Source organism: Solea senegalensis, linkage group LG12 (assembly GCF_019176455.1).
Source record: "Solea senegalensis isolate Sse05_10M linkage group LG12, IFAPA_SoseM_1, whole genome shotgun sequence".
NCBI classification, from domain to species: Eukaryota; Metazoa; Chordata; class Actinopteri; order Pleuronectiformes; family Soleidae; genus Solea; species Solea senegalensis.
The window spans coordinates 14,884,337-15,028,515 of record NC_058032.1 but is presented as its reverse complement, the minus strand read 5'-3'; the positions used below and the strand labels follow the sequence as shown (position 1 = coordinate 15,028,515).

The 144,179-nt window shown below is 39.0% G+C and overlaps 5 protein-coding genes across 8 annotated transcripts; 2 read left to right on the top strand and 3 right to left on the bottom strand.

The window, feature by feature from the left end:
- The first annotated feature begins 10,072 nt into the window (after positions 1–10,072).
- LOC122778793 lies at positions 10,073–15,075 on the top strand. Its single transcript, XM_044040890.1, has 3 exons — positions 10,073–12,574; positions 12,890–14,782; positions 14,952–15,075. Exons 1-3 carry the CDS (start codon positions 11,043–11,045, stop codon positions 15,073–15,075), a joined length of 3,549 nt encoding a protein of 1,182 aa, XP_043896825.1. The 5' UTR covers positions 10,073–11,042.
- A 13,662-nt stretch (positions 15,076–28,737) lies between these two features.
- LOC122778658 (transmembrane protein 271-like) lies at positions 28,738–30,088 on the top strand. The gene has a single exon (XM_044040723.1). It carries the CDS (start codon positions 28,925–28,927, stop codon positions 29,708–29,710), a length of 786 nt encoding a protein of 261 aa, XP_043896658.1. The 5' UTR covers positions 28,738–28,924; the 3' UTR covers positions 29,711–30,088.
- An 8,590-nt stretch (positions 30,089–38,678) lies between these two features.
- Positions 38,679–97,288, bottom strand: pigg (phosphatidylinositol glycan anchor biosynthesis class G). 2 transcript variants are annotated; one of them, XM_044040514.1, is made up of 14 exons: positions 96,868–97,288; positions 93,805–94,010; positions 87,247–87,456; positions 86,498–86,686; positions 82,417–82,555; positions 77,003–77,215; positions 72,983–73,200; positions 72,413–72,697; positions 67,585–67,991; positions 65,762–65,953; positions 55,542–55,851; positions 51,055–51,218; positions 45,975–46,186; positions 38,679–39,884 (listed from the first exon to the last, which is right to left on the bottom strand). In XM_044040514.1, exons 1-14 carry the CDS (start codon positions 97,019–97,021, stop codon positions 39,865–39,867), a joined length of 2,919 nt encoding a protein of 972 aa, XP_043896449.1. In that variant the 5' UTR covers positions 97,022–97,288; the 3' UTR covers positions 38,679–39,864. The 2 variants fall into 2 exon arrangements, with proteins under 2 accessions (XP_043896449.1, XP_043896451.1); XM_044040516.1 differs by lacking the exon at positions 38,679–39,884 and having other exon boundaries at positions 45,218–46,186.
- A 1,146-nt stretch (positions 97,289–98,434) lies between these two features.
- On the bottom strand, positions 98,435–106,032 carry guf1 (GTP binding elongation factor GUF1). The gene is made up of 17 exons (XM_044041114.1): positions 105,637–106,032; positions 104,438–104,549; positions 104,033–104,181; positions 103,602–103,682; positions 103,444–103,521; positions 103,257–103,340; positions 103,106–103,170; positions 102,812–103,015; positions 102,330–102,469; positions 101,949–102,072; positions 101,491–101,623; positions 100,951–101,094; positions 100,355–100,488; positions 100,033–100,134; positions 98,925–99,044; positions 98,767–98,803; positions 98,435–98,667 (listed from the first exon to the last, which is right to left on the bottom strand). The coding sequence occupies exons 1-17, from the start codon at positions 105,808–105,810 to the stop codon at positions 98,533–98,535; spliced, it is 2,016 nt and encodes a 671-aa protein (XP_043897049.1). The 5' UTR covers positions 105,811–106,032; the 3' UTR covers positions 98,435–98,532.
- A 1,841-nt stretch (positions 106,033–107,873) lies between these two features.
- LOC122778410 (gamma-aminobutyric acid receptor subunit alpha-2) lies at positions 107,874–138,969 on the bottom strand. Of its 3 annotated transcripts, none has more exons than XM_044040287.1 (10): positions 138,562–138,969; positions 137,955–138,096; positions 135,456–135,571; positions 127,678–127,745; positions 125,650–125,870; positions 123,753–123,835; positions 122,713–122,856; positions 113,413–113,565; positions 111,631–111,833; positions 107,874–110,576 (listed from the first exon to the last, which is right to left on the bottom strand). In XM_044040287.1, exons 2-10 carry the CDS (start codon positions 138,041–138,043, stop codon positions 110,268–110,270), a joined length of 1,386 nt encoding a protein of 461 aa, XP_043896222.1. In that variant the 5' UTR covers positions 138,044–138,096; positions 138,562–138,969; the 3' UTR covers positions 107,874–110,267. The 3 variants fall into 3 exon arrangements, with proteins under 3 accessions (XP_043896222.1, XP_043896221.1, XP_043896223.1); XM_044040286.1 differs by having other exon boundaries at positions 137,955–138,057; XM_044040288.1 differs by lacking the exon at positions 138,562–138,969 and having other exon boundaries at positions 137,955–138,155.
- Positions 138,970–144,179: the final 5,210 nt, after the last annotated feature.

Sequence of the window (144,179 nt, the reverse complement as noted above, 5' to 3'; positions counted from 1 at the left end):
GGACTGCAGCAAATGCTTATGACGCAGAACAAACCGAGATGGTCTGACCACAACAAACAAATTCTATTGTGTTTTGGCACTTGGCAGGTGAACAGTTCCTTGAGTTCACATTGAACTTAAAAAAAATACAAATAATTAAAGCAAGGACAATCTTCTGATTACACAGACATTCCATCTCCTATATGTAATATTTATGAAATTATGTTGGCTGATTTGTTGTTGTTGTGGTGAGTCCATCTTTGTTTGTTCTGCATTATGACTGAACTTCAGGGCGTCGGTTGCTCAGTGGTAGAGCGAAACATCCTTCAACTCGAAGGCTGAGGGTTTCAATCCCGACTCCGCTAGTCCAGCCGATGTGTCCTTGGACAAGACACTTAAGAAATTATTCAAAGAAATAAAAAAAAAAAACAAAGGATTATTTTACACTACACTACTATTTACACAATGTCCTCCTCAGGTTAACCAGCAATGGCACAAAAGCCAAAACAGCAAACTCCAGACTATACAAGACATTAATCTACTTCTATAATCTATAAGGACTGAGGACAAACAGGAGGTTAAGTCGACCCATGAAGATAACTGTAAAACGGAGGAAGGAGTCTGTGTGGAGAAATTAGTTCATGATACAAGGGGAGCCACTGGCACAAAGGTTCGGCCAGCAGTGCAAATGCACACGCGAGTATGAGTGCACCTTTGACATTTGACATTAAATCTTAAGATGGTTTTACTCACTGCAGTTCAGCAGGTCGACTTTACAGGACCTCCACTACACCATCCTCACCTCAAAGTCACACTCGTTTTGGCTCATCATGCCCTCCGACCATCTCTCCCCTCCACTCTATCCTTCTCCCCAGCTTTCTGCCTCTGAACTGCACCCTAATGTATGATCAAGTGTCCATGTCTCTGATAGGTTTGGCAGTTATTTCATGTGTGTGTTGTGGTTTATATTGATGAATCAGTGTGAGACACCAGGACTGACTGACAGCAAGGACATACAGACATACATTGAGTCAATGACAGAAAGAAACCCACAAAGTAACCAACTTTGCAGCTTCCTTCAGCTCTGACATGATTTTAGCTTCTTACACTATTGGAATTTTGTAACCTCCAAATTAACTGTTGTCTCACTCTACTCGTTTACAGCCCATCAGGCAACACTGTTTAGTGAGAAAACTGTGCAGTACCAGCCTGCGTTACTAAGCTGCTAACAGACGAGTTTGGAACTTGCTAGGGAAGCGGGCGTGAAAGGTCATTTTTGGACCAAAAGTGTTTAATAGTTAAAGAGATCATACCCATGTGCCTTTGCAGAGCTAAGGCCATGAGGGAGAATGCATGTTGGATTATTTGCTTGCGCGTTCACCATATCGAGGGTTCACTGAAACTGTTGATCTGGATTTTGATTTTCGTTTTATAAAGTCAAAGGTGCACATAAAAATAGCTTTATTCTTTTCTCTCCCAAATCAGCCTGGCCACTCCCTCCTCGCTCAGCTGTCACCTCTTTTCTGTTCTCTTTTTAGTCCCAAACTCAACCCAAACTGTGCATTCATCTTTGCTGCTCAGACTCACAGAGGCTCCCTTTGTGAGAGTAATGATGCAAGCAAATGCAAATAAACCCATGGACATCTCGGAATATTGGTCCGGAACCCAGAGGGGATGAACAGTACAGGGGCAAACACTCTTTTCCTACTTCTAGAGAGAATCATTTTTAACCTCTATCCCCTGGTTGGAAAAACACATATATAAAATGTGTTCAGCAGCAGAAACCAATTACCCCTCTCTCTGCCATTGCTCTGCACAACAAACTCTTTCATTGATCTGGTGATAATTACCTCAGTCACATCATAAAGCACCTGGAACAGATTGGTGGCTCAAATTATTGATTACCCCTGGGCTACCCTTCCACGTTCATTGTATTGCCGCTATACATTACTTGATGAGATCTGCTTTGCTATGCTTTTCCCCCGCATTTCTCATTGGCACTGTGCAGGGATACATTGACAGAGGGTTTCGGTGGTCCAGTGTATGCTTTCAAAGTCATTTCTCATGTTTGAATCTTTTGTTTGTGTGCCATAGAAAAACTAAGTTTAACCTACAGTACAGTGCCTACGGTCAGCTGGTGCCAGCACCCAGCACCACAGAAAAACACATTCATCTGAAACACTTTTGGTCCAAAAATGACCTTTCCTTCATGGTTGTAACTTGGGGCCTGCCCTGGCAAGCACCAGCTGTGTGAAATGCTTCATTACGCATTTTCCTCAAGGCATGTCAGTACGTGACCCTAAAACTTCTGCCCAGTAGCCACATGTACGTCCGCTAGTTATGTCCCCGACCACAGTCGCAACAATGGTCTGACCTCCACTGAGGCCAGTACATTTTGTCTGTAATAAATAACAAGGTTGGACTCTTGGCTCCAGCTATGTTTTCTCTCAGTATTTCACAAAGCGCCTGTATTATTTTACAAACCTTATTTTTTTATTTTTTTATTTTTTTAGAGCTCGCCGTGCAGGCAGCCTGTCATAAGTCTCCTCAACTGGTTTCCATTGAAAAGAGAACAACACGACACACAGGAGTTGTTCTGCTTTGTGCTTGTGTGGTTATCAGAAGAACAATGGATCCTGGTATTTCCCCGGATTCCTCCTTCTTCAAACACAACAAAAATACTCAAGTATCTGAACCGACACGACTTACAAAGTTTACTCTGGCTATAAATAGTTGTTTAACACATACTCTTTATATTGTTAACGAGGAAAACTTTTTGGTGGCAAACTTACTAATTGAATTATTGACACTCATTAAATAATCAGTTTCTTTTGTACTAATAGATTCATTAAGTAAACATAGATTTATCAGCAGGGCAGGAACTTTTAATTAGTAATTCTACAACATCTTGACAAAAGGTCAAAAATAAAAACTACTCGCGGGATATGTAATTATTGCGTTGTATTTTTGCTAATATGCAGTAAAAAACAAATTCACAATTTAAAAGAATGCTCACAGCAAAAAGCCTATTGGATGAATAGTTTATAATGAATAGCTGCCTTGTTTGTGTATTAATGCCATTCTGACAAATGCCTTAATTAGAGGACTTGAAGAGAGCAAATGATTTTTCACTGTGGAAGCATTTTTCCTAATACATATTCAACTACAAGTCAGATTGAGAACTGGAACATAATCTAACACCCAATACAAAGTGCATGATCAGCTACAGTTTTGAAAACAGTACAAACAGCTGATATAAATGAATGTAGGATCCCTAATATGCTGCTGTAAGACCAAAACGAAAGGTATAATCACATTTTACAACAAATAAGAAATATCTGGCAACAAGACCAATTTCTTTTTATCCTCTGAAAATATACACAGGATTGTGTTGTTGATATCCACCATTCATCAACACTAATTCTATTTTCTTCCCCGATGCTGCAGCTTCCCATATTCAATATTGGAGGAAGTTAATGTCTCAGAGCAAGAATTAACCTAAACTTGCTCTGACTGGAGAAGTGTAGCTCATTCCATGCTCAAGGCTCTGCCTGCAGCAAAGGTTGTTGAGGACAGAAAACTCACCTTAGCCATCTGCAGTGAACCACACTGGCTCTGGGCAGGTGTTCAATGTGGCCAGGTGGAAAGCAGCTGACGCAGGGTTACAGACACTCCTCCATGCTATTTGTCACAGTAAATAACAATTGTTCCTTCAATATTAGAGTTGGACAGAAGTGAGCATCCAGACAGTCTTCCTCATTCTCCTATCATGTATTGTAGACAAGTATAAAGAAAGTTTGTGTTGACACAGATGGCTAACCTTAAACTGTGTGATGAGTCTGGGGGCTGAGAAAGACAACTGGCATTTTACGTGGACCAGTCAAACCCTGGGTTTACGTTTATTTTACGAGAAGCACCAAAGTTGAAGAGACTACGACGGTTTGACAGCAGCATTATTACATTACATTACATGTCATTTAGCAGACGCTTTTATCCAAAGCCACTTACAAAAGTGCATTTAAACATTTGGGTACAAAAGCATGTGTTCATAGTTATTTTTCATGTTGAACGTGTTGCGCCCTCACAGGTCTTACTAACACTCTCTATAGAACACATTTTTATCCCTGTTTCATTATACTGTATTTGATAGCTTCACATCCTCCTCCAACTTAGACACTCAATACGATAAAAATGCTTCCCGATGCTCACAGATGACATGTTATCAGATGGATCATCAAACTGTTTAATCATGTACAGCAGTATAGGAGCTACTACTCTCTATCACAATGAAAGAACTATAAAACCAACTGAGAATGCATCTGGGAGAAGAAAGGATGCCTTTTCTTTGCTCAGGGACAGGACAATTAAAGTTAAAACAGCCTGCTGAACCTCCCCCGAGTAATGCAGGAAGCTTGTGTAGGCAGTAAGGTGGGGAGGAACAGAAAACAGAATGTTGTCACACTTTCATTCCCTGCGGAGTCGAGCCAAAAGGAGGAGAGACATGGATCTTGAAACAGTACACTGCCTCCAGCGTCTGCTATTTCCTATGGTAATGTTTGTAAAATTCCTGCTGATGAGGTGATTATACTTGAACATGTGCTGCATTCAGTCTATAAGACTAGATACTGGTCGTGGTTAAAGTCTAACTGCTCGTGACTTCATCCTCTCGGTAATGCGACACTTCAGACTTAGCAACCGTCTGCACATTTGCACATTTCTACATTTCTACACAAGTGTGTTGGCTCTTTTTGCATCTGTAAAAAAAAGAAAAAGAAGATTGTACTGTAAACATCATTTAAGTTTTTCAGATTCAGTTTTAATTTAGTGTTCCACAGCTAAGACTTACAGACATATAGTAGCTGACCCTGCAAGGTGTTTAGCACTGGGATTTGAAACTGTGTTTTCATTCCATCCATCTGACCCCAGTGAACATACAGACACACATGGCACACAGTATTTGCTCTGGGTATTTTGTAGATCCACTGGTTGTGAAAGTTCAGAGGGGAAAGTGCACAGTGTGTGTGCTGTGACCAACAGACGTTCATCATTGAACCTAATAACACTATTGGATGGAAGCGAGAGGGAAGTTTTCCCCATTCCTCCAAACCTGAAAAACTGTGTCCGTATGCACAATGTTTAAAACCAGTTTTCCTGAAGGCTCATCAATTTGTTCTGATGTGCATTTTTTTTCCCTACTTTATGGAGCATTTGACAATGCTTACTGGCAGCGCCAATCATGTTTTAATGTTGCCACTTGGGCACTTAGGCATAGGATCACAGCATCTGCTGCTGCTGCTGCTACCGAAAGTCTATGTATTCATTAGGATGCGAATGTTGACATGAATCTTGGTCATAAAGCCACAGTTAGACATGGGTGTGACAGCACATGCAGAACTGACTGTGGCATCACACTGTACAAAATGATCCCGTCAAAAAGTGGAAGTCAAACTCAAACACGACACAGAGACACGGGCCCAGAGAGAGTGATACACTGGTAACTGCATTACCAAAGTCAGCAGATGGTGAATAGATGACTAAATGAGCAGCCAAGGGTTTTTTTTGAACAGTGCAGACAGTAACAAATTAGAAACATTTATCTCCACCACAGGGTGCTTAACTTGCGGAAGATAAACACACATCTGCTTTCTTCTGTTACAGGAAATGAGACACTAACCAAAAAAAATGCAGTGAGGACTATTTCAGAGTTCACTCAGGAAGGTGGTTATAAATAATAATAATAATACTACTAATAATATCTATAATATAATAATTATAACATCTGAGTAGAGAAACAAAAACATTAGAAATCCTACTTTTAAAGCAGTTTTGATGGTTCATGGATGTGTTTGAGGGAGTGTCAGAGGGAGGGGGAATCTATGGCAATAGCTCTGTCATCCCACAAGATGTAATTTCACAGTGATATGGTAATAAAAAAGGGCATTTTTTTCAGTTTCAGGTAATTTATGAGTCCAGATGTTTGTCAAATGACTTCATACTGTAAACAGCGCATGAACAATGTGTGTGTAGTAAGCATTGTGTGCAATCTTGTGTATGATGTACTAGAAAATGTACATTAAAACCATCTGTCATCGACAGAGGTCACAAAGGCCATCCAATCATTTGATTCACCCTAGTTGAAATTATTGGATGGCTTAACTTTTCTGACAGTCAGCCTCTCTGCCTACCTGCGTGGACTCGCTCATAGCACGACCAGTCCTGCCGTGTGATGCTAACATGTGACGAGCAGCCATTGTGATGTGAATGAATTATGAATAAACCATGAGTTTACAATTAGCGACGCTGTGCTCCTCTTCCCGGCACTCTAACATCTTCTAACATAAGGTGAGGCTTTGACAGGAAAGTCTGAAGAGTGGATTTTCCAAAATCTGTCCGCCTTTGCAGAATAAACCTTTAACACAGTTGACACAGCTATGACACTATTTGAAATGTGTCTGGTGTTCTGTTATGAGTTAAATTTCTAAGTGTTGGCTTTAATTTACTGATAAACTGTTTTGTGAGGGAGACTGCTCGTTTTAGATGCAAAGCACTTTCAAACCAGTTTTGTTCTGTTCTTTGAGTCAGAGTCTTAACAAGTCATGTAGTGAAAGGCCCGTGCCTTAAAAAGTAAAAAGGAATTTTAAAAACACGTTGATCAATAATGAAAGGGAAGTGTTTAATTCAGAAGTTGAAGCCAATTTTTTTTTCCCCCTTTTATCTTCTCTGGAGTGTCTGGTGTGAGAAGAAATAAAACAGCCTGGGATTGCAGTCACAGAGGCAATGATGCTGTGTCTCTGTCACCATGAAGTGTTCACTTCTGCTGATGTTAATTAATATGGGAGAGTTTGATATGGAAATTAAGTAACACCCTAATGATGGCTATGAGTACAAACAAGGCAAACTATAAAGCTGCAGTGAAAGATATGTTGCGATCAAAAACAGTGTGAAAGTCACAACACGTCACTGCATCACACACCATTTTAATTAGTCCAAATGAATGGTGATTAGGTGTCCTCTGAACTTATGGCACCTTGTTTTTGTCTCCTCGTGTTAAACAGTGAAAAAGATGGTCAACTGAGAAAGGCAAGACCTGAATAAAGGAGTTTTAATTTCCCCGAGGGAACCTCCCAAAGGGATTAATATAGTTGTCTGTATGTCTGTCTGTCTGTCTTTGGCTGAAAATGAATATTAGATTTAAATTGGCTAGGCAACGTGACCCTAATGGGATGATAATGTTGCCCCTGTGTCTGCTGGATTTAAATGTTGCAGCATAATAGTTCTGCAATACTGTAATGATCCTATTAAATCTCAGGGCTGTTTTGGAATATACTGCCTCCCTTTAAATGCAACTTTAATATCACCGAGTGTGAGAAATACTGAATTTTGATGGTGACACTGATAATAACATTTCACGAGTTAAAGACAACACGATTGCATGTTGCAGGTGTTTCATTTATTGCATCAACAGACAACATTGTAAGATATTTTGTGAATTGAGTATGTGAAAGTGTGTTGTGTGATTAAAACATGAACTGAGCAACACACACAGAGGAGAAAGAAAAACGGTGGCCAAATAATGTAATGTGTCTAAATTACAATGACACTGGATAGACTATGTGTGCCATATGCTGCCAATTTGACAGTTAAGCCCTAAGGCTGTGTTCAGGTTACCAGGCTTAAGTGAATCATATCCATATTTTTTTTTGGTTGATGTGACACAGATCTGATTTTCTTCTCGGCCGTGTGGACACAGATATCGCATCATCAATTCCAGTTTTCAAATTAGATTTGGATCAGCGGAGTATGCCGTATAATAGATCAGATATATATCCGATATGTGGTCATGCGACATGATTTAGAGCGTTCATATCAGAATCCATGAGTATTTTTACCCAAGTGTTGTAACCTGCACAGCAGAAGTGCTGTTGAGGAGAGCACCATCTTGTCCTAGATTGGTTCTCACAGTAAGAACAAACTCAAGTAAGACCTACTTTATAAATCTACTGACTGCTTTTATTACGTGTGCATGTGTTTAATCATAGATCTGTGTGTCACCACCTAGACTCTGAGCTCCACACCTGGTTGCGAAACCAAGATATAACTGTTTCCTGTGTTTCCATTTTGAGAATGACCCCACTGAATCCTAATTAAAAGAAGAATGAAACTCCGAGTTGATGGGCACTGGAAAAATGACATCCTTTTATAATATATGCGAATTACTCTTACAGTAAGAGAAAGTAATTTGGGAGAGTAGTTTATTAGCCCTCTGCCCTTTCAGCTAGAAATGACCTTGCATGCCTCTGTAACAGAGGACCAGTTGCAATCTATGATTCATTTAACACGTTGTGGGCCTGGAGAAGCACTTCAGGCACATGTACTGTTGATTATGTTGAAAATTCATATTTAAAGCATATACGCCATATAAAAATAATAGCCAGTCAACCAACACAGTGCAGGAGAGCCATGATGGGCAATTTATGAGAGATTTACTCAATTTACAATCCATGCAGTAATCATCACATTGTTTCTTCCATATACAGCATAATGTAATGCACATTTGTGAGTGGGTAGAATTATTATTATGGGGAATCTGGGAAGGCCACTCACAAAAAGATACAAGTCATTACAGTGCATTCAAGCAGGGAATCTAGTACAGGGAACTAGAGATTAGCCACAGGGTGGAAAAGCTCCACATATGCCCATAAGAGGCTAACAGACTCAGCGGGTGAATGAATGGGTGATTGAGCAAACTCTACTGAACTTTTTGTATGGCTCTGGATATTATATAAAATTTAGCAAAGGGTCTGCACATCTTTGAAGTAGGCCACAGTGAATTTCATAGCAATCTTCCATGCCATACTTAATGTATTATGATTTGTATGACAAAAAAAGGCAGAACACAAACTCTGAGACCGAGAAAGGGTTCAAGTGGTTATTTATAGCAATAATGAAAATGATATTGGATGAAGAAGAACTGGAGCTATTGTCATTCAATATGACAATAGCGCAGGGCAGGAGCAGTTTCGGGAGCATGTGCAGAATCAAGTCAGGATCAAAGCAGGTAACAATCAAGGACTGAGATGCAGTTTTATGGCAGATGTGGATCTCTGCAAACCAAAGCGTTCTCCAAGGAAATCAGTCAGGAGAAGAATAGAAATATGAATTTACGACAGACAGACAGACAGAGACAACAAACTGACATGGACATGGAAAGAAAAACAAGAGGAAAATGAGGTCCCAAAACCATTTGTCTGTCTCGGTCTAGCTTATACCAGTTAGTCTTGTTTTCATTTACCCTTTAATGTAAATGTGGCCTCTCCGTCAACTCCTGCTGCTCTGCTATGTTCTGGAAAAAATACCTTCCATTACATCTGCAGCTTGTATACTTACAGGAACACTGCACATCTTCAACTTGACACATTACCAGCAGCGTGTTGATGGAAGAAATCCATCATGTAGAGTTCAAGGGTTAAACTCCAAGTCTGTGCTTCACAGTCACGCTTCCAGATCCAACACCTTGCCCCACATCAGTCCTAGACCTTCAAGACCTCCAAGTGTCACTTTGCATCAGGGCCAGTTGACTGCTATGTTTATTAAACTGCATAAGGCTATCTCCTTCCCAGTTTCCAAGGACATCGCTGCCAAACATCTGGATTTTTGCGAAGTTTCACTCGTTTTGTGACCGCCCACCATTCAATGACACGCACACACACACTCCATGAAATTCAGTTTGCCATAAGATTTTGAATAAACACACATATAACATTTTTATGTTACTAAATGACCTCACTGAAAATATTGCACAATCAAACTCTATGCTGATATTTAAATTTGTGGTTCAGACTGACATATGTTAAATGTATTGGCTGCATTTATTAGTGACATTTAGTGACACCCTTAAATTTGATCAAAGACCAACATCGGGTATATGATATCAGGATGCTATAATAATTAGCTGAGATTATTACCAAATCTTAGCCTGCAAACATGAACGTGACAAAACGACAACGTTAGATGTTGTAACTGACAAAAAGTATGTAGCGTTGTCATCGTGAGCATGTCAGCATGTTGTCATTAACATTAACGTTTATGTTACGTGTGCATGTTTTTTGCTGCTCTTTTGTGTCCTGCGCCAGGTGCCACCCTCCCCACCTGACTGGTCAGGCACACCTGCGGCACCTTGGCAATCAGGTGGATCGCCTCAAAGCTGCAGGGATGGAGGCAGACGGGGCCAGTGGGCCAAACCGCCAAACCGCGAGAAGCTGTTGGTCGTGAACGAGAGCTGTGTGCTGCGCTATCTTTGACTTGTTCTAATTCCCTCGTAGTGTTAACCCTTGTTTTTTTTTCTTTCTTGGCTTCGCTTCCATCAGGAAGTAGTTTTGTGTTGACGTCGATTTACCTACGCGGAAATAAATAGTCTAAGTTTACAAATATCTCTGTTTCTTTTCTTCTTCGAAACGCCCGGTTTTATATTAAATTGTTGCCCGCCCCATTTCCCCTGGATGCCACAAGTGGGGACGTAACAATTTTGGGGGCTCGTCCGGGATCTAATTTCGTTTTGGAGAAATTAGTAAAGATGTTTGTAGTTTTTTTTTAGACTATTTTGTTTTGAAAGCGGTAAGTCACTTCCGGTGGTTCGCAGTCAGTATTAACGACGGTGTATGCACAGTCTAGCCTTCCCTACAACAACTCCCTCAGTTAGGTAGAAGTGTCTAGCTGGGTTGCACGGCACCCTTCCATCGGACACTTGTTTATTGTTTTGCCTTTTTTTTTATTTTCGGAGCAAATCCTGGGCGGGGATCAAGTTCCCCGAAGGGGGTAGGCGTTTCGGGGCTCCGGCCGCCGATGTTTCTGCCTTTCAAGTCGCCTCGAGCCCGGCACGCTCCAGAAGACAGACAGGTTAGTTCTTGGTAGGTAGGATCTGGGGGATGTTTGTTTGTCTGCGTTTGTTGGTTTGTGTGTGTGTAGCAGCCGGCGTGAGTGGTTCTGACTGTTGCCACGGAGTGAGTAGTACACGCTAATTTGCTAGTAGCTTACCATAGCGGCTAGCCGCTACTACCGGTGTAATGGCGAGTGGGTCGGCGTTTAGTGTGGAGGAGTTTGTGGCGAAGCCTACGCTGAGTCAACTAGACATCTGTAGGAAGGCTGATTTATTTGCGATTGCTGACCGCTATGACATTAAGGTTACAACTTCTCTCCTTAAGAAGGAGTTGAAAGCTGCCGTGATTGACGGATTAGTGGAAGGGGGTGTGTGTGGTTTACCGGCGACTGTGCCCGAGTCCGCAGGGGAGGTGTGCTCCGAGGCTCGGGGGGCGGAAGCGACTCAGCGGCAGCGAGACATTTTAAACATTACCCCCGGTGTAAAACATGGTAACATGGACGAGAAGCAGTTTACGTTGCCGCGTTTTGAACCGTTGTCCGTGGAAACGACCCCTGGATCGAGAATAGATGCGCGGATAAAGCTGCGTTTAGCTCGTCTCCAGCTGGAGAATGAGGAACGGGAACGGGAACGGGAGCGTGAGTTTCAGCTCAAGTTGAAGCGGATGGAATTGGACGCAGAGACCGCGGTCAAAATGCGAGAGCTGGAATTACAGTCTAGCTCAGTTTCGTCTGGTGCGCGGTCGTCTTCGTCATCTACAACATTTGACGTGAGTAAAAACGTTTCTTTGGTCCCCGTCTTCCGGGAGTCCGAAGTTGAATGTTATCTCGGTGCTTTTGAGCGCATTGCTGCTGCCCTGCACTGGCCGAAGGATGTGTGGCCGATACTTTTACAATGCAAACTCACGGGTAAAGCTCAGGAAGCTTGCGCTTCTCTTTCTGTGGAGGATGGCCTCTCTTATGAAAAAGTAAAGAGCGCGATACTGCAGGTATATGAGCTGGTGCCTGAGGCATATAGACAGCGTTTCCGCGGTCTGAGAAAAACAGCAAGCCAGACGTACGCTGACTTTGCCAGAGAGAAGGGGATGCTGTTTGACAGGTGGTGCTCATCTTGTAAGGCAGATAACTTCAATTCAATACGTGAGTTAATGTTGTTGGAGGAATTTAAAAACCAAGTGCCGGAGCGAACTGTTGTGTATTTAAATGAGCAGAAGGTAACTACTTTGCAGCAAGCTGCTATTCTTGCTGATGAGTTTGCTCTTACCCACAGAAGCCCCTTTATCAGGCGTGATTCCCCTACTCAACCTGAAACTGCTTTTAGGTCCAGTGACACGCGTGTTCCACGTTTCAGTACATCACTCTCTGCACCCAAGGCAGATAAGCAATGTTTTTTCTGTCATAAAGCTGACCATCTAATTGCGGACTGCAATGCGTGGAAACGTAAGCAGCAGGCGGCAATTTCAAAGCCCAAGGGTGTGGGGCTGGTAAAAACAGTAACCGGTTGTTCACCGTCGCCCAGTCAAACAGTACCTGATGAGTGTTTTAAACCTTTCATTTTCCCTGCATTTGTCTCGCTCACAGGAAAGGTGGATGATCAGCGTCCCGTCACAGTTTTGCGAGACACTGGTGGCTCCCAGTCATTCATTCTTTCCTCTGTACTGCCCTTGAGTACGGAGTCTGCCTGTGACACGAGCGCAATTGTACGAGGTATCGGGATGAGGTTTGTACCTGCTCCTCTTCACCGCATCCATGTCCAGTCCAACCTTAAAACTGGTTTCTTCCGGGTAGCTGTCCGTTCTTCATTCCCCATCGATGGTGTTGGCTTTATTATGGGTAACGACATAGCTGGGGGTAAGGTATATCCATCACCCGAAGTCGTTGACAACCCTGTGGCAGAATCTAGACATGATGATCTGGTCCAGTGTCACCCTGACATATTTTCAGTTAGCGTGCTAACTAGGGGGCAGGCCAGAAAACAAGCTCAGGATATCGATCTGTCTGACTCTGTTTTTGCTTCTGCTGTATCTGAGGACAGGCTGCCACCTACAAGAGAAACGGGGAACTGGGCTGGAGACCTAGAAAAGTGTGAAGGTGGGACAGAGCCCGTCGCTGTTCATGCGCTGCCACTGACCCGTGAGGCGCTCATCAACTCCCAGTCAGGTGACCCATCTATGAGAAAATGTTTTGCAGCAGTTGAGGACCACGATAAATGTACTGAAGGTCAGTCATTTTTCCTAGATAACGGGGTGTTGATGCGGAGATGGATTTCACCATTAGGTAAAACCAATGCAGTTAGTGACTGTGGTTCAGTGTGTCAAATAGTGGTTCCAGTTGCATATCGGCAGCATGTGCTGGAGTTAGCTCATGATCATCCCTGGTCTGGTCACCTTGGTGTCACTAAAACCCATGACCGTATTCTGAAGCATTTCTTCTGGCCAGGAATGAAGAAGGAAGTGACACGCTTCTGCAAAACATGTAGTACCTGCCAAGTGGTGGGGAAACCAAACCAGGTTGTTCCTCCAGCCCCGTTACATCCTATTCCTGCTGTTGGTGAACCCTTTGAACGTGTACTGGTCGATTGTGTTGGTCCGTTGCCGAGGACAAAGTCTGGTAACCAGTTTTTGTTAACGGTTATGTGCGCTACCACCCGCTTTCCTGAGGCCATTCCTCTGCGAAGAATCACTGCACCTGCCATTACACGAGCATTAATTAAATTCTTTACCATGTTTGGTTTACCGAAAGTTGTGCAGACTGATCAAGGAACCAACTTTCTGTCGAGATCATTTAAACAAACCTTGTATGCTCTAGGCATCACTCATTCAGTCTCTAGTGCTTATCATCCACAGTCACAGGGGGCGCTTGAGCGTTGGCATCAAACACTGAAGTCCATGCTGCGTAAATACTGTCATGATACAGGGAGAGACTGGGATGAAGGTGTCCCCTTTACACTGTTCGCCATCCGCGAAGCCAAACAGGAGTCCCTGGGGTTCAGCCCGGCTGAACTTGTGTTCGGGCACAATGTGCGTGGCCCACTTAAAGTGTTAAAGGAAAAGTTCTTGTGTAATATTTCTCCACAGACTACAGTTCAGGATTTTGTATCCCAATGTAAGGAGCGTTTACGTAATGCTTCTGCGCTGGCTAAAGTGGCACTCTCCTCCTCGCAGGAGAGTATGAAAGAACGGTTTGATCGGAAGGCAGTTAAGCGTGAGTTTGAACCTGGTGAGAGAGTTCTGGTGCTGTTACCGACACCTGGCTCTGCCCTTACTGCCCGTTTTTCAGGCCCGTATGTCATAAAAAGCAAAGTGTCCGATACAAACTATGTCATTCATACACCTGAGCGCAGACGTAAGGTGCGGTTGTGCCACATTAACATGCTAAAATCCTATCATTCCAGAGAGGCCAACCAGGGGGAGCAGGAAAAAACTCCGGAGACTGCTGCCTCTGGTGAAACAACTACCTCCTTGGTTTGTGTGGAATCACTGCCTGACGATGGGTTAACTGTACTAGGAAGTGATCAGCAGAGTGGTAGGCTGTCTAACACAGAGTTCTTGGCGAAAATAGACACCCATTTGAACTATCTCCCTGTAGATCAGCAACGAGATATAGTCTCTTTGATGCGCTCCCATCCGTCCCTGTTTAATGATGTACCATCTAGTACCAACGTACTAAAACATGACATTGATGTTGGTAGTGCGTCTCCCATTAAACAGCATGCGTACCGATGTCCTTTAGCCAAAAGAGAGCTTATGAAAAAGGAAGCTAATTACCTATTGGAAAACGGTTTAGCTGTACCTAGCTGTAGTCCTTGGAGTTCCCCTTGTTTGCTGGCTCCAAAATCTGATGGCACCCCACGCTTTTGTACCGACTATCGGAAGATTAAGCACAAGAAGGGGACCGACAATGTGGTGGCTGATGCTCTGTCCCGTGGGTGAGGAACACAAAAAAAAAAAAAGTTAAAGAAGATAATAATTCAGTGTAGCATGTTAGTAATAACAGGTGTGTGTGTATAGTGTTTAATGTAGCAAACTATAAGTTTGCACTTACGGAGGGGGTGTTACGTGTGCATGTTTTTGCTGCTCTTTTGTGTCCCGCGCCAGGTGCCACCCTCCCCACCTGACTGGTCAGGCACACCTGCGCACTGGCAATCAGGTGGATCAAAGCTGCAGGGATGGAGGCAGACGGGGCCAGTGGGCCAAACCGCCGAGAAGCTGTTGGTCGTGAACGAGTGTGTGCTGCGCTATCTTTGACTTGTGCTAATTCCCTCGTAGTGTTAACCCTTGTTTTTTTTTCTTTCTTGGCTTCGCTTCCATCAGGAAGTAGTTTTGTGTTGACGTCGATTTACCTACGCGGAAATAAATAGTCTAAGTTTACAAATATCTCTGTTTCTTTTCTTCTTCGATACGCCCGGTTTTATATTAAATTGTTGCCCGCCCCATTTCCCCTGGATGCCACAAGTGGGGACGTAACAGTTTACCTCAGAGCAATATATGTCGAACACAGCTGTATGTATTTTTTAAAGTCAGGGTTTTACATGTAAAAGAGATTTCCATGTACATGGGCTGACATTTACCACACGTCTGGTACTCCATTGATTTTCGTTTTGTCTGTATCAAAAGCTTTGTTGCTCATTATTCATAAGATTGTATTGGGTTTCTGCTTCCACATTTTATCTGTTCTTTAATGAATGTAACATTTATTTATTTAGGACTTCTGAGTTTTCCAGTTCAGCAAAAATAGATCTGAGACATATTTATCCCACTTTTAGATGCGGTGTCTTCACAGATACATAGTGTATGAAATGAGCTTGTGACAGTTACAAATGTAAAATTGGAGTATTTTGCCACAATTATATTATGAATTCCATATCTGAATAAAAGATAATAATCACTCTTTAATGTTCTAAGCCCGGTTGTGGCAGGGATCATTCACACATAATTTGGCTTGAACTAAATCCTTGCTGTCAGTTTTAAGTACTAACCTGTGCTGGTGATACACAATACATTAGTGTTTTTAAACCTGTGATTTCCAGCAATTTAGGCAGGCAGTTCAGCAAAAGGGGCAGGTGACGGAGAGACAACAAACAAACACCTTTAAATGTCTCTGTTTTTAATCACTCTCACCTGCTGCACATGCTTTCCAGCTCTGTCTCTCTCTGTCAAGCCAATCGATAGTTCTTCTCTCTCCTTCCTTAGTGTCCAGCCTCTCATACAACTCATTCTACACCTAGACTCCCAGTTCTCCTTCCTAATTTCTTCATCTCCCTGGCTGTCCCACGTTTTCTTTACCATCTTCTTGCTTCTGATACTTTTCTGTACTTCCTCATTCCACCACCAAGTTTCTTCTTTCCTCATACACCAAACATCTTCTTGGCTGTGAACCTCACCACTTTAGCTGTATTTCCACAGTCATCTGGTAACACTTTACTACGCTCAGACTCTGTCCTAACTCCTCTTTGAAAATCATCCTACAGACCATCCAATGCTGCTTTGCCACATTCTACCCTGCAGGGCCGGCTCTTGGCATAGGCGATATAGGCGGTCGCCTAGAGCGCCATCTGCTGGAGGGGCGCCATGAGGCCATTTTATTTTCTAGGTGTCATTTGATGATACCATAGATGCTTTTGCTGCAAGGAAGTCCAGACGTGTACAATTTTAGTTGAAGTGAAAGACACGCTGGAAAGAGTTACCTGAAAGTTTGTTGTTGTTGTTCAAATTAAACTGCTGTGATTGTTCTTGTGGTTGCTGTAAGTCAATACTTGAAAGTTGTGATTTTTTGCTGTTTGCTGTTGTTGTTCAAATTACACATGTGTGATTGTTCATTTGGCTGGTGTAATTTGTGTGTGTGTGTGGGGGGGGCACCGAGAACAATCTCGCCTAGGGCACAACATTAGGTAGAGCCGGCCCTGCTACCCTGGCATCATTTTGCAGTCTCCTAGCTCCTTCAGATGACATCTTCTGCATAGTATATAATCTACCTCCACGTGTGTAGGTCACCCTATGCTCCACCCTCTTCCTGAAATATGTATTTCCCACAGCCAGTTCCCTCCTTTTTTCAAAATCCACAACATTCCTCTCCTTAAACCCATACCTACCCAACACCTCACAGTCTGATCCAATCACCACGGGAACTCTCTCCAGAACTCCTTTATCTCTTCTGACAACCAAATTGTGTGGCATAAGCACTGACAACATTCAACATCACACCCTCTATTTCTAGTTGCAAACTCATGATTCTGTCTGTCTGTCTGTCTGTCTGTCTGTCTCACTACCTCCAGAACAATCTTCAAAAACTCTTCCTTTAAGATTACCCCTACCCCATTTCACTTTCTAACTAAATGGAACAGTTTGAATCCTCCAATGCTCCTGGCCTTGCTACCCTTACGTGGTCTCTACCTTTCTTCTCTCCATTATATCAGCCAGTTCTCTCCCTTTACCAGTTAATGTGCCTACATTTAAAGTCCTGAGTCTCACCTCCACATTCCTTCCCTTCCTCCTGTCTCGCTGCCTCCTAACACACCTTCTCCCATCCTCTTCCTTTGTCCTTGCCCAACAGTAGCACAATAATTCCAAGGCACCCTGTTGGTCAATAGCACCAATGGTGGTTGTTGTTGGAGTAGTATGTAAGAGTATGTCAGTACTGTTTACAGTAATCCCCACTAGGAGTACACTGGATGTGGTCATACAGTGGTTGGGTGAAGCTGTGGTCACATTGTGTTGTGCAGGTGTGCTGGTCATCAGTTTGTCAGAAAAAAAACCTAAACGCACTAGCACTACTGTTCTAGAGCAGTCATTCCCAGACACCGGGTCTGGACTGACAGATGGGTCATAATATATTATTTTTTTGGGTCACCAAATACATTTGCAGGAATTTTCAAGCTTTTGAATACAAGTTGTAACATTACGGGTACTAAGGCTAGATAATTATTATTATTTTTTTCTCATTGAGTGAGGCTGGCAGCACTAGAGTTATTTAGACGAGTGTTTCGCTTGAACAAGTTTATGCTCAAAAGATGATTCATTAACCAAAGTGCAACAGAAAAAAAATCCAAGGTTCCGGGCAAAAAAGAAAACTATAAACAAATTCAAAATGCTACTTAACACAGCCTCTCAGCAAGCTGCCACAGTCTCTTTCCCCACCTCATGGTCAGGTGGCTTCTTATACTCCTCCTAGCTCCACCCTCTTTGGACTTGACCATTGTGAAGGTAAAAGTAGGTAAACTACAACAGACAAAAAAAAAAATCAATCATCATAATAAAAAATATATTTCAGCAAATGTTAAATTACACGAGGAAAATAAACATGAACTGTGAAGGAAAAACATGATTTGCATGTCTCTGTGTAGTAAATCACACACGCCTCTTATCGGCCTCACGCTGAGGTCAGCTCACCACCCACAGGTGCCTTCACTGTGCCTAATTTCTCTAAGGAGCGTGGGCAGGTGAAAAGGTAGGAAGGAACCTTTTTACGCAAGCAATAATTAATATTGGGATTCATTTATCAAACATATGTCTGGTTCACCTATTCAAAACCAAACAATTTGTGACCAAACGGTTACAGTATGCACAGATTTGCTCTTGTCATGATCGATAATGTGAGCTTCTTTCATGTTGGTTTCTTTAAAAACTGGGTGGCCATATAAAAAGTGTGGGAAACGCTGCTCTATAGAAGTCCACTCTGCGCTTATGCTTTCTAACTACAGTTTTTACAACCACTGTTTCAGACACAGCAGTCCATGGTGTTTCCTAAAATAATATCACTTCCTCAAACAACATCCCACTAGCGGGATGTGAGGGCATTAAAAGTTATACAGATCTGATATTAGCAAATACACAAACACCTTTATGTTAATATCTTAAATAATGATATCATGCCATTTTCTACTTACTAAATATAAGGCTGGCAGTGAGGACAGACAATATGTGTGTGTAATACAAATCTAGGGTAGCATTTAGGTTTTAGCAGTGGCATGACTGCATACAAGGACATACAGTAGGACAAGGACAACACATATGCCCTGAGCAACATGAACAGAATTAAAGACATGTCCACATGAGCTGAAAAGGTTTAGTGTGAAAGTTTGTGCTCATCCCAGAAGCTATATAAGAGTCCATTTCAAGGTAAGACAAGGCAAGAAACTGAGGTCTGTGGAGGAAAGTAACACAGGACCAGCTCAGCTGTCACAGTCAGACACAGGAACACTCCAAAAAACCCAGAATTATGAACCATTCAGGTCAGTCTATTAAACATATTAAGTATCATTATCGGCCGGATGATGGCCTATGTAATATCGGTTTGTATCGGTATTGGTATTTCAGCCGATAACGAAAACCTGATAAAGTAATGGCTGGATTATGCGAAAATGTACAATTAAATGTTTGGTTTACATTACAAAGATCTTAAACTGAAGTGGGCATTAGTAGGTATTCAATAGAACAGGGAGTGTTCCTTTATTTTGATAGTCCTAGAGTTACGCAATACAGTCAGTGAAAAGCCAGATGGTGATTAACTGCATGAACACTCATGGTGCAAAACAGAAAAACACAAAAGTAGCAGCAATCTAGTCAAACATGTATGTATTTAGTGAACCTAGAACACATTTAAAGGGGACATATTATACCCTATTTCTCCAAGTTAAAATAGTTCCCTGGTGTCCTAATGAACATGTCCGTGACATGCTTTGGTCAAAATACCATAAGGATGAAGCATCATAGCAGCTCCTGTTCCCTCCGCTCCATTCCTCTCCCCCTCCCTCCACTAGTTCTCTGACAATATCAACATGGCAGCGTGCGGGGAAAACAGCGAGAGTGCCGTCACAGGAAGAGACGTCCGACACAAGGATCAAGCCAAACACTGCCGAACTGTAAATCAGTCAAAAACACTTAGGGACAGCCCCGTGATCAATAGATTTGTTTTTGACACGTTACATTTAAAATGTCAAAATAATAATACATATATATGCAATTAGTAAAAGCATTTTACATGTTCATTTATCAACACTCTCTAGGTGGCGGTAATGAGGCTTAAGCACTTGGTGCCAACAGGAGATACATGACGTGACCTAAAATTAGTTTTGTGGGAAATAAGCCTGTATATACAGTATAATCGAAAATTAAGTGTTGGACAATATCGGTAAAAAAGCCAATATCGGACATCCGTAGCAATTAGTGTATTTCATCACATGCAAACGTGTTGTTTTAATCTGCTCTCTCATATTATTATTGCGTGTGCACACACAACCCCTCAGAGAGATACACAGAAACAACAAAAGTATTCAGTCAAACACAATGAATAACTTAACTAAAGCAATTAAGAGGAGAGAAGTTGCAGACCAGGCTGAAAACCCTCTCACCATGGTAGTTCCAGCTACTTAACTATTGACAGTATTGACTGAAACCGACGCGAGTGAGAAGCTGCTGTGTGTGTGTGTGTGTGTTGCAGTGAGACATAAGTTGCTCTGTTTAATCACACTTTAATCACTGGAGTGGTGATTGGAGGTTGCACATTGTCATCTGATGGTATTGGGTGTATTTGCAGCATAGCTTTGTGGTATTAGATACATATATACTGTATAATTAATTTCAAATGTACTTCAAAAAGTATGAGTGATATTGATAGCTCTGCAGAGTTCTGTTGAGCTCTATGAGTGTTGTGGTGTGACATTATTTTTGGTTTGATTTAATTGGAAGGATTTTATTTACAGTTAATGCCGTTAAATGTAAGTGTGTTTGATTATTGGAAACAAAAAGCGTCTTTACTGCTCGAATAGATTAATAATTCAAATGTGTTATAAGGTTATAATTTCGGGATGAAATAAAATCACTGCTCAGAAATGCAAGATTAAACAACACACAATATTAAATAAATGATGTTTCACTTATTAGATAACATACTTCACATTAAGAAGACACAATTCCACAAATAAGTTAAGGTTATTGAACTCCATATTTGTCAGTTTAATTGTATATTTATTAGGGATGTTAATTATTTACTGGTAATTGCTGGTAATAATCCAACAGATTCTGCATGGGAAATGATTACATTTGTGCAAGTAATACCACTCAGGCTGTAAGACATTCTGTTTTCTAGTGTGACAAATAAAACAATTAACTTGGGCCTATCACTGCAAACACTATACTGGTGTGGAAGAAAGCTGAATGTTGGATGGGCAACCATTTTAAATTCTGTCCAAACACACTGCTATAGCATAACCTGAGTCTATTATGACAACAACATAACAAACCATTTATCCAAACTTCTTCTCTAGGAATAAATATTATGTGACATAAATAACACTCAAGGTCTTTGTTCCATACTTCACCTTATGGAGTTCTCTGGAGCTAAACTCAATGAGCACAGTGCCCAGGATTTACCAGTTGAATATAATCCTATATGGTCCAATGTGTATATGACCTCTTAGAACATAGCACACTAATTCACTTTAAAACCATTCACAGAGTGTACACGGGCAGCCCATGGCCAAGAGGAAAGGAATTGGGCCAAGGGTTGGGGTGCCCATGAGAAAAGCACCCAATCCCCCATTGCCCTCCGGGCACAGATAAGTGCTAAGTGCTGGGTTAAATGCACAGGTCAAATTCACTATCACTGATTTGTGTGTGTCCAAAAATAACTCATTCTAATTCTAATTCACGACACCCGAGAGATTGCAGATGAGGCTACATGCTATACCAATATATGCAAACGCTCCACCACCGTGTTTTGGGCTGTCCAGTTATTATGGTCTCATGAGAAGACAGTTTTATCACACATACTTGATATTTGTTATTATCCTCGCCTTGATTTTTAATTCCTTCATAACAATTCCGATTACACTCTAAAGCAAAATCAGTATAAAATGGTACGTGCTGGTTTTAACTGCGAGGGAAACCATTTTAAAACTCTGGTTTACTCCTGATATACTGTAAGTATGAAGTCATTCTGGATACATAATCTTATCAACATTGTCCAGTGACTGTGGAAGCTTGGAATGCTTTCTCATCTAGGATAATCTCTTGGACTAGAGCCAATAACTAGACCCTCATTGTTGTGCATTCTGTACCTGCCGAACATTGCTCCACTAATATGATGATTTGTCTCCCATCCTCTTTGAAAATCAATAAAATTCCGAGCACAAAAAAGAATACAACCAATAAAGAACGTATTAATGAGGTGAACGGCAATGTTTCCTTTGATTTGTATGTGGTTTCTCTAAAAGGCTGTAGTTACGACTTATAGCAGCAGATGCCACACATCAATCAAAGCACTAATAAAATCAGAAGGAGAAGAAGTCACATGCCAAAAAGTTAGGCTAATTCACTATAAGCCCAGAGCATCACTTACAACCTGCACTAAACAAGCACAGACTCAGCTAAATTCTATAATTATTCGCTAAATACTCTCGGTAACTTCTGCAGACACCGACTGTTTATGGTATCTTTGGCTGACAGCTATAAGCTGGGGACACACTACACGACTTTCACAGTTGTTTTGGAAAGACTCGGAGTACATACTGGTTTCAGCAGATTTCTTTTATGATGACTGAAAGACTGGAGATCACACATTGAACAACTGTGCCTGATCAGGGATCACAGACTACATGATTTGTCAGACCAACTCAAGCCAACTGCACACGTCAAACTCTTTCCAGAGTGAGCATGTCTACAAGAGCGTCATCGTTGTGTTGAGATTCACGCTACTTCCCAGCAACTAACGCACCAACATGGACAACTCTTCCAAAGTTCAATAAAACAATACAGAACCCAATAAGCTTATAAGCAGTGATAGACTGATGATTTAGATTCTAAGTCAGGGGTGTCAAACATACGGCCCTTGGGCCAGAATCGGCCCACCAGAGGGTCCAATCCGTCCCACAGGATGAATTTGTAAAATTTAGAATCCAATCAAAATGTGAAATACTATAATTTCCAGCCTCAGATTTAGAATCAAATGCACTGTGATCATGTGTAAATGGTAAATTAAGCATCATGTTCTATAGAATTAGGAGTTCCCTTTGTTTATAGTTTATTATGCTATTATTTTACTGTTCTGGCCCACTTGAGAACAAATTGTGCAGTCTGTGGCCCCTGAACTAAAGTGAGTTTGACACCCCTGTAAGTCCTTCAGAATGAGAGAAACCAGATTTTGCAGTTTGAGGGTTCTGTTCCTTAGATTGTGCCAGTCTGAAGGAGCACAATAGTGAAATGCCCTTTTACCACCTTCTGTTCGCACAATAGGGACGGACAGTGTGTAAAAGTCCTGGGAGTGCACATAGTGAAGCAGACCGATAAGACCATAGTAACGTGTTTGATGAGGTCGGGTCTGTTACCCTAACACACTTTCCGATTCGAGTCTTTACCCCACAGATTTCTGTGCCAACTAGCCATGCCGTCTGTCCCCAAGTGCTGACTCTGCCCAGTTGTGAATCGTGGGCAAAATCTTGTAACGTGTCCCAAGCTTTAGCAGAAATATTCAGGCTGGCTTATTGAATATCATGAAGTGACTGTGCATAAAGTCAATTGAAGCAGCCTCTCAGCCCCGCCTTCTGTGACATGACTCATATCACTCTTACTCGTGTCATAAAGTGCAGTGATATCATTACTTCAAAAGCATCAAACAGTGCTAAGACAGAAGTCAACCAAAATGTCTTTCATGAACATGACTGGCAAAAAGCAAAGCAAGGTTATTCAGGATAATCTATGCGTCACATGAACAGTGTTTCTAATAACAGGGCGACACAAGCCCTTTTTTAACCAGTAGCCCTGACTGTCAAATCTTATTTCTATATTCTGCTTCAAGTGCAATTTGCAGGGTTTTTTTTTCCAAAACTGCTGGTTACTACCTACTGACTTACAATAAATAAACTAAATGATTTACTTTATTGCAAGTTTATAATTATTGTCAGTTGGTAGATGGTAACAATTACTTTCCATCCGTCCATTTGAAATGGAAAATTCAAGTTTTGACAAACATTATAAGAAGTATGAATATTTTTACAGATTGCAAAAAGAAACCAAACATATAAAGTTATTATATTGTTCAACTGTCACACTGTATACATGCATCTTCTTCTTGCCTGAAGCCGGGTTGTTTAGCTTCAGGGAATATGGGGTGTAAACACTTACTGTGGGTGTCGCTCACATGGGCCTAGCTATTGTAGTTATTTATTTGTTTTCAGATTAATTTCCTATGTCCATGTCTCCATGTCCTCTGTGCTGGTGGTGGCTTTATGTTACTGCTGCCTCAGGCTGATTGTCGCCTCGACAGTCCATCATATTGAGTGACAGGTGCTGGCCTAACCTGCAGCCCCTGAGGGGACAAATAAAGGACTCACTATGTTCTATGTTGCCTCAAAGTAAAAGAAGGCATATTGTCACAGTAAGGAAATGAATAGAAATAGAAATGAATTTTTGTTTGTTTGTTTTTATGATTCTTACTCACAATAAAGAGACTACTTCAGTGCAAAAGATCATACATACATATCATACATACTTATCATACATATCGTCACCGTTATTATTATGCTATAATTAAAAGCCAATATTAGTATAATTTTTTATCAACAATCTCTGCTGCTGCTTATATAAATTAGATTGTAGATCATGTCATCACTGACTCACACTGTCCTGTATAAACGTGTAACTTGATACAGTTGTTGTATATCTGCTCCTTGTCCTTTCTGTCCCCCATCTCTCCTCTCTCCTCTGTCCCCCATCTTTCCTTTCACCCCAATCGGTTGAGGCAGATAGCTGCACATCTCTGAGTCAGATGTCTTCCTGTTAAAGGGAGTTTTTTCTCTCCACTGATGCCAAGTGTTTGCTCATTGTGTGAACTGTTGGGTTTCTCTGCTCTCCATGATGTTGTCTATGTACAGTGCCTTGAGTTAATGTTTGTTATATTTGGCGCTATACAAATAAAACTGAATTGAATTGAAAAGAGACACATTAGATTTTTTCAGAGAAATCTAAAAAGAGTAACTTCAGAAGCTGTTTTAAAATTGTATATTCTCCATATAATTTAATTGTTGTTTGTTCTGCCGCGAGAGCAAATAGAGTTGATATAGAGTTGATAAAGAGTCAAGTAAATATTTTGTTTCCAACCATTTGTAAGCTTAAATTATATATTTTTTTATAATCAACAGTGGATGTGATTAGCGCTTATTTTGTACTTATCACAATCACTTCCTCTATTTGAAGTAAAAGCCGTGACTGTGTGATTAAATGCATGGCAGCTAAGTTCAAACTCATCTTCTCGTGGACAATGTGTCTGCACCGCGGCACAAGAAGTGTTTCCCAGTAAGGAGATTTAGTCGTCATTAAATGAGGGTGAATCACTACTATTACATTATGTAGACATTTTTTTCATTAAAGCCTCTAATCTCTGCGAATAATTAAAGTGATAATAATGGCACTGTGTAATCTGCAAAATGAAAAATAAGGCCTTATCTTCTATAACAGGAAACATTTTAATGAAATTATAAAGTTGAGGGTGCAATATTTTTTTTTTTTTTTTTAAATCCTACTTCAGAATCTACACATGTCATTTTTAATGTGATTGAAAGTATATCTCTGTTTCAGATGCCCGCAGTGCTCTGAAGTTGCTGGTAAATGCAATTTATCATCAGCTTATAACTATTGTAAGACTGATTAATGATGTGTTGCTAATAGCAACAGCTGTTATACCTTAAACACTGCACCCCCAGTGCCTGTTCTTAGATGATAGGTAGATATATTGTAGTCAATTAAATCACAATAGTTGCTTTGAATGCCAAAGGAAAAACATTCGAAAACAGTTAATCGATTGATAGTCCACTGATTCTCTGTAAAATATGCAGTACTGCTTTAATATTGAGATCATAGCATTTATTTGATGCATGCATACAGTTGTATTCTTTATGCTCACATTATAATCCGCGATTAAACCAGGAATCTTTTCAGTGTAAATCAGATATCTACAGTACATGCCTGTGGCTTTAGGGTCAGCTCCTGAAAATTGAAAAAGGAGGAGAACGTTTTTGGGCTGCTTCATGGCTCTGCAGGGCCACACGAGAGTGCATGGAGTAATAGTAGCACTAGTGAGCAGCAGGAACCCTTTTCATTTCTTCATGCACATAGCATACACATAATGTATGCTATGTGCATGTAGTGTTATTTAATAAGTATTACCTTACATTTGCCTAGCTATAGTATCATGTCTTCTTTATCTCTGGCATATAAGCATATAAGAGACAACTGCACACACCCACACACACACACGAGCACATACTACTGGGAGACTGGCATTCGAAAGAAAGTGAGAGAGCTGAGAGAGCAGACGGAATCTTTTTCTAGTTGTTTTTCTTTTTTTTTGTGTTTGTGAATAAAACTTTTGGCCCTTATTCCAAGTTAACTGACAGTTAACGAGTGGGAAAGAGAGGAAGAGTAAAGCCAGAGAGACCGAGAGAGAGAGAGAGAGAGAGAGAGAGAGAGAGAGGGAGAGAGAGAATGCAAGCCATACATCTGTTTCTATCTAGGTGGCCTAAATAATAGTCATATTTAATACCACCCTCACGCGTGATGGAGACTGAACCAGATTACTTATGACATCACCACAGGAAAGTCAATGGCAAAGATTGATATGTAAAATGGATAAAATGTCATAGTTTAGTATGTCGTCCAAAATTAGACCAAAATGTCATAGTTTAGTATGTCGTCCAAAATTAGACAAAAAAGTCATCGTTTAGTATGTCGTCCAAAATTAGACAAAAATGTCGTAGTTTAGTATGTCACACACACTCATCGAAAAACCGGAAAACTTCAAACAAAAAGTACAATACGTAAACTTCGATTGTTTAAAAATGGTAATATGTATCAAAACTTTGAGTTAGGTGAGAAAAGTCCCAAGTCTTGTGACCTGTTTAAAGTTCCAACCACATTTCTATGTTAAAGTTCGACGACACTGTGATGCTCCAAATTGGGCTAGGTTTTTCTCATTCATGTGTACTAGGAAATTATTCACAGTTTTTTTGCAATTTTTGTTGCCATGGAAACGCTTATAAAATTCATAGCACACAATTACCAATCAAACCACATGATTATAAACTGTGGGAAGAGTTATGAGGCAAACTTTTGGGAGCAAGAGGAATAACTAACGGAATAAATGCGCTGTACAATAACAAGAGATGCTTGTGCTGCAATGCATACTAGTGAGAACTCTAGTTTCTCACTAGTATGCCTTGCAGCAGCAGGCACTAACTACCAATGCTGCTAATAAAAGAAAACATACATAAAAACCCAGATTGTCTAAAAGAAAGTTGGACAACAAATGAGATGGAGAGATTGCCTTGACCTCAGGTCATCTGTCATGTACATAGACTGTGTATGAAAATGACAGTGAAGTGAAGTTTTGAAAATTGGACTGAAGTAGCAGATCCCGTATGCTTGCAAAAACAAAGATTGGATGGATGTCTGTGGGGAAAATGAGCCAGCTTTTTCACTTGATTTATAACACAATTAAACATTATCCTCAAAATGAATGCTCTCAATCACTATTTCCACATCTTCTTCAGTAGATCACAGTGTCAGTTCAGCAAATGATGTTACATTTAGAGCAAAGGTCTCAAACCCGTGACTGATTTCATGCAGCCACTGATTAATATCATGTTACAATGAAAACATGAGGGGATAGAATATAGACAGATTATAATACTAAATATGTTCATTAGCAATATTTTATACTAATAATACATTTTTGTTTTAATCTATTTTATTTCTGTTTGTTATTCATACATTCAGTATTTAGCACATTTATTTCAGCATTAAATATGTTTTTTTTTATTTTCAAATGTCAAAATAAAGACTTTACTTTAAAATTATGTAAAATATCATCATCATTTTAGTCATGATGGAATATCATGTCATCATTTTATGGTCAAGTTGGAAATAAACAAAATACCTGACACATACGGGTGGAAAGTGATTGACAGCTAGTATAATCCAAGAGGTGCCTGGTCATCTGTGAAGTTCTGGTTTCAAAAACTGACATCTGCCACCTGGTCCTGTTACAGTAGGATTTCACCAATCATAGGACAGTCCAGAGAGAGAAAGTGTGCTCCTATTGGCTGTTTCAATACAGCTCCTCTGCATTCAGGTCAATTTGGTCGAACTATAGTCCAGCACCTGCAACATTTGCTGCAAAGGAAGCTAAAAAAAAAGAGTATAAAAGAGAGTTGTACAATTAATGTTATAAAAATGTGCCAATGTTGACAGAGAGTTTGAGATTGAGCGTTTGCCTTGACCTCGAAGGTGTGTTCAAATCTAATGTAAGAAGCTCAGCACAGAGAGTGGTGAACCCAGAATGTGAGTCTTTTCAAAACCTGTGGCTGAATCCCAACAATTGACTATTTTCCCAATGATTTTGCCAACTGCAGCTTTAAGATTAGTTTGCAGGGAGACAGTCCATCAGTCACTGTTCCAAACTGATGGAGGTAAAATGTAAAGAAATGAATGAACCTCAAAGACAGTGATTTTCTGGGGAAACAGTCGTTTCCATTTAACACCACATCCCCATAAACTCTCAATGGGGCCCATGTGAAGTATCTGAATGATGCGTGGATTTGGGGGCCTGTGGTTCAGTGGTCATTGGTCCACAGGACACTTAAGCATCTCGGGCAGAGGCAGCCGCCTCCTCCTCCTCCTCTGCTGCCACAGTATTCAGCTCGGCGGACTGCAGATGGATGAGGCTCTCTGTCATCAGGAGGAGGAGGAGAGCAGAACAACTTTTGGTCAGGAGAGTGCTTCCAGACTGATGGGCGGTTAGGTGATGTGGGGCTGAAGTGATCATTGTTTGTGTGGCCAGAATGGATTATCGATAAGAGCCAAAAAGGAGCGCGTTCTTGCCATTAATTATTTATATATTCCTGTAAAGCGGCGGGGATGCGAGAGAGACGCCACAGCGGCGAGGATCGGCCGCTCTGAGCCGGAGGAGTCAGCGGCAGATGATGCCCCAGTGTGAGAGCGCTTCCCGGGGAGACGAAGGAGAGGACGAGGGAGGATGAAGAAGCGGGGAGAGAGCTCGAGAGCGGCAGAGGTGGAATATAATGAAGTTGAGTGGGAAAGGACTGTGCACCGTCCTCTCCAGCACCCTCCTCTTCGTGTGCGCCCTGAGCGAAGTTGTGGTTGGATTAAGATGCGTCTCGCTGGGATCTACGGTGAAGGCGCATTTCCACCTTGGCACCGCGGCCGGGGCTTTTTACTCTGGGCTACTTGTGGGAGTCGGGCAGGTGCTGCTGGGCTCTGCACTGATCTGTTGCGTGGACAGACCCGGCTGCAGGAATTTCTTTCTCCTTGGTGTTGTGGTCTTCTTGCTGGGAGTCCTCACCGCCTTCTCCGGCGCGGTGGTGGACGGGGACACGGCGTCTCTGGTGGAAAGGAAATATTCCCATTACTGCTTCCACTCTGTGTTTGTGAACCCTGCGTGCGAGCAGCTGAGGGAGTACCAGCGCAGTCTGGTCATCTCCACGGTCCTCAGCACGCTGGAGTGTCTGCTCGGGCTCATCAACCTGCTGACCATCAAAAGGTACAAGGCAGCGCAGTTTTCTAGGAGCAGACAGTGTCAGAGGCAGAGGCAGATCCTCTTCAGTGAGGAGCGGGACTGCTCCTCGGCGGATTTTCAGCCAGTGTCTTACATCAACCTGGGTGTTTTTAGTGTGTTTGATGAGACAGGTGCAGAAGTGCACTGCGCGGGACACCCGTCTATCGAGCTGCCCGGGTACGCACCCGCGGACCCGGAGCTCAACCACTGCTTCCCGTTCTCTTTCCCACTCCCCAGTGAACTGCCGCCCGCTTATGAAGACATTTTCCCCGCTGAGGCATGCAACACATAGCCGCCCTGGAGCTGGAGCAGCAGCAGCAGTGACAATCAGTGACTTTATGCTTTAACAGTCCCCTCTTCTCCTATTCTTCCAACACCCTAACATATACAATCAACTGTAGGTTACATTCAGCAGCATCAGTGGATTTTACTTTACATCCAATTCTGATATTTACTTATAGGCTTCATCATCTACTTAACAATGTACATCATCAGCCAGACTGATGTGGAGGAACATATGAAAGTGATGCAGGTCCTCACAGAGCAGAGAAACATCAAGGTCCATAAACGAAACAGATCGATAATATAACAAGAGAACAAAGCAGAGATTGTGTTTTGAATGTTTGCTGTGAACATTTTAACTTGTGAATAAAAAGTGCATTTATCCTCATCTGACGTCATGAAGCTGCTGCCAGTGGATAAGTCACAAATTATGTGTCATTATCATGACATAATGCTGAGGAGGCTCAAAGTGCTCTGTGGGGTGTCCTCTTTAAAGGGACACGTCACTTATTTACTAACTCACAGTCAGGGAGAAGAAGAAGAAAAAGCATCATATGATGCTTTCATTAGTCTCCTTACCTGGAACTCCACACCCTTTATTTAATCAAATCGAATCAATAGCTCCAAATAATGACATACGCTGAGACTTGACAATGTTATAGCGAGGAAGAGGAACTCTCACCATGAGCAAACACTTCAGAGGAAAGACGAACACCTTCTCTTTGCAGGAAGAAAATCTGACAGAAGCAGACTGAAAGGAGAAAAAGAGGTGGAAAGTTACTTTTGTAGTGGTGTTAAATGGAAGTTGGCATGAATAATGTTGCACTGCTTCATTCGTCTGGATTCACTCATCCATTAGTTGAGAAATCTTCTTGAGAACACAGATGAATCACTATCATCGGGGTAACGGGTTTGTGTTTTTTCCGTGTTTATTTCAGAGTAACAGAAAAACGAAGCATTATGCAGCTGTTCTCTCAGACTGAGACCGTGTGACAAGAAAATTTAACTTACATGTGCTGAAGCTTCCTGTGAAGCATCAGGCCAGGTATCTTCTATAAACTTATACCTATATGCAAGGTTGATCTGCACAAATTGTCACTCATTTGCTTTTTTTTTTTTTAATAATTTTTGAGGTTTTGCTAATCGTTTATTAACTCCAACACAAACAAATATCCTACAACAGCCATTAGATCATCAGAACTATCTCTAAATCTCTAAATCGACAGAAATAAATGACAGCGCGGGCTTCCACTACTGAGACACTGTCCTTTTCCCTTCAAATTAAAGTCCTCAAATGAGTGTCTACAGCCAAAAGTCTCTCCTGAGGCCAAAAACCTTTACTTACCTGGCTCAGTGTAATAATCCTCCACTTATCCTTTTCAAACTATGTGATGATGCCTTCCACCTCTTAGGGGAAAAGAAAAAAAAAAAACATCCTCTTCCTCCTGAAATTTGCCTGTCTGTGAAAAAACAACAAAACATTAGCTTCAACCGAGGTCCATAAAAAAAAAAAGAAGAGAACCTTCAGAGAGCTGAGACCCTGAAAGCTTAATGGCAGCGTGTTTAAAGAAAACTGCCATTGATAGGGGATCTGAGCATGTCATCTGTTGTGGCAGTTTCCACAACAGGAGGGATAAAAATGTCCTTTCAAAGAAAAAAAAGATGGCTTCTAGAGCATAAATACAGCAGCAGCAGCAGCAGCCAGTCTTCAACGGGGAGCAGAGTCATCAAATTAAGCAGTAAAACTCTGGGTTTAATGAGTGAGCTGGCAAGCATTTGTTTATAGGTACAAAAATTAAGTTTATCTTTAGAAACATTAGCCTCTATTTCTAAAAATGGTTGTGCGTCTATAACCTTTACAAATAAACAAAGTCTGTCACATCCAAACCGTCGTCAGTTGAGTTCACACAATGCTGATTAAGCCTGTCAGCTCCACATGACCCTCCCTCTCTCTCTCTCTCTTCTAGGTGTAACACTGTTTAGTTCTCATAACAGGAAATGACTGAAAACGCAAAGAAGCACCCACTAAAACTTTCAGAACTGAATAATTGTTACTATTTATTCTGCAGTTTAACAGGATAAACACTTGTTGCCCTGCCCATCCCTGCGCTGCTGCTGCTGCTGTATACACACAAAAGACCAAACAAAGGCAGAATAATAACCTCAACAACAACAACAATGTCACCAAAAGTCCTCAAAAAAATTGGATCTCGTGTTTTGTGAAGAACATCATTGAGGGAGCTGGTGCACTGAAGCAGTGCTGATTCTATTAGATATTGTTATTATGCATGAAGCTTGTTACTTCAGAGCTCTTGTAGTCAGTAAGGGGGTAAATAATAAATACTTATTATCTGGTTTCACTTGGCTGCTTTTAAATGGGATCTTTAGGAGACTGAATGTGATATAAGTGAAACAAAAAGCTAAATAATGAAGTGAACTTCGGCTGGATTGGTGTCCTGTGCCTGTTCTGTTAAATCACTGGTTTGTTTGCACTGAGAGATATGAGACTGAAGAAATCTACCCTTTTCCATTTTGCGGTTCATTGCTCAGTTAGACATTTCATATATTTTCATATTTTCTCTTCACACACAGAGAACATTTTAAAATAGACATCGGTAGATTTTTCCAACTGCAAACCAAATGTCATTACAAACTGTGGATAAATCTTATATTAGTGGTACAATTTAAGTATACACTGAAACAGGAAGAAGGACAGATTTTATTGGAATACACATTGATTTGTTGAAGACTGAGCATGATGTGATACATGTTGGGAATACTAGTAAAATATTTTTTTACAAGCACATACGTCAGATTCATATAAATAAATAATGAGTGATTTGATGTGAAAGTGAATGCGGTCAATGCTGGCTTCTCACTTATTAGATGTTTTACTTGTTGTTGTCAGCTTCACGAATATTCAACTCTGCACAGTCCTTGGTGGCGACATTTCTATAGGCACGTGTGCTACAGCCATTGTTCTCAAACTGTGGTACGTGCACCACAAGTGGTACGCAAGCTTCCTGGAGGAAAGTCATTAATAGTGTTCTACTGTATGTACATGGGTCTATGATCAGAGTGCAAAACAATAACAAAATCATAATAATACATAAAATAATAATAATTAGAATCACCTCATCTCTTGCTCCATCTCAATCTTATTTCACTATACCAGTGTGTGGAGTATACAGTTTGTGAGGAAGAGGATGATGATGATGATGATGATAAATCTGCCTCCTGTGAAAAGCCTGTAGCTGATTTTGCTTGACCTATTTACACCACTGTATTTTAATGTTGGTGATAATGGTGTTACTTCGAGAGCAGGTGGTACAGTTTAGTTTTTGAATCTACTTTTTAACAACACATTATTGCTTTATTATATGTAATCTTCATCAGTTTTGTGACCTACTTAGTCTTATTATTTATCTGGGGAGAGGCTACAAGTGAAGTTTGGCTCTGGCGGTTTTTCCTCTGCTTCCCTGAGAAAATGATAATACCAGCAATCACGCTGGAGACCAAACTGATTACCAGGAATTACCTGCTCCATTTATTGCATTGCCTGAAACTGCGTTACACTGTAGCAGCACTCTTGTCATGTTGTGGTGAGAGAGAACGAGCAAAGATGAGTGAATGTGAGACGCTAATGTGGATACTAATGTGATTCTTTTTCAAGCCAAAACATAAACATGAGACAATATCCAACTTGAGGAGAAAGTCTCCTCAGTGTTTGTCTGACAGGTTTTAGTCAGCGCCTTCCACAGTGTTACTGTGTTTAAATGTCAGCACCATCAGATGTGAAGTGACAAAGTGCATTCACCTTGACAAATAAAATCTTTCTAAAAGTCTGAGGGAAACCCTCATATCATCATGACAAATAGGTCTCTGCCCTGTGACCATTAACAAAATGTCACCTGTCTGTTCACTGTACAGAAAATGTGTTAACACAGTCACAGTGGGAGTCCAGCGTGGAAGGGTAGTGGGTTAAGTGCTTTTCTTAGTGGCTCCTTTTCCTACTCACCTCTCCAGTCACACACTGCCTTTAGATTCACAATCAGTATCAACCATTTAAAATATCAAGTATTTGTGCACGTGCAAGGAATTTGACATGGTTTTTCATTACTCTCTGTCAACAAGACACACACCAAGAACGGAACTAATACATTCAAACTGTAGTGAGTAACTTTTAAATAGAAATCACCTGAGAAATCACGGACTAGACGATCCAGTCAAGACGCAGGACCATACACTTGGTCTTTAATCAAACCATTTCAGGGAGGAGATTCCAGAAATTTGGGATCTCACAGAAACTTAGGTGATTTAACGTGACTTCAGAATGTAAACAGACATGGAGGCAAACTGTCTGCATCGTCAGTTAATGGCTGTTGTGTGAGTGTTAGGTTTTGTGCTGAGAAACACAAAAAACTGTGGACGAAGTCATGGCTGAGAAACAGAACGTTTCCCGGTCTACTCGCTCTCATTGGTTATGGCAAGTTCTGCTCACACCCCAAACACTGTTCAGCCATAAATATCAAACATATTTAATACAGCCTAAACTCAGAAGGCACACACGATTGTCGGAAGAGTCAGATCGGGGCCGAAATCTGGCCAATTATCCTCTACAGTATATGCGGGGCAGGTTTTAGGTGAGACAGGTGCAAACAGGTTGGAGGACGACTGAAAACCAAGTGAAATCAACTGCTTAAAAAAGAGCTCCTGCCCCCACCCACCCCTGTGCTGCTGGTGTATGCACACAAACACTCCCTCAGTCAGGGCTGATAGTGTTGTTTGACAGAGTCTGTTTTCAGACGAACAACACAAATACTAACACGCTACAGTGTTGCAGCGGCCTGAAAGTTAAAGAATGATGCAAAAATATGAATGTACTGTTGAGCTGCGTATGTAATGCCAAAATCTAACTTAAAATATTCAAATCCGACACAGAAACGTTGTGACTGACGATGTCATGCGTGTTTTGTTTCAAACATGATTTTTAAAAAAAGCCATCAACAGTGTGTGTCTGTAAGTGATGACCTCCATTAATGAATTAACTGTGTGCTCGTCGCATACAAAACATCCTGCTGCTTCTCCGTAACGACGAGTGACTGCACATACATGCTTTTGAAAGCCAAGACATGTGAAGGTTGTAATGCAGGACAGCTCATTATCTTAAGACCTGTGTTGCGTGCGTTCTGGTGGTAGACACTTTGCTGGATAGCAGCGCTGCATTAGTGTAATGACAGCCTCCTGCTCCGGTCACACAAACCATAAAAACTGCTGACTTGCATCTCAAAGATCCCTCACTGTGTCAAAGGAAAATAAGAGGAGGGTTTCAGTGCAAGCGATTACACTGCAGATATGTGGATGAGTGACGGTTGTAGACGAGGTGTGAACTGACCGAGGTGAGGAAGTGAGACAAAAACATGAGACGTGGTTGACAATGAGATGATTACAGAGGTGAGCAAGAGGGCTGAAATATTCTACTCAAGTAAAAGTACCACTATGATCACTTAAGTGCAAGTCAAGTTGAAGTAAAAAAGTAACTTGTTTAAAATGACCTCAGGTTAAAAGTAACTGAGTTTCTTCCTTGTGTCGTGCAAAAAGGACAAGGGGACACAAATGTCAAATATGACAAAATAAAATATGTACACATAATGTCCTTATCATTCATTGCCAAAGTGTGCGGTACGTGATGAATTTATTTATTTTTAAATTGTTATTTTATTCTAAATTCAGGCCAGCATTTGTTTTAATCCGTAACGGATGCGACTTAAAACGTAGCAAAGTACAGTACTTCCAAAAAAACATGCTTAAGTAAAAGGAAAATTACAAATTTTACACAAAAAAAGTACACAAAAAACCTACTCAATTACAGTAACGTGAGTAAATGTAATGATTATCATGTGTAATATTGTTTTGAATGTTGTTGCTGCTCACACGGAAGAGACTGCTGGAGGGAAAACATGTGCATAAAGATTTCACACACACACACATACATTTTTTTCTTCCATCTGCATATTGGCCAAAAAAAAAAAAAAAATCAATACCCCCTAAAAGCCTTTCATTAGACATATATCCATTTGTCTGTGTGCAGCTGCCAGATAAAAGTTGTGCCTGGAAATTCTCCAATGGCATTTAAAAGCCAACACAGTTGGCCTAAAAATATGGTTCATTACCTACGGCAATGTATGTGTGAGCTTCCAAACCATTAACTCGGGCCAGTTTCTCTAACACTTATACGCTTCTTTGATAAGGAAAAAAAAGAAAATGTCTTTGAAGAATTTGAAAGTTTCTGATTTTCCTCTTTTCTCACAGGGAGCAACAGCGTTTAAAGGCTTCATCTCAACTCAACGTGCAACGAACAACACGACAAGAAAACCTTAGAGCCATTCACCATCACTTTGAAGTGGGTGAGCTGCAGACCTGCCTGTGTGTGTGTCTGTATGTGTGTGTGTGTGTGTGTGTTGGCAATGAGGAACTTATGCTTTGGACTCAGCTCGTTTCAATTCTCTCTCCCTCATTGTCTCGCGCTTCATCCTCCACACGAGGGTCACAGGGGGCTGAGTTAATCCCAGGCAAAAGGCGGGGTGTCATTTTCATTATTTATTATTATAAATCCTTGAAACCACTTTGTTTGCATGCACTAACACTTGGTTGAATTTGCATTATTAGAAACACTTAAAAAAAGGTGTGTCTGGCATTTTAGTCAGTGTAATGCATAAGATTTGATATACAGACAAACAATAGTGCTCATCAGCAAATTAAAGTTCCAGTGAGTAAAATTTAGGTGGCATTATTTTCATTTGCCAGACACTGAAAATAAAATAAGTTATTTTAAAAGTGTATAATCACCTGATTGTATGAATTCTTTTTTTTTATTTGTTATTAACCTAAAGAGGGATTTTTATATTTATATCAGGAGCTGGGTCAGCTCTACAGAGGCCGCCATTTTGGACCAGCATGTTTTTACAACATTACAACGTTTAGAGAATGGTGAGCAGTGAGTCATCAACATTTTACACACTGTACCTTTAAGGGGAATTATGTCCACCTTATGTGATGATATCTCACACGGTGCCGTTGCAATATTATTCTGAAAAGAAAGTGATTATAAAAGCCCTGACGTTTAAAGTGCAAAAAGCCCTGTCACGTCAATGTTTTACACCATATCTGATGTAATACAATGTATTATGAAGCCGATGGTCAAACAACATGTCTCGTGCAGAGGTCAACAAGCGTCTGTGCTGCTGTGAAAAGTCAAGTCAGCAGTCATTTTGTTCCCCTCCAGGCTTCGTAACAAGGTAGGACGTTAGTGAGCTGGACTCCTCGCAGCGTTGGAGCAGAAAGTGTGTGTCTGTGATGCGGTGAGAGGGGAATCCTGGCAGCGTCTGCAGCACAGAGTGAGGTGTGCGTCAATCAATAGCTCCTGCAGTGGCTGGTGTTTTCAATGTGAGCCAGCTCTATTTGCAATAACCTCTTTGGCCGACTGCCATCTGCCACTTAGCAGACAACTGGTGGTGCATCAGCAGAGAGGAGCGGTGTAACCGGGTCAAGGCTGCTTTCTTAGGGAAAGCTCCAACTCAGAGGCACAACTTCAATTTAGCTTTACAGCTGCTATGTTTCTGTAATTAGTGCAGTTCTGGGTTGTTTTTTTTAGTTAAAATGATAAGTTCTTTCTTCACATGAAAGCGATGAGAAGCATAAACAAAATCACTGGGCTTGATTTATGACAACATGCTTGATTCACACGGTCATAAACACAGTTTGATGCCGTTTGATTTACGGAGACATTACAGGACTCTGTAAAAATAAAATATAATGTTGTTATATTTTATTTTATTTTATCCTCATCACTTTTTTTTCTTTTTCTAAAGTAACCACTAATAACCTTATTTATTTTAGGGCTGTCAATAGATGAAATGAGTTAATCTAGATGAATCGAGATTAATAGTTTTGGGTTCTACACCAACTCCTGCAGGGGACGTCAAGCTCTACATGTTACATGTTTCACCGGCTATCGTTCACTCACTCTGTGTGTGTGTGTGTGTGTTGCTTAGTGCTGAACAAGTAGCGCACAGTGATTTCTGCTGTTACTGGACATGATGCTGATGAAAGCACTGACCTGTGAGACTGAACCAGAACAAAGTTGTGGAGCCTTGAAACCAGCGAAAGGAGAGCTGCAGAGTCAGGTAGTAATTCTTTGCATGACAGTCATTTAATCAATTCCAATATAAGCTCTTGATTACAGCGTTATCTATAGAGCGTAAACCAGTGAACTTTTAAATTTATTAGTTCAATAAATTAGTTTACATGATTTGTGACTCGTGCCTTTGCAGCAGGAAGACCCCAGGGTCATGACCCGGACGGAACAAAGGCCTTTCTGCATAGAGTTTGCATGTTCTCCCTGTGTGTGTGTGTGTTTTCTCTGGGTTCTCCAGTTTCCTCCCACAGTCCAAAAACATGCGGATTAGGCAAATTGCACACTCTAAATCAGGAGTGTCAAACTCAAATGTCCTGGGGGCCAATGAGTGTCTCGTCTGGTCAAGAGGGGGCCGGTATCAGGTGGGCAATATGATCTTACTAATATACCACAATATTCCATTTTGATATCGCAATTGAGACATTCATAATGATTTTTTTTCACAGAATTGCAAAGTAAAAGTGTTTGTTTTACAGCTGTCATTAAAACACTAAACATTTTTAATAATAAAATAATACAAAATTAGCTAACAAACATGTCGTATTATATTCACCTCGCTGGCAGCTGTGCCTCAGCCACACATGCTGTGCTTAAAGTACGAGGAGGTCACTGGCCATATTTTCATTATAACTATTTATATTAAGTGGTGGGCTGCATGTAATCAATTAGGGGGGCGCATGTGGCCCGTGGGCCACCAGTTTAACACCTCTGCTCTAAATTGACTATAGATGTGAGTGTGAGCAGGGACCTTCATGTGGAGGATAACAGTGGTAGATGATGGATGGATATTTGTGGTTTCCAACAGTGGAGTTCTATTAAATATTTATAATTCAATAGCTTACACTTGATCTGAGTGATAACACTGATCAGACATATACAGCAGGATTGGTCTTGTCGTTCACATTGGAAACAAAATGGGAAAAAAAAGTAATGATTATCCATACAACTGAATATGTTAAGACAATGCTCACATGGAGTCACATGAGCAAATTAACCTTATGTTAATTTATTTCTTATTAATTAATGTATGCATCCTTGTAGTTTTTAAATGAAAAGTGCATTATAAATGTATTACTATTGTAGTTGCTATTATTATTAATATTATTAACCCAGAGGAATGGAACAGAAGGAACAACCTGCCTGATGTGAACTTGTGCAGATGCTGTTCCTCCAGTTTCAGCATGAGATCTCATTGACTAGAACACCTCAGGCAAAAGCCTCCATAGTTGAGTGACTTGGTGCTGTGGCCATGAGGTCATCTCCACCAGCTGTGATAGCAGCACAAAAATCTCCTGGTGGCTGAAACTGTCCAATAAATCTCTTAATAAAGTTCCCCCAAACTCGTCGTATGGCCACACATTTTCAAGACGATAAACCATCGCGACCCAATTCTTGATATAAATCATGACAAGATCAAATTTGTGTGCAATATGTTTGTGAAAAACTTAGTACTTAAAAAAATTGTGTTGTGTTAGAAGAAAGATGAAAACTAAGTGGCTTTTTAGCTTTGCTTACTCAGTGTTCACTGAGCTGTGATAAAATAAAAATAAAATGCCGGGCCAAAATAAATGGAGTCACTCCAAACAGGACACAGCACGAATATGAATCTTCAAATTATCAGCCTTCAAAACTCTGGATTGTAAAAACATCACTATAGCAATTATTTTTGAGGTTAACTGGCAACTGCTACTTTTAGCTGTTTCTGTTTTTAAGCTGGTTAAAAAAAATATCTTCATTCTTACCTGAAACAAACCACTACAAACCTCAGGAAGCAGAGTTGTACGTCCTGACAAGTGGCTACAACAGGCAGCTGAGGAGACTTTTGATGGGGACACACCCTGGAATACGACAAACTAGTGAGCTCCTGCTTTTGGAATCTACTGGGGAGAATCATCTTCCCTTCCTTTCAGCGTTGTGAACGCCTCAGGATCCACCAGAAGTGCTGGAGGGCATGGCTTAGAAGAAGGTCAACCATCATGACCTGGAACTGGATAAGTTGTGGAGAATGAGAGGATGAAAGGATGAATGTAGTTCACGCAGTATATCACACTGCAAATTTACAATTGACTTCTGGGGATTGTTGTTGTTGTTGATGTTATTATTCTGCTTCTGTTTGGTCTTTGTGAACAGAAATAATGTCACATCATTTGTTTCATCTGAATACCATCACTATCAAACCTGACTGAAGGAAGGACAAGAAGAATTTATCTCATAATACTACTAAAAGACTGTTTTTTGGGCACTAAAGTTACCAAGTTTTCATGTTTTTTTCGTCCAATCCAACCTCTTTGCAATTGTCTTACTGATATGGAATAAGGCACTTCCTGTGCGCAGTACAGAAATGTTTCCGGGCAATATAAACACTGAGAAACAGTCGTGTAGAGCTGACAGGTTTATGTTAATGAAACAATATTAACCATTTATGTACAATTTTTAAGTTTTAAAAATTAAGTTTTCAGTTTTTTTCTTTAAGTTGCAAAGTGAGTAGAAAGAGTTTAAAATAACACGAGTGAAAAGCACACAAGTGCAGAACTGTGAGAACAGGGTTTGCAATTATGTCAAAAAAATAAAGAAAAACCTGTGCTGAAAAATAAACAAAAACAATATAATGAATGTTCTCTTCTGTTATTTTGGGTTATTGTGTTGAAAACCCCCCATAAAAATCACCTTCAACTCAACTTTCTGCCGGCAACATTTCTGACTCTTCTCTAGTGCATCATTACAGTGCAGATTTTTAAGAAACTCCCACTCACAAGTGAGCACAGCATTAAACGTGTCGTTCCTTTAATGATGGCATTGAAGTCCGGCTCCTGAAGGCATAAAATAATTATTTGGTGGGTGGATAGCAGATACAAGGCTGATTACTAAATTATCATCCTCCCACCTCTGTGTGTGTGTGTGTGTGTGTGTGTGTGTGGAGACACGCTGGGCGGACGTTCACAGATGGTTTCAATTACTAAAGTCAGATGGAAACTTTGACAGGAGAATCTCGAGTGAGAAGTTTATCATATGTCATTAATTCCTCCAGAGACACGAGGTCTCAACCCAAACTCAGTCACAGTTTTAAAGACTCTATGTGCGACATTATAACATTAATATGTCTTTGTAAAAACATAGTGCTCTTCTTCTTTGTAGCTGATGTTTAGAACATGAGATGTCAAACTAGAAACACGTGTATCTTTTTTAACAGTTTCTGAGCTGTGTAAACAAAGTTTGTAAAGCAGCTGCAATCTGGACATACAGGCCATGATTTGAAGCCTCAAGTTTAGTGATTGGACTGGCACTGATTCAACGATACCAGCTGCAAATCACACGGGTATCTGCTCGTATGTGCCATGTTTATTTTCTATTTTCCTCAAAATCATATTCTACTGAAGAAAGCCTGAAACTAAAGATTTAGACCAAAAACTCCTCAGGAAAAATGTTTATTGACGTTATAAATCTAGTCAGACTTCTTACGCCTGGTTGTCTTCCCCACACAAACCAGCAAACTATTGTACTATGGTTACGTGATAACATCAACAATGGCTCTGTCTTGTTGTAAGTCAGGAGTGTGTGAAAGGGAATTCTGTATTTTTTCTAAATGTCTGCCATGCTATGCGGACTGTATAAACAATCCCTTAATATCATATACTTGATATAACTTTAAATTACTGCAAGAGAAGTCAAACAATGTGGAAGTAGATTGTGTTCTGTGATATACAGATTAGTCAGTAGTATTTTCTTATCATAATCTTTACAGTTGATAAAATACACCAACATTTAACTGTTGAACAGAGTCAATAATTTATTTCATTTACAGAAACATCAATAATTCATGATCGTCAAAAAAAAAAAGAAATCAGTGATTTCCCCTGTTTTACTGAAAAAACCCAAAACCCAAAACTCCCAAACTCAATTTGAAAACACAGAAAACAGGAAAAGTGCAACACATACAATATGAGACAAACATGCAAAATCAATGCACACACATTACAGGGGTTACTATAAACTACATAAAAACAACAATAGGAAAAACAAACACATTCAAGAAACTTAAATAATTGGTTTGCATCAATCAGGAATTTTTCAAAATAAAGGAAACAACAATTGTTTTGAACAACAGAAAACAGTAGTGATGTTGTGATTACTGTTAATGTCTATTTACTGTACATGAAGTAGCAAAAAAAACCCAAAACAAACAAAATCCACTTCCCTTTATTGCTGTGGGACTCTGAGTCATGTGGAGACAGAAACTATTCTGATCTGTTTCACAGACTGTTGGATGTTTGGATACAGAGGAAGGATTTCACACAGAAAGGGCGGTCCCATCAGATTTGGGGGAAACAGCTTTGAAACAGCTTTTGCACAATACAGACACCTCTCACTTAGGAAACACGATGTTTGGAAAACATTAACTCAACTTGTAAAAAAGGACATTTCACTGACTGTGCTCCAGCCACCACTTCCTAATTACATACTCCCATCTTTTAAATGGACGACCTACAACGTTTTTGGCTATAGAAATAGATTTCCTGCAGCTTTATTCTGACTGACTCAGCCGTTTTAAGACATTCTTGAATCACACAGTGTCTTGTGGGTCTCTTTAGAAAACCAGAAATGGTTGATTTGAATCAATAGAGCAGAATTTGTGATGTGACGCTTTGTGAGACAAGTGATACCAAACACAATGAACACAGACTGAATAATTCTCGACGTAGAGTTTTATCTTCCTCATGATCCGAGTGTCAGACTCCATATTCAACTTTCAGAGAGAAAAGGCTGAGCACAGCATGCCTCCCCTTCTCTGAAGGACTCGTGTGTCTTTGTGCTTGGACACCTCAAAGCTTAATTTCTGCTGCTTCTGATGCAAACCAGCACACACACTGGGATCCACATGCCGTGTACGTCTATCAGTGACCCCGTCTATTCAAATGTAAATCCTCTTGTTTTCCTGACTTTTTCAATGTTGCTCAGCAAATTCAAATTCCATTTTCCGTGGGTGTAGTCGGCGTTGCCGTCTATGTCAAGGTGACTCACACGGCAACAGCAGCAGGAGCAGCAAAATACAGAGTGAAGCTCGTCTTGAATAAGACAAAAACTATTCAACACCACAGTGAGCATTAGCCCTGCTGTTTGTTTTCTCCTTTCTCTGCTTGCCGTCTGTGTCTCTGCCGCCTGTGGCGACATGGGGAGGGGTCAGCGATCTTAGCCTTAGGCGAGTAACCATTTCAAGACAGACAGCTCATCAAGGTGAGTGACAAGTGTCGGAGGCGGGAGCTCATGATTCACTTTAGTGCCTGCCGGTGAAAAGTTGTACACCGTAGCTACATCACTGCACCTCCAATGGTCCAATGGTAAATGATGCGAGAACAGTCACGTTCTAATCAGCGAGGGAACCCTGGAGTGGCTGTTAACTGACATCACGGCTGCAATAGAACAGCCAAAACAGGAAGCTGTAGTGCTGAGCACATATTATGAACTGACGCCACAGAAGCACCCAGTTAATGACATTAAAAGGTTCCGATGTCCAAGCCGTCAGTGACACACTGTATTAATACAGTGAGCTGCGTAAGTACTTGGACGGCAACACACTGTTTGCTGTGCTGGCTCCATACTCCTTATTACTTTGGATAGTAGCCAGCTTTCCAACTTTACTTTGGTAGTTTTCTCATATATTGAAGGAGCAGATTGAGTAGAAGTTGGGGGAACTTCATAAGTCTGCAGTGCAGTGCAGTGCCAAACCCGGGAAGTTATATGACTTGCACATTTGAAATTGTAATGTATATATTGGAGGATTCGGCTGGATAAGGAAAAGGAATAAAATAAAAGAACAGTGTGCCTTTAGAAGAACCTTCAGGTCATCCAAGTAGAAAAAGTTTAGGTTTTCTTTTGTTTTCAAACTCTGTGTCACACTGAACAATGACGGGAAATAACAAAACAAAACAGAAACTGTCCTTAAAACTATGACGCTGATCAGTATTTCAGAATTTCTACTTAGTTGTCATAGTAGAATTAGGCATAAGAAGGAGACATACTGTATATATATGGAGCATATTTAGTCTTAGTAACAGATTCTTTCCTCAAGTGTGTCCCACATACTGCCTGTCTGATAAAGCCACAGCTAAATCCTCATTGATATAAAAAAACAACAGGTTACAGGGGAACAAAGCGTCTTAATGGGTCTCTAGGTGACACTGTGAGACGTAGGAATATTTGCTAAGACACTAAAACTGCTACTGAATTAATAGAATTTAAATTGGAGCTGCACAACATGGGCCACAATTTATCGCATGAGCTCGCTTCCATGCTTAGAGAAACACAAATGTTAAACATATTGGTATGAGATTGTTAACTTCAAATGTTATTATGAATAAATAAGGTAAAAATAGGGATTAATAGAGATACATCTGCTTAATTTGACACCTTGAACACTATAAAACTGCTCACCTGATATGAGAATACCTAAAACATGAGCCATCAGGTAATTGCTGGTCTGAGTGGGCAGGTACAGGCTGTGCAGACTGGTTTTTGAAAACATAAATCTCTATGATTAGTCAACAGGTCTTTTACCCCTGCACACAATGACCTGTTACAAAAGGAGAATTAACAGCTATGTTCTATTCTAGTGTCTCAGTCGAGCAAAGAGCCAACAGGCACGATACCAGGGAACAGAAAAAGGAAAGCAGCTACTCAAGACGAGCATTTCAATCAAAAATGCTGTTCAAATATTTGACAGAATTATCCCCTGAATATTGAACTCAAATTTCATTATCTCCGTCGTTCATGTGACACTTTCAAAAGAGTATGAAAATACTGTGAAATAACTTTCAAGTTGGCTATTCCACACTCTCACTACATTTTCAAGTCGAGCTGCGGTTGTGGCTCCACTATGCCGTTCGATTTGGACTATTGTTCTTGTCCCTGTAAAGAAGTACAAGTGAGAAATTGATTTATTGACTGAAGTGTGTCCACCTCCGCTCCGCTAGAGAACGGAAAAACCCCATTTCAACTTCTTAGTGTGTGGTTGTTAGAACGTCAGGCGGCATTCTGAGTCTTCCTACCATCCATTAACTTTAAAATATCAAACTCTTCAAGCTGACAGAGCGTAGTTTGTCATCTCGTCAGTCCCAAAAATGTACTGTCCTAAATATTGCCATGTTTTTGTCACTGTTGTTGGATTCTTTAGTGTATCGGCCTCTAGTAACTCTAGTCTAAGTCAAGCTGCACATGCAGTAGAAGCACGGACTAACATTTGTACATGTGTTATGTCAGGTTGTGCTCGACTCTTTCAAATCTAGCAGCGTGTTCTTTCTGTAAACAAACTTTACCGTGTTTTTATTTATGAGCAAGTTTAGAAGAGCAGCTAACGAGATGCTTTCAAAGACCCTAGTAAATTTCATCATTTCTGCAGGTTGAGCTTAGAGGAGCAGGTTTATGATGAATTCAGGAAACCTCTTAAATGTCATTACTTCTGCAATAACATACGGTCCACAAATAAATGCTTACTGCTGCTGCCAACATGAGTCATTGCAGTGGAAATCTTTTTTTTTAAATCAATTTTCATCAGTTGTTTTGACATAATTACCAATAATCACATAAACTGATCGACTTTTTCTACAATCAAACATAATATTTATGCCCATTCTTAGCAACAACCATTTTCTTATCAATAATTTACCCTTAAAAGAACCGATGCATTTACTGTACACTCCAGTCAACATGATATTTGTTTCCACTGACACACATTAGTCGTCAAATTAGGCGTGAAGCCATAACATTAGACTCTGTGTAGCAGTCCCTGAGGTAGAGCAATATACTGTATGTACATGTAAAAAAGTTAGTGTCTTTCAAAAGAACAAACTGGTTCCCCCTTGTGATTAAATATGAAATAAACTGTAAGTCCATTCTCAATGTATTTAGTATTTGTCTTTCAGGTGTGTGGTCTCATACTGTGAACAGATCAGAGCACAGAGTGAGGGTAAACATGCAGCGGTGAGTGTCAGGATTTATGAGGATTTCATACACACAAAATGATGAGACTGTGTTTGACCTTTTTGTCATTAACACGGGGCGTTTTTGGCTGCCTAAGACGTACCGGAGCTGTGGCTTTGCTCCATCGTGTTGAAAAAGAGACAGACCCCTGCGGTCAGCAGCAGGTGCACGGACTCGTACAGTAATTTGGGTGAGAAGACGCTCCATATGAAGAGATGGTAGCGTAGAACAGTTACCAGCACAATGTAGGCTGCTGCTGGCACAGACCTCAGCAGGGCCAAACAGTAGCAACCATGGCCGACTGCAACCGGGCTCCTGCAGAGAAGAAAAAGACTCATCAGAGAGGAGGAAGCCACAGCAGGGGACAACACAAGCAACTGGGTTGTAAATAAAAGGAAAATGTCCAACACAGTAACAGAAAAATTTATAAGGGAGCCAAGGTCAGTCCAGGCTGATTTATGTTTATAAACGATATGGGATGATTCAGTAGAACTGCTGATCCTGTCTGATTATTCCTTTATAAGGATACAATTTCTCTCATCCTGCATCTTGTACTTCCCACATGCACCCAGAAGAAGAGACTGATCCTATTACCTGATCACAATAATACAGATTGCTGGCAAATTCTGATAAACTGGTAAATGACTTTCAAAAAACCCTGTATGATGGGTTGAGGGATGCAGAGAGGAGATTAGGAGATGACGATGTAAAAAAAAAAAAAAACAAACAAACACGTGCAGCTACATTAACAGTGTGTGTGCACTTTGCAAGACCCAGAGGGAGGTTGTTCACTCAAACAGGCAGAATCCCAGCTGAGGGGGAGGAACTTTAAACCTTCTCCCAAGACAAGAGAAGAAAACACACTGATGTAGGAGACGTGGGATGTTGTTCAGCTAAGAGGTGGAATTTCAACCAATGGCCCATTACCACGCACACACACACACACAGTTCCATGCAGCTAGTCTTCCTGGGACACTGCATTGGCGTCCATTAATTCAACCATAATATCTAACTCTAACCTTAAACTAACCACATAAACATAACCAGTTCTTCAGAAATTAGGTTCCGAGTCATTAGGATCAGGTTTTGGTCTCCATGAGGACTACTGGTCCTGACAAACCATTCATTCTGTGTCTACCGCTTTATCCTTCACATGAGGGTTGCAAGGAGCTGTGTTGAGTCCCGTGTTGTATGTAAATAATTGTATTGTCCAATAGGAGACTGGCTGCAGAAATCTATGTCCACTTTTAATTTCTGTTCCATAATCCCATCAAAGGTTGTAAAGTCAGATGAAGTTAAGATCTTAAAAGGATGCTACTGCCACAAAGCTGTGGTGTTTAACACAGCTGAAGATTAATTCTGTGTTCTACCTCACAGAGACATTGAAACATTCATGTGCAGCCTCTCTGCTGGGCTACACCGTCAGTCTCTTACATCCTGCTAGTGACTTCTACAGTGTCTCTGCAAAGGAGCATGTGCCACATCTTCTCAAATTCACACTGATAAATTATAGATGAATGAGACGACAGAGAAGATTAGCTTGATTATAGCTTGATGTCACTTATCCAGTGTGTGGTAAGAGCCAGCTGTAAGAAAAGAGTTCAAAGAAGAAAAAAAGAAGTTTTGGTCTTTATGAACTGTTAAATGTGAGGGAGAAAAAAAAGTCGCAGTGACGCAGTGTCCTACAGCACATTATATTTCAAACACACTGTCACACTGTCAAGCTCACAAAGACGCACAAAAGATCAACAGTCTGTCATCATCTCCACCTTTTCTCTGCTCTCAACAAAAGTGATTTCAAAGCACCAACGCAGCTGCATGTAAATCATGTCCATGTATAAATAGCGTAACCTGCACATCACTGTTTTCGCTTGTATTAAAGTCTGAATCTGTTAGAGGCATAATGATTAGCCTGCCTTGAAGATCTTCAGTCATCATGTGGACAAATTCAATGAACACACTCTCTTCAAATCATGGTGCTACTTTAAGTGGAGTTTGACAGTGTTGAGGGAAGCCCGTTGAATAGCTATTGATCAAAGCCCATTTCCAGCTTTTGTCTTTTAGGTGAGCTGCTGATGGTGCAGAGTGAATTTAAAATGAGCTACTGTACTTCTGTGAGAGACTATTTTAGACTTTTATTTGTCACAGAGTCGGCACGTCCATATTACAGGTGGGGCTTCTGCAGAAAGCACCATGCTGTGAAGTATGCCAGCAGTGAAAGATGTGTCCAGTGCTACACTGTCTTCACAAGATGGATTAAACGGGCTGTTAATCTGAATCACAGGAAAAACAATATCAAACGGTTGGAGAGAACAGTGATGAAGTTATAGAATAGAGAGTAGAAGCCACAGTGAATGTAGCAAAGTCAGCCAAGCACCAACATCACCTTCCATTAGTAGCTGTTTGTGGGCAGATCAATCGTCCTGTTGCTCTAAATGCGATTTACCGCCTGCCTGCATTGTTGTTGTTGTTGCACTTCAGGTTCACGTGTGAAATTGATCAGCACTTGTGCTGCATCTGAATTATTATTGGGTTTTTTTCAAAAGTAACACTTCTGGCAGCAACTTCCAACTAATGCCCATGAAATACACAACATATCACTGGCTCCTGTAAAGCCATTCTCCTTTGCTCCACTAGCTCTTTTGCTGCTTCTCGAGGAGAAACTGAGGTCGCTGTACAGCAATGATGTCAGAATTCTTTTCATTTGTTACCCAAACAAAATGCCTTAATCCAATGGGTACGGCACTACATGATTGTAGTTATAAGCATTGACTGCATTTAAAAGTGGATATAGCCTCCAGAGGCCATAAAATGAAGCCAATGTGGAAGTGTCTGAAACCTGTATTCTTCTGAATAACAATAAGGTGGCGACTCCACTGCTTTGTAAGCAAGTCTAAGAGAAAATGACCCTACTCTACTCTGAAATGATAAAGTCTGTCAATATTTTCTTAAGGGGATACTGGTCTCAGTCAGTAGTTGTAGTTCTTCATCACTACATCATGCTATCCATGTTGTTAAATATGGTACCATTTATAGTCAAACAGACGATTGTGGCATGGACACATTATGATTGACAGCTAGTACTGTACACCTAGCATTGTTGCAGGTGTAAATGGACATGCAGCAGATGAGTTCTCAGTCAGGCCCAATCTCTGCTCTTCTAATATGGTTACCTGTGGTTTAAAATATTAATATTAAACTCTAGTCTTCGGTACACAAAGGAGAGGGTGCGGCCTCAACCTAATGCCGTGAAACCTTTTAATTTTAGGATTACAAAGTGAAAGTGGAACATTTGTGGTGTGATGAGGGTAATAATTTCACGGTCAATGTGCTTGGTCTCACACAAATGTTTCTTTTATTTTTTTCTTTTCATTTTTTATTATTAGCCAGGAGCCGTTCTGGACCAAAATGTCAGATAGATGAACTTAAACATTCCCAGTTTCAACAGTTTCACTATTAGATCACAGACACATCATACTCAAAAGTGGGATTCTGAATCAAGTATGATACTTATACCCTCTACAGTCAATTTCTATGAGGAACTAACACATTTTTATTTACAAAATGTTTTTTTTGGCAGCAGAGTAGTGACTGTCCTGTATATCACTCTGCTGCAGTCTTAGATAAATCCTTGAATGTGTGTTATTTTCATTGATATAACAGGCAGGTAAAACAAACCCCTTTCATACAAACATTACCCTTTGTCTCCATTAAAAGAACATTTTAGTTAAGGTTCTGTCAGCAGGACAGCTGCTGCCCAGCCACTGACCTCATCACTCAGTGCTGTGAAGGTGTCATGCTGAGGGGAAGCTGTAATGAATGGCTTCGTTCACCCAGCCCCGCTACAGGCCTTTATCCAGTCAAAGTCTTACGCAGGTTAAGCTGTTTACATGCATCTTTGATACCTTGCAAGCGCATCTCCCTAATGACAAATTAAGTGAATTTTTGTGCACCTGAAAATCAAATCAAATCAAATCTTATTTGTTTAGAGCCAAATTACAACAAGGGCCTTTTTGCATGGAGTTTGCATGTTCTCCCCGTGTGTGTGGGTTTTCTCCGGGTGCTCCAGTATCTTCCCACAGTCCAAAAACATGCAAAGGTTAATTGAACCCTATGAATTGCCCGTAGGTGTGAAAGTGAGTGAATGGTTGTTCGTCTCTTTGTGTTGTTTATTATTATCTCAAGACATTTTACATAGTGAGGCAGACACCTTACAATATTATGGAGAAAGAAGAGAAAACCCAACAGCTAAAGACAATGAGCATGCTCTATGTGTCAGTGGAGAGAAAAAAAACCCTCCCCTTTAACAGGAAGAAATCTCTGACAGAACCAGACTCAAAAAAGTGCAGCATGTGCTTTGGCTGGTTGGGGTGAAAGGGAAAAATGGGGGACAGAATTGAGTTGAGGTGGGGGTCAAACTGAGGGAGAGAAAAGAAAAGAGGGAGGTGAGTCAGTCAGTAAAATTCTGAATGAGTCATGATAGTATTACAATGTCATTTATATAAGCAGGAGCACAGATTTTTGCAAAAATATTATACTAATATCAGTTTTAATCACAGCATCATAATAACACTGTGGTGTTTCACCAGAGAGTATAGTCAAAACAGATGAAACCAACACTCTGAAGTCTGTCCGTGATGATGCGGAGTGGATCTGCTGCCACAGATGGTTTACAACTGAATAAGAATAGAGTAGAACCTTTAAATCAATTTCCCCAGCTATCTTGCAAATGTGCTTTTTGTAAATCACATAAATTGGATTGGTACTTAGAGGTATTTATTATACCCATACCCATTCACCCACCCATCCATCCATCCACGTATTGTTGCAATGTCTTCATAAAACTGAAGTGTCCGTGTAGTCCGACCCCTACTTAGAATGTTCAAAGCCGTTTGAACAATTACTATTGTAATTTCTCTGCTCATCTGTCAATTAAATACCATAACTTTTATAGTAGAAATGACAATGATACACACATAAACAATAGCATTTTCTTTTCTAGTGAGAGAAGTGAAAGGAGAGGGTTAGGAGAATAGAGTCAAATGGTTGAAAGCCTGCTGTTAACTCGTGGTTGGAGGATTATAAACAAAAACATCATCAGGGCATCAACAAATTGATACAGTATCACACCATTAAATATTACAATATTGTAAATATACAGGGTGACTTTTAAACAGACTTACCTGTCTCTCTCTGAGCTAAGGTAGCAGACCAGGTGACACGCCCAGAGCAGGGGCCCTGCGTAAGTGTTGAGGGCCGTTAAGAAGACGGCAGGTGCTTCTATATAACTTTCCAGACCAATGAAGCCCACTGAAATATCAATGGTGGCAATGTTGTTGGAGTTGCCCTGCAGAAGCACAAAGAAATCTTATTTTAGCATGGCCAAGGGCGCAGGGGTAACTTACCCTGTATGCCGACAAAAGAATACACAAAGATCCGTGGGCAAAGCTTTGTAGGCATTTCAAAGCTCTAAAGGCTGCTACTTTGCTTTATCATCATTACTTTGAGCTTCTGGCAACTCAATCCCAGCGACACAGTTGTTTGTGTTTTCCAGTCCCTGACCAGAGAAGCACACACAGCTTTCTGTCTGGAGTTGAACTCAGCATGACACCAAGGTTTTGGGTTGTGGGCATTTTTTTTAATGTGCCATATGGTTTTTGTTTCACATTTCTAGTTTATTTAACAACACATTTCCAGTGATTCTGGACAAATATGCCTGAAGATTTTACACTTTCTTGTTCAGAAATCTCAGAAACTTTAGAGTTTCATCACCGCAGTGCTACCATGATTTAGATCCACAATATAGAATGTTATGTGTAGGTGGAGATGTTCATATAAGAAAAACTTATCATAATGCAACACACATTAAATTCACTTTGACAAAATGTGCTAATATCACAAATATTTTTCTACACAGTTGCACACTGCATGTGTCATTATTGCTTCTTTAAAGGGAACAATATTTAAAGCTAAACTTATATGAATATATATTCCTACAATAATGAGCTCACACAATGTGGATTAAACCTACCAGCTCCACATGCCTCTCTGCAATTCACAGAGTAGCAGAGTTTTGATTTCATGTTGCCAAGCAACATTCATGCACTGCCTTATTGATGAAATAACGTTAAGGTCATTAGACAGAAGATTGTGTGTGTGTCATCTTGGGAACTGTTCTTCAATATTGGAGGCAGCATCAGGCCGTATGCATGCCTGTCTTGATGTTGCCTTCACGAATTATACTCAAATAAATTCCTTAAACTTAACACATCACAGACTCCAGGGCCTTCTCCACTGTTCTCGTTAGCAAAAACTCCCCAACACTGTATACCCACAAATGCTTCATCAGTCAGGTCTGATAGTATTGCTTGACAGAGACTGGTAATCAGATATGAAGGCAGCATACAAATAATGTTACATCATTTCTGTTTGCAAAGACCAATCAAAGGCAGAATGATCACAACAACAAAAAGTGATGCACTGCAGCTTTACATATATGAGGCAGTCTAATTACTCATTACATTACTTGTCTAATTCAGACAGAGTAATATGTGCTGCTCTGGAGTTTAAACTGATTCTTGGTGGCATATTATGATCTTTTCCTGCTAATCTCCAATGAGTTCATTAGTATTTCATTTTACAAGTGGTTTACTTGACACATTCAATTTCTTTGTGAATAATTCATAATAATAATCACATTTTTAATTCATTCTAATTGCTTGGCTGTTGCATTTAAACCCTGTGCATGCATGCACAAAGGAGGAAAAGAATGAACCTTGGGGAATCAGCAAAGCTCAAGGGTGGCTTTCGTGTAAAATTGGAATGCAAAAATTATCCAGAACAAGTAACGGTTTATGTCTCTTCTATGCACACCCAACTCTGATCACAGAGGACGCTCGTGTTAACACAGTGAAGATCAGCTGCCTTCTGAAGTCACCGCTGAGAAATACATGATAGCACTCATGAAAAACCAGGAGAGCAAGATAGATTTTATGCACAAATTTTGGACAAAATTGATCGTCATTATAACAACTGTCAGAGAGGGGGGTTGGTCAATTACAGCTCTTTGCTAAAGTGCATGTTCTCCTCAGAGAAAGTATGGAGAACTGATAGCTCCAGACACACATCTGTTTTGGTGTAAGTCTGAGTGCTAATGTCTGTAATTTGTGTGAGGAGAATACTGGGAAGGTTTGTGATAAAAAAAAAAAAAAAAAAACATGTGCTAGAACATGGATGATGACTTAATTTGTCAGATTTATCAAATGACAGCCCACCTTTTAGTTCTGTGCTTGAACACCTCTATCCTTGAGAGGATTCATATTTTCTGCACACGGTGGAGTTGGAATTACATTTCTTTCAGGTGGAACAGTTGCACAACCTGTCTAATTTTTGAAAGAAATAAACAGCTTCTTGCTGCTTTAAAGACCATCTGGTTTTTGGGCAGAAATAAATCCGGAGAAAAGCCATTGGAGCACAGTCTGATCTGTCCATCACCCTATGCCAAATGCAGGAAGCCAAAATCCTCTGTATCTAAGAAATGTAATATATTAAGTCATAAAATCACCACCATATGTCACCTGAGATTGAAGAAATGTGTCAAATTGAAATACTGGCTTCAGTGAAAACTACTTCACTTCACTGTTACTAAACTGTTAAATACTAAAAGGTGTTTTTGTACATATTTTACACACTGTATATCACCTTTAACTCTTTGTAACATCAGCACAAAGAGTGATTTTTGAGTGTTTGTTCCCAAATCTGGTCCAATTGTTCTCGCTGATTAGAACTTCATTCTTAATTCTGTTGACTGTTCTATGCAACATCAGTTTTTGTTTTACAGCAGCACATTTAAAGAGATGATGTCACAGCTTTGCAGATCCATTATGGTTACAGCTTTGTTGAGAACTTTATTACTCTAAGGACTGTAATTACATGGCCAGGCGGTTAGACTCAAAATTGTCTGGTGGCAGTCTATTCCCATTTCCAGAGCCCATCACAGTATTAACGACACAAAGGTGATGAGGGTTATTAAACTGTTAGTGATGTGAAAGCTCAGTGTTGACAACTGTACACAGTTGATCAGCAAATATCTACCTTGGGTGAAGGTAAAACCTGCCTGTGAGGAACGTTCACAGCTCTTCATGACCTTCATGCCACTGTCATTTAAACAAACACTTTCTATGTCCGTGATTACAGTATTATCAGTGACGATGGCTTTCCTAAATGTGGCCACACTCTGTGTTCTAGCGTTAAATTAGATGTCTCTTACAATCAGCCTGGAAAACGTTCTCCTAGGTCGTTCTGTAGATGTGAGCAGTGGAGAGTTTGGCTCTGCCTCTGTGCCTCTGGCTGGGGACTGTAGTTTTTGAAACAATTGTAATTTGAAAATTGGCAAATGCTGATAATCAATTTTTAATACGAAGATTTATATGATGGCTTTACAGCTAGGACAGTTTTACTCATCCAGATTACTGTCAAGCTTAATTTTAAAAACGACATTTAAAAGCCCAGTGTGTAAAGTTTAGGAGGGTTTACTGGCGGATATGAAATACATTATGTATAAGTATGTTTGTATAAGTGTAGAATTGATTTAAAATAAAATAAAAAGTTTGGTTTTCATATTCTCATGTAGCTTTAGAATATGCACTTTAGGCTGCCATTTTTCTACAGCAGCTCAAATGGATGCCACACTTTTATCAGCTGAAAGTTTGGTGGTTTTGGAAGAGCACATACACCAGATTGAATCAACCAAGAAAAAGAGACATAAATAAGACCATATAGGAATCACGCTGTGACTCTTTTACTATTTTTCTGAAGTCTAAATCATGGGGTGAAATGCCATTTTAAAGCAAACCTCAGTGCTGGACACACCAGACAGCAATCTGCGCCATGCTGAATATTTAGCTGCTTAAAGTTTGGTGTCAGAGTGACGACTAGCTGGTGAATTTTGTAAGCTTTCCAGTCACATGACCCCAGTTGATTTGCTGTCATTATTATTAATCTATAATGGATATGATACAATATGAAACTTTGATTGTAATCACAATTCAGATACAGATTCTATATTAAACCAATTAACTGATTTTCAGCTGTTTTTGTGTGGAGAAACGTGAACAAATGAGAACAAGTTGCACTAAAATAATATAAATATCTCAACGTTTTCTATGCACATAGGCATGGCAATATTTTTTCAATTACTTTTGACCGACACATCAAGCAGCAAAGCTGCTTAAGGAAATGTGGTGCTGATAACAGTCTTTGTTTTGATTTTTTTCTTAGTTAACATGAAGGTGTTCATTAATTCAGTGAGCCTGCATGAACTTCACAGTCATCTCAACGCCTCCCAGGTTTGGTTGCTTTGTAACAGCAGATGTGACAGGATCATAACCATGAGCCTTGGTTAAAAACAACTCTGGCTTCTTCCAGGCATATTTTACAGTGAACAACTCCATAGTGTACAAAGACTGCACTTCCAATCACAGTGCGTCTGTGCTGTGTGTGATCAGGAGGTGAAACTGATTTTAAACTTTTAACCAAAGGATAAAGAAAAGCTCTGCTTTTCAGACTTTTGTTAAATTACTCTAAAACCCCCTCCCCTGCAAAACATTTTACAGAACAGACAGTGATAATTTACCTGTACACAACTACTGACATCATCACTGTGCTTTACCTGAAGGTAAAAGAAGGCCTGACCAAACCAGTAGTGCATGATGGTGGTCTGAGCTGCATCATAGTGGAGCTTCTTCCAGATAAACTGAGCCATGAGCGTCTGGATCAGCAGGCAGCCGCACAGCACGGGCAGGTTGTGGGCACGAAACAACAGGGAAACCAGCAAGACCAAGCCGCTGTAAATCTCCCACAATCCTCTACTCTTCAGTTTGGCATCTGCCGTGATAATCTGGGATCGCAGCAGGTCTTTGGTGCCCGTGAAGAGGATGCCCAAAACGAAGACATAGACAAAGCGTGCCTCCACTGTTCCCCTAAAAGAGAAAGGTTTCACACTGTTATTTCTATATTTGGAGTAAACCAGTATTGATTTTGTTCCCTCCCATAAAACCCCTGGTTCACTATTCAAGTAATTGTGGTATGTGTGTCTGGGATCAGATTCTGGCATCTTTCTACACTTGTTACTTTAAGAAATGAAATATCCACAGCTAGATTGTGGGACACTTGTAAAATGATTGAATGTAGGCTGAATAGGAATGATAGAACAGCAAAATGATACATCTTATCAAATAAAATTGGCAACAAAAGCTATTAATCAAATGACAAGAGCAAAAATTAAATCAAAGACCAAAACAAGCTTTCATATAATCTTTGTGGCAGCAGCAGAAACAGTAGGAGTTCGATGAGGGAAGATAAAGGAGTATAAAGTTTCTAACCATCTAAACAAATGTCTGCTACATTCACAACATTGTCAAATATGTTCTAAAAATGTTGATGAAACCTATCAGAGGACATTCCCACGCAGCACACAATTGGGCAGGCGAAGCAGAAGAAGCACACAGTGTGAGTAAAGCGAGACCACTCGAGACCATGTCCATGAAAAGTTTTAAAAGTGGATTCTACTGCTAAAAATGAACTGGACTTTCAGTCGGACTTATTTATAAACTATACTTTCATCGCAATCACAGTTTTGGCTTCTCGCAAACATCTGATCGTCTGATAATGAAAATGCATTATTCGCCAACAGAACACAAAGCAAATCGAGTTTCCTGGATGGAGTCTGGACAAGTAATGCTACGTAAACAAACAGTCACACAACATAAAGGTTACTGAAAGTGCAGTAGAAAGAAAAAGCTAATGTCTATCAGAACGTAAGCCCTGTGTGTGGGGGGAGAAGCTACACTGTTTTGGTAATAGTCATTATAGAATAATTTGCAACAAAAGCCTTTTACTTACCAACAAGCCTCACATACTGTACCTTCACGCCTTCTGTTGAACAGAATTCTATATATTTCTGTGAGTGATAACCTTTCTTACATTCAGTATTCAGTGTGTCAATGTAATATAAATAATTAAGGGTGTGAGACTAGAAGACAGAATAACACGCCTAAGGGAAACTCTATTTCTTACACTCTGCACATTGTGGTGATTCTAAAGCAGTCATTTCGAGAAACACTGCATTAACATATTTTAGTACCCCGCGAGGTTGTATGACATTTCATCTAAATCCTCTTTCCTGAATCGAGTGCCAAAGGCTCTAAATTCTTAAGTACAATAATAATAAGGATAAAAACAGTGGTAATGAAAAACTACAGACTACAGGTGACATTTTAAAAGTCAGAGACCTTTAAAAACTTTCCCTGGTGTCATTTTTGTCTTTTGCTGTAAAAGACTGTAAACCCACTTTTACAATATAGTCATAGTCTCAAGGCTCCTATTCCTGATGTAATAGACTCCCATCGATTTCAGAAAAACATTTATAGAAATGAACAGTTGCATCTACTGTGGGAAAAAATGCATTCTGGGTATGACCTGGGATCCCATTTTTACAAGTGGGTGCTGTAAATGTGTATATTGCCACTCAGTAGTGTTTTGGGCAGAAATATTAAAGGACATTTAAATTATAAGCATGAAGCTTGCCAGGATGGTGAAGACACCAAAAAACACCATAGGCTAAGGTGCGAGATCTGTAAATATTAAGCGTACACACACACTCATATAAAAGTTTAGAACAAGCATCTGTAACGTATTGACGCCAAATATCACTTGTTTTAAAACGGCATACATGTTTCCTGTATTTTCTGGATGTATGTCAATGAATTAATTGGGAAAATTATTTTTATTATTATTGTTATTTTATTAATTATAAATGGTCATTGTAGCAATGCCAAAACAAGACGCAACTAACTGGATACATGATGGAATATCATCTCACTCACTGAATCTTTTGATGTATTTGTTTCATGATTAATTTGAATAGTTTTATGACTATGGTGACCAAAGTGGAAAGCTTCAAAATGACTGTTTAACATTGAATTTTAAAGACATAATTAATTAAAGGATTAGGGCTCAGTAAGTTCACAGATCTTTCCTATTACTGACAAAAACAGAACAATGGGATTATTCATTTTTTTTTTATGTTTTAGTTTAGATTTGTAATTTTGTTTTGATGCTGCAAATATTTAATATGTAATATGATGCTTGCCTTTAACAGTGCTTATTCTTTTAATTTGTCCAAATAATAATCTGTTCATGTACCCATTCATAATACAATCCAACAGCATGACACACTTGTCCTCTATACTATGCCCCTGTGCTGTATAATATGGAATCTGGGTCTAAAGCCTGAAGCGACTACAAGTTTTTTTTTTTTTTTTTTTTTTAAAGTTTCCATGAGGCTCCTCTCCCTCTAAAAGGCTTAGTCCACAAAACTCTTGTTTAACTATCAATAATTTATATGCTCAAAAAGTCCCAATTTGAAGCTTTAAAGGTAAAAGCTTTTGACTATAAAGGCAATTACATTTAGTCTAATTTCCATTTCAGGTATTCAGCATAATGCTCTTGTTCATATTTACATAACCTCAAATCTGTTCTTTAATTAATGTACATTTCTTAATATCCCGCATTAAAAGAATTTCTGCTAAATCAAACATGCCGATTACTGACAAAGCAGCTAATCCGCTGTGGTGTCCCCCAGAGAGACAAAGAAAAAAAAATGAAAAACAGGAGAGAGATTAAATTATCCATTATAAAACAAGACCAGAAAACAAAGTGGTAAGAGCTGAGGCAATGATAAACTGATTTATTCTACTTCATAACAGATGGAAGTGAAAATAAAGAGCTAATGAAGTTTAGAATCACACTGAATTTACATGGACATAAGGCCCCCTTTTTTTTTTTAAACTAGTTATGTGCTGTTAATATTTTTCAAGAAAGACACATAATTTGTTGTTCTTTAAGCTTCGCTCCACTCAAGGGGTCGCCAAAGCGGATCACCTGCTTTGTTTATTGATCCTCTAATTTGATTTGGCAGAGATTTCTTATGCCAGATGCCCTTTCTGGCACAACCCACCCATTTATCCGGTCTTGGGACCGGCACAAGGAGTACATTCAAATCAAATTCATTATTTGCAGTTACCAATATATAACATTTCACATTAAAACAGAAATAAAACTACTGTACAACATCTTTGTGTTCAAGATAATTAATACAAGGTCTTCCACCACAATTTTAAACAGCTCTTGTTTTCCCTTAATACTACATTAATTGTCCAATATTTTTAACAGTTAGCAATACATTTTTCACTTTAAAAGTATCAACCATTGTTTGAAGAACTCAATAAATAAAAGCTCTGTAGTCAATTGTACTGATTAATCAAATATCTTCTTTCATGTTTTCTATGACCTCCTTGAGCTCTTGTATATATTATATTCCCCAAATTAAAAAAAGAAAGAAAATGTTCTCTTGGATTGTCCGCAGAAATTGTGTTCTCTGTATTCATGTCAAGTCGCCTCTGATTTTATTTTAAAACTGTGCCTGTTACGCTATTTGCGATGCATTTATAAAAACTGTGAGACAGTGAGACATTTTCTTCTGTCAAGTGCACATCATCACATAAAAAGGCTGTTTTCTTTTGCAGCAGGATGCAGTCAAAGCTGCACGAGTACGACAGGATAATAGCTGACCCTGAAGGAGTTGAGCAAGTATTGGACATGTATTATTAATCAGTGTGTTTTATGGAAACCTGTTCCAACAGAGGAAAGGCACAGAGTAATATGCTCCATACAGCACTATTCTTTATAATTCACAACTCCCCCTTTAACATGGCAGAGATTGTATTCATCATTATTTTATGCAAAGGAGAACTGTAGAATGGATTTGATTCTATGAGCAGACAGTGATGGGTTCAAGCTGCATAGCTTACTTAATTAGGTTGTAGGGTGGCACAAATTGAGAGAATTCAAACTATTGTAAACTCGCTTGCACTTACCAACCAGCACAGTGTCATGTATTTTGTTAGGCTCTTATCGTACAGCTATGCTTTAAACAGACGAAGCAAGGGTGGGAAAGATTTGCAAGTTGAAACTTGTGTATTTAAAAACAATGACTAATCCACACCTTCCTGAAACAATAATCATTTTACACCGCAGTGAAGAATGCACAGTATTAAAATCTGAAAGGCATCTTGTTTGCACTGACATTTACAAAGCAGAAAGCAAGTTCTCCTCCTTGTCTAAGCCAGGATTGCCCACAGTGGGGCCCACGGGCCAAACCTGGGTCTTAAAAGGGTTTAATTTGGCCTGCCGCATGTGGGGGGTACATATACAGGAATATTAATGAATGAATATAAATTAATGCTGTACTCTTTTTATAAAATAGAACTTAAAATAGTAACAATAAAAACAACCGTGTGGCCACTCATTTGACTATGTTAAAGCTAAAGGAATATGTGGAACCTGGGATCCCAGTTCTTACTTGCATCATAATACAATAAAATAGGTATTTATTTTCAGCCCATGGCCAACTATCAATTTTCAATTTTGGCCCTCCAAGGAAAAAGGTTTAGGCACCCCTAGTCTGAGCAAACAAGGCTATTTGATGTCGTGTTCCCATTCAACACCCCTCAGAAGTGGCTGCAGCTATTTCTGTCCTCTCCTGATTTTAGTATATCACACTTTCTCTACAGTTGAAAGTGTTAATGAGACAGCTTTGCACCTGTCAGATTCCTCAAAATTTCCAGCACTAGACGAGTCATGGAGCTGAGATAGTATTGTGTAATCTATGATGACATCTATGATGACTCTCCAGCAGCAGACAGCAGCAAACTGCAACAACACTACAAACATATAGTACTGAACAAGCTTACAGACAAATGGATAAAGCTGTATTAATAATGCTGCTTTTGTTTGTAGATAGAAACTTTATAATCACCATAAAGAAACAATTTTAGTCAAATATTGGTTAGTGTGACAATAGAAGTAATTTCCACAGCTACATACAGCTAAGATTATCGTAAAAAAAATATAGACTAAAAGGACAGCCCCAAACATCATTCCCATTACAGGCTTATGGCATCAGTCTACTTTAATTATACAAAACAAAAAAAACAAAACATTTTAATTAAAATATTGTCCCTTTAGGCCACAAAGAGACACACAGAGCAATCAGAATTACCATTTAGGTGTTTATCACTAGTGGTATGCATGACAGTTTAGTTCTATTTCTTGAAAATGTGTTGTTATGTGTTGGTAATATACACCGCGTCTGGGAAGTCTACAGGGAATTTTTGTTCCTCTTTGGCATCAGCAGGTGGAATTGTTAAATCATTAGCATTAAAAGTCAATCGAATAAACTCTTGTGTCATATTATTAAGTTTCAAGTGTGTAAGAGTCCTACATTTGTCCTTTGGGGGAGTTGTTGTTCAGACCAACAGCAAAAGACCAAGGTCACAGCAGGCACAGACTTTTTCCCAGGACAATAAAAAAGAAGGGGCCAAAGTTGTTGTGATAATGACATTCAGCTGCGTCTTCCAGCAAAGCACATTTATCATATGATGCTGGGAGTTTTTTAGGCATCAGTTAAATTTGAGAACCAAACTCTAGGAAAAGGGTCAGGTTTTCAGTTCTGTCTCAATGTGCCATGATCAGATTAACAAGACAGGTCATTTAAAATTCATTAAAGCAGATACAGTAATACTGTAGCCGAAATGGACTCATTAATCAACATTTCTTGAGTCAGGTGAGTCTACAGAGAGGAAGGACTTGCACTAAAACACATTTTTTGAACTTGGATTCTGATAAGAAAAACTATATTATAATGTCATCAAAGGCTGACTGATATTTAAAAACAACAAAAAAAAACATGGAAACAAGATGTGGAGTCCTACATGGACATATTATTTGTAATGATTTTACAAAAGACATTTCTATTATCTGTCATTTGGCTTGAGGTGGAAGGGGAAAACAAGGTGATATCACAAGGGACATCACTGTTGATGTCACTAAAGTCACACCCACAAGTGACCCATTCAGCATTCCCATCAGGACAAAGTGTCAACACCTCTGTCTCATTTTAAACACTTATCATGTGGCCATGATGGTATTTCTTGCATCTTTAAAATGTGACATATTCGATTGTGAGGTTGTGAGGAGAAAACAGTGCACATGTCATGAACACAGCTCTGTAATTTAATGCAATCAAAAGTCAATATGTTTTACTCGTCTGATTAAACCACACACACAGTGTGGCAGTAGAAGTTTTAAAGTATGAAACTCTTCGTATAAAACTAAACAGGATAATTTTCAAACCTACACTTATTATTGTTGCTTATTAAGATACTCAAAATATAAAATATTTGTGTGTTAAAACCTTAATGAATCCTTCACACTGCATGACAAATGGGACATTACCAAATCATTGTGTAATGTTTATAGTAACACTGAACAGAAAATGGTGGCTCGTGTTAGGCTGTGTTACAGAGATGCAGCCTGGATATAATGTTACCTTGGAAACAAGCGCCGGTGTTGCAGAAAGTGGATAAGAAAAGGTAAGACTCAGTCCATTCCTATCAACACGTTTGGTATGTGTCCGCTCCATCAGTCACCTGCATCAGGCGAGTAAACCGACCACAACAAGTAATTCACACTGATGGAGAAAAACTTTGATGCAGATGCCTGAGTTTGCTCTGCTCTGTTGTCCCTGGTTCCTCATCCATGTCACAAACACTGAAGCGCCACTGGCAGATTTTAAAGGAACGGTTAAAGACTAGAGAACACTAAACTAGAGCAATATCCACATTCAGAGGTCTATTGATAAGGGCTGTTCTATGTAAAGGCTGATCTTTAGAAATCAGTGAATCTGTTTGCAAATATTGTGCAGATTTTTGGGGCCAATATTTTGTAAAAATATTTTTTCACTTTGTGTCTTAAAAATTATTATCAGCACGATATAGAGACAAAAGACAAAACGACATGTGCAGTTGGGCACAGGGATTTTTTTTTTATAAATAAATAAACATATGTATGTATGTGTATATATATGTGTATATATGTACATATATACATACATATACACATATATACACACACTTACGTACATATATATATATGAGTGTGTACATGAAAAATATATTAAAAAACTAAACTTTGTCACATAAACTTATGTATGAAGTTTCAGTGACAGCAGCATTTATCAAGCTTCTGAGAATAAAAATGTGTAAAATTACACATGAATGAATGGCGGATTTATGTTTTAATTGAAAAGAAAAACAGGTTTCTACCTAAACAGCAGCATGATTTATGAAAATAAAGCACAGATATACATTTTATGAGCAATGCCCCAAAGTCATTGGGTTAATAATTTGTTAATTGTGCACTGATATATAGTGGTAACAAAAAATAGCATTATGGAGTATTTGGTTACTTCTTAGATAATAAAAGTGAAACAGAGTGTGTGTGTGTGTGCGCACATGTGTATGTGCGCGTGTGTGTGTGTGTAAGAGAGACGCAGGGGTTCACAGGTGTTTTGGGACGAGTCTGAATACATTTCCATTTTTAAACAGGATCTGTATGCATGAATATTTTTACATTGCAGCAGCCTCTTTACAGATAAAGTGCTACCTGATAAAATGGATAAAAATGGGTCATGTTTTGCGCATGTGTGAAGCACAAATGCACATAAATGAAACCATAAACATAAATACTTCTTTGTAGACGTATGCGTGGCAGAAAATGTGCCATAAATACAAGACAGTGATGGGGAGACGGAAACAAACTGTGGCTGTGATGTACACAGGCTCAGACACAGGGTCTGGTCTTCAGCTGGCAGCTTTGATGTTGAGCTATGTTTTATTAAAAAAAAAAAAAAATTACTGCTTCATCCTTTATCTTACTTTGATTGCGTCTTGCTTTGTTCAGTGCGTTCAATGTTCAGGTACTAACGGGTTCTCAAAGTACATGTGTGCCATGTCACTTGACAGCGAGTCTATTTTTAGGTTAATTCCTGATGCCATGGGTATGTGTGTGTGTGTGTGGGAGCAACAGAAAAACACAGAGAGAGATTCAAACCGCATCTAGAGTGACATCTGCCCAAGTAACTCATGCAACCATTGAAACTGTGAAGTTCTGGATGCCCTGAAGCCCATTATGCATTTTTAAAAGATGCAACAGCACAATTAGACAGTTAGCACAAAGGGAAGGCGATTATGGGCCAGAGAGGAGTGATAAAAACAGAGAAAGTGTAATACAACAAGAGCAGGGTCATTATACAAAGTCCTTCCTTTTTATATTCATATTATAGTGTGAAGGCAAAAAAAACGTGGAGAAGCAGTAAAGTGAAAAAGTGCACAAATAACTTCAGAGAAAGAGAAACTGCTTTGATTTTACGTCTCACCTAATCACAAATTCAACTGTAATGTTTGTTCAAAAATACCAAACCATAAAAAAGACCCATGGGAAATATACCACATTATTTGATTCCAACAACTCAGCAGATGCAAGCTACACGAAACTTAAATCAAAGCACTTTTTTTTAACATGCAGTACACACACACACACACACAGATTCTCCTTATCCAGCAATCAAATCCACTGTGGACTTTATGTTATTGTCACATGGCCCAAGAGTGTTGAAACAACTCAATCTCAAATACATCCTTGAGGGGGAGAACCTTAATGATGAACTTGAGGACTGGAGAAGAAGCTGATGGACTGGGTCTGCCATCAACCTTGTCAATCAAAGAGTTCATCACAAGGAGCCCGGGTCCTTGCATGACCTTAGTTCAGGTGTCTTTGTATGAGTAAAGGTGAGAGGTTGAGATTTTAATTAGGCGAGGGAGTAAGAGAGGCTGCCAAGGAGAACAGGAAAGGTTAGGGAAGGCCAGGTACTGGTGGTAGATGAAGGGGAGCCAGGAAAACTAGACAGAACTTTGTGCAGACCTGCACACTCATTATTTTCTGATGGAGGTTAGTAGCAGATAACTCTTTGCCAAAATACAGTCTGCAGAGTGAAAAATCACCACACTTAGTGGTAAGAGACTCTTTGGACTATGCTAAGCACAGCTATTACATATATAAATTGTCCAGGAGGATAAGATACATTCAGTGGTAAGAGACATCAATCTTCAAGAGAGGACTAATCTGTGTTTAAAGCATACATTAAAGAGGATTTTTCATTATTCTGGTCAACTTCAAGGACACAAAAAAATCATCCCAAACGCATTGGACACGGAAGAATTATGTTCAAAACTTTATGCTTTATCACTGGTAAAATATATGAGATGATGAACTTAAGAAGCTTGATTAAAGTAAAAGAGTGAAGGAGCAGTCACATTGAGGGATTCAATGTATTTGCAGGGTTAAGAAAAGCTGAAAACTGAGGACTATTATCAGGAACAGAGTTTTAAAAAAGAAACATGTTTCTTTTTATAGCATATTATATTGCCACTTATTATTGTATGTAAAAGTTTTCTCATAAACCAAAGAGACAAATATGATTTTGACCTGCTGATGGCTTTACTTCATCAAACAGATATTTCACTCACTTTCCAGCATATATTACATTTTGTACACAAACAGCTAAGTTCTACATGCTTTCAAAAACTTCCTCCAAGCGGACTTTTCACTGTGAATATATATATATTTATATACAACATACAATGTTGTGCATGGTGAATCACTCTGTGCTTCCTTTAAGCTGTTTTTTTTACTGATGTAAAAATGTGACATGGATGTAAAGTAAGAAAACAAAAAGAAACCATCAGTTCATCATCACAAACACAGTGATGTGAGCGTTTCTCCCAGATGACACAAGCAGCACCACGGCATGTGCGCTCATTCGTATCACAGCACAACCAGGCACTTCAAATTAGCTCACTGACAGGGGACAGCAATTTGCCAACTGTTACTGTGAATGGAAACGTAGTCCCAGTGTTCACGGAAACTTACTTGGACATGGTTCGACCAGAATGTTGCCAGGGAAACGAGACATTGCCGACAGCTGCGCGGTAGCTGTAGACACCCAAAAGTCCAAGGGCGAGGGCGACCTTGGAGACCCATGAACACCGTCTTTGGACCAGGAGGTAAATAAGAATGAGACAGAAGGCAGCCAGAAGGGAAAGGACCACCCCGTGCTCAGAGCTAGAAAATAAAAACAGACAAATACTCGTTGGTGAAGAAAAGACCATGCATAATATAATAAACAAAATGGCATTTTGAATATTAATTCATATTTACTGGTCTGTGTGAACAGCTTCCAAAATATTCCAGAACAGGATGCGTTCAAATTTAATTAAATTCAATATTTCAATTCAATAAATCAAAAAGAATGTTACTAGAAATAAAGCTTAAACCTGAAGTAGAGAATTTCTGAGTAACAGAGAATGCTTTGATGAGATAAACACTGTCAGTCATGTCCTCCAGCAGCAGATTAAACTTTAAAGATTCATGGATCTTCAATTGTTGAACAGATTTGAGGCTATACAGTGTAAAATTTCACCGCACTGAGTGCAGACAGGAAATTAGATCTCAAAGGACATATCAAAGTTGAATAGAGGCTGTGTTTTTAACCGTCAGCTGTCACAGATGGGTACTTTGAGACAAGATGAGGTGCAGCACTGCCTAGATTTCATTATCCAAGCAACAGGCAGTTCAGGAAGGAGGGAAGGGCATGATTAGACATGGAAAAGGTCAGAATTCACATCTCTATTCCACAATGTGATGCATGTTAAAGAAGCAAACATCATTTCCCTGACCTAAACTGGTGACAAATTATTAATGGCTGGTGTAACAGTAAAAGGTGTGTTTTTTAATGCTAAGTGGAGGGTATATTTTCTACTATGAACTGCACTCGATGAGATCCTGTATTCCCCAAAAGGTTTTTCATTTTTTCCAAAAGCAGGAACAGACCAGTTAAATTGATTCCTTACACTTAAATGGAAATAATCTTGTCACTTCATTGCATTCAATTCTACTGGGGCTACTCTTATTGGACAAAATTGTGTCCTTTTAATTATGAACCTGTTCCTGCACAAATGATGAAACCACTAAAAATGGTGAAATAAAGTAAAATGTTTACATGTTTTTTTTTCTACTCGGTTTTGAAAATGAGTGTATGTCCTGTCTCACTTTCATTTTCAAGTATAACAAGATAATTTCCCTCAGCTCTGCATCTTGTATTACAATACTGTAATACTGTCAGAGTAAACATACCACAGATGTCACTGTAGAGCCTAAACAAACAAACCAAAGTTGTTTTGTCTTAGAATAGACAGAAGAGACAAATGCATGGAATCAGTGTTGTGAAAGGGATTTAAGTATACATGTCAAATATTTTCTACCAAAACGAGTTGTTGTTTTTTTTTTTTAGAAAACCAAAGACTTCAGAGAACCAACGAGACAGACACAACTCTGTTTTGTTATTGAAAGTCTGGTGCATCTTTCCCTGGAGAACAAATTAAAAATCACAACACTGCCAAGGTAATTCTGATACAATCATTTTAGTAGCCGTAGCCATTAACCCTCTTTTTGGCGCCCAGTAAAACAATTCAAGCCAATGTAGCTTGCTAGTGAGGACTGCTGACCTTGTTGGTTTAAAGAGACTGTACTCAATCACACTGTTCACACAGTTCCTCTCAATGCTATGGAGCATTACAGTGTCTTTTAATAATTTCGCTGTTCCTTCACTCTCACCTCTTACTATACATGTGTCTAATATTGAATTCTTGTTGCACTTAATAATATTTATACTTCAGAAGTTTGGTAAACCTAACCTGTTAAGCCAATGTCCAAAATCAGGAAGATGAGCCCACTGTATCCCCGTCTGATTGAATGAGCGCAGCAGCCGGCAGCAGGCCAGAGTGAAGGGCGGTGTGGCTAATGCTAGCCACTTCTCTGAATTAATATCTGCCTTATTGGGAGCATAGGGATGATGGTCCTTGCAGGGAAGGATATGCTCTTCTTCATCATCCCCTGAGCCACTCTGCTCTCTGAAGTACTTGCGGCAGACGTCCTGGAAGACGACGAGGCAGAGGGTGCTGAGAAGAAAGTACCAGGTTTGGTGCTCTTCCTCCACAAAGCTGCTGGCCCCCAAGCTGAGTGTGTGTCCGACGGTGCCGGCCAGCAGCAACATATCCAGCTCTGACAGTGACCACTCACTGCCACTGCTCCTCAGTGGAGACTGTGAAGAAGGGTAAAAGTGCATTAGAAAAAAAGCGTTGAAAAAATATGGAATTCAGGCTTTACTGATAACAATGGTACAGCAAGTTTATTCATGATTTATAATTTTGATTTACAACCCTCAAACTCTATTTATGTTTTGAACTTGTGTTTAGGCCTGTTTTACCACCCAATGACACAGCAGGCGGCACTTTGACACTTGGTTTACCAGAGTTAGTCAGAAACATTACTTTTCTTTGAGACAGGTAAGCTTGTTAGCTCATACTACCCCCACTGTCATACATGTTGATGGTTGATATATTAAGAATATAATGTTTTTGCAGTCCACTTTTGTCACCACATCATGTGACACTGCTGCCGCTTAGAGCACACCTTCACTTTCAATCTCCGCCGGTTGCTGACAAGTGAAAATGAACCACATAGGTGAAATGTTGTCTAAAAATAAAACAGACAGTCACGTGTGTGAGTATGTGCATGAACACAGTCTAACACTGGGTACAAGTGAATCTCCTTGTTTCTAAAACTATCTGACAACTCACAGCATCAAGTCACGGGGGAAGAGGTACAACGCAGTCCATCATTTTGAAATTGGATTGCAGTATCCATTTAAAACACGCAGGTGCAGTTTTCCATATTTTCCATATGGCCCATTTAATATGACACTGTATATAAGTAATGTAAGAAATGTAACTCCCACAAACACGTGAGCCGGTGTTGTTTATGTGCTGACACACTGTGATCCAATTAGTTGGATTGAACACTTGTATGGATGATTTATACCAATCTTCGTCCAGCCCTGAAATAAACTCATCATGAGATGAGCATTAAATGTCCAATGAACAAGGGCCTTTCTGCATGGAGCTTGCATGTTCTCCCCATGTGCATGTGGGAATCCTCAGGTTCTCTAGTTTCCTCACACAAGGAGGTGAACTGACCACTCTGCCAATAGGTGGGAATGTGAGAGTGAATGGTTGTTCATCTCTGGGTGTTGGCCCTGCGATGTACTAGCAACCTGTCCAGGATGTACCTCACCTATCGCCCTGTGTCAGCTGGGATTGGCTCCAGTAACCCATGACCCTCATGAGGAGGATAAAGTGGTAGACTAAGGATGTTATTGATGCAACAGTTGTTGAGGTCAAGAGCCATCCATCCATCCATCCATCCATTATCTACTGCTTTATCCTTCACTGAAGGGGTGCGGGGCGCCATGCCAATCTCAGCTGATATAACAACCAACAACAAACAACCATTCACTCTCACATTCACACCTATGGTCAATTTAGAATGACCAATTACCTAATATTGCATGTTTTTGAACTGTGGGAGGAAGCTGGAGAAACCGGAGAAACTGGAGAAAACCCAAACTGACACGGGGAGAACATGCAAACTCCATGCAGAAAGGCCCTTGTTCCAACTGGGGTTTGAAACCGGGTCTTGTGCTGCAAAGGCAACAGTGCTACAACCAGCCACCACTAAAATAAAAGAGATAGCTGAACCTGTACTTGCACTACCTGCAGGCTACAGTGGTCATTTCACTGTAAAAACTGCACTATTTGTTTTTCTTTTACAAAACTGAAAAACAAACAAACATTGAATGTTCAGCCAGGACTCCGGGTTCTCAGTTGCTGGATTTTTCTCTTACAGCACTGGAAGATCTTTGGTGCTCCATCTACATTAATGCGAGTATTTCTATTGTTTTAGGCAAGTAATACAAAAGTGAAAAATCTTTTTAAAATCTTAAAATACTACAACTATGACAGGGTATGATATGTGTATGATTTACAGACTCATATATTGGGATTTCCTCATTGAAAGAATACAGCAGATATTGTTTTACTGAGATTTAAAAGAGAGCGTACAGTATCAACCCTTGTATTATTCTCAAGTCACAATAGGCTCACTGAAGAAGGTTGCCTCAGTTTTATTGTATTTTACTCATATTCCCTTTACTGATACTTTTTTTCTCTTCTCAAATATTACCCCTTGTAACCATTGAAACTCCTTCAAATAAAAGTACACTCAGTTACAGGTCTTTAAAATTCATTCTGCTGGGATTTTAATCACATCTTTATTCAAGTGGTGAGTTAGTTAATTGTGCTTTATCTTCCAGTGTCTCCACCTCACTCTGTCTACTGAGAAACTAATCAGGAAACCTCTAATAAAAGTTTTGGATGCCACCCATAATGCAGTCATTTATCAAGTCAAACCAGACGCAGCTCTGCACTTGTATCAAACTGATTGAAGTGGTTATATAATCTGACAACACTGTGCATGATTACTTCTATAATTTCTTACCTTTTCCTTCTTACATTTGAAAACTTTGCCTCACAGTTTTCTCACTTTTTCCCTTTAATGGTGCCTCAAGCTGTATAAATCAAAACTATAAATTGACAGGCGGCTGAAAACTGTCCAAAAGATGTCAAATAGCTAAAGGCACATTTGTTTTTCTTGCACATTCATTCCCATTAATTGTAAAGCGTCACAATATAAAGGGGCTACTTTACTTTACTAAAATGAGTTTGTCAGCCATGACACAGTGTCCACTAATTGTATTTCTTCACACAGGTTATGACTGCGATATAGATTTTGGCTGAGATTGTAAATTCTTAATCACCATTTCTGCAACAAGATATAAACCATGTCATGGTAATAGGCAGCACTTTGCTACACTTCCTATTATAGCAAATGGGACAGAAAAAATATTGTTGCTTTCAAATTCATCAATTACGTTTTAAAATGTATTCAAAATTACACGGTAAGTCAATATAAGGAGGCTTCCTCTTATATTAATTAATTGCAGTTGAATATAGTATCTGATGCAGAATAAATGAATGTCAGTAACAGGTTTTATAATTGAGGACAGACTTTAAACTCATTCATTTGAATTGAAGATAACATTACTTGTTTGTAGCATTACCTTCAGTCATATATAATATAAGACTCAGACATGCAAAAAGTAGAGCTAGTACACCATCAAGTAATGTACTAAGCACACACTGTCACACAAACGGTCCTTGGTTTCAGTTAAATGTAAATTAAGTAAATCTGTATAGTAAATATATTGGGCTATTAGTTTGTAATAAAAAAGAAGGGAACAAGTTATGGCCAGAATGAACCCAAAAAAGTATTTTTTTTCATTTTAGATCAATTGTAGCACAATTGTTGGTATTGTTTATTTCAATACTCAGGTAATATTTCAAGAGTTTGAGAGAGAGGAGAAATGTTTCTTTTGACGCCTGCTAAGATTTGGAAGTTTATTTCTTTGTCCAAATTAACAGTTTGTGGATTTCTTCTCTTTGCCATGTCGGCACTTTCTCAAAGTTCCCAGGAGGGAAATGAGATGTAACCTTTACAGACAAATTACTGTGAGCAATGTGATGCATTCATTAAAGGACTCATCTTTGAGGCCAATTTAAACAAACTATGAAGACAGTAAGCTTCCACTATCTGAATAACTCTCTCTGACTGACTGCTTAAATTTATAGCAAATAATATGAAATCCACTGTATATTGCTGACATTTATTTTATTTATCGAGGTTTATTTCAAAACAATAACAAAAAGCAATAGTATATGAAATTTAAAAATCTAATGAAAATAAATACTTAATAGTGATTTGACTAGAATGCCCAAAATCAAACTCTAATAAGTCTGAATTTTCAAATTGGTCTAATAGCCTGTGGTCGCACTGCTTGCAAAAAGAAAAAAAGCTGTAAATGTAACTGGATGAGAGCCACTGTTGCTCTGACTCTCCTGAAACTTCACCTTCAACAGCACATCTATTTCAAATTTCCCTAAAATGCCTTTATATTGATGCAATAATAGTTTGTTTGGCCTACTTTACTCCTTTTATTACACAACCCAGTTGTGACCTTCGCTAGGCAATAAAAAGGTGGAGTAAAAATTTCTGTAATGAAGAGTGGAAGACGTCTTTAAGCTGCAGACGATTTTGGAGTTATAAAGCTGTGTTAAAAACAATCTCAAATCTATGCTATGATATATGATATATATACACATGGATTTATGCTCATCAGTGCTTCAGAAAGTGTTGTGTTGTTTCAGAAATGTGAGTTGTTTTTAATGGACCTTTACCTGCAGCTCACATCACAGATAAAATGATTACATTAAATAATGTTTGTTTGACATTATTATCCAAGAGTAAATTATAGCATCAAAATGTTAGGTATTGAATCTGCACTGCACCTGATTAGATTTACTAGATGATCTCTAAAATAAACTGTAAAAACTTAAAAAAGTTTATCTGTAGGTGGTAAGAAATTATTTAGAGCAAAACTTCCAAACAGTAGTGAGTTAGTTCTGGACTCTATAACATAACATAATTTTCAGGAAAAAAAAGGGTGTGTATGCATCTATTAAAATCTCTACCCGTGTATAGAAGTTATATTTAAGCACAAAAACTCACCTTCCCGTGAATCTTTTGCCCAAGGGGAAGTCGGCGTGTCGCCATGGAGATCAAAATACAAAAGACTGCTGATGAGAGGGCGATGGCAGCAAACACGAGACCCCAGGAGAGACTGCAGAAGTAGCAGGTGCTTTCAGCAGATGTACACACCAAGACGTGAATGGAGGCAAACAACAGGCACAAGAGGTAGAAAGGCAGGGAGAGCAGGGTTGAGAGGACCGGGAGGTCCACAGTTGCGGCTCCACTGAGGGCTTCAGGCATAGCCAGCAGTAAGACCAACAGCAGCTGCAAGGCCATAAGACAGGGGGAGTATGGAGAAAGAAGAACGAGAAAAGTTGTTTTAGCTTTTGTTTAACTGATTAAATATTGAATACTACTATGGTTTGACAGAATGTATTAACAATGGAGATTAATTTGCTTGTTGTTAAGTGTATCTACTGGACACATATACTCTATATTTCTGTGTATTGTGTAAGTATGTTTTTTTTTACAGGTGTATGGGTGACATTTCAAGCAACATATAGCTCTAATATGTGATGATGATGATGACTGAAAATTGAATATACTCACCTGAAACACAAAGACCATGCCTGCGATCATGGAGTACATGTCGTACTTGCCAAGCTGTTTGCTGAGAGCTGAGCTCATGGCATCCAGAGCATCCAGGTACTGTTTCAGCACTTTTTTCCCCATGTTGGCCAGCACCTCAGACGTGTTTCCCTCCATGTAGAGCTTCATCCAATTCCCATGAGCCTTTTCTGCCACACGGAACTGCTCAAAGCCGACCTCTGGATTAAACACAAGTAAGAAGGAGGAGGGATCAGGTATCAGCAAATGGAGTATTTAGAGTGGACATTAATCAGGGACTGCCGGACATTAATGTTTGCTGCCAGTTACTCAAATGATTGACATTAATGTTATATAACCTTCTCACTGCAGTTAGTGCATCCAAATATATTTATCAAAATGAGGACAGTTGCTGCATCTCATTAATAACCTGTGTGCTTTTCCTTATGCAACACTTCTTCATCTCCAATTCCATGCATGTGATACATAAGGACAGTTTGACTAGTGACATATTAGCAGTTTTACAAACATGACTGGATGCTGAGGGACACGCTGCTTATTGAAATACAAACAAATCCATAAAAAAGTAGAAAAACATCACATTAAAAAAAAGCCTCCCAGGTATCATCTGTATTTCATCATATAGACAATATAGGTATATTCCAAATTCGTGTTTTCTTATGAATAAGACTTCAGTAATCGGGTTTATGCCTTCATCAATCATTGTGATGAATTCAGGATGTGTTAGATGGCAAATCTATTAAATGTCAGTATTTATTTTTCTGTTCCCAGTGTCTTGTTTCCTTAAATTGAAAAGAAACTTTTGTGGGGGGGGAAAAAAACCCATATAGTCATGACGTATAATTCATCAGAATCCAAAGTATGATGAGCAATGACTCACATGTGTAGTCAAAGCAGATAAAACGACACCCGTTTTCATTTTACTTCAGTGCTTTCAGAGCCTGTTCAAGGACAAAGCAATGTGGGGGTTTGATTTGTGATATACTTTAATAAAAAAACACGCACGCATGCATGCGCACCTAAAAACAACATTTTGCAGTATAGCACCTTTCTCAGGCACTGAGGTGATGAATAGTGACTGTGGCTTTGCCAGACAGAGGAGCTGGTAGAAATATTAGAACCTTAAGCCACAGGCATGAATCATGCAATATCGATGGCCCTGGCCATGTTTCATCTGTCTGAGGGTAGAGGGACTGGTTAATGGCACTTCAAGATGCCTGAGGTTAGAGGCACCAAAGAAACAAAAATCACACAATATGAAGATTGAAACAAGTGGGAGACAGGCAGAGAGATACGGAAGGAGAAAACTTTTATCACCACAGTTAACCTTCAAAAAATGTATCTATATGTTTTGCAGATTATTCTAAATTTTTGTACAAAGAGTGTGTGGAAAAATAATTCCACAGCAAGGACGGAATAATAGAAAATCCTAATAGGGCATCACACTGAAGTTGTGATTGATGGGGCATTATAAATCTTTGACTGACTGTTTTTGTTTTGTGTTTGTTTCCGTTTGTCAAAAAATTGCATATCATCAACTTCTTTCACAGCCATTAACATCTAACAAGTGCCCAGCACGTGTGGTGTGCTATTTACAATATAGTCCTAGTGTAATTTTCAGGCAGCAACAACTATTACATTATACTGAATAACAGCTCCATTATAGCTCAAGTAGACAGATTTTTTCTTTTTAAATAATCAACACATCCAAATGAAGGTCTGCTGAAATTATTTCCATTCCATACCATCGCTATGGAAACCAGGGACCAAAATAGAGAGAAAAATGCACTGCCACAGTGGTAAAGTTTTATTTTTATGAGAAAGAAGGTTGCGTTTCAAAATAAGTTTGTTTCAGATTCATTATTTGCTGTTCACCTCAAAAAAGCTAGTTAGTATTCCGTTTTTCTATAATTCCTACTTTTCAACACATCAGACACAAGAGATGGTTATTGTGATCAGTGTACATTGTATTAAATGCTAGTACAATGTACAGATGTGTGTGGGCTCTAATATGACTAAATCCAAACATTTAATTTTCTGGAAATTCTTTTTTGATCGTAGTCCATTGATGAAATATTACACTCTGGACAGGTGTGGCAAGAAACGAGTAGGAACTGCTTTCAGTGAATTCTTTTATCCATTAGGTTGTTTGTATACATCTACATCTCTGTGATTCAGTTAAGAAATGCTTGTTTATTACCCCGATGTGGAAAAAAAAAGGTGCAATACAAGAATAATCTTTAGTGCCATTAATGCTAATACTACTTTTTTCAGATCAAGGTGCTGCCATTATCCCATTGGGTGGAATGGTTGCAGACATGAAAGCAAAAATAGGACCACTAGTTACTGATTTGGTTATTATTTCAAACGTAAAATTATTCCATATTGATGGTGTAACTGACACAATAACAAATGACTACCCCTGGTGTAAAAAATGGCTCGTGAAGTTAATAAAACCTCAAGTCAAAGGCCACATGTCCAAGCAATTTACAAACAAACCACCTATCAAAGGGTTTTCTCTCTGCTTCCATCCATGTACTTCATTTAAGATTAATAGCTTCTGACAGATCAAACATTAGCAATGGTGATTGCTGCTGCTGGTGTATCATATATTGAAATATGAAGGACAGCAACAAAGAGGTAGACGGAGAGGGAGGAAAATGAGAGGCGTGGGAAGATGCCGCAAGATGGATAACAATGACAAACAGTATGACCCCCACATAATAAATGTAGGGAGCATAGCTCTGAGAGGATATATGCATGCATTAATTTTGCACAAAGAGTGGGCAGCATTAATGTCCCCGAGCAAATCACAGACTATTAGTGAGTCTCCTGTGTGGAGTTATTACAGATGTATGGGTATTTATCGCGGGGCTTCAACAAGAAATCCGTATATGAAATTGCTGTCACTTAAGTTGCGATGTGACGGGAGCCATTTTGCTCAGAACAGGTCTGTGTTTATGGCAGCCTTTTATTCCCCACTTGTCAGTGCATGTGTAATTCATCTGTGCCACCAAGACAGAATAGATGTTAAGTAGCTGGAGCATTACTGGAACACTAACAAAAAAAAATAGCCATACATTAAGCATGTTTTTACATTAAGTCATGTTCAAATGTGAGATTACTTGTTTAAGTACAAGACAGCAGTGATGATGATGATGTTTAGCATGATAAATATTTTGAAGTTGAAAGATTTTTTGATCATTTCTAATCACACTGCTTCAGGTTAAACACTCTGAGGGGCTGCTTTGATGCAGTCGACAACATGCTGTGAATAATGTAGAGATGGACTTTAATTTGGAGCAAATCTGAAACTTTCTTAGACTGAAACATTAAAAAGAACAGTGAAATACAAAATCAGTAATCCCAGTAACATTTTAATCCTCTCAGATTTAGCATATGCTGGAGTGTTCATATTATTTGACTGTAAATCTGTCAGAATATACACACACCTTGGGAAAGAACACATATGCTGATCCCTCATATTCATATTCTCCTTCATGCATATGCAAATTTAATGACACTGGACTTGTTTTATGAATGCATGTTTATACTGTCTTTAATGGGTAATGTGAGCACAGCACAGTGGTGCAGCCAAAAGAATATGTAAGTCTCCATCTTCCATTACTGTATGTTTGAAATGACAAAAAATGTTTGCAAACGAAGCTAACATTGAGCTTGCGTAAGCTAACAAAGCTACTGTAAAACTACCAACTAACTTAGTGAAAGGGTGTGGTTTGGGTCCAAGAAGAACCCATTACATTTTAGAGCAGATCAAATTAAGTGGGGAAAAACAGTCTACAATACTTGTGAGGAATAGATTGCACTGTTTTCATACTATCTCCATTAGACACATTGTTGGGTGCATGGGGAAAAAAAACATAGGCACCAGTACTATTACCACTATACAGCAAAAATAATGAGACTCCCTGTCAGAAAAGGTTTTGGTTTTCTTTGCTTTTCCCAAATGCAGAGGGAGCACACAGCAAATTTGTAACCCACCTTTCTCATAGTTAGGCATGCTGTCTTTGAGGAGGCAGCTGAGCTGGTGACCATTGAGATGCAGAAAACGCAGCTGGTCTCGGAGTGAGGTTTCTTCAAAGACACCTGGGATGACGTGGCCTACGCTGTTTTGAGAAATGGGCAGCCCGAGACCCAGTGCTAAGGTTGGGGTCAGGTCAACCTGCTCGACGACTCCAGGCTTCTCCATTCCCGCTGAGATGACATGACAAGAAAAAAAGACACACGTGAAAAACAGTAGGAGCTGCTATGTTTGCATTATTTACATGCAGCCCTTTTAATGACACAGAATTAAGAGTGTTGACATTTTCCTTTGTTGGAATCAGAACAACACAGCAAAACTAAATCTAACAAATGTTCTACATCTGTTTCAAAAATGAACCACTTTGTGTGGCCTTGATGAGTTTGTCTTCAGAAACCTGCAGTGTCACAGTGACACAGAAAATGGAAAAGCTTTTAAAAACTAACCAAATGTTGAGGTAGATTGCAGGTAGAAAAACGGCAATTTATTTACAAGAGCAAAAGCCAGATGACATTCCTTCATCCTCTTAAGCAATTCTCAGACACAAACTATTAACATGATGGATTTGAGGAAATGGCTAATTTCCCATTCATACAGTGGGCTGTGAAGGATATCTCTTTTCATTCAGAAAGATGCATGAACAAATAAAACATTGTTTACAAAAAAAAAGAGTGTATAAGATTTTCACAACACTCCAGGTAAATTAGAAAAAGGAGGAACTTCTTCTTAAGTCACATCATTAACAGTAAAACGTCAGCATTGTATGTAGAACATATTTCAGTTGGACACATGAGTCGAATAACAGCAGCTGCAGCATCTCATTGCCTCTGCTGTCATCTTCCCCTCAGGACAGTCAAACTACGGTCACAGAAAAGGCGGGAGTGTGGAGGAATTGCAGCAACCTTTCTCTACAATGGACTCCTCTTTTATTTATTGAGGCAGAGTACATTAAAGACATCGTATCTGGTGTTTAGGGCAAGATCTATTTTGAATTCTAACGTAGGAAGCCTAAATGTTAACACAAAAACCTCACAAATAAGCCTCATACAGGAGAAGCAGCTGCAGCCAAAAGACTGCATGAAAGAAACTCCACAGCTAATTTGGAAATTGGACAAGATAAAATAAGGTGGGGTATTAACAAGTTTTAATTTTAAGGAATTGCAGTGTTATGCCTCAGCTATTTAAGATACTGCCATCAATCTACCAACTACTGTACATCAGTCTTGTCTAATCTGTGCAGAGACTCTCTAAAAAAGTTTAGGTTATTGTTTTATTCACAGCAATTACACAGTGGATTGAGAGGATTTTCGTCAGACCCGTTGGGAAATCTAAAAACTTTTGTCAAACTCTTATTACTATTGCAGCGACTTTTGTTCCAAACAAAGAAGCAACAAAGAAATGATCGGCTGAAGAGAGCAATGGCCGTATTTTAGGATGTTCCAACCGAAGCTCTTGGTGTGTACTGTACTATTTGGGTATTTGGACAATAGGTTACACAACAGAGCAACTCACATTCTGGAGCAGAACAGATGTATCATAGCTCACTGGAAGGTCACACGAACTGAATGCTTATTCATAGATGAGACAAATGCAGCATTAGAGCATACGTAGTTAAATGTCTTATGTTACTGCCATGTTTGAATTATTGCGTACAGACGGACAGATGTTTTCTCAGCTGATACTTTGTGACAAGCTTTGCAGCTACTTGTACATTTGTTATGATGGGTTTTAAGGCTGTGCTGGCAAACAAAGAAATGCGTATGAGTTCTATAGCACAGTTTATTAATATCTCTCTTGCATGTGTGGGCTGAAAATGTGTCTATCAATGCATCAAAGGACTGTTGCATCAGTTTCTTGTGTGGTTGCACTGCTGTTGCTGTGGGTTTGAGGCTGGGAAGTTATCACTTTATCTACTCGTGTTAATGTTTCATTGGTTTGACTGAAATAAAGGAAAATACAGTACTAGCAATAGTGTTGGTATAAAAGACCATTTAGTCACTAAAAAGTCTTTTATACCAACACTATTTGATTAGAGTGGCATACCTCCCAGCAATGTTCACTAAATGTCCTATTAATCTGCACTGACAGATGCATTCAGCTTTAAAATGAAAGCTTAAGTACTGAGCTGGTAATGAACTCTGATCCTGCATAAATAATCTCCCTCTGTTAAAAATAACCAGTTATACTGAGGAGGCCACTGATTAAATATATGCATTCCAATGTCAACACAAAAGTTTAATCATTTGATATAAATAGAAAAATATGTACCTTATGGCATCAGTTGTGTATTCTCTACTAATTAGAATTAGCTAAGTGATTAGCCTATTAAGAGCTAATTACACCAAAATCCCTTCCTCTGTTTGAGAGAACAGCAAGATTAAGTTTGTGTTGTCTTTTTCATCTTAAAATAAAGATGTTACTAATAATTATATGTGACTGGATCCAGCAACGGTAAAACTATTTCTTGCAAAGCTTGAGGCAGGTTTGGTGTCTCAGTCACATTCAGCTGTGTATCATCATATTTTGTTATATGTGAATTACAATCAAATGCAGATCTGTCTACATCGGAAGAAACCAAGCCCACACATGACATGCTGAGTTATTGCATTGTACTCAGAGTTTAAAAAATGTATCATGTTTGCATTTTAATAAAGCAAACCTTAATTCATAGTTCATTTCTATATTAATAAAACAGAAAAATCCACCTCATTAACTCATGTACCTCTGGAAACAGACCAGTCAGCCACAGCTATGAAATCGTGCACCTAATATTCTGTAGATTCTCCTCGTGTAGACAAAACGGCTCTGATCCGTCGAGGCACCAACTCGAGCACATTCCACAAATGCACAATCTGATTGCGATCTGGGGAACTGGTGGTAAAGTCACAGTGAACTCCCTCTCCCATATTCCGGAACGATGTTTGCGGTGTGTAGCAGGATGCATTACCCTGCTGGGAGAGGCAACAGCCTGCCTGTCTGCAATCATTTTAACCAGGTGATATATGTCAAGAATAATAAATACATGAATGTATGGAGCTGAGGTTTCCAGCAGAAATCTTTACAGCGCAACTAACCACCTCCACTGGGTTGCCTTCTTCCCATAGAGCATCCTGTTGCTATCTCTTCTCCCAAAACCATGCACATGCACCTGGCTGTCTGATATGATATTAAGGCAACTTACAATATAAGACCATTGCCCAGTGGTGAAGTTGTGATGCTCAAATGCCCAATGTATTAAAGGAGGTGGACGGTGGTCAGCGTGGGAACTCTGACACGTCTGTGGCTATGAAGCAGCAGGCTGTGATACACTGTACGTTCCGACAGGACACCTGACACTTTCTCTGTTAAGGTTTTCGGATATCCATGTGACAGCCGCTCTTCAGTGAGACCAGACCACACAGACCAGCTTTCACTCCCGATCAGTGAGCTTTCAGTCAACATGCCTCAGAGATCGTTTCACCAACTTTCCTGCCATTTTGGTAGTTATTGACCTCCTCCATACTGACCCAGTTATCCAGCTTTCAGTTTGGCCTTTGTCAAGGTCGCTCTGATCCTCATGCTTACACCGTTTACCTCCTTCCAACACATCGACACTCGCTGTTCACTCACTTCTGAATTCATCCAACCCAATGACACATGTTATTTTTCTCTTCACTGATTTATCATAGTTGCACTGATGTATTTTCTTGGAGGAGAACACAATATTAAAACACTCACTTCCTCTCCCTCCTGTAGAATTCGATAGGAAAAAAAATCTAGTGGTAGACAAGTCATTCAAGCTGTTGGCTCCACAGGAGATGCAGAGTGCAAGCAAAACTCTGAATTCTGTAGCAACAACGCAACTGAACTGCAAATGATTAATTAACATGAATGATCTATAAATAACAAATCTATGCAAGAAAAGAGTTTGAAAATAGGCAAAGCTGAGAAAAGCAATTATCACAATCACACATTCACATTTTGTCACTGGAAAATGCCATTCTGCAAAGGAGCTGCTATTTGATCTCTCAAGGTGACGGTGATAAAATGAATGCAAAATGAAGTGTGAACATGAACGAAAATTATTTACTCATAGATTCTATTTACAATTTTAATATGCTCGATTCATATGTATTTTCTATAAATAAACCAAATGTAGTGGTTTATTTATTTGTCATTCATTTTTATTTATATTTATTATTTCTTTATTATTTAGCGGAATGGACCACTACCAAATCTTAATCATAAAAAATGACATAAATACACACATTGACAGACAGGGGCATCATAAATTAGGGGACATTGGGACCAATCTGATGATCCAGCATTGACAGAAGCTCCAATGCAATAAAATGTGTATCTATTAAAAAATAACAATTAAACATATCTTGCATTATATTGGCCTATAGCCATCAGAGCTAAGTTCAGTCTTCTTCAATATGATAATCATAACCTCAAGTCACACACAAATCAGTAATCACATAACAGATAATTTGCTCTTCACAAAAAAAGCCCAGCTAAACAACAAACAGCTAAACTTAGCCGAACCTCATTTAAGTGTTAGTTTAGTGATTCACAACATTAAAGATCAAACACATGGACTGAATGCTGAAGCCAATATAAATGTAGCACTCGCTACACTCCGTTGTACTGTAGCACTCTCCTCCATTAGACCACACTGGGATGGGTTACTTAAGCAAACAGGCTGTCATATTAGCAACATCCCTGTGCACAATCTCTGAATAAACAATCAGATCTCCTGGTAGTGCTGCATAAATGCATTTATTTGGTTTGGTTTGGTTTTGGTTTCATTTGGTTTAAGTATTTAACATGTATGTGATACATGCACAAAATGACTCGCTCACCAGTTGAAAATAATATCAGGCGTTGCAGAAATGGCAGTAAAAATAAATCTCTGAAACATTTTTTATGCACGAACATATTTAACACCGTTTGACATTTATTCAAAATGGTTCTGCTTTGCGACTGGTTCTCAAAAGTCAATTTCTAAGTTAGCAAATATTTTGTTTATTCACTAAGCTGTGTTGCCTAGGTGAACGAGACATGCATCACTGGTTCTGGCTGTTTTTAGCTTCTCAGAAAGTATAAATGGAGGCGCAAAATTATCATGAAGTCTTGTGAACATTGTGACAGACTTGGGCGGTGTGTTTAATACCTGTAACCATTCAATCCATAAAGAGAGTCAAAAACATCCACCTGATGTGCAAAACCTTAACAAGCAAGCATACTGGTTTAATTGCGATTGTAGAGGTGCCTCAGCATGTCGACAGGTTGCAGATGTACAGTAAAAGATGTTGATTGAGATCACAGCCCAACAAAATGTCTTTGATTTGAAGGCACGTCTCCTCTTTCAGTGCAAACACAGATACTTTACCTTTTCTTTTGAAGGCTGGACTAATGAGCACCAGTGGTGTGTTGACCTCTGGTTCTGAAGAGCCTCCATGGCTGCCAGTCTCGGACATGCCGTGGTCCCCACTCAGCACCAGGAGGTAGGGCAGAGATTCCTCTGTTTCCTGAGGGTAAATGAGTAAATGCACTATCACTGCATGTGCTTATATGAGATGATGAATCTATTATGGGTTTAGGATGCTGGCACCAAATAAAATAAAATGATAACTTCCTTGAAGTCATCAAGGCCAATCTTGGGGTGGTGGGTGCTATAATTCAATCACTTCAATCACTCTGAAGTACTTTATAAATAAATTACCCAACATCTCTGTTATGTGTCTGAAATTAGCAATATTATATTACTAATTTCATAAAATAATTCACAATGCTGCACTTCCACCTCTGACAAGCTTTGTTCACCTCTGAGCAGAGCTTCAAGGTCTGCTTCTGGGAGGATCCCTAAATGAAAACATACTATTTCAGAGCCTTTAAAGAATGGAATAATCATCCATCTGAAAACCTGTGCAGATTTCCATACTTTCTTTTGAGAATTGAAAAAAATAATTTTGAGTAATCAGTCTTGTCAGCATTATTTTGACATTTTGTACCTGTTGTTATTGCTCTGGATACATTAAATTTGGCCATCTTACTCTACATCTGGAGCTACATCTGGTGCAAGGTAAATTTTCTTTTGCTGGGATTAATGTATTTGTTCTCTGTCCCTGATGTAAGTAAATATAATAAACTAAGCTAAATTAAATGAGTCCTGAGTCAAAATGAAAATAAAAAACATCCAAAATGGTGGAACAAAGCAACGGTTTAAAATGATGGCATTTAATAGCAACAAACGTAGGTATTAAATTATTACTTTTAAAGGGAGGTAATAACAATAACTTCCTGGCACAGTTTCATTCCATCTCCGGAGTAAAAAACACACACACACACACACACACACAGTGCTGACAGCATAACAAACACAGAGGATGGCGCATTTGTTGAGAATGACAGACTTTGATCAAGTTTGAAATCTTCGCTAAGTGATTCCCTTTCAACATGACTCTCAAGAACCTTCCTTTGGCTATGAATTTGACTGGGAAGCCTGATGAGTCACAGCTACGGGGGCTGATTTAAAAACATGTGTGCAGATGTTTTTATCAAAACAAAAGCCACCTCCTGTCGTCTGTTACATAACTTTCAACAGTTCAAACAGTTCATTAGCCAACCCAAAAGAAATAAAACACAATGATTTCTGAACAGGTGAGATGAACTTCTGTTTGAAGAAATGTACAACATGATATATATTATTATATAATTACTGCCCTGCCCTGCACTAAGCAGACACAGCAGGTTGGAGATAGATTATGCCATTGTGCTCAGTTGACCCACTGTCTTTGTTACTTAACCTGCACAGGAGCAGCAACAGATAAAGCCTATAGCCAAGACTTGAATGCTTTGTTATAAATGACACTGGACTCAAGGGACTGGTACTAAACACCATCGAGCTCCACACTGAGCGAGCCTCTTCTCTGATAAAGATAAGTCTGCGTGAACTCCTGTGGTTCCAGATCAGAGCACCCAGCAGCTCTCTTATGGGACACTTTTCCTCTCTATTTCTTTCATTTTTTCTTTTTTAAATTCATGAGAAACCTTGTTTTTGAAGCAACACGCAAGGTGCCATGTTGAATCAAATGGTGGCACATTAATGGATGAGAAGGGTTAAAAAAAGAAGAGAATGAATAGAAGAGGCAAAGAAAGAAGTAACACAACATTATGGATGTCAACTGTTGTAAAACACAAATGAACGTGCATAGAAAGCACAGTGTTAAAAAGCTTTATAATTCATAAAAAAAACATACATTTAAAACCTGGATAGACACCAAATGACTGGCTGTAGCTGTACATCCCAGTGCTAAATTGTACATTAAAAGGACATTAAACATTAAATTCAGGTCTTCAGTCAGAGCAGAATATTTAAATGAAGACTGAGAGAAGAGAAAAGGAACAGAGATTGTTAACATTTGCAACAGTGAATCTCCATTTCATTTATCTCCCTTATGTAATTTGTGGCTCAGATTACATGCTTGCTCTGCAGGTCAGGTTTGAGATATTTTGTACTTCAAACAACCTTACATTCTGAAATACTGAAAGAGAAGATTGAGGCCATGTCCTCTCCATTAGCACAAAGGTCTGGTGAAAATCTTTATAACAGGAGATCCTGCTTTCCAATCGTAATTTAATGGAGAGTGGGCAGGTGGAGCATATCTCTGCCCCTAATATGAGTTTACTAAGATATGCTGCTCACATCACATTACAAAGAGAGCTGTGAGGCCTGATACTTAAATGCTGTGACTATCATTCACTTTTGTACATAAGGATGTGGCAAACAATAGCCGCCTTACGTGTGAAGTAAAACTCCCTGATATTTTCAGATTAGATTACACCCCCACCACCATGTTAAGAACACCTGCTGATCACAGAAAAAAACCCAGTTGTTTTTGCAGAATCTTCTGAGATATCCTGCGAGACCTCACTGTGTTGTGTCTATATTTAGGTCACACTGCTGCTAAAGAACAGCCACAGCTTTCATTGATGTGGCTTAAGCCACACTTCATTCACATCCTCCTCCACAACAACATTTCAAGGGGTCACTAGGAGCAAATATGAGGCTGTCATTACCAAAAACATACGATGTCACCAGAAGCCTGTGGAGTCAAAATTTAATTAAACTGAATAAACAACTTTGGGCCACTGTGTCTTATGCAAAAGGGGGAAACCTAACAAGGATATGTGCACTTAGCTTCTGGTCTCTCAGGCTTTTTTGTGAAGTCAAAGGATAAAAAAGAGGATGGAGATTGTAGGCTCATTTGGACGTGACTTGACAATCTGAATGCAAGCTACACGGTTGAATGACGGCAAGGTGACGGCCATTATCACACACACATGGGCTGAAGAAGACATATGCACCATAAACAGAAACAGTGTAAATCATGTAATTAAACCACCCTACACAAATGGATTAATTTTACAAATAACTTGAAATGTACTATTTGTCATGACTTAATATTTGCATCCCAAATGTATTTACCACACTGTGACACCTACTGTTTTAATTATACCCCTTGAAACCTTTTTAAATGATAGAATTACTACTGAAAATTGAATGTGAAATGTTGAAATTAAGTTAATGGAAACAAGCAGAAAATCAAATCAGGCAGCAGTAGCAGCAAGGCTGCACAGAGCAAATGAGGCTCATTAACTTGATTTGAAAACTAGAAGCCAAGTCGCCATCTAAATAGGGTGAGTAAATAACTGATGGGTGAAAGCTGTAATCCTCAGGATTTTCATTTAACTGCTGTTTTTGATAGAGGTTTATTTAAGGGGAAAAAAAAAAGTTCTTTCTATTACATTTGTATATGTTTTTTTTTTTTTTTATTGGATTCCACTCTTACCTCAGGGCTTCACCCTCCATGTATTTACAGGAAACAATAGTTGCCAGTGACTGTGAAATGTATACATTCACTACTTTTTATTTTGTTGCACTGAGCACAATCCTGAAAATGAATGTGGCCATTTTTTTAACACATCTGCCAGTTGTGTTTCATATGATTCATTTCAGTCACTCAAATTTAAAATGGTGAATGGATTTAAAGCTGCACGTTTTGGCCAGTTTTGAGAAAATGCCACAACAAGCAAAACATACTCTACATGGTGGATGGTTTAAGTCAGTACAGCTCTGCATCTTATGATGGAAAAACAGATAAAATGAACTCCCTACTACAGTTTCTGAAAGAATGATGTCAACAAATTGCTTGTTTTTTTATTCAAATGTACCAATGTGCCCAACCAGCAGATAAAAAGGTACATTCTGATTAATTTGAAGTGTTTCAGGTGATTTGATAACTGTTTGTCCAATGCTCACTTCACTTTTCCTGATATCGATATAGAAATAGAATGTTAAGTGGATTTTTTAAGGCTTTATAAGGAGTGCAAAACCTATTTTTGTCTTCTTTTTTTAACAAATACAACAATGAAATGTAGAAAAAGGCCAATAAACTTGATGACATTACCTTTGAAATGAGGGCACTGTGAATCTTCTTCAGGATGTCATCCATCTCCAGCAGTTTGGGCTGGATGAGTGAACTGTGCGGTCCACTGATATGACCAATGTGGTCCAAGCCCAAGTAGTGAAGGATCATGATGTCCCAGTCATCTCTCTTAAGGGTGCTATCCAAATGACGGGTCACATTGTTATCAACCTAGATGCAAAAGATGTATTTAAATCCGAGATTTCAAGAATCCATTGATACTGAAAGTGAGCTGAAAGAGGCGCCACACAAAGCCACAGTAGAGCATCGTCATTGTCTGATTATCACTGAGAAAACACATTTTCTGACAGATATAACCCCACCCAAAATTTTCCAGGGCTGGGAAAAAAAACAGCATCAGAAATATGCTATAAGCTATAAACAAGAGCAGACTGCACTTGTAGCAGCAGCACACAGAATTAATTAATGAGTAATTTTAGTGTTTTTACTGTTCTCACTTCATTGCCTGTCTGGTTGATCAGACGCCTCCATCTCCTAATTGCAGATACTTTGGTTTCACAGATAATACATGGACAGTCTCATTTAAAGATATACGCGTTTACATAGAGAATAGACTTTAACATAATCCAATTAATCTGCAATATGTTTATGATTTAATTAACAGCAGCATCATTCTATGAACATGTGAGAAAACGCTGCATTGATTATTTTCTTGTATGAAATGATGTGCTAATAGGGGGAAAATGATTAATTATAATCATCATTCATACCTCGGTGTAGTCGGACACAAAGAAGGAGGTTGTGCCATCGTACTCCATGAAGTGTTTGGGGAAGAGGCGGACCCAGGTGTCATCTCCATAGAAAACTATCCTTTTCCCTGCAGTTTTGGCCTGCCAAATGAGGTTGTCTTCCAGCAATGCAGGAGAATTTAGGTTTATTACCACATCAATGAAGCCTGGGATAGTGCCAGTGGTGAGAGCCTGGGGAGAAATATGTTTTGTCATTGTCCTTTAAACAATAATTGTCCTCCCATGGTGTTATACAACCTCAGTTTCATCATAATAATGCGGCCAATTAAGTTTTCTGCTGCAGTACAGCGTTAAAAGTGGGGTTTCTTTAATGTACAGTATATTGACAACCTCCAAATCTAAATAAATAAACCTAATCAGTTTTATATTGACACATCCCTCAACCCATTATGCAGCCACCAATGGAAAGTGAAAGTCAAAACAGAGAGAAAGACATTTTTGAAGCGTAATTTCTACATATTTCATCATGGAATCTGCAGTAAAACAACACACTCAATTTGACTGACAGGGAAAACACAGCATATTTTGGAAGTCAGAAGAGAATCTGATGCACCGCCAAGGGGGAGTACAAAGGCCTCGTCTTCATGCCCTGAAGGAGACATGAGGTTGCAGACTCTGGCAGGAAACACTGTTATTTAAACCCCCATGTGAGCTGCCCTTGGCACAGCCTTAGCTCTTCCAGGATGCGCAGAAATCTGAGCTCAAATCTGAGTTGACCAGCCTTTGTTTTGTGAGAGCCCAGGTGTTAGAGCAACATGCTGAGAGAGCTGGGCTGGCAAATTCAAAGTCGTCTTATAAATCCTTTCTTAAAAAGCTATTTTATCTGGTTTGCCACTGAAGTATTTGTCCTTATATAACCCTGTTTGTCACTTCACACTGGGGTATTTTGTCTTTTCAGGTTTTATACATTAGTAGGTTTTTTTTGCTTGCAAAACACTTTGTAGCAGTTTGTGCGTGGTTGTGTGAGCTCCAGCAAAGCGACTCTGTGTCTGCTTCACAGACACAAGAGACAAATAGCAGTAAACTAAGAATGTCACACCCCCACAGTGAAGGGTAGAAATGCTTTAAGAACAGACAACAAGTGAAGCTTTTTTATTTTCTCATATCACATTTTCACTTTACGAAGGGACACAATATTAATATGCATAGGAACAAAATTGTCTCCTATGTCTCCTGTTTTACAATTACAAAACGAATAAACATACTCTATAACCAAGTAACATCAGTTTGGTCAAGTAATACGGAGCTGAAACTTTGAGGCCCTTTCAGTGATCTTTGTTTCTGAGCTGAATTATTTGCCACTTCCTTCCTGTCAATTGTTTTGCTATTGTCAGTGCAGATGCTTCAGACGTTTCAGGAAGAGATGGATGGTTCAACTTCAATAGAAGTACTCCCTCCCTGCCTCTACAGTCTCACTGAGGCACACAGTCTATTAACAGTAACAGTGTGACTAATGAAATAAGTGGTACGGACAAAAAAATCAGGCCATAGGAAAATGAATAAATACAAATAATGAACACAGTGATTAGTGGAAAGGATTCTACTGACATCATAAATGCATAACTTTAAAAAAAAAAACGCTAAATATGGAAATTTCTCATCCTGCTCAACACAATTCAGCAGCCTAATTATTTGCCTGTAGTATGAATCTAAGTTTGTGATGTAGCACTGCTTAAATGTCAAATACAACATCAGTTGGGTGAACAGACGTTCTCTGGCACAGTGATGAAAACTTGTAAAGGTGCCAAAACACAGATGGAAGGGGCTGTGACTTCAAGTCTCTGAATCTGGCAATAGTCCACTTTCTCATTCAGCACTTCTTTCTGGTTGAACTGAAAAGAAGCCTTTTTAACATTTACATGAAAATGTCCTCAATCTGTGCTGGCCATAATGATCACGTCATACCTATGGAGGTAATATGCTGAACTAATTATGCAGCCAATCAAATGTGCTCATACTTCCCAGGCAGATACAAGTCTTTTGGACACCCACAGTGCCTTGCTGCCACCGCTGCTGTGACAACTGCTGCTGTTAGGATTAAGTGATTTCATTGTCCAAATCCAGCACCACAGAAATGTCCACTGCAATTGTGAGAGTGCAGCTCAACTGGCCACATGTGAATACAGGTCTAGGGAGGAAACTAACTACTTCTCCCTTCCCGTCAAGGTTGGAAGGAGCAACTAAATTGGAATCATTAAATTTAGTGGGAACATGCCGAGGCGAGGTTAAAAGATGGTTTGCTTTAGTAAAAAAGTAAAAACAGAGAAAATAAACTAGATGAGGAAGCCTAACAGTATGTCTGAATAAGCTAAACAGTAACTTTATTTGACATGGCGGGAGTGGTGGGAATAATGTGTGTAATGGCCATGCCACTGAGAGATTATGATTTAGGATAGTTGGCTGTGTCATATCAGTTAATTGGGTGCAATGCAGTGATAGTGAGCAGTAAATGGCAGCTGATCTGTACTGCCACCTAATGGTATATTGCCAAATCTCACCCAAGTGATAGATAAATTTAATCTGAACATTAACAGGGCTCTTTGAATAAAAGTCATTTTCAATATATTTGTAGTTTGACTGACCAATGTTAAAATAAGATGAAGAAAGTAACAGTGCAATCAGAGCATTCGTTATATACTTGTTTTGGGTTGTATTAGCTGCACTGTGACAGTAGGCTCTATTATTCTACTTTATATTAGCCCCGCAGGAAAAAATGAAATAGCCTAAACATTATTTCAAGAATCAATTATGAAGTAGTTAGTATTTTATTTTAGAGTGATTTGGAAGAGAATATAGAGAAGTACAGTCATTGCATTAACTTGTTGTGCCTCAAATGTACTGTAGCAACTTATCCTCCTGAAATTTGATTAAGTGTCCCTCCTGCTGGGCTTATAGATGTACTTTTATGTTACAAACAGACTAGCAAATCAAATTCTAAAGTTCACACACAACGGTGGCAGTTTCAATGTCTTCTGTCTTCCTTTTACATAATACTCTATTGCATCTGGTGGTGCATACATCCTCCATGCTTGCTTGGGCTTCTGAATAACAAATTAACTTGAATGTTCTCTCATAAATATCCCTCTATACAGCCTTCTCTCTCCCTATCAACAGATATTTTGACAAGAGTCACACCCGGGGTTGTTTTTCCCAAAGCTGTCCCCAAGCCAAGTCATCCACATCATCACTTCATCCTTCTTCACAAGCTTGGATTATGAGAGAACATCTGTCTCCCTGCAAGTCTGCCTCAATCCAGCTCAGCTCTCGTCCAGCATCCCTTCACTAGGCTGTCACTGACCTGCTCCATTTCAAGAAAACCAGCATTAACTCCACTGCGGTTTATTCTCCTAAAGAAAGGTTTGTACATCCAGTTAAAAACAGTTTCCTCTGAAAGTCAACAGACTCATATTGATGTGTTAATATATCTAATATTAGACTAATCAATTTGCGCAGTGACTTAAGGATTGATTTTTAAATTTCACATTTATTTAATATTCAATAATATATTTCCATACACCATAGACCAAATATCTAAGTCATCTTATGCGTTAGGAAACTGTGATTGATATTTTGCTTCTTCTTTTTAAACTTTTTTAAAGATTAATTAAATAAAAAAACAGTGGGTATAGCCTTCAGTTTAGTTACTTTCAATTAAAATTACCCAATTCAATACACTGCTTTGTGTTCTGATAACTTGCTGGTGTGCTGCCATTGTATTAACTTAATGATATAATAATTGATCATGCAAATAATTAATTAATGTTTTTAAATAATTGTCTGCTGCTCTCCCTCATCGTACCACATGATGTAGGACCAGGCTTTAGAAATTCATTCATCAATAACTCCTTCAATTTCACTGATTAACATATGAGGGTCATGGGGAAGCTGGAGGCAATCACAGCTGACACAAGGCGAAAGGTCACCAGGGAATCGCAGAGTGGAACAACCATTCACTCTTGCATTCATACTGGAGTGTCCAATTTTGAATTCTGAAACACTGCCTTGTCTCGATCACTCCCCCTGTTTACTCTCTTGTCACTGTCAACCAACACATGCTCTTTGCCACACTGGCTGACCTGAGGACTGCTGAGTGAGTACTCTCAAAAATCCCAGTGTACCTGTCTGACCGCATTGTCTATCTTCAGCTCCAGGGTTCTTCAGGGCAGAGTTTTAGCTCCAATCTTCCTCTAACTTCACAGCGGCTTGACACATCCACGTTCCTCCCACCACCACTAAATTGTGAATGCTGCCTTTTATTCTGCCCTCTGACACTGAGACTGAATATTGCTGCTTCACCTGACAGCTTCACTTAAATTTCTTCCCACCGGCTCAGCACTGGCCAGAGCCCAAATGAAAACCTCTCCAACACCACTGAAACAACATGCTGACTCCTTCCCAGTCTGCCCACAATCTTGTGTGTTTTAAGCACTACCAACTGTCAACGAAGGCGCACATGACATGACTGTAATTCCCTCCTGGCTCGGCTCCAAGAATATTCTCCTAAGCATGACACATCATCCAAATGTAACAACACTCCATGTTTTCACCCACTCCAAATTCTACAATGATAGTTTAAGCTGAAACCTGACATCTGTTCAAAATGGTCCTCACTTTTTCCTCATATATAAAACATAATAATGAATGAATTTTAAATGTATGAGCCTGATATGTATACATACAGTATATATATTGTGCCATTTTCACAAAAGTAATATCAGTCAAAGTCAATGTTCCTTTCGTCACAGCTAAATTTTTAATTTAAGCGTATAAAACTATACATTAGACAGATCTCTCTGTGTCAGGGCTGCAAATAACGATTATTTTCATAATTTATGAATCTGTCCATTATTTTCTCCATTAATCGATTATTTGTTTGGTCCGTAAAATGTCAACAAATTGTAAAAATGGCAGTGTTCTTTGTTATATGGCTGGCAGTTAATTTTGTAATCGATTAATTGTTGCAGCCCTAATCTACTGTGTAATGCACTACTTTTCCACTGCAACCTTCAAGGTGAAAGTTAAAATAAAAATATTTAAAAGAACTGCAGAGCTCTTCTATATGCACTGGCAAGGTAATCATAAGGAAAACTGAATGTGTATTCTAACAACATATTTACTGAGTGAGCACTTGCTAGATCTGGACCTCCAGATTTTCCTGGTATTCCTTCAACAAAATGTTGGAAGCTTCCCTTTGAGATTCTGCTCCATGTTTTAGATGTCTACATTATATCATTCTCTTCAGATTTATCAGCTGTATGTTCAAGGTGAATCACCTGTTTTATGACATCACAAAAGTTTTTCTACTGGATTCATGTTTGATGACTGAAGAGGTCAAAGGGGTTCACTTAACTTCACTGCCACGTTCAGGAAACCCATGTTTCAATGTGACATAGAGCATTAATATGTTGGAAGTAGCCATTAGCAGCCAGTAAATTGGAATGAAACAATACTTACACAGACAATAAACATTATACCGCCACATTGCTGGACTGCAGACATGAGGGAGGTTTAGTCCATTGATTCATTATAGTCGATGCCAGACTCTGCAACCGCAGCAGAATTCCAGATTCATCAGACCAAATAAAATGTTAGTGTTAGTGACACTGTGTCCACTGCAAATGCAGCAACTTTCTGTTGTTGTTTGGCAGGAGTGGAAGCTAACCTGGTTATTTTCTGCAGTTGTAGACCATCCACCCCAAGATTGAACATTTTTCTGTTATACAGTTATAAAGAGTGGTTATCTGAGTTAGTGTAATGTCTCAACTCCAGACAGTCAAGGCATTCATCTTTCCATTTGATTCCATTTTCAGATATGTTGCTCATTGCATGTTTTTTGCTTTAAAAACGAATGCATGTGAAAGTCTCAAGAGACAAGCAGTTTCAGAAGTACTCAAGCAAGTCCAGCACCAGCAGTCATTTCACTGAAGTCACGTTTTTGCTGATTCTGATGTGAACACTGGCTTTCTGACTGAATGTGTTCCAAATAATGTACACAGGGATTCTAATACAAACTGTACCACAACACTTACATTTGTAAATGTTTTTGCCATATCATGTATACTAGTGGGTGAGAAAGAAAACTGGACAAAATGTACAGGCATGTTTTCCGTTCATTTTTGGATTTGTTGACATCAGTCAGAATGTCATCAACGTAATTAATTAAGCATAAAATTCAAGCTAAACACATGTTTCTGTTTAGGAACGTAAGTAAATAACTATAAGTTGACATCTTAATCAAGAAATAATAATGTGATTTACTATTTTCTAGTTTTTTGTAAAACAGTTCATTTGAAAAAGTTGAAAATATATGTATTACATCGACTTAAAGACCTACAAACAAGTCATTAAATGAACACAAGATATACTGCAGTGTATTTTGCACCACTAATGTGAATTACATTGCAGCTTACCAATGTAATACTTGACATGTATTTCTAAAGGACTGGTGACCTGATACTGTAAGTGAGCAGTACTTTGGACCTCCAATACATGACACGTGTGACCTGAGTAACATCTTACCTTGATTCTGGGCATGGTGACAGTTGGAGGTCTCGCCTTGGCCACAAAACTGTGTGATGAGCTTCGTTCCACCACATGTCTGGTGTACGGCATAAACTTGTGACCATTGGGTCCAAACACAAAGTCCTCCCGCAGCGCATCCACTAACATTATAACCACCCTTTTAAAAAGGGGGTGTGGGATGCGGGTGGAGTTAGGGGTGCTCCCTGTAATTCAAACAAACATTCAACATTAAATTCAGACAGGGGGCATCTTCATAACTGAGACTGATAAAAAAATTGACTGAATTTGATGTTGGACAGAACCAAAATTAAGAGAATTAACTCACACAGAAACAAACATTTCACTGGGGTTATACAGTCTAGTAGTGTTGTAGTACTCAAAGTCGGTCTTTTTGAACTTTTGACCACTTTTTGAAGGTCTCAGTCTTGTCTCGGAATCGACTGCATTTTACTCGGTCTTGTCTCGGTCTTGGACGAAGCGGACATGGGATTTTATTTCAAGACCGGTCAAGACCACAGCTGTGGGGATGTCAATAAATTGCCTGTGCATTTTTGGATTAACTTGTTAATATCATTACTGTGATTTTGCGTAAATCGTATTGCTTCGGGTACAAACAATAACGTGACTCATTTATCATTTGAAATGTTTGTCACCATTAACGGCTGTCACCCCTCCCACCCCCTTTAACACGCCCCCCACAAAAGTGCATGTGAGTGACAGGAGAAGAGGCCGTGAGGAGATGTCAGCCAAGTCATCTATAATAAAATTTGATTACCTGAACCACAGAGACTTTTGTGCATAAATACCTCCAAAACAAAACACAGCGCAACGTGTAAATTCTGCAAAGCGATGCTAACGGTCTTGTCTTGGTCTCGCCACCTCAAAGTCTTGGTCTGGTCTCGGTCTCAACCCCTCAAAGTCTTGGTCTTATCTTGGTCTCGATAAACTGTGGTCTTGGTCTCGACTTAGTCTCGGTTTAGGTCTTGACTACAACACTACAGTCTAGCCCTTAAAAGTAAAATTTGCAGAAAACTATATTCCACCTGCAGTCTCTGTGTGCTAGAATTCTTGCAGTTAAATGTGCAGTACACAGAGGTGAACAGAGTATCTTCATAGCATTAGAATTAGCTGCAACAATTCATTGATTAGTCAGTTAACCGATATGAAAATCAATCTACAATTATTTTGATATGTGAGTAATTGGTTTGAGGGAGTTCTTCATTAAACAAAAAAGGGTGCTTTCATTTCAGCTTCTTAAATAAGGTGAATCTTGCCTGGGGGTTTCCCCTCTATAGCAGTAAACTGAATACCATTGGTTTGAGAAGGTAATTTTAATGATTGGGAAACACCACACTGATCCACATTTTCCACCATTTTCAGCAATTTATAGGTCAAATAAATTCATCAAGAAAATAAATAACAGATTGAAAACACTAACTACTCCTGCATGCCAGTATTTTTAATAAAGGATTGCAGCACTACCTGTAAACATCATCATTATCATCAGTCATTTCATGAGTAATAAAATACCAAAGATATTTACTTGGTTAAAGAAGTCCAGATCATTGCACACCAATTTGAAAAATAGAAATATCAGTGTTTAATCCACTTTGGTGCCAAAGGTCATGACAGGACTTAGCATTGTACCTGGTGTAGTTTTAACTCCATAAACACAACTAACAGTTAGCAGTTGCTGGTGAGTAAGCACTACTTCTATTGAATATAACAAGATCATCTTGATACTGTACATATTATGGTCTGTTAGCAAACATGCATCCAGTGCATACAGGCATTCAACTACTCAGACAAGCTGAATGATATGGGCAAAATATGTAACTGCAACTTTCCTGGGAGACATGGGCCCTTTGCACAGAAGCCACTTTGACAAGTCACAGAGATATGTTTAATCTACCATACTTGACACCTGTGCTCCTCCTACATGTCAAAAGGTTCTCGAACGTCTTATACCAAGTACTACCTGGGAAAAAATAATCAGTCAGTCAGTCATCATCTAACCGCTTTATCCTCCACCAGAGGGTCGCGGGGGGTGCTGTGCCAATCTCAGCTACATCGGGCGATAGGCGGGGTACACCCTGGACAGTTCGCCAGTCCATCGCAGGGCCACACACAACTAGAGACAAACAACCATTCACTCTCACACTCACTCCTATGGTCAATTTAGAGTGTCCAATTTACCTAATCCCCACACTGCATGTTTTTGGACTGTGGGAGGAAGCCGGAGAACCCGGAGAGAACCCACGCACACACGGGGAGAACATGCAAACTCCATGCAGAAAGGCCCTTGTTCCAACCGGGGCTCGAACCCGGGTCTTCTCGCTGCAAGGCGAGAGTGCTAACCACTACATCACCGTGTGGAAAATAATATTATCACTAATATTAATATATCACTGATATAAACAGACAGAGCAAAGTCAGCTACATACTTTTCACAAGAGGCAACTTTATTCCCAATAAGATTTGCTCTGTCATCACCCTCCTCTTCCTCACATACACGTCAGACACTTGTATAGTGAAATTAGATTGAGATGGAGCGAGAGATACGATGACTCTAATTATTGTTTCATTTATTCTTTTGTTGTTGTTATTGGTTTCATTTTCTACAAGCTGTGGTCAAAATTCCTCAGCTCCATTATGATCACATACCCTGGTACAGTGGCACAGTACTTCTGAATTTCCTAAGTACCACCAGAGGAAGATTGCGTACCACAGTTTGAGAACCATGGGCCTATTTCAATTAGATGTGTGATATCAAGCTCCAGTTCAATATTCAGTCTGTGATAGATGAAAACAATGCAATTGACTATTATCACATGAGATATGAAAACACTCGATTACTAGATTTGAATGCAAATGAGAACCTGATGATATGAATTGTCATTATTGAACCTTTTGACAGTGAAGTATAAAACCTTTGTGCCGCATAAAATAATGTGAGAGATAATTGAAGAGATAAATTGTGCAGGTCAGGGCATCAGTGCGATGTTCAGAGTTTAGAAGATTACTTTGGGACATAGTGATGAGACTAGAACACGGACTCACCTGACAGCGGCTCCGCTGGCAGATCTGACAGCTTGCTCTTGGACGAGAAAGAAGACTTGACGGGCACAGGGAAAAATCCCCGCAGGAAGAGGGCAACGCCAATCACTTCAAATAGCAAAATAAACGAGGCAAAGACAGACGAGCGGAATTTCATTTTGCTGGCTGCTGCTGGAAACTTCAACGCTAGGGGTAAGTTGGGAAGGTGTACTGCAGTCTAGCTAACAACAAATACACACGAAAGACAGAAAGCCATGAGATGCCATATCCGAAGGAGGCACTCTCAAAAAACAAGCTACAACACCACGTAAGTCGGGTTTTTAATGACAATGATTTTTGTCACTGTAACTATAAACACAAAAACCTAAAAGAAAAAAAACACCAGTAAAGTGCAACTGCCATTCAAAGCTGCTTCCGCGTTGTGAGCATGAAACTACGGATACAACGTAGAACCAAACAAAACAAATGCGCTTTCCTCTACACAGTTTTTTTCTACTATTGTTTTAACGTTTTAGATCAATTGTTTTATTACCGTTTGACTGCTTGTTTGGTTTTGTTTGACTGTTTATATGATGTCTTTGCTATATAAATATCATTTTAATAAATTAAGCTGCATTAAACAACACATTATTACTGTTCCCTCTGTGACATGACAATATGTCTGCAATGAAAAGGTTAGTCCCTTTCCCATTTACTGAAGCTATAAAAGAGAGTAACCCCTCAACAGATTCACTTTCATTTGCCAGGTTCAAGCATGGGCAAAACTCATGGACAGTGAGATATTTAGTATTATATTTAGAGTACACAATTCCAACATCTGGAAAGAAGATAAGTAAGGCTAGAGTTTTTTATAATTTGATCAATGGGGCCTGAAGTTGGTCTGATTATATATTATTAGCTGTACGTAAAATCTAGCTCTATTGTGTTTGAGCTGCTGGTGCCATCTACTGGTAAAACTTTGTAAATGACAGATAAAAACAAGATATGTGTACACAAATTATTTTCAAAGGTCAACAAGAGGATTAAAGGATAGACTTAAAACAATATTCACATGCTTATGTGTTTGCTGAACGTATTATTGGTTACTGTAATCCTTCCCTTTGTCCCTACTGGCCTTGAAGAGATAAGACAATTTCATTGCATGTGATGGGAACTAAAGCCAGTCTTCTTTTTTTTTATTAACTAAGACCTTTGTAAGATACCCACATTATTTGTCCAAAACAACTGATGCATTAAACTGAACCAGATAATTGAGGAATGTTATCACACATTGTCTTGACTATGCTGTGCTATAGTTAGTTATAGATAGTTTTTCCTGACTTGTTTTAAGCCTCTGACCTTTCTCATAAGGCACACAATTCTTACGTACATATGTATAACATGTTGTGTATAGTATAAAGGAACATAATCATGAATTTCTTCAAATGAAAAACAACTTCCTGTAATCAGATTTTAAACACCACATAAAACCATGTTTGATTGGCTAATTGTTTACAAAATGTTTTGGAGTGTAATGAGACAGTAAAAAGTGATACATATATTTGAAATAAGCACAGTTGTTTTAAAGCAATTTGCATTACCAATAAACTTTTATTACAGGAATCTAGAATTGCTTTTGAATAACTAAATCTTGTTCAACATAATTATAATATAATTACATATGACAGTCTATTTGTCTTTTCTCTTCAGAACATCAATAAAGGCATCTTTGGGAACATCCACATTTCCAATTCGCCTCATCTTCTTCTTGCCCTCGGCCTGTTTCTTCAGCAGCTTCATTTTACGTGTTATGTCACCTCCATACTACCAAGACAAAACAACATATTAATAAGTATTAGTTTGCTGAGTCTGCAGTACATGCGTATATTTCACAATCTTTTTAAATAAAAAAACATTACTTACACATTTAGCCAGCACATTTTTTCTATATGCCTTTATTCTGAAGAGGCAAACACAACATTTGACATTTTTAAGGCTAGTAATAAACATATTTCATACACAGAGGACTGTTTTATTCACATTTAGCCTCTAGTGAAGCTCATTGAAGATGTTACACTTACGTCTCTCTTGCAAGGATCTTACTTCCTATAGCTGCCTGTACAGCTATCTCAAACATCTGCCTTGGTATGGAGTCTTTGAGTCGCTCACACATGGCTTTCCCTGAAGCGTATGCACGCTCTCTGTAAGGAAAACACACTACAAGCTGACAAAAGCTACTGTAATCATCACGTCACAACACACTATATCAGCTAATAATAAATATGTCGTCCAACATCAATGGCAATAAGTCTGCATTTAATTAAAATGGGAATGAAGGTGAAGTTATTGTCAGCATTTTAAAACATATATATGTACATACATATAAAAAACCCTGAGCCACAGGATCTTTATCAGACACGTCTGCATAAAGTATAAAAAATGTAAATGACCACTATCAGGAGTGAATATCTATTGGTTCTCCTGGAAGGTAAATGGCTTCTTTGCTTGACAGCACATCCTGGCCTCACTGTGGTCCAGTCACATGCCATAAATTTCAGTCACTCTATAACGTGCTCCCAGTAAAAGATGTTCTGCTCTCTGAATGGTGAAGCAATTGCTCAGCATGGCTCCACAGTTCACAATATTAATGGTCAGAGAATAGCCGTCACTGGTGAAGCGTAGCGCCCTTCAATTACAAAGGCTTGCACTGGCTCCGGCAATGGGGCACATTAGGTAAGGTAAGTACAGAACGGAGTACATTAAGTACAAACTGGAGTACATTAAATACAGATTTGCGGTGAATCATCAGTTTTTGCTTGTGGTGTTACTCTTGTCCTCGTCACAAATAGAATGAAATCCTTGTGTGGAGTGTAAAGTCAGTGTAACAGATAATTTTAGCCCATGCTGCCAAGACGCCGTATTTTAAAGTCATTCAAGGTGTTGAATTCATTTCATGCTCCATCTAACCCAGAAGAACCACTATGTTTTTTCAGGACCATATAACCTTGCAATTATCCAAACTCATAAAAATCCACAATTTCCTTTTTGTGACAGCAATAATAATAATAATGAAGCCAATGTAGAGTGGAATAATAAGAAGGTGCTTTTAAGCAACTGCAGTTTAAATAGGATTTTTTTTTTCTTGTTATTACTTTTGTGCATTAGAATTTAGCTGTTGCTGTCACTGACCTGTGAACAATTGTGGTGAGTTCTTCCACTGGTCGCCCATTCAGCAGAATGTCCATCTTGATCAAATCAGCAGCCTGGTAGCCTGCGTTCTCATAATCGAAGCTGCAACATGGAAGATCAGATCAAAATCACACTCGGCTGTAAAATGCATTTACACAGGACAGTAAAATCTATGGGATAGGAGAGGAAATCTTTCTTGTCTTAGCGCTTGCTTTACTGTCACATTTGAACTATTAAATATAAATATACTTTTCTCTTTGAAAGATACAAAGAAAACAAATCAGACAATCCATATTAAATGTAGTAATGTATTTAGTTTTACCTTGCATATCCAGATGACATTGATTTGAGTAGATCATAGAAATCCACAACAATTTCATTTAATGGAAAGAGATACTTCATCATGACGCGCTGGTCGTCTATGTACACCATGTTCTTCTGGACAGCTCTGCGGTTCTTTAACAACACAGGCAACATGACATCAGTTTGGCTTGTATGTATTTACAAAGTCTACTTTCAATGTAAACATTTCTGTAATGTGGAAAAGGCAGTACTAAAATAAAGCATGAATGCACGCTAATACAGGTTCTCCTGCCAAACTAAGAATCCGGCAATGAGAAATTGTCAGTGAGTATTTGGAGACGATGTCCTAGTCTCACTCTAAAGAAAAACATAGTTTTTAATGCAAATGAATATGATACAATTCCATAAACAAATAAAAATCACCCCCATAAGTTCACCAGGGAGGTTTTGATTTCCATGCTGGTTATCTACTTGAATGCGTGTCTTTGGATTTACTGATATTTGACTGGATTTAATTAAAAGGGTGGATAAAGGATTTTCTTTTATTTAACATGACAAGGTATGGCATTTTAAGTGCAGGAGGAGGGAATGTGCTCTTTTCTATCTTCCTCTTACCGCGCAGATAGACATGATCTTGCCAGTGTAGGCGTCTGGAGCAAGAATGGTCCCGAGCACCATGGGCTCCAAATACGCTGACACAACCGATCTGTCTGGGAACTGAGCAGGATTCACAACAGTGATCTCCTCACTGCCATGTTCCTGTAAGTAGAACCAGTGACACAATAAACTTCAATCTCTACCATTATGTGATATTGTAGTTACATTAAAACTAAATAAGATACTTTCTAAGAATTGAGTAAAAGCATTCCCTCTGAGATGGAAGGGAAGTCCTCTGACTATATTTAAAGCCCTGCAATTATTATTCTTACACACATTTCTCTTTACTACATAACCTAAGAATGTAATATCTTGATCCAAACCTTCCCATTGGCAGTGATTTTGCCATTGTTCTCATGTTAGTTCACAAGAAAGTATGCCGGCGATAGCTCACATTTATAATTGATTATAGTCAGTCGAAACTTTTCACTGTAATTACTGAGCTAGCCAGGCAGTGTCGAGAGAGCAGAAAATATACGAGCAGGAAATGGCTCTTACCTTGATGAGTTTGGTTGAGGAGAGCACAGCCTTGTAGGGCACAGTGGGCGCTGTTACTATAACAGAGGCATTGTACTCCTGCTCCAGCCTTTGATTGAACACCTCCATGTGAAGAAGACCCAGGAAGCCAAGTCTGCAGCAGAATGGGGAGGTGCACAAGCCCACTTTTTATTCAGCCATCCATCCAACCATGAAATAGAATTATTTTCCTGAAGATCATGTCATGTTCTCCTGGAATGCTTTTTAATTACACGTGGATACCTTTTTACGCAGGGGCAAATCGGATGGTAAAAACATGCAAACATAGGCACCTCTGAAAATAGGTCAATATCTAAAATCTTATGGCATTCATAATGTTCACATTTGCTTGTACAGTACATGCAGTACAGCACGAGAAGCAGTACTGAGGTTGGGGATGGGTAAAGCCTTTTTTAAATTCAAATTCATAACATCGTCACCTCCAGCCTGCTCCCAGGGCCAGACTGCTGTCTTTCTGCACTGTGACACTTGAGTCATTCAGGGTCAGTCTCTCAATGGCACTGCGAAGGCCAGGGTATTCTGACTGGTCCATCGGATACATGCCTGAGGGAGAGAGGATGTGCATGTCATCAGCATACAGGAATCTTTTCTTTTAAAAAGCACTGGCTGCACTTTACTGCACTTGCTGACGAAACACAACAAGAACTGAAGGGCTTTTGTGTTTGACTACATACTGGAATTTCTGAGAGCATCTAGTTATGATCATCATCTGCTGTTACTGGGTGTTTTGAACATGACTTGATCATTTTAAGCTATTAGTTGTTGTTGTAAAAAAAGCAGAAAAGAGCAGCCTATCTTACCAGCAAAGACCATAGGTTTCGCAGGTTTAAACCCTGGTAGAGCCTCCACTGGTTGCTTCTGGAGGTAAAGTGTATCACCAATCTGTGCCTCCTTCACATCCTTCATGCCAGCTACTATGTAGCCCACTTGGCCTGCAAATCTACACAGCAACACAAGCATCTCAGTGGACAGTTGTTCACAGGATCCTTACTAAGTAGACATTGAGGATGCTATATTCATTATTCTTCCCTAAAGCTTGTTTTAATTATTAGTCTGTTTAGTCTAAATAATCTATTAAATGTTTTGTCTATAACATTTAAAATTTGACTAAATGGCAAAACATTCAGTTGCAGAAAATCCTCAAGGTTTTGGGGGCTGGACAAAAATGTAAACAGATTATTTAGTTTTGATGGATACACTTAAGCACTATTATTCCAACTTTAATTCCACTATCCTTACTTTAAGTAAAATACCAAACAGAGGAGATAACAGGAAAACATACAGCTTCTGTGTTGGGTGCTCATTTGGCCGTAGAAGCCCCAGCTCATTGACGTCATAGGTTTTGCCGAGATGTGCTGACACAACCTTGTCCCCTTTTCTGACCTGACCCCCAAACACAGCAATGTTGGCCACCACACCTCTGTAGTGATCAAAATCGGAGTCAAACACTAGGGCTGTAAATGGGTCATCGATTTTTGCCACAGGCCTAGAAAAAAACACATAGAAAAAGCTTCAGGTTTCTGTTTTTGGTCAGACATGTTTCATGTGAGAAATGAAACCACATGAGGTTCCTTACGGTGGAATCCTGTCCACGACTGCCTGGAGAACCCTTTCAACATTTGTTCCAAGTTTAGCTGAGATCTGAAAATGATTAAATTAGATTTTAAATCAAGACACTATCTCAAACATACACAACTTCCGTAAACTTGGATCACGCTCCAACTCACCCGAATACATTCTTCACTTGGAATATCAAACACTTTTTCAATCTGTGACTCGACTCTCTCTGGGTCAGCATTTTTCAAATCAATCTGATGCAGAAAATGCCAGAAGAGAATGAACAACTTAAACATATACTTTTAAAATAGCAAATGCATGCATGATTAAAACAAACACCAGCTGGTGTGGATGTACCTTGTTGATGACAGGAATGATTGACAGCTGAGCTTCAAAAGCTAGGTAGAAGTTAGCCACCGTTTGCGCTTGAATTCCCTTCACATGAAAATGAATCATTAACATCACATGCAGCAAGCAGAGCCACGTTCATTAATTTACAACATCAATTTTTGTACCTGATTGGCATCGACGATTAACAGGACACCTTGGCATGCAGAAATTGATCGAGACACTTCGTAACTAAAGTCAACATGACCCTGAAAAGAGGGGTAAATAAAAAGGGTTATAAAATTGTGGTTCAACATGTAAACAAATCCCGAATGGTATGTCACAAAAACTGTAAGAACACCAGCGGTACGCCCATTTTATGACTTTAATAACACACTAATGGTGTTATCTTACAGTAGTGAATGTGATGGAGAAGAATCTGAAATTGTCTGACAAGCACTTTTTTCATATTCTCATTGAAAATAAATAAATATCAGATTAAATGTCTGGGTGCTGCTTTAGATAATGGGTACATTTTTAAGATATGTGATATATTCATATATAGATAGACTTAATAACTCTGCAGCGTTTGGGCCGATATGTCCAGTTGAGAACTTACCGGTGTGTCAATGAGGTTCAGGAGATACTGCTCCCCCTGGTGGCTGTAAAACAGCGAGGCTGTCTGGGCCTTTACTGTGATACCCCTCTCTCGCTCCACCTGAAGCTTGTCCAGCACCTGTTTGTTCTTCTCATTCTTTGCTATGGCACCTGTGAGCCAGACACATTCAATCAAAACACCTCTCATCTCATGAGTCTAAAGGATAATATGGTTTATTCAGTACCGTATGTAAACCTCAATAGTGATCGAGATGAGATAATTCATTAATTCATCCAGATGTGTATGTGTGTAAGTTGCATATTAGCATTCTGATCATAAAGTCATCCCACCAGTTGGTCTAAATGTGGCTCCTTATTCTCGTGTTCTGTGAACAAGTTTAATATGATGTGTGTTGTGCAGACATACCAGTCATCTCCAACAGCCTGTCAGCCAAAGTGCTTTTTCCATGGTCAATATGGGCGATGATGCAAAAGTTCCTGATTCTTTCTGGAGGGAACGCGGACAGGTCAATGGACTCCTTTAGAACAAAAGGAAAAAAGCCATACAGCAGCTGTGTATATGTTTTTTTTACTTTACTATATGTATATGTATATCTATGTATATATGTATATATATATATGTATATATATATATGTATATATATATATGTGTGTGTGTGTGTGTGTGTATATATGTGTGTATATACATATATATACTGTATATATAAATATATACATATACACACACATACATATATATAGATGATAGGAAAATGGCACAATTATCCTCACCAATAATACTGATACATGGTATTACTGCAACAAATCAGATCTAGTACAATAATGGCAAATGGCAGACACTGGTTTAAATGGTGAGGAAGAAGAGAGCATAAATGTAGATGAGAGACGAGGAGATTTTGAAATTGTGCATGCTCCAGTGACTTTAAAAATAATCAAGTTTTTCTTATTGGATATGAAAACTGCCTTGCAGCAAAAAGACTGGGGTTCATGACCTAGTCGGGCTGGTCTATGTATTTCAGAAACTGCTGATATAAAGGGATTTTCACACACAACCATTTTAGAAAACGGTTTACAGTAAATGGTCAGAAAAAGAGAAAGAATGCATTCTGCAGCAGATATCTGGGCGGAAGCGTCTTGTTGATGTCAGATATCAGAGGTGAATGACCAGACTAGTTCAAAATAGAAAAGCAACATCACTCAAATGACCATTCAATACAACCAATCAATGTCGAGAAGCATCCCTGAACATGTTGAACCTTGAAGCAGGTGTTCTATAGCAGGATAAGACCACATCAGGTAATACTGCTGCCATATTACTAAATGTCTAATAAATGAAAGTCTTATACAGCTGGTGAATGTGAGGTTTGTTGATTTCTTTTTTTTTTATTTTGAAAGAACACTAAATATTACTGTCTTATTTGTTCATAGTCCGTACCTTTAGTCCAGTTGCTCGTGATAAAATGACGTTTGGAGAGCTATGACTTGCAATGTATGATAATTCACTCACTTTTTGATACACAGATTTATTTGTCTTTTCGCAATAAATATCGTGCCATTCCATATTATAGGTATAATCGTATCGCGCGACTTATCGTTATCTTTTACCTTGTCTGTTTGTGTTCTTATCGTCCTGCAGCTGCTGGAGAAGACAGGAGTCCTCTTCGCCCAGCAGTGTCTCAGCACAGAGTAGCTCAGCCCGTAGCTGTGTATTTTCCGTCTGTGTGTCTTAAACTGAGAGACACGTCTCAGTAAAGGAGAGAACACAGACAACAACGACATGTTGTGGTCCTGTTAGCCTCGCAGGGACAAGTCAGCTAACGTTAGCTAACCGTGGTGTGCTCTATGTGTTGACATGTGCCTCTGTAGCAGGCCATTTACGAACGGTCTTAATGAAAACGAAATTAAAACAAAACACACGAAACTTTACACTGAACAACCCCACGATAACCCTGGAGCATGAGATGCTAGGGTGCTGACATTTTGGATGACAGTATTCACCGGCAAGGCATGATGGGATTTATTTAAACCAAAGACGAAAAGAAACAAGATGGACTTCTACAGTCCTTTATTATATTCATACACTGCCCGAGTACTGGTGAACATGAGCATACTGTTGTTGTTTTAAGTATATATAAGTAATATTTATTTTTGTTTTAGTCATACTGTGTAATTGTAATGATAGTGAAATCTGAAACAATGCATTGCACTAAGGTGCACGTACTGTCCGATATGTCCAAGTAAAACACGTGTTTTCGAAATGGCAGTCATGGAAAATGTCCTTACAGCCAGACACATCTACAGTATTAGTTCTGATAATCGATGGGTTAAAATAGGAAATAAAAAATGTACAAAAAAATTATTAACGTTTCAAATAATCTACAGGGATTGCTATTTTGTATGGCTTTCCTCTTTGGTAAAGCTTGCCGGAAGTCCCGCCCACTCATAGCTCTCAGACGAAGGATAAAAATGGATCTCAGTTGCTATGACTACGAAGCTACCTCTTGCACAAGAATAGATTCCTGCTTTTGTTCTTTGTGCATTCAGAGATAATAAGCCTATATTAGGACAAGTTTATGTCTGTCATGTAATCTCTTTTTTTCTATTACTCTGAAGAATGATCAGAGGGTTCAGCATCTGATTTTTCTGATAAAAGCCAATCAGAAAATGGTGGAAAATGTTGAGTGGGTTTATCCAAACCTCAAAATGATGATATCCAAAGATGTCTTGTGCTTACCATAAACCAAAGATATTTAGTCTAATGTCAGAAAGAAGGAGATAACCCAGAGAATCTGCACAATATGCACATGTAAGAAGGTGAAATCATAGAAGATAATTCATCACCATTTTGTCAAGATGGTGATTAATTAATTAATTACGTGGTCATGATTGATCACTCTTCTCTAATTGTACACTGTGGAGCGCAGCTTTAGCGAATGCTAGAAACTACATGTGTGCTACTCTGCCTCAGACATGTCAAAATGTCGCCTGCGTCATATTGAGATGGAGACAATGACCCGTGCTGTCTTCTCGAGACATTAACTATCCGTGCAATATTAGAGCACAGGGTCAGCTGTGGGCTGAGAAGGCAGCGCTTGGAGAAAATTAGACCTCACATGGGCTCTGTGCAGAGTTTGAGTGATGGAAAGATCAGGCTGGTAAATGAAACTTCAGCGAGATTTGCATTACAGCTCAGTGCCACAGGGCTATTTGTGTGCCTCACCAGTTTTCATGTAATTGTAGTCTCCAGCAGCACTGGAACTTTGGTTCACAGCATCCTCTCCTGCTGAGGAAGAGCTGCATCGCTCCTGGGTTCATGATCTGACTGGGATTTTGTAAATTACATGTACTCCATTGTTGTATTTTTTGACCATTTCATCAGGACCTTTGCTTTTTTTCTGGTAAACTTAACTTGCCTCACGTCAAACTTCATGGCCCCTTGTTCTTCAATGTAAGGCCAGTTCCCATGGTTTTTGTTCTACACTTTCCTAACCTTATTGAAGATTGTAAATACTGTGTTTTAAATGATTCTGTCTCAAGTTGTGTTACTCACTCATGTTACAGTCCATAAAGACATGGACAGAAAAATCAGCTTTCTAAGTTGTAAAATGGAGTCGAGAAGAAATAATAACTGTTTCAGACACAGTTGTTGTGGATTTTAACAATGAATGGATTCACTGATATTAGCATGGCATATATTTATGCCCTCTGATAAGCAAATATACACTGTCCAGAATGTCCATGATTGAGAAGTTAATTTATGTTTCAGCTTAGAAAAATGTAAGCAATGCATGTACAGTATGACACACATCCAAAGACACGGCACAAATTATGAACTAAAATTATACTGTTATATGTGATTTTATTAGAAACTGTGCACTGAAACAAGCACCCACCTTGTGAACAATCATTTTATCTGGAATGTTTGATACTGATTCTGAATATGACTAGAACTGAATTAAAATGAAGTATATGCAGCAACATAGTCTGATTAACAAAAATAAATAAAAAATAGGGAAAAACGATTTTGTCGTCATGCAAAGTTTGATATGACATTGAAATCGAAGTTAAACTCAGTTGAAATATTGATGTGCAGCAAAAATCATATCACTTTAAGAAAAACCTTTCAGTGTATGGCTACTGATATGGGGCTCAAAATGATTTGTTTTTTTTATCAAAATTCAGTTAACATGGCAGCAGACTACTATGATAGAGCAACTATAGTGTATCGTCGACAAAACAGATTCACACACTGCATACCCTCTATTTCACATATGCTTTGAGGGTCATGGAGAACTGGAGCCAATTCCAGCTGACATTGGATGAGACATAGCATTCACCCTGGCCAGGTCATCAGTCTATCTGAGGACCAACATACAAAGACAAACAATCTACAGGCAATTTAAGTTGGAACTGTGGGAGTACACAGTGGAAAAATACAAAAACAGACACATACAGACACTGTAGTTGCTGATGAAGGATTGTTGCTGATAAGACAGTATATGGCTTTAGAGTTAGTCCAACGTTTTAGTGTATACAGCATCAGTCATTATATAGACTGTGAAATGACACTACACATCTGTGGTAATTCAACAATAATAAATAAATGAATGAATAAATAAATAAATAAATAAATAAATAAATAAATATTAATTTGCTACCAAATCCTGCCTGTATCTGTTGATTTTGTTGAGTGTCGCGACAGTTCAAAGTATTTCCACACATGATTCACTTCACTTCACATATCATGGTCATGAAATGTGCTGAAAACAGACAGACACACAGACCATGGATAAATAACAAAAAACATGTTACGTCATCTAAAGCTCGACACTGTAACAAATCAACACTGACCTCCACAGTTATTACCGCTGTAAAAAAATCCTGCCACGTACACACTTCGAATGAGTTTTCTGATGTTTGTTAGACACAGTTCGTGTAATTGAAATAAAATATTTGGACTTGAATCTTGCTAGAATAACAAAATAAAACTGAATACGTTTTGCTTGTGAAGCAACAACCTTTTCTTTAGTTAATCGACACAAAATGTATCCACAAACCCTGCAGCTCTATGTTGCTGTTTATCCTCTTGCAGTCGCATTTACTGTGTTTGTTTATACTTCACCACTTTCACCTGCCTAATTTCAAACTCAAAATTGTTTTCAATGAATTATCCAAAAATAAAAAATAAAAAGTAAATTAATAACATTATAATCATCATATCCAGGTATTATTGTCAAAACAGGTTTGACTGTTTTTTGGGCTTGGCCAAAACATGATTTCAAACAAATTTCAGGGTATTTAAGTTAATTGTGTTTTTATTGTCTCTGATTCACAACAGATGAACTTCATAGACCTCAAATGTTTGTAATTGTATTCAAATGTATTTTTTCCATTTTGGATTTTACATCACAAACAGAAATAATAGTAATAAAAGTAAATCAATCGTTAATAATTGGTTTTGATTTTGTATTGAGGGTTAGCACACAACACACAATACTTTTTCCAGATTTCTTTACTTCCAACGATCCCAGATATCACTGATTTGATGTTGGCAGGACCAAACTGTATCATTAGCACAGCACACTTATTTTGTGGTGTCATCTCCTTTTTTTAATAGCCGTTTGGCTTTTTGTAGCTCTGGAGGTCAGTGTGTGATTTCAGTCCCATATCTGTAGTCATAAATTATAAAACAACTCTTACACTCTAACAATATTATACAAGTTTGTTTTTGCAGTGGCTTGAACAGAAAAATACCACTCTTAGTTGGCAAAGACAGAAAGAAATGTAAGCAATCCCTTTCACTCAAAATCAAACACACATATATACTGTAATATCAGGGCATTACCAGCAAAATTCAACACATTTAGAAGTAATTGTAAATGAAATGTATGCATGTTAATGTTCTTTTCTTTTTTTCCTTTTCTTTTCTTCTCTTCTCTTTTCTTTTGTATGTACACTGGTCACATACTGTAACGGGAAACATACTTTAAAGGAAATATGCACTCTAGTCAAAGTATCACACGATTATGTCACAATGAAACCATGAATATAAATATACATACAGATTTACAAAAGCCAGACTTCTCAAAAGTGCTGCAGACGGTGTAGAAAACAGGCGGAGATTGTGGATCACACTGCAATCCAGAACTTCACTCTGCAAAGGTATTTGTACACAGTTGTTGGAGGTATTTGGTTTGTCTCTTAGTCCCCACAACAGAACTTGTTGAAAGTGGTCTTTAATTAGAGGGGACCATGTCCTTTATAACGGGTTCTCTGTTCAAGTAGGTGGCCCAGTAGACAAGGTTGAAGCTACCAAAGAGAACTGGAAACAAAATCCTTGACATCCTGTCAATTTTGCTAACACTGTTGAACGTCTTCTTGGCTTCTTGAGCTTTGCCATCTGCTTTGGCCTTGTTGAAATCTGCAGCTCCAGCCTTGGCGATGGTTGGAAGTGAGCCAGTGTCCTTGGTAATGTTTGGCGCATAGTTGGCCACTGCTACGGCATAGGCATTATTCTTCTTGACGACAGATGCCCTTTCTTTTCTCTGTTGAATATAGGACAAGGATTAGGTGGAGACACCTACTATGAGTTGGAACACATTTAAATGATGATGATGACGACGCTGTAGTAGTGAGCAGAGAGAATCTGAATGAAGGACAGCAAAGTTAAAGACGCTCCATGACTTTTCACACTTTTTTCAGCTCTTCAGCTGTTTTAAGGATGTTACATAAAGTGCACAGATTCCTCACAGGAGTATTGTATTTGTAACTTTAACATAGACTGGTGTGTGTATTATTTTGTATAATACATGTATTATACAAATGACAATAATAGCTAATGTGCTCTTAAAATGAACCTTAAAAGTGAAATTATTGATTAATCTATGTAGATTATATTGCCTTAAACTTGAAACATGAACATAAAATGAGAAAAACTAGAAAAAAGAACACATGAAACTCTGATAATGTAAGGTCATTCTGTTAGAGCCAGTACTACTGATTTGTAGTGCTTACCCATGACCAACATAAATAAGACATTATAAACACCACAGTCTGACTCGATGGATGTAGACTGTGGTTAAAATCATTTAGACATTCAGTTCCTATTTCAGGAGACATTCTTCTCCCCCATCATGCAAAACACCCTCTTTGCTGCACTACACCAATACTGAAAACTGAAGTTTTAGATTTTTGGTCATTAATATCTTCTGCTTGTTTTCTAAAGTATATACGTGTTGTAAATCAATGTCCCTCCTGACAGTAAAGTGAAGTCTGAGAGGTGCATTATCACAGGCGTTGACTCTTAAAGACGCTGAGTCACTTCTCTGCAGAGTTCATTGATGGCACTTCCTCTTTTAAACCGTGAAGTTAATAGCTCATACAGGACAATTGATAGATTCTTTCAAACTGTAGTGAGATTACACTGATGATGCAAATGTGGTCCAACACTGATTGGCTTCACGCGTGGAAGGTTCAAACTCATCCCCCCTTGTGTTTTTTTCTACCTGCCGTGTGCAAGTGTTGACTTCCTCAGTACAATGCTAATTTTTCACTATGGAAATGGAGCCTGTCAGAAAGACACATTTTGCTTCTCATTACCTTGTCATTCACAACACTCTTTCCATCCCAAGCCCAGCCACGCTTTGTGAAGTAATTGACTGTGGCAAACTCAATCAAAGCAGAGAAGACAAAGGCGTAGCAGACGGCGATGAACCAGTCCATGGCAGTGGCATAAGCAACCTTGGGAAGGGAATTTCTCGCACTTATGCTGAGTGTTGTCATTGTGAGGACAGTGGTGACACCTGCAGAAAAGACAAGAAAACAGCCTTTGAGTTATTATTTATACCATGCAGACATAATATACATGAAATAAAATCAATTCATTAATAATCCATTGTAATAATTATATCTCCATTTCCCCCCTTAAAAAAATCACTGCCCTCTCATGATTGACCCTCGCTGATGCTTTAATAGTTTTTTGCCTTTGAGTTGCCTAAAGGATTTATTGTGATAGAATCAAATCGGAGCACATTTCTGTTCATCAATGCATCCTGAAACTTGATAAAAGACTAAAAACAAGGTCAAAAAAGATTCCTCTCTCTGTGGTGTGGTGAACTGATGTGTCTAGTAATATTGTGTGATGACTTGTATGTGTAATGTTATGTGTCTCATGTGCTTTGTGTGACATTGGAGCTGCAATGGCAAAAATAATACAGTACATTCAAGTCAAGTCAACTTTATTTCTAGAGCACATTTAAAAAACAACCAAGGTTGACCAAAGTGCTTTACAGATTTAAAGGCACAGCAACATAAAAGGTACAACACAAAAAATCAATAACAATAGAAGTAAAACAGTATAATAGGGACATAATAGAATAGTAAAATGGTAAAAACTGCATAAGAGTGTCCGGGTTGACTATTTTTATCCTAAGGTAAGATGGTGCCAAACCGTTAAGAGCTTTAAAAACCGACAATACAATTTTAAAATCAATACGAATAAATAAAACAAATTAGAAACCAGTGAAGAGAACGCAACACAGGTGTGATGTGGTCTCTCTTCTTTGTTCCTAGCGGCAGCGTTCTGGACCAGCTGGAGCTGCTGGACAGATGACTAGTCTAAGCCAACATACAGAGAATTACAATAATTCAGCCGAGATTTTCTAAAAACATGGACTAGTGTCTCTAAGGAGATACACCTTTACCTTGACGATGAGCCTTAGTCGCAAAAAGCTTGACTTAACGATGGCAGAGAGTACTACAGTACTAGTGGAGTACCACGGTACTAGTCGAGTACCTTTACCCATTCTCTTGCATTTCTTATCCAAACACCGCCAACGTCGACACTCTTCACACTGGTGCCCTTAATATGTCCCCTGCCAATTTTAAAGCGTGTCAAGTGACCCGTTATGTCATTAACATCAGACAGGCAGGCGGACAGAAAGACAGTCCTTGCATTTATCAATTGATTATTGACTTCTGGACCCTCTTTTTGAAGCTACCCAGCCTCAGATCATTGTTATTAGTTCCACTTGGCTTACCTACATGTCCAAAAGCAGCCTGTCTAACTGGATTGAAAAAAAAGCACTGAAGCCTCTAGAAATGTCTCTACTTTATTCTTCATCCAGTTTACGTCCTCACCCACTTTGTTTGTCATTTCAATCATTCACTGTATTCATCTCCCCATGCTGACATGGGCTGGGATGAAACGTGCATGTTAAGACCACACATTCATAACTGATATTATGGCTGTTAGTAATCTAATAGAAAAGAAAAGGAAAGAAAAGAAAAGAAAAGAAAAGGAAAGAAAAGAAAAGAAAAGAAAAGAAAAGAAAAGAAAAGAAAAGAAAAGAAAAGAAAAGAAACATAATCAGTGATACTTACCAAACACAGTCCTTGCTGGCACTGATTCTCTATTCAACCAGAAAGACACTTGGGAAAGAATGACAGTCATGATGCATGGGAGGTAAGTCTGGATGACAAAGTAGCCAATCTTCCTTTTCAGATGGAAATGAGCCGTCATCACTGTGTATTCACCTGTGGATATACAAAAAGGCCAGTTTAAAGCTCCACCACTATATTATACAGTGTGTAGTCATTTTAATTAAGTAATGTACTACACTATACTTACACACATTCAGTATTAACCACTCCACTGCTCCATGAGTAATATTCTATTCTAAAAATCATAATCCTTACTTACATTAGCCTTATCTATACTGATGATTTGTATCTCTTCAGACGTTGTCATATTAAAACCTGGCAACCCAATGGATCACTACTAACATAATGTCTACCCCCGTTCATCCCCGATGCACAGAAAAGATTGTTCTCTAATAGTAAAATAACTATAATATGAAAGCATACCCCCTTTATTTTGTGCTCATGTTATTCACAGCACATCAGTGGAACATTTTTTATTTTTTTAATACGATGATCCTGAAGTCCACATCTTTAATAAGCCATAGCAGTCTCAGACATAGATTAGACTGTGTCCTTCCTCTTATTTGATATAATAATCCATTCGTACATGGAAAAGTGAGCAGAATGATTTCCGAGACACCGACCAAAGCCTAATAGCTGACAAGTCTGTGAAACTGTGCCAGTGCTGCAGAAGCAGGCAGGCCAAATGGAAGATATCTCAATGAGAAGCCAAGATTAGACATGAGAAGAAGATGTGTTACCCATGGCAACAGAACATAGAAAACATAGCTTATTTGCTGCAATTCTGAAATGAAGGCTTTGATACACACCACCATTTGGCAAGAGGGAAGTCCTTTTCAGCAGTGGGAAGAGGGGAGGGGGTGTCAATTCCAGGGACTAATCCTAAAAGATATTTTATTCCCTCTTTTTTTATAGCCGTGTAGTTGTATTGCCTGCCTTTCTAGCAGTTAGTACTCTGTCACCGTACACACACACATAAACACCCACCCACACACACGCACAGGAATTTAGAGGAATTGAGTGCACTCTCAGCACCCTATGGAGCTCTATATCTTCTGTAATTTAATTTGCATGCCAGCCTTGCTGCCTGTGTTTACGGGGGAAGGCGAGGAAGCAAGGAATCCACTGGATGTGGCTGAATTCTCTCTCTCTCGCTCTCTCGCCTGTGATCGCTGCACTGAGATGGTAGACAGTAATTATAGCATGGAGATGGTAATCTAACGTGTTTTCTACAGATGTAGGATACACGGTTTCTCATTAACACAGAATCCCTCTCTTGTTCAGGACATGTGGTGTAAACTGTCCAACAGAGAGCACAGCCTCACACAAGACAACACGCTTTGCAAATCTACTGTACAGAGATACGTGTATTCACTGCAGCCACGCTTCGTCTAACTTTACACACTCATTTGCTGTTAAGACACAATTTCATGTGACGCCGTTGGCCACTTTCAGCCCTGTTTACACATCAGCTCAGTGTTTGAAAGGAGGTTGGGAGGGTGAAGTTCATTGAATCTCCGGTTCAAGCGATTTGGAAATGTGTGTTTGCATACACAGCTCCTCAAGGCAAAGTCTGGAAAAAAGTCTGGTTGAAATGCATGTCGAAAAGCAGCTTTTGTCTGTCACAGAGTGCACAGCCTCTGTCTGGATAACAAGCTGCTGCTGCGCCTCCTCGCTGTCCTCTCTATGGACAGCTGCTAAACTTTAATATGAAATATTATCGCACTTAAGAGGTGTGACATGTTGTTGTTTTTGATTGAAGGAAAATGTTATAAGTGACAGTTAAACTGTCCTGGCTCAGTAAAAACTGATTAACGGCAGGTTTTGTTGTTCTGTAACGCATAAAAACCACAACATTTTACTACAGAGAATAAAAATCCAAAACAATAAACAGGAATAAAGCGACAAAACAAAAGAAAAACAGAAAACACTGACACTATAAAGGAGAGGACACAGGTTGAAATTGACTGAGATTGTCAATACAGTATAATTAGAGTTAATTATTTTGCACACACACACACACACCAATTAGTGATAGTGAATTTGAATCTCTGCATTTAACTCAATCCTTATTACACATACATTTGGTGCAGGAGCAGCAGACAGCACTTGGAGCAATTGGAGATCAGCCCTTGACCTGTCAGATTTTATAGACTGTATGTTAAATTGATGCCTGACCGCAGGTGTTTTTGTAGATGATATTGCATTGACATGGACATCACTCTGTGCTGTCATTCCATCACTGCGATCTCTGCATGACACACTTCCAACACTGCTACACCTAAACTTCAGACATGTGTTCATCTCCCATCAAAGACTTTCACGAGACGTCTCAACTTCAAGTTCCTCTCCTCATCACCGCCACCTTTATGCCCCGAGTGGAAAGTCTCCTTCACATCCATGGAGATAATGCATAGAGAAATCACTGAGTCTTCCATTTCCCGCAGGTACTGATGCACCAAAGTCTAATTCTGCTAAAATAAGAAAAAAAAGCTACACATACCACCGCTAAACAACTGCACACTTGCACAGTTCCACATTTCACAGATGGACCAATATTAATTCATTTCAATAAAGCCACTCATAATTGATAAGATTAAGCTTTATGGGACATCTGTACCCCATTTGGCTCACACTTTAACTGTTTTATTTCTGAGAGCCAGAGCAGAGCAGACAATAAGAGCGATTGCATTTATATTCACCACATGACCAAGAACTTTTTCTCTGTTTGCTGAATGGGTCAACACAAAATGACCACCTCATCTTAAAAGATCTTCAAACCGTACGTGTAAATGCAGGTTTTAAAGACAGACAGAACATGCCGCAACTTCATCTATTATACATCGTGAATATACAACTGAAAAACATGACTACACTCATTTGTGTCGTAGTATCTTGCGTGCAGTGCATGTAAAACTACAAAAGAAGCAACGCGGCGAACACGATGTGTGGCAAAAAAAAAAAAAAGAGATGTGTATGTGTTTTTATGTAACAGTGTTTTGATGCATTCACAGGCTTATGCAAGATGTCCGTCCCCGTGAAGCCTGTGAGCACATTCACTCCTGCCAAATGACCTAGTTTGCAAGAACGCTACACCAAACACTGACACACTAGTAATGAATGTTTAATTTAAAGTCAGCCAATCAGATAATGTGGAGTGACTAGTTAAACAAGAGGAGCAGTCACTGGCAGGCATGCTGCCTTCTACCAAGGCATCATACAGCACTTAACCTACATAGGGGCATTTAGTGCATGAAAGGATATTCTTACTCAATTAAGCAGGGATTCCCTTGATAGTGAAATGCAGTCACTTCGGAAATACTGTATGCTGGTAATTGATACCTAAAGGGAGGAACGGTGGAGCTCAGGAACACTATGAAGTCTGTTTACTGGGAAACACATTGAAATGCTGCACAGCATTTATGTCATGATTCTGTTTTCCTTAACTTTATTTGAATCAAAGAATTGTCTACAATGCTGCCAAACTTTTTTTCATGATCAGGGTAAAGTTTTAATGCTAAAGAAATATCACATGCAATTTCATTAAATCTGTTGTATGAAAAACCTGAAAAAGTGCAAGGAATAAAACATGGAGCAACATTGAGGAGGAGCCACATGTGACTCCACAGCAGTGCTTTAACAATCACTCACTCCATCCTCCACTTTACATCTTAAGTTGATAACACCAAGGTCAATATCTCCTTCCAGGATCATCTATTAATTCTCTCCATTTTTACAATTGTAACTCACATTTGTATTGTATCTCAACCTTGATGACATTCCCTTCTCTCTCATAACGGTTCACACGAGGGGGTTTTACATTCTTTTTTCAAAGCAAGTTCATCAGTTCCTGCAAACTGCTTTTCATACTGCAGTGGTTGAAAGTATACAATATGGAATAGAAAAATGGTTTCAGTAATATTGTGCATATGCTAATCTACCCAAAAATGTACTAAAAATGAACGAGAACTAGTTGCTCTGTAATTATAGCACACCTACACATGGATAATTGCCATCATCATCATCAGACTGTGAGAACTGTATTTAAAAAACTTCTTACATCCCATTTCATCAACTAAGTAGTGCGACTATAATTAGACCAGTGCTGTCACTCACTGCAACACTTTTGTATTTGACTTCAACAACAAAACAATGGCTTGTTTTCTTATTTTCATCAAACTACTTATCTAATGCCTGCTCCACACATTAAATTTGACTTGTGGTAAACCACAGACACAACAAACTTTATAACCAATTTTTAATGTTTTAATCCTGAGTGAGGGCCGACTAGACGATCCAGTCAAGATGCAGAACCACACACTCGCTTGATTTAACATGACTTCAGAATATAAACAGACATGGAGGCAAACTGTCAGTGTGTCCTCAGTTAACAGCTATTGTGTGTGCAATGGTTTTTGCTGAGAAACACAAAAAAGGGTAGATGGCTGAGAAGACGAAATCAACTTGGCGTATACAAGTTACGGTTCTAAACAACATTATGTAACGTCCATTTCCCTGTCAACTCCCCACAGCCTAAAATCAGAAGACACCCACGATTGTCGGAAAAGTCAGATCGGGACCGAAATGTGGCCAATTATCCTCTAGTGAGGGGCAGGTTTTACACTTATAGGCAGGTTGTAAAGCTCAACAAGAACTTGCTCCTCATTACAATCCTGACAAGCACAGAATTAAACATAACTCTCGTTCACTATAGATTGCCTGGGTTGCCATGGAAGATAAACTTCTTTGACATGTGTGTCTTTAAAGATATAATTTGTAACATCTCTGCATTAAAAAAGGAATAGTGTACTTACATTATAGCCTAAATGTTTGGCTAATTTACCATCTCTGCTAGAATTTCTGGGGCTTATCTGCTGGTTTGTGCAGTTCCCTCCTAAACAACAACAACATAACATCTATAAAAAGGTAGGGGAAGCATAGCAATTTCTCTACACATGAGATTAACCCCTCTGGTTAATCTTGTGACTCCTTGAAGGGTCCCATTCCTCAGGTTGAGAACCACTGCTTTGCCTCACATCTGAAGCCCTTGTATGTTTTTGTGTGTCTTTTTAAAGGCGACATAGACCAGAAGCTCCAATTAACGCTGCGTTTGTGTGTGTATCTGCGTCATTACCTCGTTTATGAAACCCTAAAGTTTCAGAACAAACAGTTCAGCCACTGCTGAGAAAATAGTGTTGTATTGTTTTCCTGGGCTCTGCGAAGTGGATCGGCACTTCCTTAATTTGATGTCGTCATCAGAAATCCCCACCACTCCTCTCACCACCGTAGCGCCTCCTGGTGCGGGCACTAGTCCGGGCACATCCGGTTGCGTACATTCAACCGCAGAAGAAGAACAACTACTCTCGTTGTAGCTGCTGAGATGCAGAGCATCCTCCGTGCCAGAGGGGGAGCTGTGTATCTGAGAGCTGGCCTATCTATTATGTCACTTCCAGGTACCTGGCCAATCACAGGACAGTGGGAAAGCTCTCGTTGGCTGGCCAATCACAACACAGTCCGCGTTCTGGGGGTGTGGTTTTGGTCTGAAACAGCGCGGCTGACGAGAGCGTCAGTGAGGAGATATTTTGATCGGCTCGTTTGCAGCGATTAGGAGGTTTTTAACCATGAAAACAAGTTCATATATGTAAGTAGACCTTCATAACTAACATATGTGTGATACAAGCATTCGATGTCACCTTTAAAGCTTGCTTGTTAAGTCCTTTGTGACTTCTGTTTTGGAAAGTGCTATATATGTACATGCTTTATGATTAGTTTATGCTTATGTTTCTATGGCAACCTGCACTGTTACTATGGCAATGTGCACTAGGATTTTACAAAAAGTTTCATTTTGCCTCATCTATCAGGAGTATTATGAGGTTCTTCATGGCTTTAGTCACACGTTTTTACTTATTCTTAGACTCACATTTATTATTGTTATATGACATTGTGAGAAAACGTCTCCTTTTATGTTCTATTAAAAGATTTGGAGCCTAACATGTTCCCTCTCTGTTACCCAGCTATATCCACAGCCTTCACATCTCACTGCACTGATCTGGGGGTCTATTCAAAGACCATCTAGTTGGTTCACAATCACTCATATGCTGACGTGTGCCTGCTGTTGTTACTGCTGCTCCACTCCACTCCACTCCACTCCACCCATCCTCCACCTGCTTCACTTGTGCTCTGTTTTTATGCACCCTGGAGGGTGTTTATTTTTCTGTTAGTAACCACTGGGTGTTATTTGCAATGGTACCTACATGTTATTCATCACGGTGCTACATATTTGATTTCACGGTGCCACAGCAGGGCACCATAGGGGAAAGGGGCTACTGAATCAGTAGTGAACGACAGAATGAAAGCTAAACAACATATGGTTTAAAAAATGCTCCTCGTAATCAGAAAAGACCCAACACTTTGTACATCTGTCTTATTTTGAAGTGCTGTTGAAAGGATCTTTTCAAGTGTCATCCAGACTGGTTTTTCAATCACCTCAGTAATTATTGCTAGCTTTAAACATTTCCTGTACCCACAACTCCAGAAGAACACACCACTCTTTTCTTAGCCTGGTCTTATTCTCGCTCCAGTGGCTGCCTATTAATTTATTCACTGATTAGACAATCTTATTTAGGACTTAGAACTTAAACCACAATGCCGTCATCATTGTTTCGATTAGTACCATCATATAATCTCTAGTCACTGTGTGTCAGATTTCTTTGTCACTCTTATGTTGACAGTGAACAACTGAAGAAGCTTGTCTCAGTATTTAAATCCAGACTCTGGTCTCTGATTTGCCATAATGTGGGACCTGTTTTTATCTCATCTTTTCTCTGAAGAGGTCATTTCCTCTAACCGAAATTATGACAACACTAACATACAGCACAGTCTCGTATATCTACATATATATATGTATATATATATATATATATATATGTATATATATATATATATATATGCATATATACATATAAATATCTAAATGTACATATGTATATATATATATATATATATATATATATATATATATATATATATATGTATATATATATATATACACATAGATATACAAACATCCACACGCAAATCTGACCCCGTTTCTTGGCATCAGTTTTAGTGTGTTTGCTTGAGATGTTTTGCTTCTATTTTTAGGCCTCATTATCTCTCTCTTTCTTTTATACTATAGCCTACTTCCCCCTGTGCTTGAGCTATTTCTTTTGTGAATTCACTTTGTAAACAACATACTTGATAAAAGTGCTTCATAAATGAGTGTAACTTGACAACTTGTCTTGAATGCGACACATTTCTAAAACAGTGTGTTCAGCCTCAGTCTGCCTCTGTTTCCTGACTTCATAGCACATGTGTATAAATGTGACACTATTTGAAATCATCACACAGAAACTGGAGACTTTAGAGTGAATGATGACGGTAAAATATCGCATTGTGATTTCAGTAAAGCTTCAAACAGGGTTAGGGTTAGTTTTTACTTGTGTTATAGATTTAACACATGGAGCATTACCAAATGACATCAACATATTCACAACTCTACTCTAATACACTTTTTTCAATGGAGGGGGTGGGGTGCAAAAGGGTAGGTGAAGCAGGAACTGTAAATGACTGAGGCTGTAACAGGTGAAACACATTAGGTCAGGGCAGACAATCAGGGAAGCAAAACAAGAGAAAACTTCAAAATAAAACAAGGAACTGAAATCCAGACCGAGAACTAAAAATCCAGTGTAAAGAAAACAGTTCAAACAGAATAATAGTGCAACAAAAAGTGCCTGAAAGATCGAGGAGTCGTGACAGAGGCAGCAAACTGAAATATGGCCTCCTTCAGTGATTGGCTACATGTATAAAGAGACTGACCCCAAAAGTGCCTTGAAATGCCTCAGGTTCTAAAAGTCTGGAAATGTTATCAATGGCAGGCTACACTCAGACAAAATGCAACAAAACATCCCACTCCCCTGTTGCCACTGTCACTGTCTACAAAGGACCTAAGAATCCTTAGACTCACTTGCTGACTTCCGGCGATGCTTTCTGCTCCAGCAGTGTAAGCGTCTCTGACTTGTCGTGAAGACTCCGTTCATGAGAATCATTCCTAGTTTCTATGGTCAAGCTGTGATTGGATCAAAGTATGCACACTATGTCCATGTATGTTTAAGAAAATGTCATCCTTCCGTTTTTGCTTCAAGTCCATGTTTAGACATAACCACAGTTAATTATCCTGTCCACTAATGAGCTTGTCGCTGTTGGATCCAATTGCTAATGTGGAATGTCCCATTTTCACTGCACACCAACTCATTCCCTTCCTGAGCTCAGAACATAGATTTTCTTTGTCATTTCCTGCATCACTGCACTTGTGTTAGACGTTCCTGTGTCTTTGGGCCCAGACAGAAGACACTTAAACCACTAAAGAACACGGCAGCCATTTACTTTTCCTGGAGATCCTTTATTAGAATCTCACCTCCAACACACAGCTGTGCTTACTTATGTTTAGTTATGCATCAGCATCTGCCCTCTGCTTTTACTGACATCCATTAAAAAGCCATCCCAAGAAAACACTGTGCTGCATTTAAACACAGCAGAAGCCTACCTGCAATGCTCCCTTTGGGTCTCCGGGCCATGCTAAATGCAAATTAACCAAAAAGAGAACAAAGTGGGGACTTCACAATGCATGAATGCCAAATCCCTGTTTTGTTGAATTGAATCTCTGTCAAGCAGAGGAACTGAGAACAAATGGTTTTCTGCATTTTCCAAGCCAAATAAAATGACAAGACAAAACTTAGCAAATGCTACATCCTCCTCCTGCAACATGTAGGAGGACGGCAAGTTCAACATCCACCCGAGCAAGCACAAGTATTCACAGTTTGATTTACACACTGAAACTGCTTTGACCTGAGATGACAGAAACCTTTCAGATCCTGATTCAACAAAAATAACAATTTTTCACCCGAGTTTGTCATTGTATGAATACAATCTCACAAGTTTAACAAAACAAAAACAATCCTGTATCCAGATCACCACCAACATTTTATCACTTCTTCATCAGATCATAACCATCATGCCCATAAACCTTCATCCAAAATGTATACTTTACTTATTGAGATAGGTTGCTCATCATCAAACACACACACACAGGTGCAAACACATCGCGACACTGTGGTCACAGTTCCCTCCTTTTAGTGTTTGAAAATCCAGGTTTTCTTTTCCTTTAGGAGAAAATTAGGAGAAAATTGACTGAAAGCTTACCTGTACTCGACTTGATAGTTTCTTGTCCAACCGTTTGTCCAAGCAGGTCGTACTGGTTGAGTCGAGAGCTTTCTCCTTCCACCACCACAGAGTCTGAGGCATTTCGAGTCCATGAATAAGTCACTTCTGAGATTGTGTAGGCATCTTTTAAAAAATAAATAAATAAAGAAATAAATAAATAAAAAAAGAGAGAAGAAGATAAACCCTTAGGGGATAAATCTGGGGGAGCCACAGCCATTAATACGTTTTTCAACAAAAGTGTTTCAGTGAAACTGTCTTTCTGGACAATCGAAAGAACGCCAAGAGAAAACACATCTCAATGTTTGAGGATGTTCAGTGTCAACAGGCAATCGAAGCATTGTGTAATTTGCCCTTTCCAGTCACTCACGTTGTACACTGAATGTGACATTTTAAGATCGTCTGCCTTCAATTAATGTCTGGTGAAAATAATAAACAGATCATTTCCATCCATATATTCAGTTTTTGAGAAATGCTGTCAATCATGTCATGATGTCAGATTGTTTCACGGTTGCAACGGGGCGTTTAGAGGTTAATCTGAGTACTGTAGGTCCCCACATAAATGTCTTTAAAGTAAAACGTGAGAAGTCAAGGCATTTCAGACATGACCCACCATACATGAATAATGATGCTTGGATTCCAGCAATAATAATAATACATTGTTTTAAAGCAATATCTTAAAAGCAGCTTAAAGCAAAAAGTCTTCATCCAAATGTAAAGAAGCCATGGGAATCGAACCTTTCAGTTCACAAATTAAAAATATTTGGATGAGTTCTTCCATATTTCCCATAGACATTTCCACTCAGTGTTTAATTACTCACTGTATCAATTAAACTGCTGATGCATCATTTGTTAAAATTTGTAAGGCCACTGCCAGTAAAACTGAGCCATGCATTCCAGCTTCACTTGGTTCTTAGGCTGCTCTCTTGCCAAAGAACCAGTGAGGAGAAATTAAAAAACAAAACAAAACAGCATTTTACTTAAATGTTCCCTCAGGTACTACCATCATCAGAGTTACTCACAGCTGCCAAATTTTAGTGGACAGGAATGAAAGTCCATGGGGAAATCCTCCAGGTGCATTGGGCACTCTGCATGCACAGTTAACCTGCATCCAATTCACAGAAAATTAAGTAGACTTTGCAAATGCATGAAAAGTAAACAGCACAGATAAGGCACGCTCTAAAACAAAAAGAAAGAAAATAAAAAAAAACAACTCACAAGCCTCATGCACTATTCAAGACGCTCCCATCTGTAATGCCTTGAGACAAAAATCATTAACCTCAACTGTAATCAGCAGAGCAAAGTAAACAAAGTACCGCTGAAGCCAGCACAAACCAAGACTCGTGTGTGACTGCAGGTCGCTTATGTGATAAGAAATGGCACAGGATGTGCTTTTTAAAGCATTATTCAACTGCAACCACAAAATATCATACAGTATCTTATCTTTCATAATGGTTTTCTTGAAATGCACATTGACCAAAATATGCTTTGTTGGTAAAAACCGTAGGGAGGGGAAATGTAATCACTGTCACTAGATCAGAGGACTCCTTTGAGCTCACCCCTCCCTTTCCCAAGTGCATCAGGGAACTACGATTGCCTTTGCAACTCACAAACGATGCCATTCGTCTTCGTTTGTGTACTAAACCTTTGCTGTAAAATGCAAAACACATGCTCTGACTGGTTTGTCCATTCAGGCTACTGTAGATGCATGACGTAGGCACTTGTCTATAATTCATGTAAAAGGTTTATATATATGTATATATGTATATATATATATATATATATATATATATATATATATATATATATATATATATATATATATATACATATATATATGTATGTGTATATATACATATATATGTGTATATGTATATATATATATATTATTTTAAAGCAATTAAAAAGTTTTGGATCATATAATGTTTAACATTCAACCTTTAAATACCTGCTACACCTGTCAGTCACACACATAGTACCGCACTATGACCGATGAGTTACTGTTGTTGTGTGTTGTACTGTAGTTTAAGGTTGAATGACACTTTTACTGTGCTTTATATACCCATCTTAACATTAATAGTGAAATGTTCTCAGGGCACTTGGCATCTGTAATGTTGCATTAGCACTGGATTACTTTCAGATCTTTAGCATCACCTCTTCCCCACTGGTCTGCAAGAAATGTGACAACTGCTGTCTGTTCCCTGTATTAGGAAGTCTAAAAGTCTTAAATATTATAAATTTTTTTTAGCTAACAAGACTGACACCACCATCAGAACTGTACCTACTACAAATGTGGTACACAGAAAAACAGGGACTCTTAAAAGTGTAGTGCATAACTTTTAAACAAATGTTACATTCTAACCTTTGTCAGACAAGTTCAAACTGTGCTAATTAAGCCTATGAGCTGTGTTTCTCAGTTTAGCAGCTTGTGTCTCTTCCTGCACACAGGAAGTGATTCATTTCATGTCAACACAGATGACGGCGACATTCTGTTAATGGAGTGAGACAGAAAACACGCAGAGGCTTTAGAATTGATTTCAGCTGCTCAAAACGCCTCGCCCTTTGACGGATAAACGTTTCTTGCTCCCGCCCACACTGGCGCTGCTGCTGTGTACACACAAACGCTCCCTCAGTCAGGTCTGATAGTATTGCTTGACACAGCCTGTTATTACATTAGGGATTTGATTTGTTTCTCTTCACAAAGAACAAACTGAGGCAGAAGAAAAACAACATAAATCACCAAAAGTTACACACTGCACCTTTAAGCCACTGTCAACAGCTGCAGCAACACATTTCATCATACAGACATGAGGGTGGTGTCAATCGAACAAAATTAATAGCGCAATTTCCAAAATGCATCACACATAAATGCTATTTTTTACCGCAGTTTTGATCAGGACACACTCGTGCTTGAATTACCTCATCGTGTACAGCAGCGTTCCATCATCTTGAATCCTCAGCAGTTTATTAGGCATGGTCATGTTATGAGCCACAGACTTTTTCCCATTATGGAAGAAGGTGTCTGGAGTCCAGATCTTACTCGCCATCAGGTTGTTAAGGGGCAAAATATTCATCGGTCCATTAAATTTCAACCTCTCGTCCTTCCAGCTTTGCCGGAAAAAAACATCTATGGTGTACTCCTACAGGCAGAGGGGGAGAAATGCATTAAACTGTGCATGTCATCTCTTTTTTCACATATATGAACATGTTCCTATCGCTTCAGAAAAATAACAATATATATATATACGTTTCACCACTGTGTTTTATGGGAGCCTATACCACTAGCAGCTCTTCACGACTGACTTCACCGGCCACTGTAATAACTGGGCACTACAACGCTCTCTATTTGTCAAAACTCCATTAAGGTTAGACCTGAGCTCTGTGTGGTCCATGCAGCTCCCTGAGCTGCTGATTTTTCTCTAAGCTGCCTCTGAGGCCGAGGCATCTCCTACAATCATATGTTGTCAAAATAAACCACATCAAAAAGGATTTAGGGCAGAAAGGACTGCTGTGTGACATGTGTGAATGTGAGAGAGATTCACACACACAACAGGTAGAAGTGAGACAGGGTGATAAAGTTTGTCTTTGATATTTAGATCCTGCTATAATGAAACAACAGGGTCGTATGCTCCTAAATTATTAGTACAACATCTCCATCATGAGAGGAAAAGAATATCAATCATATCATAAAATTGAAATGGTTTAAAATGAACAATTTCTTGACTGAATTCTTTTAATGAAAGAATCGCAACTTAATCTGTTCATTTATTATTTTTGACGCCTTGCACATGCTTGTGTGTGCAGCAGGACAGTAAAAGTTTGTTGGCCCATTTGTTTAAATACACAGTTGCTCCGTGCTCTTTGTTTGTCTAATGCATGTGGAGCCAAATCCAATATGTTTTCTTCTTTTTCTTCATCTTCTCTGATTCTACTCTCCCAGCACTGGCTGTCACTGGACCTCCAATAAATACCATAAATCCTATTATGCGTCCACCTCAGCCATCAGCTGAATTGCTCTACAATATCAGAATAAATCAATCAGGCCAAAGAAAAATATTAGTTGTTGCCGGCCGTATCTCATTTTTACGAGACATCTGTCTGGGCATCAGCAGACCCTGAAATAAATCATATCTTTTCAGCCTTGTGCACTTTTGTTTGATGTTCATTTTGCTAATGAACACGTGGTAATATTTAAAATGACCAACTGGAGCATTCACAAAGATAATTAAGCCCAACTGCTCACACAGTTTGGACACATTCCTGGACTACAAGCTTCAGTGACTGCACCTAAGTCAAAGATGACCTCAGCAAGTGTACTTTAAGAAAAATGGCGTTTGCCTTGTCTGTCCGTCCATCGGTTTGTTTATGAGATGCGGTGAAAACGTGACATGAGAAATGAAGTAAATGAATCAGAAAGTAATGCAATCAAAGATGTGTTGGTCTAATAGTCAGTCTCAGGGACCTGCTCCACCATAAATGCTGGTTTTACATTCAATCGAGTGCCTCCTACTTTACATATCTTGTAGAGACCACTGCATCATAACTGTTAAATCAATAGATCAATCACTTGGAAAATGGGTCTTCTCGAGGGGACGTTGATAATATGAGGTGAAGGTGGGAGCATGTCACGGAATAATAAACAGGACAGGCCAGGATAAACAAAGGAGTGACTTGAATAACAAGAGGACTTTCAATTATTTATAAGATGAAAATTGTTAGATGAATAGACATCATGCTTGTAGCGAGAAAAAACTGGTCCCACTTCAGAGTGGTGTGTATGAAAGGAGGGGAAGTTTGCCGTGAGCAAAGTGAAAATAAAACAAAACAAGTGTCTTTTCTTCTTTTGACTATCAACGGGCAGCACAAGGCCGTCCTCTGGAATGACAACAACAGAGACACGGCTGAATAATTCAACACAATGAATAAATGTCCAATATCTGCTCTCACCATGTCTGTGTCTGAAACTGGTCCAAAGCTTGTGACATAGATGTTTGTCTTCACCTCAGTTACTCTGTCTGGATTAGGAGACAACAATCAGAGGCATCAGGGCATTAAAATGCTGCAAAAGAAGACACTTTAAAGGCAGTGAAGTGGTGAATATGTAATATTTTATTTATCTATGCAGGGGTTGGGTGTGTTTTTTTGGCACAAGTAATGAAAGATCAGAGAATATTTTATGCCCTAAGCCCTATTTTTCATTCTTTTCACATTTGAGGTGTTTTTCTATAGAACTTAACCATCTTTAAAGTTATCTGTCATTTATTTTCATCATTTATTGATAATAAATCGTGTCATCCATAAATATTCAGCATTTATCGATAATAAATATAGTCGTATTCTTCCTGGCAATAGCTATCAGTATTTATAGTCAAAAATAAAACAAGTGGTGGCTGAGTATATCATTGACTTTGATTAAAACAACTTACCTACAGAGCCACACTGGAGCTCTTCATACAATTCTAACATTTACCTGCTGCCTTTTTCACCTTAAAAGTCATCAACACAGGAAGACATTTGTGTACACATGCACAGGGATCACACACAAAAAAGAAATACAATACCAAATCCTATAAAACAAAATACTATATATATCACATTCTTTACTATGCATAAAATGTAAATTTTGTTAACAGCTTCAATGGTTAAGAAATACGGGTGTCAAACATATGGCCCGCGGGCCAGAACCGGCCCACCAGTTAGTCCAATCCAGCATCACAGGATGAAATTGTAAAAAAATTTGCAGCATAATTAGAATCTAATCATCAAGTTTGTGATATTGTGTCATCCCTACACGTGTAGTGAATAGAGAATATAAGCAGCACTATTTAATTTACAGTGTTTACATCATAGTTAGCTGCTGATCATCCTCTAGAATCCATCTTATCAATTTCTATTTACAGTAGATTTGTTTGTCAGTCAGATGGAACTACACAGTGAAAGAGCAGTTTGTTGGCAGCTCTTGTAAGACTAAATTAAATGAGCGACGGCGACACATAAGACAGAATTGTCCTAAATGCTCACAGCGATGTGACAGACAGGAAGAGCAAAGCCTCATATGTTTCCTATTCAAGCGATAATGTGTGACTGCATCAGCGCCGCTACATCAGGTCCCTTTGCTTTCTCTCGACACTCTTGTCTCTTTCAATAATTACTAAAGCTTTCACGTTTTACTCTACAGCGCCGCACTACACGGCAAACGGCGTCGCACATGCGATCTAAAGAGATCGTTACTCCTAAATAAAGCGCTCTCATGCATGGCAGGGCGGGCCGCAGTCCACGCTCCCTCTAACAAAAAGATACTACGGAAGTGCTTTCTTATTCATAAGGTGATCTAAATCAAGAGGAAGTGTCAGGTTGCCGGGTAATAGGTGCATTTCATTTAACATGATATATGGTGGGGGGTGGGGTTTGTTGATGCAAGCCGAGCCTTTAGTGATCAGGCTTTTTACTGCGACTGCATTCGTTTGACTTACTGTATGTGAAGAGAAAGCTTCTCTATGATAAGTCAAATTCAAGGTTGCGCCAAACACACTCAGTACGTCTTGTGAGAAGACATAATGTGTTTTATCAGAACAGCATAATGTGCCTTTATCTAATCTTCTCCATGGATTCATCTGAAGTCCCTCCTTTCAGTCCATTATACAGTGTGAACGTGTATTTTACATACACATATATACAGTATTTTAGTGTGTAAACACACATTTTTCACTTGGTTAAATGAAGAATACACTTAAAATCACTGTGATGCTGCTGGGTTTGTTTAATTGGATTCAATTTGACCAGGTTTCATTTATTTAATTAAATGTTTCATTTCTTTCACTCATAAAACTTGTTTGCTTATATTTTCTTTGAAGGAAGTGACGTTGACGTTGTCAATTTTATTTAATTTTTTTTCAATCCCAACTTCCTCTGTTGTGGGAATGAGACGTGTGTCTCAGATCCACTGTCTGATGATCAAATAACACGTTTACCTCTGAAAACGAGTAAAAAAGAATAAGCGTATTTTTGGGCGTAAAACAACTGAAATCCTGATTTTTACAACTACGTAACACATTTGTCTTGAACATTAATGTTGTTTGATATTGTGACGTCGTTGATTCACTTCTTGTTGAAGTATTTAACCATTGATGACCAACAGGTTCAAGTATAGCCCAACTTTTATTAGTCTGGCAAACAACAAACTGTTCAACTGCACAGTGCTCTTTTTCTTTTGCTTTATTTATTTGTAATATATTTTTACTGTAGGCTGTGAACCAAATTGCCCCCAATAGATAATAAATACACCTTAAACCTAACACAAGTCTAACAAGATGAACCAGAATATCTACTCAAACAGTTAAATGCCAGCATTGCTGACTTGGGAGAAATATTAAACTCAGAACAATTCGATGGGAGATAGAGAAATGTAATTAAAAAGCAGTAAAAGACCTCCTTTAATCACTGCTGTGTTGGAGCAATCAGCAGTAGGAAGTTTGAAGGATAGTTAATTTAATGGCTGCTATTAAAACACATGATGATAGTTTGATCAACAAAGTCAAATTAGTCTTGGCTCAAAAATATTTTGTCTCTGTCTGAATTGATGTCACTCACTCCCCTGACTCACTGCTGTTTTGTTGTTGTTGTTGTTGTTGTTTTCATTCGTGTATTGTTTTTTTTACTGCTGCTGCTTTATCTCCCTCCACACTGGCAGCAGTTCAGCTGACATTTGGATAGTTTCACTGTGGCATGTGCAGTCCCCTAAAACAGGCAGGTTACATCTGACCAATTAAAAATGGTCCAATGGGCCCATCTGTACCAAACAGCATGTGTACATTCTTGCTGAATGAACGAACCTATGGCGTCGTCCTTGAACCTATAAATACATGATCAAATGTCCTCGGGCGTTGAATGCACCGTCGTTTTTAAATATAGTAAACATGTGTTTTCTTCAGAAGGCTGTGTTTTTCTAGGTTTGCGATTGCAAGGATACATCATCTGAACAAATACGGTTTGGCAATAATGTTCTACTCTTTTACACACTCCACTGTAGCTGCTTTGTTTTTCCAAAGCTCTATGTGTTATTGTTTTTTCCCTGGTGTTTTGTTTGTTCTTTTGTATATGATTCTCTGTCCAATTGATTTGAAAAGTATGTGTTGTTCAGTCAACCTTTGTTGGCCATTTCATGATTAAAAAAAACAAACCCTGCAGATGCTGTATGTGCAATTACAAAAAGCAATCCACAGACCACGAGAGTGATCATTCTTGGTTGTTGAATAGAAGCGTAATATAGTTCTCCCCATGTGTGCGTGGGTTTCCTCCAGGTTCTCAGGTTTCCTCCCACAGTCCAATAACATGCAGATTTGGAGATTGGGTAAATTGGACGCTCTAAATTAACCATAGCTGTGAGTGTGAGAGTGAATGGTTGTTTGTCTCTATGTGGCCTTGTGATGGACGGATCTGTCCAGGGTATACCCCGCCTTTCGCCCTATGTCTGCTGGGATTGGCACCAGCGCACCTCGAGACCCTCATGTGGAGGATAAATTGGTAGAAGATGGATGGGTGAGCATAAGGCATGTTTTTGTATTATATTCAGTAACCATTTGACATGATTTACTGTACATTTCAACTTTAAAGCTGCAAGAATGATATGTCAAAATCAGCTATTTTGATCTCCTGGGCTGTAAAAGCCATCCTCACTGAATATGATAAACAGTATATCGGACATATAGATATTTGAGTAAATAATAAGGAAGTTTAGTAAATAATAAGGAAGTTTAAATAAATACATTCGGCTACCCATTGTGACACAAAATAAATGAATCACTAAGACTGTATGTTGTCAGGGAGACAGGATTATGATTTCTCTCTACTTATGATTAGAAATTGACCACGGTTCATTTATTGTAAGTGTTTTTAATCATGATGAGCATTAATATTGATCATCACTACTTTATGTTGTAATGTACAGCTACAGCAAAAAGTTTGTGTAGAAAACAAATAATCAAGTGTGAATATGCACAGGGGTGAGCAACCTCACAGTCATTCCAATGATGATGCGTGAGCAACTGTGTTTTGTGCATTCCCTCTGCAGCCTGGCTTCATTACAGTGAAAGCAACTGACACCAATTGCTGTATTTTAAAAGAGCGTGGTTTTGCCTCGACACCCAAACACACGACGAGTATGAAAAAACAAATGCCGGATTAGAGCAGTTAGGATTACAATGAAGTCCACAGTAGTTACATTACAGGCTCCACATTAGAGAAAAACAGCTTGTCATTTCTTTTGAAAGCAGCAGGCCTATTTAGCCATGAAATGGCTGTAAGTATTTTGTATTTGCTATGAATAAATTCAAGAGAAATGTGCAGCCTAAGCCCACACAGTAATTCATTCAATGCAGAAACGATTACAGTGGGTTTTTTTCTCTCTCTCTCTCATGAAACCTTCTAGTAGCCTCAAGGGGACATGTGGGTTCATCTCGAAATCCTGTGCCCTAGATTCATCTTCTCCATCTTCACCATTTGATTTTCACTAGATGCAAAAGTCACATCTCTTGCTCAGTGCAATAACACGGTGAAACGCTGATGAGCGGTTATTGTCTGAACAATAACCTAATGTTTGTCCTTGATGTATTATCACAACATTTTACTGTATATGCAGTCTAATGAAATCTATAACCACAGACGTGCATTTGAGTTTACCTTCTTTAATATTGCTGTGTCTCATTTCGTCTAAAAATGTTATAATATTATAATATTATTTAATCTGTAGATTGTTTCCATGTTGTAGTGGATCATACAATAGATGTGTTTTTTACAGTGTTTTGAGTCTCGGGTTTTAATGTTGTGTCTTGCCTCAATATTAATAATTATTTGTTACCTTTTATGTGTATATTCTAAGGCAGATTAAACAACTGTTTTGTTTCTGTGTTGTTTATCGTCTGTGAATTACGTATAAGTAAAGAAGTAAATCTACTCTATTGTCCCTGTGATTATATGTAATTAACACAGAGAGGTTACAAAATAAGAATGCATGAGCATGCTTAGGGATAGTAAACATATTTTATGATATGCATTTCTGGATGAAAGTATTTAATCCAGAGTAAAATCAGAGTTGATAATTCATACTGAGAGAGACAATAGTGAACTGCAATAGTTTCAAAGTTGGCCTTCCTAATGCAACTTTATATCTGTGATTTGTAGTATTGTGAATGGTATTTTGAAAATAAAGTACACAGACAACGTGTGTATTTAATGCTCAAGCATAAACCTATAATAGACCTTTTTCACAGCAGATATTTTCAACATGAAATGACAATGACATTAGGGTTAAACTCCAGGTTTAAGAGAGCCCTGCTATTGCTCAAGTTCACTTGTATTGTAATTCTGCATATATGTTTCTTGTATTTTAATAAAGAGTTGGAGATATATTGAGATATATGGTCATTATAACACTGCTAAAACAATACACCTAATGGTAGCCGAAGACATTATCTCTGTGCTGTATATATGTATACAATTTACATTAGTATATACTGTCGTTGGAATTCAGCCTCCTTTTTTTTGGCACGCTCCTTCAACCCTGAAAACTGTCAAAGGGACTGACTGTGTATCCCTGAATTTACAGTATGTATGAGTGAACACAGTCATGCAGCTGTGATAATTCGCTTTTTCAGCCATTATAAATGTGTTATAAAACAAAATGCAGGGAAGCGTTAACATGTTTTTCCCATAGATGAGACGATGACGAACTAATGTGTCTAAATTGTGGAAAATTCCATCTGATGTCATTTTATTTTCGACAGGATTCTGCTCCATTGTGTTGAGGCTGTGTATACGACTGGCTACAGTGCATTAATACACTCTTAGTGTTAGGGGGTTTGGCTCCCACTGGGGCCCAGTCTGATAAAAATGCATTTCCTCCTGGTGCTTTAAGACACTTTAGATAAAAGCGTCTGCTTTATGTTTGGATGTTTTATTTAAATGTTTTATTTCAGATGACAGATTTCCCTCTAAGGCTGTTTCTAACATGATCACTTCTCGTCTGTTACGTTGTCAATGCCACGGCCAAAGCTAAAAGGTAAAAAAAACAACACAAATTTCGTATTTTTATACTAACACGTCAAGTATGAACTGAGTTGGAATTTGATTAAACTGCACACTGCAGCTCAAAAAAATGAGCCACAATGATGAGCTTTTTCTCCACAGAAGATAAACTGGCAGCATTATTAGTGTTGGTCCAGTTGTATAGGCTGAGCCAAACTAGTGGAAGTCTGTTCTCCATATGTCGGCTCCTGGGCCGGGCCGATGGCCCCAGGAATTTGAATTTCAAATGGAACCACATCCTGAGGGAGGAATTCAGCTTTGGGAAGAGGGGCCTGCTGGAAGTGAGATGCCAAACATGGATGCTGATAGGGGAAGTGAGGAGCACCAGAACAGGCCACACGAGAAGATACAGTTCTCCATGAACTACAAAGTAGTGTCCCAGATAGAAAATGATTGTATTTCATTTTGCTCAAACTGCTTAAAATATATCAAGGCTTAGGAAGAAGCTTGAGGAATCAATGTTTGAATGCTACCGTTTACCAAATGTCCATCCATCCATCCATCCATCCATTCATCTTCTACCGCTTTATCCTCCACATGAGGTGCGCCAATCTCAGCTGACATAGGGCGATAGGAGAGGTACACACTGGATAGATTGCCAGTCCATCGCATGGCACATAAAGAGACAAACATCCATTCACTCTCACACTCACTTCAGAGCAGGGGTGTCAAACTCATTTTTGTTCAGGGGCCACATACAGCACAATTTGATCTCAAGGGGGCCGGACCAATAAAAATAGTAAAATAATAGCATAATAACCTATGAACAACAAGAACTCCTTTGTTTTTTTCTCCTTTGTTTTACATTTACTGAAGGATAATTTTACAAAACATGAAATTTCTTGAGAAATATAAGTGCAATTTCAACAATATCATGCCTAAATTTACTATTTACACAGCACACTGGATCTATAAAGGCACAAACATTTAGTCATGGGTATCTGGAGCATTTGACATTACGTTTAGATTAGTGTGAAATTTTAACAAATTCATCCTGTGGGCCGATTGGACCCTCTGGCGGGCCGGCTCATTATATTGGGTTTTTTCCACCATGTGGATTTACTCATATCACAATATGACATGTATCGCAACACACAGTTTCCAAAAAGCAATCATACTACATCACCTCTTTATGTAATTTAATACGTTTTATAATTTAAAAAAAAAGCTTTGAAGCAAACAACTAATAGAACTAAAATAACTAAAATTGACAGCTAGGCAATTGAAATATTTAACTGTTTCAAACTTGTGTCAAAACCTAAACCTTTTTCCACCAATTTAGATTCCAACAGTGCCTTTGAAGATAAACACTAACCATAAAGATAAACACTACTGCATTTATTGAGTCTAGTTCCATCTCCTTCTAAACGAACTCGATGTGCATTTTCTGTGGGAGAAGAAAATAACTAAATGTGGCCACTTTTGCTGCTGTTATTTTCCGGGGAAGTGGAGTCTGTTATATAATCTAAATATTTTGTGTTTGTCAGATTAGTCTTGAGGGGATTGCTGCCAAAGTTTGTCAGCGCAACAAAAGCTGACATTCAAAGAAATGTTCTCACTCCAAATGAACCATTCAGAGACTCAATGTGTCATAACAAAAACTAGACTGCATAAATTATACAGATGTGATCTACAGAACATACCCCCGAGACCAGGTCGTAGACGGTTGTCGTATCCGTCCAGCAGACTGTCCAGGATCCGTGTGAACAGGGTGATGTTGGTTTTGAAGGCATCAGATGTGGCATCAGCATTCACTGATCTAGTCAATAGACACAGAACAGAACAAAAAGGGGGGCACCTCAATAAACATGGATACGATTAAAATTTAAACGCATCTAAATTCACATCTCAGTGCTTTGATTTATGGAGGGAAAATGGGAGGGTTATTATCCATACATGCCCACACAGACACGTACCATACATACACACACGTTGTTTTCCATGATGACCCAGTTCAAAGCGAAACGTTGTTGGAGCCAAAACACAACTGAATATGCAAATTTAATCAGAGCAGGGGATTCATGGTAAACTAATTCAGATAAGGTGCTACATCAAACCAAAACATTTTCAAAGTCTCTGTGAGTGATGGGGGGTAAAGCACCTTGCGTCCATTTATATGTATGGAAAGTGCTGTATATATATCTTCATGATAAATAAGAGGAATATAACGAACATTTCTGACGCATTTGAAAACAAACCAATGGTTAAATGGCTGCAAGTCCTGAATTGCTGACCACAAATTCAAGAACATTAACATTTTGTTTTTCCTTGTTAGAGTGTGGTGTCGACTCTCAGACTAATGTGTAACAAATGAAAAAGGAAGATATTCCCATTCACTGGATACAGTGCAAATAGACCAATTTCACAGCAGACATTTTGATTTCAGGGTGTGATTTGTGAAAAATGCACAGCCTGACAGACAGAATTTGATTTATTTTCCTGTATTATCATTTAAATAAGACTTTCCCAAATACAAACAAATTGATTGCCAAGGAATCTAACCTACATGGTTTCACACACGGACAAAAAGTGCATATATTCCTCTGGTTTGCTGGATGAGGCTAACCTGCAAATTACAATATTGTCAATAGCCACCAGGGGAGCATTTCTACTGGTTGTAAAAACAGGTCTATGAGAAAAAACCTTACTTCTCACTTAATTTACAGCATAGTTGTAGTTGTAGTCTCAATCACTAGTTTGAGCTCTTTTCCAAGAGAACATCATTTATTAAATTAGCATATTATCTTTCTGTTTAGGTGAAAATAGATGTTACATCCAATAGGAGCCTGGTGGCAACATCTCAAATTGTGAATCTCCAGGCTTCAAAATTAGATTTTAGTTTTGTATGAGTGACATCACTAGTTTTACGTGAATCCTTACCAGCTAATGATAGGTTGGTGAGAGTTGATTACATTCTGATGCTCTTTGGTGTGCATCACAAATTACAAGTGAAACAGTGACTCTACAGTGAAATGAGATCCATTGGAAAGTATAAAAATAGGAAATCCCCAGGTGGAGGTGTCACTGTTGATGCTACAAATTAATAAATACATGTATGGAAAAACTGACAGAAATATTAGTATTCATATCAGCATTCATTTTATGGGATTATTAAACTGTGGCAAACAGCCATAAGAAATCAATTCAGAGCCAACACACATTCACACCTACGGTCAATTCAGAGTCTCTCGTTTAGCCCAGCACCCAAATCTGCACAAGTACAGTATTTGGACTGAGGGAGGAGGAGAGAAAAACCTGTGTTCACACACAGAGAAGGCCCTCAGCCAAACAGCAATTCATGTATGTCTTAAGGGTTATGGTTAATTAAGGATAATGTACCTTAATGTTGTATCAAAATGTGTGTTGTGTAATGGACGAACTGAATCCAGGGTCATGGTAGCCTCAGCACTGTACAGAGCCTCTTAAGGGACAAAAAAAGACCTCGCGGATTACAATGTGAGATCTTGCAACAGAGCTATAACACATTACTATTACTGTTGTGATCAATTCAATTTGGCGATGCTAAAGAACAAACTTAAAAAAAAATGTCTGTCTAAATGCTTAGATGTAAATTTAAATTTCATGCAACAAGCCTCTGGTGGCCTCTGCTGGTCATATTGGCAAGTGCAAGTGTGGAAACACAAACAAACAAACAAACAAACAGACAGACAGACACACAGAGCCACTAAAACAATCATTCACTCCCACTCCGTGGAGTGAAATAATAAGATGGAAGTAACCACAAGAAACTCCTGCCGGTACCAAAGCAGTGATACATGTAAAAAATTCAATTTGTTCAGAAATATGGACACATATTTAGTTTATTAGTACTGCAACATTTAAATGACCAATCATACTTTTTACATATATGTCCTTCTTCTCTTTTCTGAACTCCTAAAGAGCAGCCGTTTAGTCAAAGAAGAAATGAATAGAAAGGGAGCTCTTCTTGGTTAGAGGGGAAAAGAAAGAGCTCCACATCCATCAGAACTACTCATGGTTGTCATTTTCCATGAGTGAAACGCACACATTTCTAATCACTGCTGACAATGAGCTGCACGAGCTCTAGTCTGGTCAGTGTGTCATCGTGTTCTTCGGCCCCTCGATCATTAAAGGCGTCTCCCGTTCAAAAAGAAAGGACTCACCTGGTTTTCCACAGAGCTGTGAGCGCCAGCAGGCAGAGGAGAAGAGGAGACGCGCAGCTCCAGCTCCAGCTCCTGCTCCTGCTCCACATGGCTGCTTCTACACCTACATGCACACACGACAGGACAGACAGACGGATAGACGCTGTGATGGGGGAGAAAAAAGCGGCTTCAGTGGCCTTTCAGTGTCAACGAGGAGCTGTGAGTCTGTCGGTACTTTTTTTTTCCTGGGGATTCCCTTCAGTTGGGAGGCAGAGAGAAGCAGCGGTGACAGCAACTGACAGTAATTAGTATTCACTGACACGTCCCACGGACGCCTCCACTTGCACAACATTAAAATTGGATGAAGGCAGAGCACTGATTTTACGCCGTGTCACCATTTTAGAGAAGAAAAGTGAATATTTCAATACAGGAAAAAAAATTATAAAAGAGGAGGAAAATGATCTCTCCCACGCGCGCGCTCGCTCTTTCTCTCGCTCTCGCTCTCTCTGATAATAACCTAAATAATAACATCAAAATAAACGTCTCCTTTGTGTGTGTGTGTGTGTGTATGTGTGTGCGTGTGTGTGTGTGTGTGTGTGTGTGTGTGTGTGTGTGGGAGCAGACTCACCTCAGGTGCACAGAGTACCTGCTGCTGCAGCTGGAATCGTCGAAGATGCAGGAAAGTTAAGGACAGATCACCGCTCGCTCCTGTTTGGATGAGACTGTGTGAGTGCAGGAGTGTCATGAGAACAAAGCTGATTAATCATAGTCCCAGTTCAGCAGCATCAGCAGCAGCAGCAGCAGCAGCAGCAGGAATGCACTCGAGATGCATTGGCTTTCATCATGCCCTAAAAATTTAAGGTAAAGATTATTCAAACCAAAAATGGCATAATGAAATAAAATATCAACTAGAAAAAAAAAGAAAAGGTGTTGTAAAAAAAATAATAAACAAGCAGGTGTGTGAGAGGATCCTAGGCGTCAAATTGCCCTCCTCAGCTTAGTGCTGGAGCTCGATGTGAATCGTGATAAGCAAGGAGCACATCTCAGTCTGCCTCATCGCCACTGAAAAACTACAGAGGCTGAGGAGGAGAGAGACACTGGGTCCTAAAGGTAGTTTGGTTTCCAGTGAGTCTCCCTCCTGCAGACCACAGACCACAGACCACACAGTCCAGACCCTGAGCACTAGTGAGGTGACTAATGACTGTCATTGTCAGTGCACAGTGGCATGTTGATTATGCAAAACAGCTAAATGTCACAGAGTTGTGGTGAGGGGGGAAAATGACATGTTTAGAAATGGAGTGTATGGGGATTAATCTGTTTGGGTGATGGTGGGTGTTGTTTTACTCTGGGGACACACAGGAAACATGTTCACAAGACATCATTTCTTCTGCTTTTGGCGTTTTTTACTTCATGGTAGTGTTTTTATTACTCCTTATGTTTGGTCTTCATGAACAGGAACGATGCAACATTATTTGTAGGCTGCATCCTGGCTCAAGCAACAGTAGGCTATCAGACCCGTCACCTGACTGAGGGGGTGTTTGTATGTATACAGCAGCAGTGCAGGGGCGGCAGTGGACGAGCTGAATTTATCCATCAAACTGCTGAACAACTAGGTTTTTTGAGCATTAACTCGTAAACATTTTGTGGGGATTCTTCTTCTTGATACTTTGCTGTTGCTACCACAACCTTGTCATGTGTATATTCTAGTTTATTCTTGAACCAGAAACTCAGTTATTAGAGGAAAAACTTAAAACTTATAAAACTGTTTCCATAATCCTCTTTCTCTTACAGATTTCTTACATATCATACACTGTCTGCTTTAGGAGCTGTTCTTTCAGAACCACATGTCCATTATCCGACAAATGTATCTCTATCCGTAAGTTACATTAAACTATAAAAAATAATAATAATAATAAAAATACTAGAATAGAAACTTTGTAGATTGTGTTATGTTATAGTGTACTCTGTGGCGTCACACATAAGAAAGAAGAGCCATAAAACAAATGTAATGATAAAATAATTGAACATATAGCAGAAGGTAAGAGGTAAATGTTAAAGACACACCCTTAAAGACAGTGGCAGCTACAACACCTGACAAAGGGGAAAAATAAAGCATTGACAAAAGTTAAACAATGCACTGACACAAATTTTGGGTAATTAATTATACATAAAATAATTACAAATCCAAATATTGATAATGAATATGTGCTAATGTTACAATGTTATCTCCGCAAATAGCATGTAGACAGGTTGAGAAAAAGGGATGAAAGGACAAAAGGGAGTTATGTTCACTGATAACCCTGCAGCACGCACACACACACACACACACTGACATCTGACATCTGTTCATTCTGCCTAAATAAAACCTCATCCCAACCCTTAACCATTACCAGTTAATGACTAACCATTACCTTAACCTAACCACAATACTAATCTTAAACCTAAACTTAACCACTCCCTCAGAAAAGAGGTTCTGCCTCATTAGGACCAGGGTTTGGGCTCCATGAGGACTACTGGCCCTGACATGGTCAGTGTACACATGCGCACACACACACACACACACAAATACACAGAGCGAGAGAGAGAGAGAGACAGAGGGAGAGAGAGAGAGAGAGAGAGAGAGTAATATCTCCATGCCCTCAGAGGACATTGATGACCCTAACCTTAACCCTTAAACCACTGACCTGAAATCAAACACTAATCAACTGATATTTAGTCCATAACTCCCTCAGATTAACACAGATGCTCATGCGCGCACACACACACACACACATACCAAATTATCAAGCCGTCACTGCCTTCCCTTGCTATGCTTTTGATTTGAGGGCTGTCCCATTTATCTGTGCTCTAATCCATACCTGTGACAGGTGATCAATGACACGGACCATTCTCAATAACAGCAACCCACAGGCCCCATGATCTGGTGCAGCACAGCAGGCAGCTAAGACACGTCCAGCTGAGAAAAACAGAGCACATCAAGGACCAAACAAAGGAATCGCACCTTTTATTTAGTTAAACTGTGTTGGCATGTATTTCTTTTTTTCTTTGTCTGAAGTTGGATTTTGCTTGTGCTGTCATCCACTGGGTTACATCGTCTTACAGCACGTTGTTTATTGCTAGATCTTGCATCATTGTCAGCTGACTGCCAGGCCCGAGTGTCCCCGGTGGGAACCATGAGTGACAATGCATATTGATCAAGTTAATGGAGAAGGAGGTGAGCCAGAGGTGAGAGGTTGTTCTTCATATTTAATTGAAAAAATAATGATTAAATCCCTTAATAACATTTTCACCCTGAAAAGAAGCAGTCGGGAAAAATGTCCTGAAGAGATGTTAAAATACTCATGGATACAGTAAATAGTAAACAGTAAATTAGCTCTGCGGTTTGTCATTTATAGATAAAGCTGAATACTTAATATTAGAGACTGCTTAGCTTCCATATCCATGTCACCACCAAAATATAATTATTTTCCCCTGGGCCATTACTTACATCTATGGAAAAATTCATCCAAATCTGTCCCTTTGTTTGAGTTGAAACTCACACACAAACAAACAAACAAACAAACAAATAAACAAACTCAGAATTATAATTAAGAGAGGGCTGAGTGACTCCAAGCTGTCCTTCAGCTGGTAACACACACTTGTCCTTTAACCCACTCTGATTTAGTGCCTCATAATTATGAGATACTAATTCACAATAATGCAATACTTAGTCACAATGAGATACTATCTCATAGATATTAGATACTAAGTCATAATTGAGAGATACTACCTCATAATTATGAGATACTAAGTCACAATAATGCAATACTTAGTCACAATGAGATACTATCTCATAGATATTAGATACTAAGTTATAATTGAGAGATACTACCTCATAATTATGAGATACTAAGTCACAATAATGCAATACTTAGTCACAATGAGATACTATCTCATAGATAGGAGATACTAAGTCATAATTGAGAGATACTACCTCACAATTATCAGATACTAAATCACAATAATGCAATACTTAGTCACAACGAGATACTATCTCATAGATATTAGATACTAAGCATAATTATGAGATACTATCTCATAATTATGACTTACTAATATATATATATTTATTTTTTCAAGTGGCAGAAATTGCCTTCCTACATTTCCAACAGCCAAATAAATGTAAAGAGCACAAATACCAAGGGAGCTAATTTACAGATGTAGATTCAGACAGACAGGGATTGACTGATGTGCTCTCAGTCAGTGGGGGAGCAATTCAATCAAAGACACAGGTAACATTAGAGAGTGCTGCTGCTGCTGCTGCTGCTGCTGTTATGCATTTAAACAAGCCAAAATGACAGATGCAAGTAAATATGCTCATTATGTCTCATGTGCCGTCTGTGTAGTTGCTGTAGAACAGAGTGAAATGGCACAGAATAAAATGCTTAAGAGCCATGTGGGGTGATATGACTCACATGCACACACAAATGTTCACACATATCCTCACACACTCACATAAACACACACACACACACACACACACACAAATAAAAAACACACACAGACAGACATACTGACCTCTGCTGGAGAGTCACGGTATAAACATTGGTGGATGTGGACACAGATTGTAGCAGCATACAAAGAGATTTCCACCACACACCAGTGTGATGTTGTGTATGAACAACTCAAAAACAGCATTGTCACACATACACCGCTCACTTTATTGTATTCGCCAGCACACACAGCAGATTGACAGAAAATCTAATTTGCCTCTCCTGTTATGATTTGATTTGATCCTCACGGCACAAGGTGGTTTGTGTCTCTGATGACATTTTGGGCAGGAAATACCTGAGCCTTTTGTACAGCTCGCCCTTGTCAGCTGCATGTCATCAGGAGTTGATTCACCAGGCAGTGCTGGAAATGCTAAACCCTTCTCAGGCCTGTTACCTCGGCAACAAGTCATGCATGGCAGAAGAAAGATGTTGCAAGAGGAAAAAAGATGAAGAGCCCACGGAGGGGCTCTGACACTCTTAAAGAGATAGGTCGTCCTCTGAAACCATTTGGTCAAACTGCACCAGATCACCCACACGCCCATCACATGGTTCGTGTCCAAACAGCTCACAAATCATTATGCCAAAACAATGTTATTAATTATACCTGCATTGGAGAAAGGCAAGTAAATCAAATCTTGAATGGTGATCAATCGACAAAATGATTTTTGTGACAGGAGCAGAGAGTAAAGGACAAAAATAGGTGGGTGAACACCTGGAGTAGAAAAATAATTTGAGATACATAGTTGTTGTTTTTTCCAACACTATACACAATACTACTTCTGGCAACTGAAACATTGCGGTAATAATCTTGTAATACTGTGATAATACCATTTGCGATAATAATTGTAATAGTGTAATCTTCACATAAAATGTTTGTGAATTACCATATTACAAAGGTGAAATCCATCCACTCCTATGTCCCACACTATTCCATTGTTATTACCAAGCTATTACTTGGTGATTACCATAAAATAAGCTGAACCACTATTAATTACTATTACTGTAGTATTTCCACATTGTTCCTAAAGTATTAACAAGTTGTATTTGTTTCATTATTCCAACCATAATACATCTTCATATGGAGGGAATGCAACCTGTAAAAAAGTAAATGTTTGTATTTATGCCATGAATCGAACCTGCAACCTTCAAGTTAAAAGACCACCATGTGTCCCAAGTGTGTCAGAATAGACAACTCTCGGTAAAGAAATTACTAATTCTTGGCAGCGCAAGGAACGTTTATGAGAAGAATCCATAACAAAATGAGATGAGCTAATGGAGATAATCATATCTTTAGATCACATTAGCCTGGAGGACTTTTATTATATTTATTAAGTTTAATATCATAAAAAAGGTAATCAAAATACTGAAGAACACCTCAGCTTTGAGTCCAGGGAACCAAAGATGGAGACAAATAAAAGTTCAAGTAGAGTTCATGTTCTTAGCTGCCACATGATGTCACTGCTACACGATGCTAAGGCCCATAGTGCATCTTTGCATCCTACTTTCTGTATCTTATATAAGTCATGTAAATGAATCACACTCATACTATAAGCTTATAAAAATTAAAAGGTCACTTGCATGACATTGTCAAATGCTATTTATGTAGCAGGAGTTTACTGCACTCTCTGTTGCTAATTTCCCTCAGGTTACCAAGGAAACTAAACGGAGTGCAATTCAGCAGTCCTCTGTGTTTTGCCCATCATATTGCATCTGC

Excerpts from the sequence above, each read along its gene's own strand:
- pigg (XM_044040514.1), bottom strand. The coding sequence starts at position 97,021 with ATGAAATTCCGCTCGTCTGTCTTTGCCTCGTTTATTTTGCTATTTGAA. Across the intron at positions 94,011-96,867 it reads GCCAGCGGAGCCGCTGTCAG|GGAGCACCCCTAACTCCACC; the intron begins GTGAGTCCGTGT and ends TTTGAATTACAG. Across the intron at positions 72,698-72,982 it reads GCATGGTCTTTGTGTTTCAG|CTGCTGTTGGTCTTACTGCT; the intron begins GTGAGTATATTC and ends ATGGCCTTGCAG.
- LOC122778658 (XM_044040723.1), top strand. The coding sequence starts at position 28,925 with ATGAAGTTGAGTGGGAAAGGACTGTGCACCGTCCTCTCCAGCACCCTC.
- guf1 (XM_044041114.1), bottom strand. The coding sequence starts at position 105,810 with ATGTCGTTGTTGTCTGTGTTCTCTCCTTTACTGAGACGTGTCTCTCAG. Across the intron at positions 100,135-100,354 it reads ATGTCATCTGGATATGCAAG|CTTCGATTATGAGAACGCAG; the intron begins GTAAAACTAAAT and ends TCCATGTTGCAG. Across the intron at positions 98,804-98,924 it reads AAGATCCTTGCAAGAGAGAC|AATAAAGGCATATAGAAAAA; the intron begins GTAAGTGTAACA and ends TTGCCTCTTCAG.
- LOC122778793 (XM_044040890.1), top strand. The coding sequence starts at position 11,043 with ATGGCGAGTGGGTCGGCGTTTAGTGTGGAGGAGTTTGTGGCGAAGCCT. Across the intron at positions 12,575-12,889 it reads GTACGAGGTATCGGGATGAG|GCTGCCACCTACAAGAGAAA; the intron begins GTTTGTACCTGC and ends ATCTGAGGACAG. Across the intron at positions 14,783-14,951 it reads GCTGATGCTCTGTCCCGTGG|GTGCCACCCTCCCCACCTGA; the intron begins GTGAGGAACACA and ends GTCCCGCGCCAG.
- LOC122778410 (XM_044040287.1), bottom strand. The coding sequence starts at position 138,043 with ATGTGGAGCAGGAGCAGGAGCTGGAGCTGGAGCTGCGCGTCTCCTCTT. Across the intron at positions 125,871-127,677 it reads CAGTTTCAGACACAGACATG|GAGTACACCATAGATGTTTT; the intron begins GTGAGAGCAGAT and ends CTCTGCCTGTAG. Across the intron at positions 122,857-123,752 it reads TCCACTAAAATTTGGCAGCT|ATGCCTACACAATCTCAGAA; the intron begins GTGAGTAACTCT and ends ATTTTTTAAAAG.